At 39.6% G+C, this 144,179-nt stretch overlaps 1 protein-coding gene across 4 annotated transcripts; it reads right to left on the reverse strand.

The window, feature by feature from the left end:
- Positions 1-42,047: 42,047 nt before the first annotated feature.
- TMEM200A (transmembrane protein 200A) lies at positions 42,048-113,630 on the reverse strand. 4 transcript variants are annotated; one of them, XM_068551541.1, is made up of 4 exons: positions 112,656-113,630; positions 92,392-92,512; positions 91,397-91,465; positions 42,048-45,013 (listed from the first exon to the last, which is right to left on the reverse strand). In XM_068551541.1, exon 4 carries the CDS (start codon positions 44,995-44,997, stop codon positions 43,522-43,524), a length of 1,476 nt encoding a protein of 491 aa, XP_068407642.1. In that variant the 5' UTR covers positions 44,998-45,013; positions 91,397-91,465; positions 92,392-92,512; positions 112,656-113,630; the 3' UTR covers positions 42,048-43,521. The 4 variants fall into 4 exon arrangements, with proteins under 4 accessions (XP_068407642.1, XP_068407640.1, XP_068407641.1 ...); XM_068551539.1 differs by lacking the exons at positions 91,397-91,465; positions 92,392-92,512 and having other exon boundaries at positions 112,656-113,126; positions 113,452-113,630; XM_068551540.1 differs by lacking the exon at positions 91,397-91,465.
- Between the last annotated feature and the right edge of the window lie 30,549 nt (positions 113,631-144,179).

Consider the following 144,179-nt stretch of genomic DNA (forward strand, 5'->3'; position numbering starts at 1 on the left):
ATTCATACCAGGTGATCTGGGGATTTCATGTGGCACTATTATCCTTTTCATCACTAAGAGGACTCCATGACCTTGATTCTGTCTTATTTATTTTTTATTCTAGGATTGTGTTACATAAAATACCAGGAGAAATAAGTGGGCTGATGGCTGAAAATGGAAACTCTTATGATTATACAAGAATTTTGATTCAAATGCCACTTGTAAAAGAATTTATTCTAAGTATGAGAACTGCATTTGTTCTCTGCTCCCTAACGCCTACCAAAGTAAAATCTATAAAACCAATCTTTAGTATAATAGAAAGTCCTTGCTTCTACTAGTGATTAGGTAGATTTCATACAGTAGATTTAAATCAGTTTCCGCCTTGAAGCATTTTTCATTCAAGGCTGAGTGGCATGCAATTTTTACACATACTAGTCAATGCCTCAGTCTTGTCTTGGGAGAATGGGCTAAATCCTGCCTCTCCCATTAACTACCTATGTGAAAGCGCCATTACTAGAGAGGTAGTAGAGCCCAGGGGTTGAGTGTGCAGCATCTATAGGCAGATTGCAGGCTTTAAACCCCAGCATGGCACATACTAGCTGAGTGATCATGAGCAAGTTACTTAACCTCTCCATGCCTCAGCTGCCTTATTTGTATAAAACAAGGTGTCTTCATCCATTCAGGCTGCTATGAAAGGAAACTATAGATTGGGTGGCTTCAATAACAAATTATTTTTTTAATCTCTCACAGTTCTGGAAGCTGGAAAGTCCAAGATCAAGGTGCCAACAGATTCTGTGTTTGGTGAGGGTCCACTTCCTGGCTCATAGACAGCCATCTTCTCACTGTGTCCTCATGTGGTAGAAGGAGAGAGGGAGCTCTCTTGCCATCTCATGTATAAGGGTTAAATCCCACGCATGACCTAATCACCTTACAAAGACCCCACCTCCAAATACTCTCCTACTGGGGATATGGTTTCCACATATGAATTGGGGGGGGGGTGGATATTTAGTGTATTACACGAGGATAATAATAGTCCATATCTCATGGGGTTGCTGCAAGGGTGAAGGGAGTTATTACACTTCAGATCCTCACAACAGTGCCTGGCAAAGAAGATGCACTCAATAAATATCAGCTTGCCACGCAGCGGTGCCTGACACACACTCATTGGTTCTCATTCCTCTTCTTTCTAATTTCCCTTTTCCCTAACTCTTGCTTCCCTGTGATTGCACTCCCTAAGAAAACCTCAACGGATACGCCATTGCCTGAGGTTTGCTTTCTGCATGCTGTGCAGGATGACCTCCTCGAGTCCTTAACACTCTGAAAATCACATGTGGTGGTTGCAAAGAGAGTGGACTTGCAGTCAGAGGAAATAGTTTTCTGTCCTGGTTTTAACAATGATATCTGTGTGACCATGGATTAGCCATTTAACCTCTTCAAACGATGGTTTTCTTTTTAGTGAATGAGGATAAAATGTACTTGATTCTATGAAAAACAACTTTCTTCACCAAATGGTTGCAAGGGTTGACTGGGATGTTTATATGAAAACAGTTCGAAACTGTACAGCTATACAAATCTATACATTGGGGTCAGTGCTTATCCCTCTACCTTACCTTTGTGTACCTAGGGACTTCTGTCTCCTTGACCTACAAGGGGTGAGTACGGGGGAGACCTCTTTGAGCCCCTTATTCCTCCTCCCTATAGGAAGCAGAATGGCCCAAGTTTTCAGTGGGTAGAGCACACGGTTCCTGACTTTCAGTCATCTCCAGGGTATCAGAGGAGGTTCATGCTCATTTATTCCAGCCATCCTCTTAACTTCCTATTATCCTGTTACCATAAGCATATCTATGCCTCCACATGTATAAGCTTATTATTGGTTACTCCCTCCCTCTTCTGCCAGTGACCAGGTACATGGGGCCACCCTGCTAATCTTGCAGCAGGTTAGAACAGACAAGTGTACTTGGTGTCTGCCCTACAGGTTCAGCTGTCCTCACAGCCAATCTATAAGATGGGGAAGAAGGTCCCATTAATCAAAGCTACATGACCACCATAGTCTACAGAAGTCGTGTAGTCTAGGGATACCCAACCACTAATGGAGCTGAAGGATTGTGAGCTTATTCTCTATTTGATTGGAGTCTGGAAAGGAAGAGGGATGTTTCTTCATGGCCCCACTATTCCCTCAGTCTGCAGCAATATCTCTAACGTGGGATCAACACTATCCTCAAACATTCACCACTCGTAGCCTTTTACTGATGCTAAATCTTCAAAAAGGAAGAGTAAATTTACAATCACTTTCCCTTTGAAAATAAAATAGAGAAAAAAATCTGTTTAGAGAGCTAGATGTAAAAACCTTTACCAAGAAACAGATCCTATCTGCATAGAACTATATTTAGACATAAAGCCAGCTGACCTCAGTCCAATTGTACTTCCATGTTCTGTTCAGAAATCAGCATATGTTGTCTGTTCCACAAAATACACCATAAGCCATAGACATTGGTTATTTAATATGGATTTTGACTGCTAGTAATAACAGTTCTAAAAATAATCAGGATAACCTGATAATCAGGATGACTATTCTTAGGACAGAAAAAGTGCTTAAAACAGGACAGAAAAGAGTGAAACCAGCATACCTCTGCTATCTCAAACCAATCAGAAAGACTGCTGTCTTGTTTTGTGGGATCAGTTTCAGTTCACAGTGTTAGCTAGAGAGATTACATGTTCTGATGGATTTGTATTATTCCAGCTTAGCTAAAATGGAGCTATATTTTCCAGAATCCCCTTCTTTAAATAGTTTGATGTTAGCATGGGCCACAATAAATATTTTGATTGATATTTGGAAGGTGGGAGTGGAGCCACAGCCATATTCTTTTACACTGGGAGATATGTTGAACCAAGCTTTGCATATTATCACTTACCTACTGGCTCACCTTGTTGGTTTTGGGCATGTAGCTACTCCAACTCCTGAAAGATCCTCCTTTAGCATCTCTAACTTCTGAGCCAGGTGAATGTTTAGATCCTATGGGACACCCATGTCACCCAAGTTGGAGGCTTAGAGCCAGTCAAAGACCAACACAGTTTCTAGTCTATCCTTGTGGGATCCACATTTTCTTCTCTCTCTTCCTCTCCACATTCATTTTCCTTTCTCACTGGCCTCAGACTCCAGTACCAGATGTAAGACAATGACCTTACATAACTATTTAACAAGCTCCCACAAATATGTAAGGTCAAATTGTTTTAAAAAATCCCAGTGCTGTTTCTCTGATTGAACACTGGCAGATGTAGATTTTGGTACTAGAAGTGCTTCCATAGGAACAAAACCTTAGGGGTAGTTTCTCTGAACTGGTTTTGCATTATCTGGGATTGATTCTCTGATATGATTAGATTTAAAGTCATTAATGACCTGTTCCCAGTGATAACAGCTAATGAAGTACAGCAATGAACTCAAGCTCATAGTATGTACTGGTATGATTACATTCTTTATCATCCTGAAGCAGCTGGCCTGATAGAAATGGTGGAATGGTTTTTTGAAGACTCAGTTATTGATGGCAATACCAGGGTTGGAGTAATATCCTTTAGGTTATACTATATTCCCTAAATCAGCGACCAGTAAGTAGTGCCATTTCTTCCATAGCAAAACTTGCAGGTCTAGGAATCAAGGGGCTAGAAATAGGATAGCTCTTCTCAAAGAAGATCAATTAGTGAAATTTTTGCTTCCTATATTCACGAATTATGGCTCTGGTGATTTTAGGCATTTTAGTTTCCAAGTAAGGAACGCTTCCACCTGATGACACAACAGTGGTTCCACAAAACTGAAAAGTTGAGACTGCCACCTACCTGGTTAGGCGATGTGCCAGCAAATCACCAGGCAAAGAAGGGAGTTGCTGAATTGGCTGGGATGGTTGATCTTGATTATTAAGGGGAAACTGGGCTGCTTCTACACAGTGGGAATAAGAAGGACTTTTGTCTGGAATGCAAGAGACAGGGCACTTCTTAGCACTCCCAGATTCTGTGATTAAGTCAATGAAAAACACATCAACTCAATTCAGGCAGGACTAATGACTCCTCAGGAACAACTGTCTCCTCTTAACTATATTTTTTCCTGAAAGTTAAATATAGCACAACTCTCTGTGATCCGTGGCACACACAGTCACACACACGAACCATATAAAAGGCTTTTGTGCCCGCAGCCTTCACTTAAGCTTGGACCTCACACGTGGCCCATTCTCTTAATCCTCGGAAAAATCAACTAAAAATGTCTTTGTACTTTTTTCTAATGTGAATTCTTATTGTTTTATGACTCAGAAAAATGTCAATGATTTCCATTAAGCAACTTCCAGTAAGCAACCAGGAAGAGTTTCACCCAGGACTGAAAATGGGAAGTGTTCTGCTGAATGAAACATAAAATCATGAGGTGTCTTCACAGCTTGTGAGAACATTCTGTGTCGTTCACCCATTAATGGAAGGGCTGATACTGGCCAGGGTGCAGTGTCTTCAGCCACAGGAGGGCTCATTCTTTCCCCACTCCTCATTATCGCTGCCACCACCTTGGCTCAGGCCCTCATTACCTGTCACCTGGACCGTAGTAATAGCCCTCTAACTGGTTTCCTCCAAATCAGTCCCCTTCTGGACCTGTGCCTTCAAAATACCCCTGCAAGATTCATTTTCCTTAAGCACTGTGCTGACCATGTCACATCTCTGCTCAGGAGCTTTAAAGTAGCCCCACTACTTAACAGATTAAACCCAAGCTCCTCGGTCGGCTTCACAGCACTCTCCTAACTTCCTCTTCTGGAATCTTCTCTCACTTCTCGTTTAACTCTCCTTCAAGTATCCACCAGACTCAATATTCTTCCCATTCATTGAACCCCCCCATCACTTTCTTGCCTCCATAACTCTACTGTTTCTTCTACATCAATTACTTTCCCTTCTTGATTTATGCCAATTTTTATGCCATTTTTGTGAAAAAAAAATGCCACCTGCCATGCAAAACCTCACTCATCGGAAACCTCTTTCATTAAGATTTTTTTTCTGACCCCTTCTTGAGCCAGATGAGACCTTCTCTTCATGCATCTTTCATGACATTTATCTTATTCTGCTTTGTGTTATAGTTATTTGTTCCTTCAGAATAATCTGTCTTAATTTCTTTAATCCATGCTCCCTTTTGGAAAAAAAATCCAATATGCTTATTTTAATGTTTTGGGGATTTCAAAAGAAAGGAATTATCATGGCTGAAGTACACATTTACAGAATAAATAAGTGAGGGGGTAATTGTACATCATTCTTATCCAGTAATCCAAGTTTGAGATACTGTGTGAACTTGCAAACAGCAAAAATTGACAAAGATGCTTTCTTCCTAAAGTTGAGAGTCAAATGATATGCCTTCTTCCTAAAGTTGAGAGTTAAATGATGTTTTATTTTAAAGCAAAAGCAAGCAACAGAAATGAATTATCATGATGAATAAAGAAATCAAAGTAATTATAGTACTGATTATGCTTTTTAAAACTCTAACGGCCCTGACAGAATCTCTCCATCGGCTGATAATTATAGCCCTAGTGGATTCTACTAGAAATATATATAAAAGTTAAGCATAGTACCTGTCACATGATACATGTGCAATAAATGTTAGGTGTTTTTATGATTATGATTACCTCTTTGTGAGCAGGACTGTCAACTCTTGCAATATTCACAACCAGCTGGTTCAGTAAATAATCCAATTTTCACTTCATGGCCAATTTAAGATCATGTCTTCTCAATAATGATTATAGTAATAATCACTCCACATTTTCTATGACATGGCATATGGGCTTGAAGAATAAATGAAACGGTGGCCCAGAAGGGAGGATGTAATAAGATAGTTCTATGTGAGTAACTGGTGAGTTGACTGTGCATTTCTAGGCATCACTGTGGGTTCAGAATTGGAGTATTTTCACACTGAAAGAGATATAAAGGATACTTTAACTGATAGTTCAGCAAATCAGTGAATGGCCACTTCAAAACTTTAAGTTGTTCAACTGTGATCACCAATATGTCATCTTATAGGAAACATGTCAAACGATTCACATGACTTGTTGAGTCCACACAGGAGAAAAGATTTCAATGTTTCTAACTCAATGATCTTAAATGGGGGTTATGTAACAAAAGGACAAATTATGATGTCAAACACCCACTGTAACTTAGTAAAAAATCATCTATAGTAAAATAATTATGAGCCCAGAAGCACCCAAAATGGGACTTTTCTGAAGTTTTTCAGTTATAATTACTAGGAAAGGAGGCTCAGAAATTGAGTCAACATCTAGAGATAAATTTGGAGACTACACTCAGTCACCTCTCTTTTTAAAAAGCTATAAGATCCTACAGCTTCCAAATATGCTGTATCGCTGAGAACCAAGAGGGGAGGGAAGATGTGCTTAGAAAACTCAGATGACTCAAAAGGCGGCTTTAATGATGGCAGAGACCCTGAGCCCACAGATGAGTTGGAATAGGTGGCAAGAAATTGAGTCATGGACTGAGGGTGAAGAAAGCAACTCTTCTAAATTAACATATCATTACTTGTAACCTGTGATCGTAGGCATGGATGGCAAGTAAGTTAATTGTAATAAATAGATATTTCACTATTTCATCCACTTAAAAAAAGATCATATATTCAATTAGGTCACACATCCTTTGGATCTTTTGAGTGGGGAAATAAGGGTTTGTTATTTGGGTGCTATCAGTGCCCCTTCAACCCACACATTCCCTTTCCAGTAGACCACACTCTGTCTCTTGTGACCCTTTGCCCTGGGCTTCCTCTGGCTGCCTGCATCAGAGGTGGCTGCAAGTGCCAGGGAATTGACACCCCAGGAGCCGCGCTCATGCCGTGACTGATGGGCTGAGGTATAAATTCCCCAGCTCTCTCGTCCCTTGAACAAGCTGATGCTAAAATGTGTGTTCTGCACTGGCCTCCACAGTTCCCAGGGGGATTAAGCACGAGGTACCCCAGTGGTAATGTGCTTGATAACACACCCTTTATTGGCTGACTTCCATTCTTTGTCTCACTTTCCCTCTTCCTTCCTGGTGCCTCCAGGATTCCCACCAAATAAAGTAGGTTGGCTAGAAAAAAAATTTTTTTAATTAAAAAATTTAAAAGGCTACAAGCATTTCCTTGTCAGATGCCTTAGAAGGTTATAATCCTGAAAAGCATGGTCACATCAGATAATGTCATTAAATGCTGATGAAAATACCATCAAACAGTGCAGAAAAAATTGCATTTTCCCTTAAAATTAATTTTATTATTTCTTATTAACAAAAAAACTGTATTCTACGAGAAATGAGGCAAACGATCCATGAGTACTTTTTAAATTAGTGCAGCTTTTGGTGTGGTCATAGAGCTAGATAAAGAACTAGGAGTTCAAAGCAGCACATTAACTTGGTTTTGAATCTTATCAAAAAATTGAGGCCTCTACATAATTTTTTACTCCCTTATCTTTAAGTTGCAAAATAGTGTAACAAATAATTTTCATTAACTTAAGACTTTTAAACAAATACCCAAGCAGGCTTCCAGGAATTTTACAGCGTCGTCTGTACTTATGCTGTGCCCACAGAACCTCTGGTGGTGGGTGATACCTTTGTGATTACAGGCTCAGATTGTAATAAAGAGACCCCATCCTATACTTTGCTAATGAAAGAGACAGTCTAAAGGTCTCTAGGTGATCTTTAGTTACAAAGACCTAGCCTGGGGTCTGCAAGATCAAAGAAGACTTCCAAGGGCAGGGGACCCGTGAGCTGACATCTTAGTGATGAGTAGGCGCTGGGGGAGAGGAAGCAGTGAAGAATACTCCTTATGAGGAGGGAGAACAGGAAACAGGAGGACCTGAAGGGAGGCTGGTTGGGAGGCTGGGAAGTGACAATGACCCTCTCCTTGACCAAACTTTAGTCAGTCTCTGCTGAGCCCGCTCCTTGAATAGGCCTTGACCTTGCCCCTGGCTCCACCCTCCCCAGCCCTGTCTTTGATCTGCCTAACCCAGTTTTGGAAAGAATTCTGCTAAGTCAGTTTAGCAAGAATCCCCCCTACGCTGATATCCCCTCTTAGTAGTTTTCTATCCACACATCTCCTCACTTGGCCCCTTGGCTATAAATTCCCACTGTCTTTGTTGTATTCAGAATTGAGCCAGCTCTCCCTATCCCGATAGTCTTGACACCGATTGCAATAGTCCTGAATAAAGCGTTCCTTACCATTTTAACAAGTATTAGATCTTTTTTTTTTTTTTCCTTAACAGGAAGGAGAGCAAGGAGTTGGGGAAGGATGAGTGAGGGCTGTTGAAATAATTTTTTAAGCCCAAGATGGAGCCTCTCCTGCACGGGGTGTCATGTCAGCAAACCAAAACTTAGATAACGTCTGTGTCCCTGTAAATGCTCTGCTTGACCAGAAATGCAGTCTATCCAGCCAATCCCCAAACACCAGGCCAGCTCCGGGCTCTGTACTTATTTCCCTGTTCCTTATTCATTTTCTGTTTTTCTCTTCCTTCTTCCTCATTCTTTCTCCCGTAAAAGCCTCCTGCCTTCCGCCCCATTCTGCAGTTCTCTGAACCCCTGGGGACAGAGGCTCCCTGCTTGGTGAAGTACTAAAGAAAGTTTGTTTGTATCACCTAAATTGTCTTCTTGAATCATTTTTAACAGTAGGAAGAAGCAGAGGGAAAAGAATTTGGGGAGGCAGACAGGCCAGATCAGGCAGAGGCTCTTAGGCCAAGTTAAAAATGTTGGTCTCTATTAAAAGAGAACAGAAAGGCTTTGAAAGGTTTTAGAACACATAGTGACATGATGAGATTTGCATTTTTGAAAGACATTCCAGCCTTTAACAAAGAGCACCAATACCAGTTTGAAGGTTCTTTACAATATGTAAAGGGGCATGAAAGAAAAATTAGCTCATTTATGTATATATGAAAATCTGCACCACAAGAGGCTGCATCCCAGCAGGGATTGTAAGTCTTTGTCAGCCCACAGCTATTGGAACTCCTCAAGTCCCTGCTCCCCTACCTCAGTCCAGCTGCAGCTAAAAGATGTTAGCTGTGACTGGCCATGACCATCCCGGCTACAGATTCCTCCCTCACACTGTGGGTACATTCAGTAGGGGTATCTGCAGTCACTCCAGAAGCTCCACCAGAGGCTGGTGTGGAGCTCCGAGGTTGGGGGGAAGTGCTTGCTCACAGGACAATTTATATCCACAGGTTCTATTTTAAGATATGGTGACATTAAGATATTATTTTGAGAAAGCTCCTTTCTAACTGCAAGTCCAGTGCCTGGTGGCCATGGGGGGGTGGGTAGGGGGAAAACGGGGGTGTAACAACACAGTAAAACCATGGAGGTCCATGCACACTTTAGGCAAAATAGGTTCATTGAGGTTTGGAGAATAAGAGCATTTGTTGAGAGAAAAATTGAACAGAAGAGGTACGTTTTGGGTGAAGAAAGGTCCAAGGTGCTTTGTAGTGTGAAACCATGAACAGGTAGGAAATGGGACAGGCGCCCATAGGTATTCGAAGTGAGACCCCGGTAGCCCTGACAATGGACTCCAGACAGGAGAGGAAACAATGGTCCCCAAAGAACCAGGTGAAAAGTGAAACATGCAACTATCAACTGTATCGCAGGATGGCATGCCCCCATGCGAATGATTTAAGTATCTTAGAGAAACCTCTGAATTATCTCTCTCCATTCTAGAACATTATCCTTGTTTTCAGGACAAATAAACCCACTTGCATGGCTTCCCTTCTGCTTTTCAGAAGAGTACTTTCCAGTAAATTTTCTTTGATGTTTGGAATTTGCCTCAGAAACACAAGTACGACCTCTCACTGCTGAATTTGACTCACCAATAACTTTTTCCCTGATTTAAAAATAAAAAGTGGCTCCTTACGTTATACTCTGTAAGGTTTTCCTATCCTCTGTTGAGTTGTGGGATGTTGCTTTGCCATTCAGCATCAGCTAATTAGAGCAGTTACAATTTCTAGCATGAAAATCAGGTAAGCATCTGGAGAGAAGTGTTTTGCTTCATGATTTGGCTGCCAACTCCTTTGAGATCTTAGTGTTTTTCTGATTTGGCTATACTATGTTATCTTGCTCCATAAGTGTTTGAAAATTGGATTGAAATTTGACAGGTGGGAACATGAATCATGTCTGACAATGCTTTTCCAATGAGCAATGGAGACATTTTAAGAAATTGTGCTGGATGCTCTGTATGACTAACCGTGATAACGACACCAAACAAAAGGACTCGCTGTCCTGTAGGTACAAGCCAATATTATATTAGAACAGCTAAAAAGCACAGTCCCTTCTGTTATATAAAAACGGGCTGCAATCAAGGACTCCTGGTGTAGTCATCACACAGACGTAAGTATTTTTAAAAGCTGGAAAACTAGGCAAAAGTAACCAATATCACATGAATTTTTTCCCTCCTACTACTTTTTCTGTGGGTGGCAATCAGCAGTGGATATTGTGTGGCAATTGACCTTTGTATAAATGAATGAGCATTAGGCTAGAGCATCGATTGGTAAGAATTTTGCTTTCATTAAGCAGTAGGAATTGTCCCTTAGCTACTTGGGTTAGAAAAGCTTGACGCAATCAGAGTTTTAATTAGAAACATGCTAGGCTTAATTACCTGTTTGGCACTCTTGTTTGATGTCAGTGGAAATGGTCCTACTTTTGATTCATAGTCTCTCATTCCATCTCCAACCTACCCCCTATGGTCAGTTAAATTGGTTAGACTAAAATCTAGAAAATGTGGAAAATCGCCCTAATAGTGGAAAGAGGCCGTCAGAGGCTAAGAACACAGGTAATTATGTTGTGGACTTCAGAAAACCATCTCCTTTTGTGGGAGCATCTGAGGTGTCCTTTGTGGTCCCACAGTAGGTAGATAATAAAGTTGACTTGCACAAAGCAGAGCCAGTTCTGTTCCTGCCATTGAGTTCCCAAATGCAGCAGGTTAACTTCCCTGATAGCCTCATTGCGGCCAGAATGATCATCCTCCCCCACCCAGGGCACTAGATGATCTATGGGGGCAGGATGACCCTAGAGGAAGAAGCCCAGATGGCCTGTGACACAGTGAACTCCTAGATGCACGTTCTTATTCATCTGTGCTTCCTCACCACACACACACACACACACACACACACATGGCTTATTGCATCACCGAGCACATTGAAGATGCCTAATGAATAGTTATAGATTGACTGATTGATATGATGGGCCAGAGAATGTCTTCCTTCCCCAACATCACCCAAACTAATGTGTCACAACAAGGGAAATTCTGTAATAAGAAATGAAGTGATTGGTGTTAAGGTCATATTTTGAAAAAGCCCTTTTAAAACTCCAAATGACTTGAATGAAATAACACCAAATCATCAGCATTCATTGTTAGTGTTTACTGAGTGTTACTATGTGCCCATACTAAACACATCACAAATATTCAAATCTCCACCCTATCCCTATAAAATATTTGCTCTTATCCCTATTTCGTAAATGAAGAAATGAAGATATTTGCCTAGGTGAATTTGCACAAGACCACAGGGCTAGTAAATCCTAGCAGTCCAACTCCAAAGCTGGGACTCCTAAACCTTACTTTATATTGATGAGTTTGTTTATGACCTTGGGTAGACAAAAGGCAGCCCATCTTCTTGAGAAAATAGGACAGAGAACACGTATTAGGAAAGTAGAAGAAGAGGCCTGGGACTCACAGAGTAAGATAGACTGGGCAGGGAGACCTGGGGCACCTGTGGAGAGAAAGGATCACGTATAGGTAAAGAAAGACCTCTGAAACAAGCCCGCCCAGTTCTTACTTTAAAACTGTCTGATTATTCACAGTAGCCAGGACATGGAAACAACCTAAGTGTCCATCAATGGATGAATGTGTAAAGAAAATGTATATGGTGGAATATTATTCAACTATAAAAAAGGAAATCCTGACTTCTGTGACAACATGGATGGACCTTGAGGCATTATGCTAACTGAAATAAGTCAGACAGAGAAAGGGCAAATACTATATGTTCTCACTTGTATGTGGAATCTAATAAAAGTTGAACTGGTAGAGAAGATGGTTGCCGGGGGCTGGGGGTGGGAGAAATGGGGTGATGAAGGTCAAACGGTACAAACAGCCAGCGATAAGATAAATAGAATCTGAGGATCCAAATGCACAGCATGGCAATTATAATTAACAATACTGTATTATATACTTGAAAGTTAAGAGAATAGATCTTACATTTATCATCATGCACACACACACACACACACAAATTGTAATTATGTGAGGGGATAGTGGTGTTAACTAACTTGATTGTGATAATCATTTTGTAATATATACATATATCCAATAATAACAATATACACCTTAAACTTATATATGTTATATGTCAATAATATCTCAAATGCTGGTAAACAAAGAAAAAACCCAAATTTTATGTTAAGTATTTCTCAATCCCCAAACAAAAAAACTGTCTGAGCCTCACCGTGGACTTAGCTTGGTATTGCCAGCTTGGCATGGTCAAGGTGGATTCTTCTGAGGTGCAAAAATTCTGTGTATTAGTTGCCTACTGCTACTGTAACAAATTCCTACAAATTTAATGGCTTGAAGCAACACAAATTTATCATCTTATAGTACCTGAGGTCAGAAGTAGTAAAATCAAGATGTTGGCAGGGCTCTGTTTTTTCTGGAGGCTCTTTCTTTGCCTTTTCTAGCTTGGTAAGGATGCCTGCATTCCTTGGCTCATGGCCCCATCCTTCATCTTCAAAACCAGCAGCATAGCATCTTCCAATCTCTTTCTCTGCTTCTGTCATCATGTGGCCTTCCTCTGACTCTGAATCTCTTGTCTCTCTCTTATAAGGACCCTTGTGATTACATTGAGCTCATTCAGATAATCTGTGTAGGAAGTAACCCATCTCAAGATCCTTCATCCAAGATCCTTAACTTAGTCATATGGGCAAAGTTCCTTTTACTAAGTAACATATTCACAGGTTGTAAGGGTTACGATGTGGACATCTTTGAGGCACCATTATTTAGCCTGTCATAGTCAGTAAAAATCCAAGGTGCTGTAAATCCAATCTCCTAGTTGGAAAAAATCACAAAGATTGGGAATCATCTGTGTTGTTGAGAATGTGGAGAAATGAGAATTGTCCTGCATAACCCAGGAGTAGTGATGAATAGATAGGAATTATTATGATCAAAGTTTTAAAAACTTGTATTTCCTTTTAACTAACAATTCAAAAACAGACATTCCTCCAATTGTTCTGCTATCTTAGGTGCAGTCCTCACGGAAGGGAAGGAAGAGCAGGACTAACTTCCTCGCCTCTCTCAGGATGAGCCTCATCATTGTTTCCCTCCACTTCTCTTGTGGCTTTGTGGCTTTGCTCCTCATCTTCTCTACAAAGCAGTGGTATTCTCTCTGCAGTTCTGTTTGTGACTCTTCTTGCTCTCACTACATATATGTAAAAATCTGTGGCTGTGGATGATGGCACTGAGGTGTAGTGGTCCAAACTTATTGGTCACCTTTCTCCACTTTAAGCCATGCAAGTTAGACCCTGTTTTAACACTGTCCACAGAGTCCATGTGTACTAGTTAGACGGTGTTTGGCTACAAGCAACAGCACAGTGAAAGCTTCTACCAATCAGGACTTTGTTCTCCCCAAAAAGGAGTCTGGGGTGCGTTAATTCGGATAACAGCTCAGAGATGCCATCAAGGCTCAGATTCCTACTGACTGCTTCCCCTCCCTTAGCATGTGGCCTTGGCCTCGTGGTGGCAGGAGGACTACTGCACCTCTCAGTTTTGGGTCCAGATCTCAGGTGGGAGGCAGGTGAGCCAACGGACAGAGGAGAATGCCAGCTTGCCTGTCTCTTCTCTAATGTGTTTTGAAAGCTCTTCTCAGTGATTTCTGTCCGAATTTCACTGGCCAGAACTGGATCATACTGTCAGTTCAGACATAAGAAAGCCTGGGCAGGTGGGTGTTGTGGCTTTCTGGATTCTCGTGGTAGAGGAAAAAGGAAGGGGCAGGAGTTGTGAATGGCTCTGGGTAGCCAAGCCATAGCGTGTGCATCAGCATGCTCCAGATGTGCTTTAGAGGGAATTTTAGGTACTTGAGTTGAAAAAAAATCTACATTATCTGAGATGGAGCTAAGTTTATCTTAGACCAAAGGCTGATCCGATGGTCAATCTTGCCTCCACAATAGATGTCTGGAAAAAGTCAATTTTTGATAATGATTGCCAAAGTATCTAGAAATTTGTCAAAATTATAATTATATGAATTAGCAAAGAGTATATCTATACCAGTACAATAGCCCTAATAAAATTTCAGAATGAAATAATGCCATTTGCAGCAACATGGATGGACCTAGAGATTATCTAAGTGAAGTAAGTCAGACAGAGAAAGACAAATATCTTATGATATCATTTGTATGTGGAATCTAAAAAAAGAAAAGATACAAAGGAACTTATTTACAACACAGAAAGAGACTCACAGACATAGAAAACAAACTTATGGTTACCAAAGGGGAAAGGTGAGGGAAGGAAAATTAGGAGGTTGGGATTAACATATACACACTACTATATATAAAACAGATAACCAACAAGGACCTACTGTATAGCGCAGGGAACTCTACTCAATATTCTGTAATAACCTATAAGAAAAAATAATCTGAAAAAGAACGTATATAAATATGTATATATATATTCATATATACATATGAATCAGTGTGCTGTACACCTGAAACTAACATGACATTGTAAACTATATTTCAATTTTAAAAAATTCATTTATACCATCATTCTATGTCTTGGCACAACACAAAAATGAGACTTACAGAGAGAAGGGTGCTTCAGAGGTTACCCAGATGTCCTCTCTTTTTTTGCAGATAAGGAAACAGATTAGAGTGGTGATGATGTGATTTTCCCAGGGTTACCCAGTTAGTGAGTGACACAGAGGGGCTGGTAGCCAGACCCCCTTCTCCCACCATGAGCCACCTGAAGATAAGCCCCATTAACCAGCATGTAGGATTGTTGGGCTCCACATCTTACCTGGGAGCTGTAGAAACAGTGGTTTGCACTATCTCTTTCTTTTCTTTCATACCTGGAAAATAATTTCATGCAACTACTGCTGTTTCAGTCAACATATATTCTGTTTATATTTTCATCAATGTAAATTTGTTTTTAGGGGGGAAAATTTCGAACATGGAACTGAGGAGATTCCAGTGTTTGTGTGTCTATCTTAATGACAGCAAAAATATACCCCATAGACTACATATCTACTTGTTAAAAATATAAACAGGATGGGATGCAGCAAAAGCAGCTCTAAGAGGGAAGTTTATAGCAATACAAGCCTACCTCAAGAAACAAGAAAAATCTCAAATAAACAATCTAACCTTACACCTAAAGGAACTAGAGAAAGAAGAACAAACAAAACCCAAAGTTAGCAGAAGGAAAGAAATCATAAAGAACAGAGCAGAAATAAATGAAATAGAAACAAAGAAAACAATAGTAAAGGTGAAGAAAACTAAAAGCTGGTCCTTTGAGAAGATAAACAAAATAGATAAACAATTAGCCAGACTCATCAAGAAAAAGAGGGAGAGGACTCAAATCAATAAAATTAGAAATGAAAAAGGAGAAGTTACAACAGACACAGCAGAAATACAAAGCATCCTAAGAGACTACTACAAGCAACTCTGTGCCAATAAAATGGACAACCTGGAAGAAATGGACAAATTCTTAGAAAGGTATAACCTTCCAAGACTGAACCAGGAAGAAATAGAAAATATGAACAGACCAATCACAAGTAATGAAATTGAAACTGTGATTAAAAATCTTCCAACAAACAAAAGTCCAGGACCAGATGGCTTCACAGCTGAATTCTATCAAACATTTAGAGAAGAACTAACACCCATCCTTCTCAAACTCTTCCAAAAATTTGCAGAGGAAGGAAGACTCCCAAACTCATTCTATGAGGCCACCATCACCCTGATACAAAAACCAGACAAACATACTACAAAAAAGAAAATTACAGACCAATATCTCTGATGAATATAGAAGCAAAAATCCTCAACAAAATACTAGCAAACAGAATCCAACAACACATTAAAAGGGTCATACACCACAATCAAGTGGGATTTATCCGAGGGATGCAAGGATTCTTCAATATACGCAAATCAATCAATATGATACACCATATTAACAAATTGAAGAAGAAAAACCATATGATCATCTCAGTAGATGCAGGAAAAGCTTTTGACAAAATTCAACCCAATTTATGATAAAAACTCTCCAGAAAGTGGGCATAGAGGGAACCTACCTCAACATAATAAAGGCCATATATGAGAAACCCACAGCAAACATCATTCTCAATGGTGAAAAACTGAAAGCACTTCCTCAAAGATCAGGAACAAGACAAGGATGTCCACTCTCACCACTATTATTCAACACAGTTTTGGAAGTCCTAGCCATGGGAATCAGAGAAGAAAAAGAAATAAAAGGAATACAAATTGGAAAAGAAGAAGTAAAACTGTCACTGTTTGCAGATGACATGATACTATACATAGAGAATCCTAAAGATGCCACCAGAAAACTACTAGAGCTAATCAATGAATTTGGTAAAGTTGCAGGATACAAAATTAATGCACAGAAATCTCTTGCATTCCTATACACTAGTGATAAAAATCTGAAAGAGAAATTAAGGAAACACTCCCATTTACCATTGCAACAAAAAGAATAAAATACCTAGAAATAAACCTATCTAGGGAGACAAAGACCTGTATGCGGAAAACTATAAGACACTGATGAAAGAAATTAAAGATGATACCAACAGATGGAGATATATACCATGTTCTTGGATTGGAAGACTCAATATTGTGAAAATGACTATACTACCCAAAGCAATCTACAGATTCAATGCAATCCCTATCAAATTACCATTGGCATTTTTTACAGAACTAGAACAAAACATCTTAAAATTTGTATGGAGATACAAAAGACCCCGAATAGCCAAAGCAGTCTTGAGGGAAAAAAACAGAGCTAGAGGAATCAGACACCCTGACTTCAGATTATACTACAAAGCTACAGTAATCAAGACAATATGGTACTGGCCCAAAGATAGAAATATAGATCAATGGAACAGGCTAGAAAGCCCAGAGATAAACCCATGAACCTATGGTCAACAAATCTATGACAAAGGAGGCAAGGATATACAATGGAGAAAGACAGTCTCTTCAATAAGTGGTGCTGGGAAAACTGGACAGCTACATGTAAAAGAATGAAATTAGAACACTCCCTAATACCATACACAAAAATAAACTCAAAATGGATTAGAGACCTAAATGTAAGACTGGACACTATAAAGCTCTTAGAGGAAAACATAGGCAGAACACTCTATGACATAAATCACAGCAAGATGTTTTTTGATCCACCTCCTAGAGTAATGGAAATAAAGACAAAAATAAACAAATGGAACCTAATGAAACTTAAAAGCTTTTGCAACGCAAAGGAAACTGCAAACAAGACGAAAAGACAACCCTCAGAATGGGAGAAAATATTTGCAAACGAATCAATGGACAAAGGGTTAATCTCCAAAATATATAAACAGCTCATGCAGCTCAATATTAAAAAAACAAACAACCCAATCCAAAAATGGGCAGAAGACCTAAATAGACATTTCTCCAAAAAAGACATACAGCTGGCCACGAAGCACATGAAAAGCTGCTCAACATCACTAATTATTAGAGAAATGCAAATCAAAACTACAATGAAGTTTCATCTCACACCAGTTAGAATGGGCATCATCAGAAAATCTACAAACAACAAATGCTGGAGAGGGTGTGAAGAAAAGTGAACCCTCTTGCACTGTTGGTGGGAATGTAAATTGATACAGCCACTATGGAGAACAGTATGGAGGTTCTTTAAAAAACTAAAAATAGAATTACCATATGACCCAGCAATCCCACTACTTGGCATATACCCAGAGAAAACCATAATTCAAAAAGACACATGCACCCCAATATGCATTGCAGCTCTATTTACAATAACCAGGTCATTGAAGCAACATAAATGCCTGTCGACAGACAAATGGATAAAGAATATGTGGTACACATGTACAATGGAATATTACTCAGCCATAAAAAGGAACGAAATTGAGTCATTTGTAGAGATGTGGATGAATCTAGAGACTGTCATACAGAGTGAAGTAAGTCAGAAAGAGAAAAACAAATATCGTATATTAATGCATTTGTGTGGAACCTAGAAAAATGGTACAGATAAACCAGTTTGCAGGGCAGAAATTGAGACACAGATGTAGAGAACAAACGTATGGACACCAAGGGGGGAAAGCAGCAGGGGGTGGGGGTGGTGGTGGGATGAATTGGGAGATTGGGATTGACATGTATACACTAATGTGTATAAACTGGATGACTAATAAGAACCTGCTGTATTAAAAAAATAAATAAAATAAAATTCAAAAATTCAAGAAAATATATAAACAGGAACATCTTGAGACTTTATTTTTAAATATTAAAGATGCTAATATCTTCAATGAACTACAAAATTAATACATACAATTTTTCTAAGTAATGTTGCCATAGTAACTGTAGATTCAGAATCAACTTTGACATCTCATATGCTCAGAAATTTTTTCATTCTAAAAATTTTTTTATTGATTTTTTTAAAGAAATGAAATTCAGCACGTGTATGATATACCGTCTAGCTTCCTGTCAGTTATTAAACAAAATAATCATAACAGTTCTCTATTTTCTAAAAGAATGATCCAAGCAGTGTCAAAGTACTAATTCCTGCTTTTTTTTTTTTTTTTTAGATTTTTTTTTTTTTTGACGTGGACCATTTTTAAAGTCTTAATTGAATTCATTACAATATCGCTTCTGTTTTATGTTTTGGTTTTTGGCCATGAGGCATGTGAGATCTTAGCTCCCCAACCAGGGATCGAACCTGCAACCCCGGCACTGGAAGGTGAAGTCTTAACCACTGGACTGCCAGGGAAGTCTCCTACTTCTTGCTTTGACACATCATTTCTTCTTTTTTTTTCTTAAGCAAACTGATTTAATAGTCAGTAATTTAAAATATGACGGTAGTCACTGTTAAAAAAAATTGAAACTCTTCCAGTTAGTAAGCTGGGTCCTATTCCCATGTCTGCCAGTGTAGCTGTGACCTCGATGGATGATGATTGTAATTTAATGTCTCTGGGTTTCATATTCTCATCTGTAAATGAGATTAGTGGGCTAGATTACCTCTACTGTGCCACAGTCAGTGCTTCACAGACAATGTCTGATTTGTATCATCTTTTTGATCCTGAACACTGTTCTCACTGTGTCTATCCAAGAAGCCGAACCTCTAAGAATTAGGGGACAATAGATTTACTACAGGAATTAGACCTTTTACAATTGTGGGGAGGGAGAGGGTGCTGGGGAAGTGATGGTCTCACAGGGGAGCTGAAGGATCAACAGAGTGCCTGACCCGTTAATTTGAGAAGCCAAACACAAGCAGGCACAGACGGAGCCAGCAGAGAAGTCGATGGGGACACAGCAGGTGTCTGGAGATAGGCTTGGGCTACTGTTGGTCAATGGTGAGAAGTCAGGAAGGATGGTTGACAGAGAAGCAGAGGAGAGTGAGTTGAAACTAGAACCAGCTGGCACCTCTGACCATACAACATCCAGAGAGGGAGGCTGCTGCTAAATCCTGCCTCCCGTTATCTTACACAAGGTTCTCTTTTGGCCAATTCTAACCTGGAACCATCTAAGGATGGGGAGTCTAAGAAATACAGTTGCAGCTTAATTAAGATGATAACAGAACGATGTAATACAAACCCAGCCTGACAAAGTGGTGGGAACTTTGTTCTGATTCTCTCAACTGTTTATTCAATCTTTCTATAGTCTATGTATTTTGGTAATTAATCTCAAATCCTTGGTGCAGAAAGTTAAGTAATGAACGCTTTTAAAGAAGTATAGCTATGAAAACATCTGAGGATTGGGGGACCATGTGGACAATCTCAAAGTGAAGCTTTTGGTCTAGAATTAACCTGACTGCCTGCTCACACCAGCCCCTCCCTCCTCACAGATGCCCGGGCTGTGGGAAGAAAGAGTAGGAGGTTTTGCAGAAATGGGACATGGAGCCAGACGGGAAGAGGAGGCAGTGGGAGGAAGTGGCAGGTGGAGATACAGGATTGAGAAAGACAGACAGAGAGTTCAGGAGGGAATAGGAGTTCAGAGGAATAGGAGTTTGGAAGAAGCAGAGAAGAGCGATGAAAGTTGGAGAAACAATACAGAATGTACATCTGGACGATTGTAAGAATTACCTTAGAAACTTTTGTTTTTCATTACAGTGAAATAGTTTACATATCCCAAGGAATACAGGTCACAAATATTTAAAGATTGATGCATTACACTACATCAAATATCTGCCACCCAGCTCGAGGAAAAGGATATTGCCTAGTGTTGAAGCTCTGTGGGTGCCTTCCACGGACTGCCTCTCTTGCCCTGGGAAGGAAGCCGCTATCCTGAACTTAGAGCCCAGAAATATGAGGTAGATTTTCAAAAGACTACAAAGGAGAGTAAATGATGTGAGTGAAAGGGGAGTGGATAGGGTTTCCTTGAACAACTTTTCTTTCTGAAGAAAATGTCATGGAGTTTTTGTATCTTCTGCATAGCCAGCTGGGTGGTTCCTGGGTATATTGGTAAGGTCTGAGTGGGCTGGCAGGTGTTATTGTTCTTACTCTGACTCCAGTATGTTACAGTTTAATGTCTTTTGCATCTTTTCCCAGCGAAACTCAAGTCCTATGGCTATTCCACCTAAGCAAGCAGAGTAACCTCACTTGCAGTCACTGTCTACAAATTAGAGGCATTAACTGAGATAGTTCTTATATAGAGGGTCTCAGTATTTAATAGCCCCATTGAAGGCTGTTTCTTTGTAAATGATAAATTACCAGAACCTTTCTGTAAAGAGGGATATTGTTTTGTTGCCTTTTCTGGGACTTCTAGATTGGTCTCTTCGGGTCCTTTTAGCTTCTTAGATCCTAAGCAGCCAATAAATTGAAGTCAGTCATAAGGAAGGGCTTTTCAGGTAGGTGAGGGAGAAAGTACACAGCAGAGAGAAGAAAGGCAGAGGGCGCTGAGGCTGTGACTCCTTGAGGAAGGGACGGTCTTATCCAATTTTCAATCTTTCCCTCTGTCTTACACTTTGCCTGGCACAGAACCCTTTGTTGAATTGTTGAGCTCAAATGAGACAGACGTAATTGGTCAGCAAAGCCTCCACAGCTTTCTAGCTTAACCATGCTTTTCGATCATCTACTTTGATTCCAACTCCACTGTTTCCGAACTGTAAGCGGAGTTGAAATTCACAGAGAAAGCTCTCCAGCGTGACTGTGTCTGCCAACTGCAGTGATGACTCAGGAGTGGCCACAGAGCAAGCCCATCGTCCTTCAAACCTCCGAGTCTAATTGCCTCCAAAGGGTCAGAGACGAGTCGGCATTTTCCATCCTAAATCTTGGTTCCCAGGTTGTCAAAATGCGCTATAGTAAACTCCTGAGACTGAGCAGACATGGGAGGGGGTGAGTGGTCAGCAGTCACCAATACCAGGCTTGACGTGTGGGGAACCTGGAACTAAAGGCAGAAAGTTCAGAGTTTGGGACCCAAGTCTGCCAAGGTCAGTGTGGTTATAGGGCAGGTTTTCTCAACCCCAGCACCATTATCATTTTGAATCAGGTAATTCTTTGTTGCAGAGAGCAGTCCTGTGCACTGTAGCATGTGTGGTAGCATCTTTGACCTGCACTCACTAGACGCCGGTAGCACCGCTCCCCACCCCACCAAGACGTGACAATCAAAAATATCTCTAGACCTTGTCAAATGTTCCCTGGGGGCAAATTCACCTCCAACTGAGAACGACTGTGCATAGAATGTGTCTACAGCAGTTTTTCCCAAGACATTTTTCTAACCTACCTGCATCAGAAACACCTGGTGTGCTCATTAAAATACAGAGTCCCAGAGACCATTCCAGAATCACTGGGATGGTAGCATGTGTATGTTTGATGAGTGTCCTAAGAAATTCTTATATACATGAAATTTGCAAACCATCGTCTTCACTAATATTTGAAATAGGGATTTGTTTTGATAATTCAATAATACATGGGCCGTGAGTAAAACTATTTTAATGAATTTCCTTTAAATACAGGATTTTGTTTAAGAAAACATTTCCATGTCTCAAGGTGAGGGCTTGTTGATATCATAACTAACCCTTTCAGAGTCCCTTAACATAATATTTTCCAAAATAAAATGCAGTCATCTACCTGGCTCTGACATTCCTTACTACACTAATCAATGTTCCTTCTACTCTAGTTGGTCAGCAAAGCCTGCAAATCCTACCACTGGACGTTTATGTAAGTTTGGGCAAGGAAATCCCCTGTTACTATGCAAACATATTACCTGGTAGACGAAACTCTTTAAAACTTAGTACCACTTAGTTTTAAGGTAAGTTTTAGCATAGTGCATAGAGGGATGTAAATAGACATTTATATCTAGATGAGGGATGAGATGTGTTCTGAGTTTTGAATAAAAATTAATTTTTTTTAACTAGACAATCTCTTAAGATACTTCTGTGGAGGCAACCTCAGTCTTAACATTCTTTGCTTCATGGGGGGCTGGGCGCTATGTTCCTGGTTAACTTGGAAAGGGGCTTACGTTATGAGTCCTGGCTGTGGTGGTTACAGGGAATGTGTCTACAGACATTCCTCTGGGCTTTGGAGGATGGAAGCTGCCCACTAAGATGTGGGAGGACTGAAAGTAGAACAAAAAGACTCTAAAAATTAACAGAGCCTGCCTTCCGTTTTTGCCTATGGCTAACTCTGCCAATAACCACAGCTAACATTTGTGATGCATTTACTACGTATTTAATGGGCGTTATCGTGTTTAATCTTCTCAACAGCCCTAGGAGGCAGGCACTCTTATTATTCCCCTTGGCAGACGAGAAAACTCCAGTTTAGAGGTAGAACCATGGCCTACATGCAGACCTCTCTTCTCAAACCCATGCTCTTACCCCTGCAGGATGGGCTGCCTAGATTCCAAAGAATTGGTCTCAGAAAACACCCTCTAGGGGACAGAGGTTCACAGGCTTCTGTAGATGGAGCATGGCTTTTGATTTGGTTTACAATTTGGGCTTCTATTTTATCTGCGTCATATCTGCCTGCTGAGATGGAGGTGGGTGGTGGGTTGAAGGAGCAGAGCGGTCCCGGGGGGTGAGATGGGGACAGGAGGAATGCAGATGGAGTCAGCTGGACCATCCCCCAGGGATGGTCAGCAAGACCGGGCACCTCAGAGACCGTGGAACGAGAGGCAGTTCTCCCAGCTGCTGCCAACGCGGGCTGGAGCCCTTGACAAAGTTCAGAGGCATCCGATTTATTTTTCTATGCTCCGTCCTTCTGCTGGATACTCCCTTTTGTGCCTTCTTTTCCCCTCTTAGACATTCTCTTTCATCTGAGTTCACTCACTTAAAAATAAAAGGGAGGCGAGGAGGATGATTCCGAGTGAATTTTCCAGCTCTGCGTCCCCGCAGGGAAGGCTGAGTCTCTAGAGCTCCGCAGAGACCCCAGAGGAGGCTGTCAGTCACTGTGTGGGAGAGAGGTGAGGGCTGGAAGGGAGGCGGCTGTCAGAGCTGAGTGCCTGGAGAGAAGTGTCAGCAAGCTTGGCTGTATTTCAAACCGGAGCCAGAGAGGGAATACATGGTATCTGATCAGACAGTAGGATTTTAATGTCCGATCAAGTGTATTAACATTAGGATTTATTTATATTGTTCTATTTTGTGCCTCCATGATTCTGTCATCTTTTACTTCCTTTGTGTTTGCTCTCCCGTCTCTCCTGGTCTGGAAAACTGGTACCTTCAGAGGCAGGACCTAAGCCAATGTGACTTTTCCAGTTGCTGGCACACTGTATTACCTGGTATACTGCTTGCCGTCCCCCAAATTCCATCCCCTCAAGTCATGTAGGGAATGTCAATCAGAACCTAAAATTGAGCTATATTTGTCTTCAAAACATATTGTGCCTTTACAGTAGGACACACCCCGAGAGGGCCAGCACTGGTCTGAGGTCTCAGACAGAGCTGCCAAGGAACAGGGCCACCCAGTGATTGCTCCTTCTTTTCTTCCTTCATCCTGTAAGCCACCTGCAAATCCAAAGTGCTGCAGTTGAGGGCTTTTCTAGTATTTACTTCAGGGTCTCTTGCCACTTCAGGTTGGTGCGCTTACAATTATCGTTGGGGAGGGTTTGGCTCTAAGTGAGCCACTAACACCTGTTTTCCTGTGCAAAGTGCCAGTCGGTGGGGAGGGTGAGCTTTCATTCCAAGGCCCTTGTGTCCTGTGCTGTGTGAGCTCTTCACTCCAGCATCAGTTAAGTATATTTGTGCTTCCATGTTTGGGACAGAGACCTGCCAGTTACACAAGGAGAAAAATGCTCAAAGTGGAAGAGAAATAAAGGAGGCAGAACTTGGCTTCCACACAGGAAGTGACTCGTTTTCTGCACACACACACACACGCACACACACACACACCCTGAAAGAGCGATGTCAGGAAACCCCAATTTCCATTCATCCAGTAGAAAGCAGCCACCACCAGGAACCCAGACTCTGGAGTTGGTTTCATAAAATAATGTGCTTTTAAAGAACCACATCAATCTTGTCTATTGCAAAGACTTCCCTCCGGGAGTGTCCACTCTCTGAATAGCCACCTCAAAGATACAGTGCTCCCTCTAAGAGAACTGAGCTAATTACATTCATGTCTAATTCAAATGATTCCTTTTATCATGATGACAGCAGACTTTGAAATCAGTCTGAGATTCTACAGGGGTTTTCCGTAATAGGAGCATAAAAACATCACAGAGAAGCAGACCTAATTACTGTGTCCCAACGCTGGCAGTATTTTATTGCACCCCCCCCCACGCCCCCCGCCACTACTTATATTAGAGGCACTGAAAGAGGAATAGAATCACTTAATTGCTGAGTTTCCAATTTTGGAGGAAGGAGCAGGGACTCAGGATGGGATTCATTTTGCATGGTCCTATTTTCATATTTGGAGATGTCCACTGTGTCTGAATTAAGGAATACAGTAGAAAAAGTTCAAAAGTTTGAATTTTGAGATTGTTCACTGTTTCTCTTTGTTTGTTTGTTTTGAGGTTTTTTTTATTTTGTTTTTTTAGCTAGTTGTTTGGGGTCACTTTTCTTTTTTAAAATTTTTTATTGTAGTATAGTTGATTTACAATGTTGTGCTCTGAAAAGTGAATCAGTTATACATATACATATATCCACTCTTTTTTAAAATTAATTAATTAATTTATTTTTGGCTGCATTGGGTCTTTGTTGCTGTGTGCAGACTTCCTCTAGTTGTGGAGAGCGGGGTCTACTCTTCATTGCGGTGCGTGGGCTTCTCATTGCAGTGGCTTCTCTTGTTGCGGAGCACGGGTTCTAGGCTCACAGGCTTCAGTAGTTGTGGCACTTGGGCTCAGTAGTTGTGGCTTGTGGGCTCTAGAGCACAGGCTCAGTAGTTGTGGCACATGGGCTTAGTTGCTCTGCAGCAGGCGGGATCTTCCCGGACCAGGGCTCGAACCTGTGTCCCCTGCATTGGCAGGCGGATTCTTAACCACTGCACCACCAGGGAAGTTCTCTCCACCCTTTTTTAAGATTCTTTCCCCATATAGGTCATTACAGAGTATTGAGTAGAGTTCCTGTGCTATACAGTAGGTTCTTATTAGTTATCTATTTTATATATAGTAGCGTGTATATGTCAACCCCAATCTCCCAATTCAAGAGCTCTTTGTTTAAAGCTGTGCCCTTTGGCTGGACTAAAGTTTTTCCTTGCATTTTATTGCAGCCTGTCCTCTGAGCATGTGTTGTGTAAAGACCCTCTTCTGGGTGCTCAGTTTCCCTAACCCTCGTCTCCTCTGCAGCCACCAAGCACCAGGCATGGACACTTCTGAACTTAGCAGAGGCAGAGCTCGTTAGAGGACAGGATAGGAGTCCCAGTGCACACAGCAGTGAGACCCCACAAAGTGACTGAATCTTAATGACTTCACTCTCTGTCCTTACACTTACCCCTCTCTGCCCCCGCTGCAGCTTTCCCCACCTCCTATCCCAGAGATGATAAAACAGGTTTCTAAGAGGGCAGTGTGCCATTCTGCAGTACCATTCTAATCTTTGGCAGGGAAAAAGATGGGGCCAATTTTGTGCATGATCACGGTGGAAGATGCTTCCGTGGCATGATTTTTTTTAAAGCCTAGGAGAACTATCATTTTAAAGTTTATTAGTCTAACAGGTTAATCATATATTTTAGAAGACACACAGGATGAAAAGAAATTGAAGAAACGTGCCAGGAATACCGACACTGTTAATTCAAGGGCCCAAGAATCTATCATTTTGCCCCAGGCCATCTTTCAGAAAAGATTTTCTTCCACCTTTGAGTCCACCTAGGGTGTAAGACAGCCTGCTCGATTTCATTGTTCTGGAAACTCTTTCTAGGAAAATTTTGATAAGTGATACAATATTTATGACTTCTGGGGAAGACAGGAAAGATCGGAGAATTTTTCTCATTTACAATTCACTCTTGAATTTTATTAATTTTAATGAAATTCAGAAACTTTAATTCAATGTCTGTTAGGCTTGATTGATATCTCTGTTTTGAAGAATACATAAAGTTATACTTAATATTTATTTTCTTTTTCCTTGAGGGAGTTATACCTAGACCTCCTCAGTCTACTTCCATATAAACGTGAGAGTGATACATTATGTATGTTTAAAGTTATCATGAAAATTTGGATGCAAATACCAGGAGCTTCTTTAGTCAGCAAAAACCCTTCGGACCTTAAAGCCTGATAACGTGGAACTGAAGGACAGAGTTGTCTCAGAACACCTTTGTAATTCACTTATCTGAATACAGATTAGTAATAATACTTGGAAGTAAACTGGCTTTCTAATATCAGCAATGAGAAACTTATGACTGAGACTTAAAGTTTCAGGATTACTCTGCCCTTCCAACCACTGGAGACCAGCTAGTGCTATAGTGAAAAAATAAATATTGCAGTTGTCATGTAAACTGAGATCACCTTGGAGATGATTAATACCCATAGGGCTAACAGTGGAGGCTACAATCACATCATTTCTGGCCAAATTAATCATGATCAAATAAAGAGCAGCAAACACTTTTATAAAGACCCATGAGCCCAAATCCTCTTTTCCAGACCACATAAGTATTATCGTTTTGTTCTCTGTGAGTAAAGAAGTCTCCTGGTAAACAGTTATATTTCAATTTACTGAAAAACTTTTTTCTCGTTCAAATGTAGGAGGTGTTGAATGACTCTGTCAGGGTGCAGAAAAGAAAGTCCACCTCATAAAGGAAAACTCTCAAGCATTTTTTTCCTATTATTTTTTTCCTTTTGCTATGCATCCTCATCTTTTGAGAATCAGGTGAATCTAGATTATTATGATCTTTGAGGTTTTAAAAGTTTGTGGCTTTTACAGAGATTGCCCTGCTTGAGAGAGCTTTGCCAAAACCATCAAATGCACTATGATGTTATCAAGAAAGTCTATTATTGGACAGGAAGAAATTACTATTGTGTAAACAAAAGAGTTCTTAACGGAATGTCAAGACAATAAAAAAAATCTTTGTCACCAGGCATGGTTGGTTGAAGATTAGACTGTCCTGGTTTTAAAAGACAATAAAGTCATTATCAACAAAGATACTGTTTCAGTTACATATTTCTCTCAGAAATTTAAGTATCAGAGAGAGAAATAATTATAGAAATAGTTGTGTTTTTCAGGTAAAGAGGGTTACATTATTAAAATATTATTAAAAATTGATAATGTCAATTTTTAAAGGTGATTGTTGAGATGTTTATAATTTACTTTATAATACTTCCTCCTGGACAAAGTGATACTACCTTAGCTGTATTAATATTGAGGAATAACATGGCTTCTGTAGCAGAAAATCTGAGAAATTGCAGAGGTTTAATTCAATAAAGATTATTTCTCAATTCCTACACAATCCAATTTTAACAGCCCACTTAATCGTAACATTACTATTTTGGAAAAACTCAGCTTTTTTTCCTTTCTGTGTAAGGAAAAACCCAGTTCTTCCCTACTGTGTTTCTCTCCCCTGTGAGTCTACCATTACTACTCACACAAACACTTCACTTCTGGTCACCAAATATGTGGAGGTTTTTTCCCCATGACAAACAATTCTCTGCAACCTCAGCTAGGTGTCCTACAATTTAAGTCAATTCTGATGGTATCTACCTGGAGATAGTGTCAGATCCTACAGGTAATGGCTCAGTCCTACAAGACCCCCTGCCCCTGCACACACACACTTCAGATGCCAGTCACAAGCTCAGGTTCACCTGTGCTCTGACCAACCAGCTATAGATCAGAGGTTCCAAAGACCCTCCTTGGGTTTGATTAATTTGCTAGAGTGGCTCACAGAACTCAAGGAAACACTCAAGCTTACCAGTTTTTTAAAGGATATGATAAAAGACGTAGATGAACAGCCAGATGAAGAGATACATAGCAAGAGGTCTGGGAGGGTCCTGAGCTCAGGTGCTTCTGTCCCTCTGGAGTTGGAGTGTGTCACCTTCCTGGTGTGGATGTGTTCAACCAACGTGGAAGCTCTGAACCCCCTACTATTAGGATTTTATGGAGGCTTCCTCATGTAGGCATGATCAATTATTAACTCCATTTTCAGCTCCCTCTTTCCTCTCTGGAGGATAGGGATTGGGGCTGAAAGTTCCAAGCTTCTAATCATGGCTTGGTCTTTCTGGTGACCAGTCCCCACACAGGAGTCATACATGAGCCCACCCAGAGATGCTTCATTAGAACAATAGATGCTCCCAGTGTTCTTATCACTTAGGAACTGATAAGACTTTTAGGAGCCCTGTGTCAGGGACGAGGTCAAGTCAAGCGCAAATATTTGAATAAGAGATTTGAATAATACAAATATTTGACTCTTATTTGAATAAGAATCAAATACAAATATTGAATAAGTCTTTGAATAAGACTAGTGCTCTTATCACTTAGGAAATGATAAGGGTTTCAGGAGCTCTGTGCCAGGAACTGGGAGCAGAGACAATTTACAGATGTTTCCTGTTATTTCAATTTACAAAAAGAGTCCATGGATTTCATGTGCCTCCTTAAGGGGATCCAGTGGAAAGTACACAATACCATCTATAAAATGTTCTGCCAAAAAACCTCACTGATCAGACAACCCATACACAGGACATATGGGGCAGTGAAACCTGTCAAATAACACCAGAGGGATGCAATCAGCTAAATCCAGAATGTGGAAAATGATATAGGAAAAATACTTTGTTTCCTTCAACAAAGAAATTGCAAGAGGAAAAAAAAGGAGGAGAAATCTAAAGATTAAAAGAGACTTCAGATATATTAATCAATGGTAAGGTGTGGACTTTATTTGAATCCTGATATGAAGAAACCGACAGGGAAAAAAAAGTATGAAACAATTGGAGAAATTTTAATACCAAGTGAGTATTTGATAATATTAAGAAATTCTTGTTACACTTTTGGGCATGATAATGATGTTGTGATTAAATTAAGATGAGAGAAGACTCCTTTAGGGCTAAATGCTGAAACATTTACAGAAGAAATGGAATGTCTGGGACTTGCTCCAAGATAATTCAGAGGTAGCGGTAGTTGGGGTGAGACCTTTACCTTTTTGTTTTTTCAATCACTCAGCAACAGAGACTTTGCTAATTAGTATTATGATGTTAGAAATGAGTTTCCATTGTTGAAATCAGTGGCTTTCTAAAAGCAAAATGGCTGTGAGAGATGGGCTTCCGCTTGTGAAATCTGTGGTATTCAAGACAAGAGGATTGGCTGAAATGTTTTGGAGTTATTCCTACACATTTAGGAACAGGTTTTAAAGTCCTGAGATCTGTTTTATTTCATTCTTCATCTTTTACCCATAGGGATGGTGCCTGAGGATTTTATTCTTAAATTACCCTACATCCAAGATATTGGTTCAGAAGATTCTGGTTGCATATGTTCCTTTTTGAATAACTGGATCGTGACTGTAGAAGAGTGATTCTGAAAGTACGGTTCAGGGACATCTGGGGGCCCTGAAGGCTTGAAAGAGGTGCATGAGATCAGAATTATTTTTTAAATAAAAAGGTTCTGTTTGCTTTTCTCACTCTCATTCCTTGATGGGTATACAGTGGAGTTTTCCAGAGTCTCCATGATATGTGAAAACATCATTGCTCTGACAGCTAGAGGAAGGTGTGTTTATATTTTTTTAAGTTCTCAGTTTTATCTTCCAATGCAATAAATACCCATAGATATAAGATACATAAACAAAATCTCTTTGCAGTCTTCAATAAATTTTAAGAATATAAAGGTTTCTGAGCCCCAAAAGTTTGAGAACCCCTTATTTAGCTTGTTGTCATGTCTGCCTTGTGTGAAACTGTCATGGAGGATATTGAGGGGGTTCAGGACACGCTACCCCAAAATATGGCACCTTGGCATATTGAATATCTTAAGATGAAGAAATTTGAGAAAACGGCAGAAGCAGGAAGGTCACTCTGATACCCTCCACTCACATTTTTTTCCCTGAAAGCAGGAGATAAATGTCCCATGTGAAAGGCACCCTCTCTGTATCTGGAAGGACAGGGACATTCTTATGTTCCCTACATGTCCCCAAGGATAGGGAGTGTAGGGCTGAGGAAGCTGTATGAACAAACTTTGTTATTTCATCATTTACTATCCCCAGCCCAAACCCCTTTGTTTTGTCAATTCTTCTCATATTTATTGTTTCTTTGTCTAAAAGGGTTATAAAATTGTCCTGCTCTGGTCACTTCTTCAGGTGTCTTCATTCTCTTGGGAAGGTTTCCGTGTACATGTAAAGATTTAATAAAATTTGTATGTTTTTCTCCTGTTGATCTGCCTTTGTCAGTTTAATTTTCAGACCCAGAACTTCGTGGTTATTTGCGCCCACATTGGCTTAGGTCAGTCTGTAGTGGTAATGAAAACCATAAATCATATGCTCAGACTTGGAATAGAGAGGTAGGAAGTTGGAGGAGAAAATAAGGCGAAGGGATGGGAAGATAGAATGGAATCAAAATTCAGGCAGAGAAGAGACGCGGAGGAGTTGGGGGAGGGGCTGGTATGGAGGGAATGAAGACACTGGTTCTAGGTCCTAGAAAAAGCAGGTGATCTGGGACTTCAGCTCCTCCACTCCCAGCAATTCCTGGAAAAGTTCTCTGGCAGCTAAGCTGGCCCTGGTTTTCCCTTCTTGAGAAAGAAGTTTCAAGAAGAGTAGAGCCTGCAGAAGTATTATTTCCCTCTGCCCCAACTTCTTGCAAAGACTGGGATAATTTACTGGAGAACAAAGACATTCATTCCACAGTTAGAGATAAAAAGGCTAAAAATCAAAGTGTAATCAATTAATCAGTTAACTAGCATGAATTATCATTTTAGATCTTTTCCTCTTGGAAGCACAGAGGATGGAGGATGTTGTTCCAAAGAGCCACGTGTAGAGATAGGAAGAGGAGAGTAGCAAAGGCTGACTTGCAAACAGACATATGTTAAAAATTTCCTAGGGCCCCCTTGGGTTGGGTCAAGTACCCCTCCTTGCCTGGATGCTTTTTCAAGTGTAGTTAAGACTATGTGCCACTCTGCTTCTCAAGTTTTTTTCTTTTTTAACTTTTTATTTTATATTGGCGTATAGTTGATTAACAATGCTGTGATAACTTCAGATATACAGCAAAGTGATTCAGTTATACATATACATGTAACTATTCTTTTCCAAATTCTCCTCCCGTTTAGGTTGTTACATAATATCGAGCAGAGTTCCCTGTGCCATACAGTAGTAGGTCCTTGTTGGTCATCCACTCTAAACATAGCAGTGCGCACGTGTCAATCCCAAACTCCCTACCATAAGTTCGTTCTCTAAGTCTGTGAGTCTATTTCTGTTTTGAGAAGACTTTGTTTTGGCCTAAGGGACTTTTTTTAAAAGAATGATTTTTAAAGTTCTGAGAAGATCTGTCACGGATAAAGAAAGAAACTTAGAATATACTCAAATCCATTCAAGTATCGTTGACTTGACAATAATTTTTCAGTTTCTGGATCATCTCAGAAACAGTCTTTTCAAAACTGTTTGCCTTTGGTCTTCCTGGCCTCATCCAGCCTCTTCACTGTAAGCCCATTGTTTCCACCTCCTCATCCCTCTCGCTGTCAGCAGGCGGTTCTGTGTATCTGCAGGGCTAGCACAGGTATCTACAGAGTGGACGGTAGATACCATCTGGTAGTGTCCAGAGCAAGGTGTGAGCTAAAGGTCATAGCACAGTGGCTATTCCCATGCAGTAAAGGAGAACTTGGTTATTTGAGCTTGTAAACTCCTTGAAGGACAGGCAATGTCTTATTTTGCTTTGTTTTTACAGCACTTAACACAATGCCTAGTGCACCCTGGGCTCTCTAAAAGTGATTGTTACTGTGGCTATCCGAGAGTGCAATCATGGGAGATATTTCCCTTTCTAAGTTATACAGTTCCATTTTGTTAGAATGTGTGTGTTTTTAAAAAATCATGACTGCAGATTGTTTCCATAACCAGTAATGCCATGCAAATAATTTTAAATGTATGAATAATAGTTGAAGAAAGTCCTGAAAGCAAAGGTGAAGCAGTAGCTTGGGGTGTCAAATCAAAAGGAAAAACCTAGACACGAATGAGAGACTAAATAAACGGAATATAGTCACTGGCAGGAAGAGCAAGAGAGAGAGATGCGGAAGACAGCTCCGATAGGAATCAGCATCCATTGTCCAAATGAGTCAGGACCCAGATGCAAATTCAAGCTATGCCTTGTGGGGACAGGGGAAGAAAGCATGAGAAAAGAGTAAACCATAAATACTTACCTCAGGCTCTGAAATGAAGAAGTGGCTCAAGGAAGCCCCAGGCATGCCATGCCACTTGATCTCTGGCAGGGGCAGACATTGAAGGAATAGCATTCTAGGCAAAAGGCACACACTGTGGAAAGCCTTGAGACAGGCAAGTGCTTGTTGTGCTCAATGATCAGGAAGGAAAGCGAGTGGGTGGAGCTGAGCGAGGCAGGTAGTAATAGATGAGGCTGGAGGTGTAACAAGGGACAGATTATGTAGGTCCTGCCGGGGCTGGGAAGCCACAGCAGGGCATGAGAAGACAAGTGACATGACTAATCCAGCTGCCATGTTGAGAGTAGACTACACTCCAGGATGGAAGTAGGAAGACTAGTTATGTGGGTATTTCAGAATTCCAGATGAGATAAGATGATGAAGTAAACAGTGGAGGTGGGTAAGAAATGTTTGGATTATATATTTTGAGGGCAGAGCCTACAGCATTTGCTGAAATATTGAGTGTGTGTAATGAAATAAAAACTAGAGTCGATGATGGTAAGGTTTTGGGGCTAAGCAAATGGAATGAGGGAGTCACCATCAACTGAGAAGGGGAAGACTACAGATAGACCAGGTTTAGAGAGAAAGATGGGAGTTCAATTTTGATATGTTAAATTTCATTTGTCTAGTAGACATCCAAGTGGAAAAGACAAGAGTCTGAATAAAAGGGAGAGTTTGGGAGTCATGGGCATGAGATGGTTTAAAAAGCCATCTGATCACCAAGTGAGTGAGGGTAGATCCAGAAGAGAGGAGAACCAAGGAATGAGCCCTAGAACACTCCAATGTTAGTGGAGAAAGGGAAAGACCAGCCATGGAGACTGAGAAGAAGGGACTAGCAAAGCAGGAAAAAAAATCAGGAGGATATGTTGTCCAAGAAACCAAAGATGAGGGAGAGAAAAACAGACAAATGAAGCTGGTAAATTAGTAAGACAATGACTGAGAATCAATATTTCCCCATTTTCCTTGCTACTACCTTGATCCAGGTCCCAACTACTCTTTCCTTCCTTCCAATATTTCCCAAACCACTCTGCAGATCACCATTAAGCATATATTTCTAGAAAACCTCCCTTGATGTATTCCTCTTATGCTTAGGAGGTCTTACCATGAGTCTAGGAACCAGTTCCGGGCCTGGCTTTTGAAGTTATTGTGAATGTGAACTCCGTGTTCCTTTGCAACTTACCTTCTGTTCTCTCCATTTTAAACTCAGTGCTCCAGACAGGTCACGTGTCTTGCAGGCTTTACTTCTCCCTGGTTCTGGGTCTTAACCTTGGAGGCATTTCCCTCTAAAAGATTGCCCTTGAACTATTTCCTTGATTCATACAAATCCTTCAAAGTATACCTCAAGTTGTTTCTTCCCAGAGAGCATTACCTTCTTTTTGATATTCCTTCAGGGTGTTAAGGATAGTGCAGCTCTCATAGCTGGTTCCCAATGCCATCAACAGTATCCCATGAGTGTGTATAAGATTCTTAAGAGTCTTTTTAAAAATCTATTTCTTTATCTATTTAATAAAATGAATAACGTCTGGATGCCTTCTCACTTAACTTGGAAGAGGGGATATTTACATCTTAAATTTCTATTTTCCCTCTCTTCTGGTATCTGCTGTTAGCTCATAGGTATAAATTTTCATTAAGAGTAAGTTTCTATTTCAGGTTTACATCTATGAAATGAAGGTAATTTGCATGCTCAGGTAATGTTGGAATTCCTGGGAGACTGGAGAATGAGGAAGATGTGCTATACCAATCACAAGACCTTGGTAAATGGATTGTAACCTCCGACTCTCTAGAAACACTAACCGCAGATGATCATTTTGACAGATAAATTCATGAAATTGAAACATTATGTATACCTGGGTAACTGCTTCATTGATGAAATGGAAATAACTGCTTTATTTCAAATAGGGCTTGGGCATTAAAATTAAAAGGCAGGTATATGGGACACAAAGATAATACAAAGTTAATGTTTCAGAAAGGCCATTGACCAACTCTACAGGTACTGAATTGCTTTTGCATTACAAAAATAGTTTTCTATTGATAAGTTCTATGTTTTAAAAAAGATATACACAGCTTTTGAAATTACTTTCCTTATTCATTCTAGGATCAAAAGACCAAGAGTACCACTGGATTAATTCCTTCTTTATCTTCCAGCAATTGGTTTATAGGCCAGTCCATGCCTTATATTCTAGTAAAACTTAAAATTTTATAACCAGCCACATGCATTCTCCCTTTCTTATCATACGGTCTTTTGGGAACTGACCCATAAGTGTAGGGCAATGAAATACAGCCTATATTTTTCACCATGAACAAAAAGTAAATTAATTCTCTCAGTTTCCACTGGGAGCCCAGTATGTACCAACATTGTGCAAGACTCTGATGCATCTTGATGAATAAAGTCTGAAGTCTAGGAGAATAGAAATATGGAGAAAAGAGTCTACAAAGAATTTGTTAAAATCAGTTCCAGAATTTCCTGAACTTTCCAACATACAAATAATTCAATGACATACCTGAATTGACAATAACCTCCATTCTGACCAAGAGTCAACTCTTGGTAGACTGTGGCAACAGAAGTGAAAGAACAAAAATAACAAATATAAAATACATAATTTGAATACTCCACTGTAGCACCTTCTCAGATTTTCTTCCTTTGCTTCCACTGTGAACCCATGGCAGTGTTATCATTATGTTGCAGAATGGTCAATACTCAATGTTACCTCTCCTTTAACCCATCACCCAAAGAGAACATAACCATAACATTGTGTTAATGAAAGTAAATTATAAAATATACAAATAAATTTAAAAAGTTGAAAGAGAAGAGTGTGAATAATCCACAGATTAAACACTAAATAATTAAATAATTGAGAGCAGGCTATACTTGTAGGACTAGACCCTTTTGGTATAATTTTATAAATATACAATAAATTTGTGTCAGACTTTCTTAGTGTATATCATTGCCAGAACTCTAGAGTAAGAAAAGAATGGTTTACATTAAATTTATTTTGTAAGCTGCTGAATATTTTCTTAGCCAATATAAAATACAATGTAGTATTCACACACCAAAGTGAATATATTTCACTTAAATTACTTCATAAGATAATTTTTTTCCCTCTCTGTTAAATGATAAGGAGCATGCTACACTGTACAGGACAATTATTTATAGCCTATATTGAATATGATCCAGGTTCTAAATGTCTTCCATATTTTTTGCTCATATGCCCTCTTAATGCCCTGACATAGTAATAGACTATAATAGCGAACTCATAAAATGCAAGAGCCTTTGAAAGACATTTCCTTAACTCTTCAATTAACTGGCTGGAAAGTTAATGTGACTTCTCAGATTATTAACATTGTAACTGATAACACAAGGTAACACATTTGGAATTTGGAAATGCTTTAGGGAAAAATATATACCTAACGAACACAAAATATCTGAGTGCAGAAAAGAGTGATTTCATTTTTTAAAATAATAATCTCCGAGCAGCTTTGAATTATTGATGATTCATTAGTTGACAACCTCAAGTTAATGATTAATTCCCTAAACCTGAGGGTGACTGATTCAAATGAGCTGTATAATAAACACTGTTAATGTCTACTAAAATGTATTTAAAATCAACTAAGAATATGTTCTCACTGCTTTGGTGATTAAAAATTATAAGCTTGGTTTTATTCCAAAATAAAGTATAAATGGAATGCCTTTTGCTGGGCATGGGTTTTCAATAAGCAGAAAAAAAAACAAAACAAAACAGAAAAACCATATGGCATTCTCTGCTCTCTCTAGCCCCCAGATCCCACACTTCTTCCTTCCCTCCTCCTTGTCTTCCTGCCTTCCTTCTAGTACATGTGGCTTATTGAATATGGGTGCAAATGACTCATTTTAGTTCCATAGATCTTGTTCAAAGATAATATAATGGCTCAGAAGGGCATACTGGCATAATTTTCATGGCAGAGTTGCATAGTTAATAAATCAAACACAGGAAATCAAGCTATAAAATAAGTATTGAAAATTCTCGTGCCAAATTCTGTGCCTTGTCTAACGTCAGCCCCTAGTATATCACCCCATGACCTCACACGCACTTCTAAGATGTGATGAAGCATTCAAACTACATTTTCTGCCCGAAATTTTAGATACTTTTCTCTTTACCAGTCCTAATAAACCCAAAACCTATTCATTGGATTTTGAATGTATGTTTTTTTAAAATGTTTTTTTTTTTTAAAGTTTGGTTTGATTTTAATTGATGGTGATACTGGGAATCAACAGTCCTGGATTCAAGTCTTGCCTCTCCCATGACCTTGTGTGTTCCACTGTGTGTCAGCTCGCATGTCCTTATTCTTGATTCCAGATTGGCATGTTTCTATTAGCAAGTATTCTATCATTTGTACCACAAATATTGTGACCTTGTCTAGATTGTAAACCATTGCACTGCCAACAAAATCTCTACATTTAATTTGTAGAGTATACATGGTCCTGGAGACATAGTCTATACTCTTCAGTGATGAGAAAGAACTAGAGAATTATTAGAAGTCTCAAACTATTAAATGGTGAATTAATAGGGGAAGAGACAAAAATAAAAGTAATTTTCTTAATCATTTCTGGTATAAAACAAGTGCTGGATCAACCAGTAGCAGAGGGAAACAATAGAAAGAGTATACATAAAGTTTAAGACTGGAGATAGCCAAACTGAAGTGAGAATGACAAGATCCTATGTGCAGAGGTTTCCCATATCTTCTTTATGACTTATTTTCTCTTTTCTTATACTGTCAGCAAATAACAAACATAAACGTAAATAAGTTTACCAAAGATGTGTTTCAAGAATAGGAATTGACTTATATTAACATATAAAGGTTGAGTGACCCAATTCTGTCATGTTAATGAGCCCTATTCTTGGGCAGACCTGATTTTTATTATTTAAAAAAAATTTTTTTAATTGAAGTATAGTTCATTTACAATATTGTGTTAGTTTCAGGTGTACAGCAAAGTGATTCAGATATATATATATATTTTTCAGATTCTTTTCCATTATAGGTTATTACAAGATATTGAATATAGTTCCCAGTGCTGTACAGTAGGTCCTTGTTTATTTTATATAGAGTAGTGTGTATCTGTTAATCCCAAACCCCTAATTTGTCCTCCCCGCCTTCGCCTTTGGTAACCATAAGTTTGTTTTCTATGTCTGTGTGTCTGTTTCTCTTTTGTAAATAAATTAATAGATTTCACATATAAGTGATATCATATAACATTTACCTTTCTCTGACTTACTTCACTTAGTATGATATTCTGTAGGTTCATCCATGTTGCTGCAAATGGCAATATTTCATTCTTTGATTTTTACATAACTATTTCAAGATGACATCAACTATTGAGTAAAAGGCACTTCAGTGAAGTGGGCCTTTTTTCCCTGGTGCCATCATCCTGGGAGAAAGAGCATATAGAGAGAAACCAACTGAATTATTTCAGTTTGAATTCAGATCACAAAGGACTTAAATCATCAAATGGGGATCCTATATCAAGTTTATGTACGCTATTATTGACATAAGGTCTAAAACAGGATTACATATAAGGTGGGGGAAGCGTAACAGGGCAATTCATTGAAAGTAAGAGACAATAATCTGTGTATGGCTCTTACGGTTCCTACTTAGGGAACAAATGATTAAGATCTTTGAACAATCTAAATACCATAGCAGTTGAATATATACCACCAGGCAGGTCAACGTTTTAATATTTAAAATGCTATAAGTAAAATTTTGGTAAACTGGCGGATTTTTTTAAGAACCTATTTTATTTCTTTTAGTTATTCATGGTGTGTTCCTGTAATGATTAAAAAGGGTTAAATTTGAACTGCTAAAACAAGTAGCTAAAAACTTATCTTCATCTAGTAAATTGTTAAATGCTGGCATAATATCCACTTTGATACAAAGTTGTGCTAAAAATGGGGTTTTTTTTTAATGATTTTTACTGATTACCACTGTTTCTTCTAAAATTATGTAGATGGAAACACTAATTTGAGCCTGAAAGCTTTTATAATTGATGGTTACTCCTAAGCCAACTATAGGGTTTTCTATTTTTTATTATGTATCAAAATCAGTATTTCCTGCTTCAAAAAAGCTCTACCACTTTTGTTTAAATGATTATACTTACATTAAGATGATCAGTGTTAACATAAATCTAAAATTGACCATACATTCTGCTTTGGGCCACCTGCCATCACCTGGTATAGACACCTTTGACCCTGCGTATGAGTCTGCTGACTACTGGCTCATGGGTCTGAAGCAGTTCATCTGGACTGGGGGAAAATATTAGTTCATTATGGCTGCTGTAACAAATTACACAAAAATAGTGGATTAAAATGACATGTATTTCTTTTCTTACAGTTCCAGAGGCCCCAAGTCCAAAATCATTTTCACGGCGCTAAAGTCAAGGTCAACCAGCAGGGCTGGTTCCTAGAGAGGCGCTGAGGGCAGAATCCGTTTCCTTGGATTTACCAGCTTCTAGCTCTTCCTTCCTTGTATTTCTCAGCTCATGGCTCCTCCCTCCATCTTTTTTTTTTTTTTTTAATTTTTATTTTTGGCTGTGTTGGGTCTTCGTTTCTGTGCGAGGGCTTTCTCTAGTTGTGGCAAGCGGGGGCCACTCTTCATCGCGGTGCGCAGGCCTCTCACTATCGCGGCCTCTCTTGTTGCGGAGCACAGGCTCCAGACGCACAGGCTCAGTAGTCGTGGCTCACGGGCCTAGTTGCTCCGCGGCATGTGGGATCTTCCCAGACCAGGGCTCGAACCCGTGTCCCCTGCATTAGCAACTGGATTCTTAACCACTGCGCCACCAGGGAAGACCCCTCCATCTTTAAAGCCAGGATCTTAGCCTTCCATTCTCTAGCTGCTTTGGTCACATCATCATCTCCTCTGCCTCCTTCTTACAAGGACCTTTGTGATTACACTGGGCCCACCTGAATAATCCAGGGCAATCTCCCCCACTTTAAGATCTTTAACTTAGAGTTGCAAGTCCATTTTGCCATATGGGACATGGACACTTTTAGAGGACTTTTATTCACCCTACCACAGGGGGTATACTTGGGGGGTAGGGTGGGGGCAGTGTGAAACTTGAAGAGCTCTTAGGTGACACTTTCAGACAGTAATAGCTCACATATGTTGAGTGTTCGCTATGGGCCCACCCAGGCACCATCCTGGATCCCCTATGAGCATCAAACCATTTAATCTATAGCAATGGCTCTTCATCCCAGGGCACGAAGAACCCGGGACTTTTAGAGTTAGAAAGGACTTTATGTTCTTACTCATTTCATTTCCCACTTGAGGAACGAAGGCTTGAAATTAAGAAATTAATTGAAATTGAATTAATTGAAATGCAGAGATGAAGTGATTTATTCAAGGCTACACAGCTAGGGTGGCAAAGCCATTGGGGGCATACTGTGCTCTTGTCACCTAATCCAGGCTAAGAACACGCAGCTTTCCTGCTTCTCAAGGGCACACCTCATGTGATGGGCACAACCCCAAATTCGTATGTTTAAATCCTAACCCCCTGTACCTCAGAATGTAACCCTATTTGGAGATAGGGCCTTTTAAAAGGTCATTAAGGTGAAATAAGGCCTCTAGGGTAGGGCCTGAATCCAACATGACTGGTGTGGTCATTAGGCAAAGATATACCAGAGACACACAGTGAGAGAGTATCTCCTGCAAGCCAAGGAGACAGGCCTCAGGACAAGCCAAATACCTTGATCTTGGACTTCGGACCTGTGAGAAAATAAATTTCTATTGTTTAAGCCACCCAATCTGTGGTATTTTGTATGGTAGCCTGAGCAAACTAATATACCCCAGATAGGCCACAGGCCTTAGAAACTCTTAGGACTAGAGGCAGCTGGTTCATGGTCCAGATTCCTGGGGTTTCCCAGAGGAAGAAATGGAGTTTATAAGTAATCTGCAATATTTATAAAAGCCTAAGGGAAATGTACAAAATACAGTCTAACTAAAATTCCAGGTTCCATTGCTTTGGGGTGGAATTACATCAAGTCAATATGGCGACATCAGCTATTTCATATTCATCTAAAATTTTACTTAGCAACATGTCTTTGATTAATTTAAAATAAGAAAATTATTTATTGTTTAATAAAGTTGGTTTGTCTGGTAAGTAAAAACTCAGGCTTTTTGATGGAGCGGAAGCTGAACAGAAATCTCTGCTTTGAGCTCCCAATTCCTTTATTCAAATCTTCCAAGACCCATGCTGTTTAATCCTCTTCAAATTGCTAGAGCTCTTTCAGGGGTGAGCTGAGCAAATTATATGGCTTTAGTCATTTGTCACATCAGGGGTGCTGTGAGCCATTGTTTTCAAATCTGGGAGTATCACTGACATTTGCTAGATGCTATGTATCTGGTTATTTTCCTGAAAGCCAATGAAATTTTAAGTGAAAATCATCCTAAATGTATTAGTCAGGGTTCTCCAGAGAAACTAAACCAATAGGAGATTAGATAGATAGATAGATATTTATATACACACACACACACACACACACACACACACACACACACATATATTTATTTTGAAGCATTGGCTCTGGAGCCAAGAAATCCTACTATCTGCCATCTGCCTGCAAGCTAGAGAGGCCCAGGAAAGCAAGCGGTAGTTCTAGCCCAAACTCTAAGGCCAAAAAACCAAGGGAGCCAATGGCGTCAGTCCCAGTCTGAGTCCAAAGGCCTGAGGACCAGGAGCACTGATGTCCTAGGGCAGGAGAAAATGGATGCCCAGCTCAAGTAGAGGGAGGGAATTCATCCTTCCTCTGCCTTTTTGTCCTGTTCAGGCCTTCAGTGGATTGGATTAGATCCATCTGCATCGGTGAGGGCAATTATCTTTACTCAGTCTACCAATTCAAGTGCTAGTCTCTTCGGGAAACACCCTAGCAGACACACCTAGAAATCTGGACATCCCTTAGCCCAGTCAACTTGACACATAAAATTAACCATCACATCCAAATAACAAAATATGAAAATAGCTTAATACAACAGGTGGATGGACCTAGCTCTTTAACCTAACAGAAGCAAAATAAAAAAGCCAGAGTACCCAGTGCAGATGTTAGGGTATCAAGCACCTTCAGTAGAATGTATCTGAAAGTTTGAAAAATGGTACTTTGAACAGAAATGTATTTTATTCAAAAAATAATAGAAATGTATGAAGAACACACACTTGTATTAAGACTGGAGGTTTATTAAATGCTTTATCGTAAAGTATTAAGCCCACTCCATTACAATACACAGGCTTGATGTTCTAACAAGTAACACTGTGCCTCAGTCCAAGGAAGCTCGTGATGCTAATACAAGGTGGAATTGTGGGGAGCTACAAATACAAAGATATCGTCCTTCTCCTCTTCCAAAACAACTGCAATACTGATGTTCAGAAATGTGTATGCATTGGGAAAAACTTGTAAAATATCCTGAGTATTCCGTTAAACAACTTTTTAAAATTAGGTTACCTTAACGGAAAACATGAAAATTTTCTGATGGAAAATCCATTTTAATATTTATTATCTTCAATAACTGAGAACCACAATCCAAAATATTTATTACACCATAAGAAAGTCTTTGGAGTTATCATAAGGCTTTCTAGCATAAGGTAAATTTCAAGGCAATGTATCAAGGACTAAATTTTCTTCAACCACCAACTTAGTGATATGCAAAGATAAAAGAAATGTCAAGGGTAGCTGATTATCTTCCAAATAACAGGATCTAAAAAATATTGGGGGAAAACAAGGATGTGGGAGTGAGTGGGTATTAGATGATAAGAGAGACGGCTAGGAAGAGGTACTGAGACTAGTTAGCATTAACTAGCATGTATTTTCATTCATTAGTCAATCTTTTCTTCATATATGTAATTATTTCAAGATAGCACTTCTAAACACTAAATTGGTTCATTCATTTTTCAAGTCAGTTGCAAAGAAATTTTGATTCTGAATATCTAAAGTTATAGCTGAGCATTTTGATATTTACCCCTAAGAATATCTGGCATTCTCAGCCATGGCTCTTGAATACATGGTTTCTTAATAAAATATCACTAAAATAGAACTGATTTTGAAAAAAATACTACCTAGCTAGAGCTCAGGGTACTAGTCACAACCAACTCAACCAATTCCTGTCAATTAGCTACTCAGAACTAAGCCAATTTAACCAATTCACATTATTTAGCTCGCACAGAAGCTAGATCTTTTTCTTTTTAAATAATTTAACCAATCCTATATAAAAGCAACTTTTCAGAAAATGACACCTAAGATTTGCATTGAATTTGGCACTTCTAGTCTACACTTTGGTACCCTGCCTTTTCTAAACTGGACACTTTGCTCTATGAATATGACCATCAATGAAAGAACTTTAAAGTAAAGAATAGGAACTTTAATTTGGATGGAAGTATTTTGTATTCGTATTAATGAAAGAGCCCATGCTTTCAAGGGAATGGAAAAAAATAAATTCATATGTAGTAATATAGAGTACTGCAATCCTAAGTAATCCAAACATATAACCATCTCCATTACAGAATTAAGCAGCCAGGTCTAATACACTACAAACCATTTGATTAAAAAGGCTTATAACCAAGGCTTTAACAAGGGAACACTGGTGAAAATAGGTTTAGAATATATAGCCTTGTAAAATAAGATATTTTTTCAACATTAAAACCTTGTTTCAGAAGTACCCCGCTTCAAGTTGTTACTCAAAAACTCATCGTGTTCAAAACTCAAATTATTGTGAGATCTTGAAATCATAAGAAGCTTCTCCTTATTGGTAAAGTCTTTCTTGATTGCAGCTTGGGGTACAAGCAGCCTCTCCATCGGGTCCTCTTTGTTCTCTAGTTTCATGTATCCTTTGCTGTTGCTTCGATCCAACCGAGGCCAACTTGGATGTTTCCGTTGTTCTGCCTGAACGGTTAAGGTGGAGTGACCCCGGTCTAAGTCTAAGGATTTCGAATGTGACGAGAGCAAATGCAAGGATGTGTTGGACCCAAACTGTCTTCTGGCATCCCCAGGAGACAAGAGCTGTCCAGCCCCAGGTCCAAGGGCCACAGAGGACTTGTACTGACTTGACAGCGACTCCCCAATGGAATTATTCCTTGGGATCATCATACTGACTGGCTGGAAGGACTGACTGGTATTGGGCAAAGGGACCATCAGGGAGTCCATTGACAAATTCCTCGACCTACTTTTGAGGTTATCAGCATCCTCAGTGATGTTGTCTATACTGGGCTCATCGATAACGCAATTATTAAGTTTGATCACAGGCAATGTAAAAGTACTGATGGACGATGACACAATTGACTTGGTTTCACATTTCTTAGGGCCACTGGTCTTATCATCAGTTGTCTGGGAAGGAGGTGGACAGAGGCCACAAACAGAGTTAGAGCTGTCAGAGAGCAAAGGTGGCATAAGGTGTCCAAAACTCTTACTTTCATTTATCACCAGCTCATCCTCCTCAACAGAACTGTCCATCCGAAAACTGCTCCTAAAACCTGAAAAAGAAGCAATGGTGTTTGCTGCCAGTCTCGAGGCACAGGAGTGCCCATTCTGTTTTACTTCCGTTTCCCCCATTAAACCAGGGTAGATGCCATTCATATGCTTTTGCTCCTTGATTCTTAGCGTGTGGATGTCGATGACTGTGGAATAGATATCCCTCATATGTATGACTTTTGTTTCTTTGTCACGGTTCTCGTGAAGAATGGCGTTAGCACAAATGAAAATGAAAATGCCAATCCCCATTGTGAAAGGGCCAAGCATTTTCATGTTATCAGAATGCAAATGCTGCTCAAAGAAGCGGACCACCACGCCACCTTGGCTCCGGATGACCTGAGTTTCGTTTGTTGACAATGTCGTCTCAGCATCGATAAAACTTTCTTTTTGAGGCCAATATCCAAGGACTGCCATTGCGATCCCTACAATGGAGATAAGGACTCCTAAAATGAGGAAGAAACCAGATGGGGAATAAAGCCGGATCTTGCCGCGAACAACCACGACATCGGCCCGAGGTCGACGCCTGACCGGTTTCTTCTCCTGGGCAGCAGGCGACGGGCTGAGGTTGACATGATGCTGCGATCTGGCAGAGTCTTGCCTCTTCAAGGCGGCCAGGCCAGTTATCACTCCACCAGTTGCTATCATAGTTCAGTCTTTTATTCTGAAAAGAAGAGAAAAAGATGACAATCTAAGTATGTTCTGAGGTATGCACAGCAGTTCAGCAATTGTTTATATAAGACATTATGGAAAAGCCCGAACGAACATTTTGGCCAATGCTGTATATTGTTGTTGTTATTGTTTCATGTAATGCAATGGGGCCCGAGGAATAAGTCTTTAATTTGGGTATTGTTTTGTTTATTGACTAATGTAAAATTCTGGAGATTTCCTTTTTTGCCAGAATTAGTGTTTCTATTATTAATGAAATGTGAGCTCAAGGTATATTTGACTTAAATAATTTTATCACTTATTATATAAAACAGTTCCTTGGTCACAAGATACACATATTCTCTGTCTCTGCCTCTGTCTCTCTCTCTCACACACACATCATCCTTCATTATCTGTTATTTTAAAGAAACAGAAAAATCCAGAACACTTAATAGGCCCCAAACAACCTCTAGATTTACAAATAGAATACATTCCAGCAACTCACAGTTCTAAGACCATTCTTGTGAAAGTCACCAATGAACTCTTACCTACCACGTTTAATTTCTCCTGCTCAATTCTCATCTTCCTCGCTTCTCTCTTTCCATGGATATTACCTGACCCTTCCTTTCTTGAAACTCTCTCTTGTCCAGCTTTTTATGATGCTAAGTCTTCTGGCTCTTCCCTGACCTCACTGACTATTTCGATTTTGGCTCATCTTCTCTCACCCAAAAGTAGACCACCTTCCCTCCAGTGTCCTGTCCTTGGCCATCTTCTCTTTATGGTTCCCCTTGGTATTCATTTTCCCTCCCACGGTTTCCACCATTTCCTTTAAGCTAATGAGTCCCAAGTCTATTTCAAACTGTAGCCTGAGTTTCAATTTCACATTTCCAGCTCTCCATTGGGGGACATATATATGTACCTTCATGCTCCTACAGCAAAGCTGAACTCACCTTCCATCCCACAACACACAGAGCTGGACTCACCTTCTACCCACACTACTTGACTTGTCTGACTTTTTCAATGCTCTCAGTTCTCAGGCTTGACTCTCCATAGTTATCTTTGACTCCTCCCTTCCTTCTTCCTCTCACCTTCCAATCAGGTTCTAACTCCTAGAAATTTTCACTATAGAATGTCTCTCAATTCTACCCCTTCATTCCCATCCTGCTCTTCCCAGACTAGTGCAGGTCTTTGAACTCTTACCAGACCATTATAATAACTTCCCAACTGGTCTTCCAAACTCCATTTCTCTTCCTCCACAATCAAGCTTACACGCTGAGGGCAGATTAATTATCCTAAAATACAGTTCTGATGTTGTTTAAAGAGTGGAAGAATGGATAAAATATTCCCCACTACCTACCAAAGTTTTAATCTGGGATTTCAAACCCATGAATTCAACTACTGAATTTAGCTTCATCTCCAACTGCTCTCTTTCATTTATAAAAACTAAAACGCAACCATATTGCCTGTACTTCATACTATACTATTTCTGAGACTCCGTTAATAATGTTTCATCTGTTTAGATCCCCCTTTTCACATATTTCACATATTATCATCTGGCTGATCACTGAAGCTGATATTCCACTTCCTTTATAAAGCCTTCTCTAATTCACTAAGCAAACTCCTACACGAGTCCATTCCTCACAGCATTTTAGCAAGTGTTCTATGGCACTCACCATATTATAATGTCTTAGTTCTTCCACTTCTTGTGGTCAAACATCAAGTTCAATCCACATTTTTTTTATCAGAAGTATTTAATATAATACCTTACACATAGCTAGTGTCAAGAGATATTTGCTAAACTGCTCAGTAAGGGAGTAATACTTTTCCTGAGATTTGCTATATAATCATAATATTACTATACTAACTTTCCTAGTTAAAAATTTGAACAAATTTAATACCAAAATAAAAAGCAACATTTTGTGACTTGGTAAAATATTTGTCATTATTTGTGATGAATAGCTCTCAAGCTGCCAAATCTGGCTGGTAGAAAACAGAGAATATTTTAAGACCCACAAGGTCTCTGGCAAATTTCTGAGAGGGTTGCTTCACGGCATCGAATTCTGTCTTGCAAAATCAAGCTCTCCTTTTGAATTTCTATTTATGATTTTTGAATTGTCCTTAACAGGGTCGTGGATGGTATCTACAGTTTTAGCTAGCTGAACTGGCTGGTGAGTAAATCCAGCCTTTGTTGGAATTCTAAGTTAGATTAAAGTAGTTGAATATTGGAAGAACAAACCATATTATAACCCATAGCTCTAGTCTGCGAAATTTATCAAAGTATACATACCGTAGCTTAGAACCTTTCCCAAACCTTGGCTAAAACAAAGCTGAGTGTCAACCTACGTTTTCTTGAACCAAAAACAGTTTCCAGCTCTTGAAAAAAATGCTTAGATTACATAGGAGCCATCTAACTCAATTATTTCCATAATGGCAGGATCGGAATTTTGTCTAAACTCTTTCTGAATAGAATGAAAACAAGGGCAAAAGACTCGCATCTGGTTTAAAAGCCACCTCGGTGAATTCCCATTCCATACACATTCCTAGCCCTCCCCAACTTGGGAAAACATTTTCTGCTAGTGATGCCATTTTCTATTCCTGAAGCTGATAGAGGAAAAGAGGCTGGAAGAGAAATCCAGATGAGGAGAGAAGGTGGCAAAGTGCAGTGAGTGAGTGGGCTCTTTTGTGAGCAAGCAAAGCCAGTCGGAAGAGACGGGAAGAAAAAGCAAGGGCCGCTTAAGAGTGTGAGCGAAGGGAGGATCCTGGAGGAGTTTATAAATCGAGATGAGAATGAGGGGGAGGCGGAGGCTCACACAGCTTCTTCAGCCAGTCGGCCCTGGCCAGCCGGACAGGGGCACCAACACGCCCAAGGATCGGCAAGCTCAGGGTGGGTGTCAGTGTCGTCCCTCAGTTCCAATCAAGGCAACTGAACACTAAGTGAGCCTCTTTGGGGATTCAGGGTCCCAAACTGACCCTGAGTTGGGAAAGCAAAAGTGCGCAAACTCGGTCCCTGCTTCAAAGAGCTTGAAAGCTAATGAAGGGGCTCATACACCGACATAGAACATAACGTGGTAACCCCTAGAATAAAAGTTTCAATCAGGGAGGACCTTTACAGCAGGCTTCATGCAGGCAAGAGCATGCTAACATTTATCACAGTAAAAAAATCAAGTGAATGGCACATCGGGTAAGGTCAAGAAAAAGAAAGGCTGGGGAACAGAGCTCTGCCCAGCCTTTGGCACACAGCGTGGCACTGAGGGAGGGAACCAGGCGAGGCTAGAGAGGAAGGGGAAGGCCAGGTCTCGGGAGGGAGCAGGAGTCATTGCCGAATGCTTGAATGCTACACTCACACTCGATGGAGCTGGAGGAAGATGCAAAACCCAGTTGTTGTCATCTTAGGAAAATTAATCTCAACTTGTAGATGAAAGCCGTAATGAGGGACTGATATTGGGAAATAACATGAGGATGCTAAAGGCAGCTTTGCAATAAGAAATTTAGTGAAACTATAAAACCTAGAGGCAGTGAACGCACAGGCCTCGGCATCTTCAAACTGCAATGTCAGCTTGGTCCAATGTGTTCAGTACATGCAAAAACAAATTAAGTCTACTTCTTTATTTATGCTGCAAAGCCACATCTCTTCCATCCTACACTTTTACGACTTTTTTTTTTTAATATTTATTTATTTATTTATTTTTGGCTGTGTTGGGTCTTCGTTTCTGTGCGAGGGCTTTCTCTAGTTGCGGCGAGCGGGGGCCACTCTTCATCGCGGTGCGCGGGCCTTTCACTGTCGCGGCCTCTCTTGTTGCGGGGCACAGGCTCCAGACGCGCAGGCTCAGTAGTTGTGGCTCACGGGCTTAGTTGCTCCGCGGCACGTGGGATCTTCCCAGACCTGGGCTTGAACCCGTGTTCCCTGCATTGGCAGGCAGATTCTCAACCACTGCGCCACCAGGGAAGCCCATTACGACTTTTTTTTTTGCTGGTGATTTGCTGGGATTGGAGTATAGGGACCCCATTAACTACAGTCTTCTTCTTGTAACAAATCATTGCATCCTTCTAAGTTTTAATAATAACAATAACAATAATAGTAATAATAGCTAACACACACTGCTCATAGTCAGGCACTACTCTAAGTGTTTTAGGTATAAGAACATATTTATTCTCACAGCAATTCCGGAGGTGGACACAATCATTATGATCTCTATTTTGCAGATGAGAAAACTGAGGCTCAGAGAGTTTAGGTGACTTGCCTAAGGTCACACAGCTCAGAGGTGGCTCCAGAGCGTATGCTCTTACAGAATTTGAGATGGGGATGGGCCTCTAAATTTGCTCTAAATTTGCTTTTGCTTGAGGTCTTCTTTCCCTGTCCGTTTTCTTATTTTGATTCCTGTTTCTGCCAGAACACGAGACCCTAAAGAATGCTTTGTGCCTTTAAAACTGTGACTATGAACCAACTGACTTCCATTTCCATTTCATGGGGAGTAGATGAGGATGAAGACCCATCCTTGGGTGAGCATTGGCCTCTCACATCTGTCTAGATCACCTTCAGCATATGAAGGTGCAGACTCAGAACAGACCACTCTCCACCCCGACTCCCCTCCTTACTCTACCATCCTGTATAGGGTAGGGCTGGGGCTTATTTCCTCAAAAATCCAAGTGAAGAATTTTTCTACACTGAATTTCATTTTGTTAACTTGGGCACAGAGTTTTGGTTTATCAGTCTCTCTGGATCCAAGGCTTCACCCAAACTTCTGAAACTTGAAGAAAGCCCTTTGGTATTCCCCTAGAGACCTCCTCCTAGGTGGACATTGCTAATTTATGTAAATATTCATTCATGAAATCAGTAAAAACTGATATCTGGTACTGTAGTAGATATAGGGCTCAAACTATGTGTCCTGGCCTAAAGAATATAATGATTAGCAGCTATTTTTTTGAGGAGGTCATTCAACTAGCCTAACGAGAGGGTCAGCTACACTCAGTGTTTCCATATTCTCCAAAGAGATATCACGATTTTGTCAAATGCCAAGCTAAAAGACAGATATTCTTCTGTTAACAGCACAAACCAAAACAAAAAGTTAGTTCGGGTTAACTTTTAGCTACATATCAATCGTCCTATTTTGCATTCTCAGTGTTCATAAATCAGCTACAATTTTTCTAGCAACAGCTATAAAGATCGGCAGCTTAAATTTCGCACAACACACCTGCTTCTCCACTGTGCAAACCAGGATCCTGTTGGGCTGTCTCCAAGCCTTTGCCATCGTACCCACTCGTCGTAGAGCTCAGAAGTCATCAGGAGGAATTCAATCTCATTTGCTACCTTTCTCACTACAGACGCAGACCCTTGCATTCTTTCAAGCACACTTAACATCTACTCGTCTACCTTGGGCTCATCTCCCCTCTGGACCATGTTTATTCTACACCTTTCAGCTGAAAGCTCTTTCTCCTTGGCTAGGAGGATTTCTGCCTGTGTATCACGTATCAACGCTACACCATCCCATCTAACTGTCAGGTTTATCCTCTCCTGTTCTTGCTCTGATTGTAATTCTAAAAGCCTTATTGTTGTTGTCCTTTACCCTTTTTACAAGTTTAAGCACATTCTGGAATTTGCTTTTCATAGCCCTAATCCATACAAGTTTTTAACCTACTGTTCTGACCACACGTGAGCCTGTTTTACACCACATGTGATTCTAAATGCATTCATATGCTCATATCTAAGGTAAAGGTAAGTAAATAGACTTGCAGAGTTGAAAGCTTTAGAAGACTTTGAATCCAGACATTCCTTTTAGCCAGCTAAAAACAGGAATGTTGTCTAAGATCTAACAATGAATTAGCAGAAAGAATAGGATTGGAATTTAAGTTTTCAGACTCCCAGGCCAATGTTCATTCTTGGTTAGACATTCCTCTTTGTATTATTTTTCATGCTATCTTCCAATGCCTCGCTCAGTGCCTAGAATGTAGTTAAGTGCTCAGCAAGTTTATTTGTTGACTGCGAACTGCCTTGATGAAGGCTTGACTATGACTGAAATATGCTAGTAACTAGGGACACAAAGATAATAAGACCCGATCCTTGATTTCAAGGAGTATGGGGTCCAGTGGGAAAGCAGTCAAAGTACACGTTTAAAGTAGAATGAATGAATTGCTCTGATGGAGCTATACTAGAGAATGCTCTTCCACACTATCTGGAGGAATCAAGGGAAGCTTCCAAGAAACAGCAGCAGGTCATGGAGACCTGGTGCATCAGCAGGAGTTGGCCATGCAGATTCTAAGTCATTCTTTTTCCTATTTCACAAGAGTCCTCGCCCTACAGTTTTTCTTCATCTTCTCAGCTGAAGTGTGCCTATTATTTTAAATATATTTGATACTGTCTTATGTATACTTTGAATTTTTATTCTAATCTCGAGGTTTAAAAAGTTGCCAGACAGTGAGGCTATCTGCCAAAAGGAAGTGAAAATTAATCTATGCCTTCAGGACCAAACAAAAGCATTATATTAAAACCCCATGTGGTATCCACAGATGTGACAGACGGAAATATTTTCTGTTCAAGCTAGAACAGTTTTAGGACTTTCTTCCTTGTAGAGACATCTTAAACTTTTAGAGGAGGATTTCTAATCTATATCTTTACCAGAGTTGAAAGAGAAAATGCCTATGGGTGACAGATAGCTCAATCATATTAAAGTTTAAAAAATAAGAATAGAACAGAAATCATTTTTTAATGTGTAGCGTAATGGTTTTGCACATGGGCCTTGAAATCAGAAAGACAGGGGTTCACACCATTGCTTCATCACTTGATAGCCTTGCAACCTTGGGCATGTTGTTTTAAACTTTTCTCCTCTCAGTTTCTTCATGTATAAAATGGCAAAACCCGTCTTTAATACAGAGGATACAGTACACTGGGGGCAGAAGACCTGGGGGGACTTGAATCCCTACACAGCACTTAAGAGCCATCCTTGAAAAACTGGCTCAACCTTTGAAGCCTCAGTTTCCTCATCTGTAAAATGAGGAGAGTACCAATAAGGTTGCTGTAAAGCAAAGGAAATGATAAATGCAAAGCACAGCTCAGTGTCTGGGAACGAAGGACTATATCAGTGATGTCAGCTGTGTCTGATTTTAAGGTCTTCTTGAGGATAAAATGAAGCATATAAAGTGTTCACTATAGTGTTGATTACAGTAATTTCTCAATAAACAATAGCTATTAACTCTTCGTTGTTTATTATTATTAACCCTTTCATTGCTCAGGTAGGCAAACTAAAAACATATTTTAATATATTGAGTTAAATAATTAACGATGGGTCACTGTACATGGGAAGGAAATTATGACTGCAAGTTTGTCCTGGGATTTAGAGTCAAAAATTATCTGAGTGGCATCTGTGTATTTTAGTGGCAGAAGCATAAATAATTTGGTGGTTGCAAAGAAGAGTTGAGTGTATGTAAGAGAGAGACAGGTGGGAGATATGTTACAGAAAGAATAAAGCATGATTTTCTTTTCAATTCATTCTATTTGTTGAGATTTGGAGACTTGTCTCTGTCAAAAAATAATAGCAATAATAAAAACAAGGTAGAAAAACCCAAACCAGTTCATGTGATGTTTTTACTTAGTGATGCAATTAAATCATATGTCTGAATAATCTGATCAATTCTGCAAGCACCATTCTGTTTCCACTGGGACACCCGGACATAAAACAGATTGAAAATGAAGAATATGGGTTGGGGATATGAGAACTAGAGAAGATGCTGAAAGGGTGACATAAAGTGAAAATTTACAAAATGTGAATTTTGTGACAAAAAGTTTAAGCTATGATTTTATGTACATTCTGAAGACCTTTGCTGGCCTACCATGGAGAGAACGGTTTCTTAATACTTAGTATAGCTCTACTTCCACACGAATGCTAGAACTAAAGGGAAATACAGAATTTTTTGATAATTAGCAGCATGATACCCAGTCATTAAAGATAAAATATCATTTTATGGACAAGTACTTCCTAGACATGCAGAAAATGCTAGGAACGGAAAATGCACTTGGAAATCTATATATGTTCTTTGTTACTGATGCTTTCATAACCTGCCAGCCTGACAAACTGTAAAATATGGGCCTAAACCAATTATGAGCTGTGTAACAATGACGTGGAACAATTTCTTTCCAAGGGCTAAAAGCCAGGAAGCCCATGGAACACAAAAGTCTTCAGGAGGCCAAATAACAGATCCATAATGAGCTGTTAGAAAAAAACTCTGCTGAGAGCCAGTGGGAGACATTTTCCGCAGGAACAGAAGAAATCAGAACCTCTTTCCTCAAAGTAGAAATATACTCCCCGCCCTGGATCCCAATTCTTCAAATCTGGACGAGTCCTTAGAAGGACTGTCACACTCCCTGTTCACTTTGTTTCCTGACAGGAAGTCGACTTGAAATTGGTGTAAAGAAGCTATCACTAAAGAAGTCACAAATTTACTAAGATGCAGGAAGTTAGCTGAGATATTCCTGCATAAAGAGCTGAAGTATTTAAAATCACAAATTGGACTTTTTATATGGATCCCTCCTCTGCAGGAGAGCATATTTCATAACTTCACTTACAGGTAGGGTGACCGTGTTTTTGAAGACAATATTGGAAAGTGAGACTCTAAAAAGTGGTAATGTCCTCTCCAGTGATTTTAAATGCCTGGAAAATCCAAACACATGCTGACATTCCTATAGGGCAAGGGGAAAAGCTGGAGGGCAGTAGGAAGTTTCAATCCCAGTTGCTCCACTTTCTAGCCAATATCTTGTATACGTCTGTCAGTTTTGCATGTAACACAGCTGTGCCAATACCGTTAAGGATGCAAAAGGTCTTGCCTTCTTTACTGTAAAGAAGGAACCACCTCCCACCAGAGCAAAAACACCATCTAAACTAGCAGTGAGCCATGTCATCTTTTAATCCACGGTAACAGTACCGCAGTACATCAAATTTCTTATAAAGTTTTCCAACTGACAGTAGCTCTAAGCTACATAGCATTTTTAAAACCCTAGAAAAACATTAGGAAGTAGTTCAAAGTCCATCTAGAGAATTTACTTTTTTTTCCCATAAGTAAAATCTGAGCAGGATTGCCTTTCAGGCAAAATAGAAAGTGGTAGGAAGAGAGGCCTTGTGAGGGATGGCAAGACCAAACTCCACAACTCACACTAAAAAAGAATCTATTAAGCTTGGAAATACAAGAGTCCCTTAGCATTTAGGGGACATATTCCACAGGTCCTTTAGAGAAACTCTACTATTGATAAACGTACTGAAAAAAAAAAATACAGGAGGCAGTGGGAATGCATGTAACTATTTTTATTTTCATTTTCTTCCCTCTCTTCTCCTATTTGTACAGGTTAGTGGCAGCAAGGGGAATTGAGGAAAACATATTTTTAGGCTTCCAGTTGAAAAAAAAGGATTTGTTGGCCAGTCTGTGTTTCTCTTATCTTCTCTATTTGGGAATTAACTTGCGCTCAAGGTAAAAACCCAACAGCACAAAGTGAAGAAGTCTCTCCCACCCCTGTTTTCTCTAGTTCCCCTTCCCAGAGGTAAGCACAGTGTTGGATTTCTCCTAGCTATTTCCAGAGAGGGGGGAGAATATTTTCTCATTTGGTTTTTCACAATTGATTTATACAAGCTGTTTAAAAATCAGCTCTCTGGTAGTGATATGCCTGGCAAACATATTTAATTTATATTTTTACTTTTTTTCATTGTATCTTTAACCAAACAGAAGATTTCAATTCTATGCGATTAACCTTATCAGTATGTTGATTGATGGCCTCATATAATCATTAGAAAGACCTTCTTCAATGTTAGATTATATTAAAATTTTTCCCATGTTTTCTTCTAATAATTTTATATGCCAATTATCTTCCATTTTAATATTCTGATGTATCTGGAATTCCTTTTTGTTTAAGAACTGAGATAGGGATCTACTTTGTTGACAGGTAATCAGTCACTCCTTTCTCGGTTTGAAATGCTACTTCCATTACATATTACTTTCATGTATCAGTACTATATACCAAATCTCATGTGCATATGGATCAATATTAAGGGACTGACATATATACACTAATATGTATAAAATGGATAAATAATAAGAACCTGCTGTATAAAAAAATAAGTAAAATAAAATTCAAAAAAAAAAAAGACTTACCATTCTGTTCCATTAATCAGTCTATTAGTTTGCCAGAAGCAAACTGATTTAATTACCATTTGTATTAAAATACATATTTGAATATCTGATAAGATTAGTCCATTCTCATTCTCCTTTGCCAAAAGCTTCTTGTCTATTGTTACACATTTTATGTGCCTATGAACTTTAGAATTTGATTTTTAAAAATCCGGTTAGTATTTTTATTGGGATCGTGCTAAATTTCTACATAAATATAGGGAAACTTGGCATTATTATACCACAGCAGCATTTTATCTAAAAAGTTTTATTTTATGTTATATTTTTTTTAAACATAGATCTTTCTTAATTTTTGTTACTTTTTATTTCTTGGGTATGTTGTCACTGGGTTTCTATTGCACATTGGTGTGTTTTCTGTCAGTATCATTTCTATCTTCAAGTGATTGTTGTTTGGATGTAGGAAGGCTACTGATTTTTGTACATTAATTTAGTACTAACCTACTTTACTGAACTCGCTCACTTAAATAAAAAACTTTTCAGTTCATTCTCTTAGTTCTAGAAATATAATTATGTCATCCAGATATATTTTGGCCTCCCTTTTCCCAATTTTAAACCTACAATTGCTATTATCTAACTATCCCCCACTACCCAGAGAGCAAAGGTAAGCAAGTACACAACAGGAATGACGTGGACATCCTTGCCTCACTCCTATTGAATGGGAATGCCTACTGTTTCACCCCTGAAAAAGTACCAATCAGTGCCTGCTTTAACTGAGAGTTTTTACCTAGAATTCCAGGAGACAAAATTAACTGATTCAGAGCTGCTGAGGGAGAGGAAGACAGAGAAAATGGGCAAAGGGCAGAAAAGAAGGAAGAGGGAAAGGTGGGAAAAGTGGAGGACAAGATGGAGAAACGTATTGGGGGAGAAAATTACGGATTATTAGTGCAAACATTAACTATCTGAAAGTGAACAACTCCTGTATATTTCCTTAAAGGTCCTTACTTCTTTTCATCTCGTCTTTTAAAAAAACATTTATATAAGGACAGGAATTGTCCTCCTGGGGTTGCTGGGATGACTGAATCATCTACAAATCCTGACTCTAAATATATTAGCTAAAAGGGAAAAGTTGAGAAGAATGATAGACTGTATGAAATGTCAGGAATATGAAAAAGACTGGAAAGAATGCTTAGCAGTAAAAATGATTCAAGAGAGACCTAACCTAACATCAACGGGGGATAAAACCGTGTTTCTAAAAACATTATACAGGCACATTACGACTTTCTACAAGGGTAGGGTATTTGGGGATCATGCTTGAGATATTTTTAGCTTCAAATATCAGTTATACTTTAGAATGGTTTGCTTCATTGATAATTTCCTGTGAGAGATAGCAATCCAAGAGAAAAATGGACAAAAGACATTAATAGTCAATTCACAGAAGAAAAAAATACAAATGTCCAGTTAACAAATGAAAAGGGCAACTCAGTAGCAAGCAAAGAAATGCAAACTAAAGCAATATCAAAAGTAAAGTTATAACTTTACTTACTAATTGACAAAAATGAAAAAAAGAGGGATTGATTATGCCCCTTATTGGTGAAGTGTAAGAAAATAAACTCTAATAAGCTGGCAATGAGAGGACAAATTGGTACTTTTTTGAGGTTAATTTGGGAATGACTTTCCAAAGTTTAACTGTCCATTCCCCTTGCCACGCCCCCATTTCACTTCTATGAAGACATCCTTTAGAAAGACTTGCAGAAGTACACATAAAATCATGCATTCAGTGCTACAGTAATGGCAACAGCTTGGAAATAACTTAAAGGTTCATCAACAGAAGATTGTGCTGCATCTGTATAATAGAATATTATGCAGATATCAAAAATGATTGATATAGACCAATAAAGAAAATTTTTCACATCATATTTTTGAGATTTTACAACAGAAATAAGAGTCCAGGCCTGTTGATGTCAAACATACAGACGTGTTTGAATATGCACTGAAATAACGCAGGAGGCAACCTCACTGTTAACGGTGCTTATGTTTGAAGAGTGGGATTGCGGGGGATACCTAACAGAATGCTCACTTTCTACATATCCAAATTATTCACGTTTTTGCAAGGAGCGTGCACTGCTTTTATTTCATTTCCATTTTGGGACTCTAATTAAATACAGAGCAAAAAAAAAAAAGGATGCTGTAACTTGTCAAATAAGATAAAAAGTAGGCCAACCCGATAGACATTTGGGTAATTCTGTGGACTTGCTAATTTAAAAACAGGTGTAATGTAGCCTTTGAGGCAAAAATGCAGAACTTAAAAAAATACGAAATGGCGAAAATCACTAACCAGAGTAAACCAGAAATTCAGGAATGAAAGATTTACTTATGGTACATCATAATCTTGAAGCACAGAAAACAATTCTTACCTACCTGGGCAACACTTGCATTTACTGGGTGCAAGGCAACATAAAGCATGAATTAAAGCATGAATCTGCCTTTAAACAATTTATAATCTAGAACATGCTCAAGGATAATGCTGTATATTGTAAAGCAAATCTTTTATCAGGATTGATCAGCTTTCTCTGTGCCTGGGCCATCCTGACCTATTCACACAACTCCCTTCTGGCTTTCAGAGGGGGTGTGGCTTGATTTCTTTCCCCAGAGCTCAGTCCTTGCTGAGAGCCTTTGGTTACTCTCACCTTCCAACTTTGATTCAATTATGCAAATGAGTTTCTTATGGAGATTATCTGGCAACTTCAACATTATTATTCTCATAAAGCATGCAGCCACCAAGGCTGGACAGAGATCTTCAGCTTCATTATGAGAGGGAAACTGGGCTGGGGCTCCGGAAAGGGGTCTTCCACTTAACCTGATTTATATTCATCTCCTCGTAAAGATGACGGAGCAAGACTGAATTTTATTTAATTTTCATGCTCTGCAGTGAAATCTCTGTTCTGTCCCCTCCATTTACCCTGTTTCATCCTTTGTGTGCAGCACAGCCCAGTGTCTACAGAGACTCATGAGTCATCCCAGTGTGAGGGTCTGTCTGGGCAGGGCCTTATGGCAGGAGCTGGGTGGGGTGGCAGGCAGGAGACCACCCTTGCACTCAAGGATTACCTCATACGTGCCTTTTCTCTGCTTAATCTGAACCTAAAGAAGGTATATTTACATTGAACTTTTCTTCAAGGCATTAACAACCCTGGGGCTTATTTAAGATGAGTTTATGCCAAGGGTGAGCTTTCCTATAAATTCACATGACTTCAATCTGAGTTTTAAAATGCCTTCAATCTTGATTTTTTTCCACCAAAATCAAATACTAGTAGGGTTATAGCAGTAAATTTTTGCTTCTGTACTCTATTTTTTTTTTTTTTGATTGGCTGTAGTTACATGCTGTACCACAGATTTTATCTGTATCCTTTTGGAGTTTAACCAAACATTTGTTGGCTTTTTCTCATATTGGCTCATTAAATCCTCACAATAACTATGAAAAGTAGTTATCAACATCCCCCTCACACCAATGAGCTAAGAGTTCAAGAAGACATGCAATTTGTACGTAAGTAACTATCTTACAAGATTTCCAACTCCAGTTCTGACTATACAATTTCTGTAGCCATGACATTACCTCCTGAAGAACTGGCTGTGTTTTCAAAATGAAAATGGTATAGAGAATTGAAGTAATCAGTCAGCTTATTCAGGCTTCAATATCCTTTGCTTTAAACCATATATTTATAGGGAGTCTGGATTATTTTTGTATTACTTTTTGAATGATAACGAGGACTATCCTTTCTTCCTAAAATCTGCATAAGATAATGAAATCTAGTAATTAAGTAATCAAATAACAGTCCTAATTCTTCCAGTTGAACACCGACTATGTCCAAAGCTCTGAAGTGAATCTGACATCCTCTGTGCTCTTATTGGACTGAGCGCCTAGAGCAAGGGGACAAGCAAGTACTAAGAAGTGTTCCAGGCACAATGACGGAAGTATTCATGGGGCATAGAGAAGGTCAAAAGGAGATAATGACCTTGGGGTTGGGGAGGGAATGAGCAGGAGAGGTTTCATTAAGAAGGTGACCCTTAAGATGTCTTAAAAGAAGGGAGGAGGGAAAGCAGAGAGGCAGAGAGGAATTTCCAGCAGAGAAAACAGAAGGAAGATAAGCCACAAGTGGACCTGCATGAAGTCAGACTGATTGGAGATTTAGACCCAAGTAGTATCACTTTCTGTCAGCAATCCCCAAGCAGAACGCAGAATTCAGTGGTAAAATCCTTAAGCCTTGCTTGATGGAGACACTAGTCACCATCATAGCTCCCCTGCTGGACCTGTGATCTCAGATAGTAATTCCTTCTCATAAAATAGTTGAGGACTATGTCCTGCTTAAAAAGTCATTTTAGGATTCATTCAGATTTAAATGGAACAAAGTTGACTAAACTAAGGTCTACAGACTTACTGAGATCGAAGGAGATGTTAGTTAAGTGGTGACTTTTTAATACTAATGAATCCCAGAAAGAAGGGAAAAAGTTTTATCCTGAATCTTTTCCAAGAGAACTGCCAAGAAGTTCAAATGATTTATCTGGAGACTTTGGGGGAGAGGATGTAAATTGAGAAAAGAATAAAAAATTAAAAATGAGAAAGGTACTAGTGCTTATTGAGCTCTGATTTTTTTTTTAGGACAATACATATTATCGTATTTAATCTTCAGAAAAAGTCTGTGAGAGAGGAAAAGCTGTACCATTTCACTGAGGCTCAGATAGGGTAAGTAATTTGCTCAACACCTCACAGCCAGGAAGTAGAAGAGCAAGATTTCAAGTCCAGATCTGTTTAGCTTAAAATCATGTGATTTCTCCTTCAATCGTATTGCTTGTTAACAGAAATAGGATTAGGGGAAGGAGGCATAATTGGAAATGTTGAGAGAAAACAAGGAGATGAGGGGGAGAAAGAAGAGTTTACGATCGTGAATTTAGGATGTAGTGATGAAAAATACATTATTTAAAGAAAAAACAAACGTGTCATTTAAAGAAAAAATACATTATTTAAAGAAAGAAATTATATGCATCTCTGAATTGCACGGCATAGTGCCACGCCCTCAATAACTTGCGATTGTTGGTGATGACAAAATGAGTTCAGCTTCTAACCTTTATAAGAACCACTTACATAAAAATTATCAAGATCGTATGTGGAAGTAATCAAGTTCCTCAAAAAAAAAAACAACCAAAAAACCAAAAACAAAACCAAATACCACAAATACCCAAATACCACATCACCCAATACATAGATAAAAGAAAGATCAAATATCCCCCAAAGCAAGTAACACTTGCTGCTTGATGGCAACACTTAATCTATTTAGCTTCTTATATATCTTATTACTTTGAGGCATAAGTTTTGGTATTTTATCTTTTTATCATTACAGATTTGACCATCTAGCTCCAAAACTAAGGATATGAAAAACTGACTCCTATTACCCTAAACTTATAGATAATATTTTAAAACCCAATCAGCTTAAAGATTTCACTTTTCACCTGAAGTATCAGATGAGAAGTATAAACTAAGGAAATGTCAGCAAAAGGCTTTTATTTGTTAGCTTTTATTTTTTAGTGTTTATACAAAAGCTTTTTCTCTCTTTCCAGAGGGTAATTTGACATGTTTTTTTTTTCCTTTCAATTACATTAACACAATGATTTGATCAACTAATTACGATACATTCAAATAAAGGAATACCATGTAGTCAGTTTTACAAATGTAGAAAATCATTTAATGACAGGAAGAAATGTTCAATAAATATGCTAATTGAATATAAAAAGAACAATGTAGTAGCAATCTCATTTATTTGAAAATTTATATTTTACATACACACACGCACACACACAAACACACACGGCTGGAGAACAGACACCAAAATGTACACAGCTGCTTATAGTGTACTGATTGAGCTACACAAATGCCCCTGTTGTAACTAGAGATACACACAGAGAAAAGATATACATAAAGAAAATACCCAGATAAGCCATTTGGAAAAGAGCTGATTTTATGGTCTAACTAATGTAATTTCTAGTTTTCTCATCTATTAATAAACATCCCAAACAGAAAATCGCTTAAAATCTGGACTTTCATTTCTTCAGGCTCACGTGTGTCTTTATTCTCAAAAGTCAAATTACTCTGTTGTTACGTCAAGATCAACTTAAGAGCTAATACCATGAAATTAAAGCTTGAAGCAGTCAACTAAATGATAAAACTCCTTGTGCAAAACTGCAGACACATTAATTTTATCTCCTACTAATATAGCTGAAGTAATTCCTTTTTAATGATTTCAAAAAGGCTGACCAGCTAACTAGCTAGATACCAGGAGTATAATAATAAAAAAAAAAAAAACTCATGAATTTCTTAAATAGTTGGTTAAAGGCTCCAAATGTTTGCTACAAGGAAACCATCCCTTTACTGACCAAATACAGCCTTCATAAGCGCTGGGCAGGCAACTCCCTCAGCTTTCTCTCTCTACAAGGTCTTCTGGGATGAGACAGCTCCCATGCGTAGGAATTCATAATCCGTAACAATCAAAACAACATTTGGGTAGACACATAAAAGAGAAGACAAGTATTATGATATCAGAAAGGTAAATAATTAGGACCATTCCACCAGTTCAAAATCAACATGAAAAACGAAGCAAAACCAGTACCTAGAAAGAAACTAGCACTGGAAAATTTGGGCTCCTTCTGGAAGGAGCACCGGAAGAGTTCAGATGGAGTAGTGCCGCTCAAAGTAACACGGCATTGGTATAACCCATGAGCTTGTTAGAAATGCAAATTCATGGGCCCTCTGCCACCTACTGCATCAGTAACCCTGGGGATGGGCTCAGCAACCTGTTTTCACAAGCCCTCTAGGTGATGCTGATGTTACTGAAGTTTGAGAGCCACTGAGATGGAGGAATTTCCTTAACAGACCCAGTCTTTACTCCGATTCAACAGTGGGGAGGGGACGGCTGACTGTATTCTTGTAAAACAGGATGCTTTTTCAGGGATGGAAGGAGGTGGGGAAGGGAATGATGTTATTAGAGAAATATGGCTCGAGGCAACAATGTCCAGCAGTGCTGTAGGATCTGGGAGACCCCTCCTTGCTTCCCCAGTGGTCACTGCCGGCCATGAGGATGAAAGAAGTGAAGAGAAAGGAAAAAGATAATTAGCATAGGATTGCAGGGGTCCCTGCACTGAGAAAATGTCCCCTTGTTCTCTCTTTATGCCTGAAATTCCTTTAACTGGGGACTGTACCTTTGTTGCATTGTCGTTCTGTTCTTCATTCACAGTTAATGAAGACCAACTAAGTTCCAGATGCTTCTGGGCATTGGGGACCCAAGGCTAAAGGATGACAGGGTCTTCACTGTAGAGAAGCTCACAGGCCAGAATAACACATTTAAGATCAAAGTGCCAACTAACACATAAAGTCATTTGTGGTAAAATGTAATCAATCAACCATCCATCACAATGACCCAATGACTGATTCTTTCCTGTTTACTGGAAAAGACTGAAAAAATAAGGCAAGAGAAATGTCTCCTCCCAAGGAAAAAGGAAGACAAAAGAGGACTCTAAAAACCAAGAGGACCTATTTTTGCCTAAATGGCTTTGACTATAGTACGACTTGCTTACCATCAACCTGGAAGAATCTAGGAACCATAAGCAGGGCTTTGCAGCATAACACAGTGCAAAGGAATGTGCAGAAACAGGGTTGGACACTCAAAAATAATGAACTTGGCTCTATAACATGAAATGTATAATTCCAATCCTCTTTGTTATTTAGCAGTTTATAAATAACAAATTTCCAATCTAGATAGAAAAGAATAACTGACTACTGTTACATCTAGTCAGCTGAGTCCTGATGCTGTGTCTGTGTAGCACACTGAGGCATTTCCCTCATGCAAGGTTAGGAAGTCATGCAGCTCTATTTTTCTTCCAGACACAGGCTCTATTTCAAAAATTCTATTTTCCTAAGACACACTACATGTAACAAGCTGATATAAGGTTCAAATCATCATTATGAATAAATTTTGTAACCAATGTAAGTCATAACAATCCCTAACATTTACTTAGTTCTTGTAAGGTACCAGGCATTAAGCTTAGTGTTTTACATTCACTAAATTAACCCTCCTGGCAATCCTACTAGGGCCAAGTGGTGATCATTAGGGCTGTTAATCAATATTTCAGTTCTCTTTCCAGGCTCACAGTCCCCCTGTTGGTTTTCATTTTCCCAACCCCATGAAGTTAGGCAAGAGAGGTGGCTTACCTTGGTCTGTCAAATGTGAGTGAAGAGATGTACGTCCTTTCCTGGCAAAAACCTTTAAAAGCCCGTGTGTGATTTGCTGTGATCCCTTCCCCTTGCCATAATGATCATAATGCCATAATGACAACCTTCCAGATAATAAAAAGACAATCATCCCAGGTTCTCATATAAGGATGATGTGAAAGAGCTACTGGGCAACCCACAACGGACATGAGTGAGTAAGAAATACATCTTGTTTTAAATCATTGAGATTTGGGGACTCTTCGTTACTGCACATAACCTATTCTGACTGATACAGATAGGTACTACTGTTATTCCAATGTTATACCAGAGAAGCTGAGAGTCAGATGGACTGAAAAATACCTTACTAAAACACAGAGGGTTGGTGTCACCAGGAAATGTCTTTTTGTTTAATACCTGATCCTCTGGCTTCAAAACCCAAAGGAATTCATTAGCTGATTCCTCAAAGATTCCCCCTTGTGGCTCCAGTTCATACTTTGCCAAACTGATATATCACATGACTAACAATTGGTCAGTTTGCCCTCATCTAAAGAGATTAAGCACATCGCCCACTGTGACTCAATTCATATGTGACTAAAGGAAAGACAAATCTAGATGTTTCTGACACTAAAGCTTGTGATTTTACCACAACGTTACATTGCTTTTATGGCTAAATGTATCCAGAAAGACTAAAAGTTCTGCTCCTTAATAGCTGTAATCTTGGGGTAATAATTTATGTTATAGCTTCAGGTTTTTTATTTGTAAAGTAAGAACACTTACCCTCTCTTCCTCATAGGTTGCTCTCAGCTAGGTTGTTTAAAGGGTTTGCAAACTATACATCAATAGAATTAGGAGTAGTAAATAGTAAAACTTCAGCTCTGAGACACTCCATGGTTTATAAGTGGCTCTAAAAAATGGAAGTAATAACTTTGTATTCAGTTCTTTTAGAAGAAAAGCTTTTCATTTCCATTATTAGGTATGAAAACATTTCTAAAATACAGTATTTCATTCCAGGCTCCTCAAACAATACTAAACATAATTCAATTTTCTCTTGATGACTCAGAGTTGTTTTGCTTTATTTTAATTATGACTATCAACTATGACATGGTTTTGTGTGATACTCTGAAAGTCTTGTAAAAAGTCAAGGTTTCCCCTTAAGAGCTTATGATCAAGAATGGGAAATGACTTTTTGAAAGCATAATCATGCCACTAGGCAAATATAGTTAGTGCTGTCACACAAGTAAGGTCCCACCAAAGTCTGGAGGAGGGAGAGATGACCCTGCTGTCAGCCAACACTGCCATTGGGAACAGTGGGTTCCTGCAACCGTCCTTCCCTGTCCAGTTCTTGTTTGGGGCTTTGGTCTTAGAAATGAGAAAGCCAAGCAAATAGATTTATTGATACTATGTGCAAATTAAAAGCGAGCAAAGTTGGAGTGAAGGCTTTGAGGATACATACGCTTTGGGCTTTATGACATCTATTTGACTTGTTTTTTGACTTTTGGGGTGTGTGTCTACTTCCTGTTTTGCTGCTCTTAATCTGTCTGCAAATTTCCAGTGAGTGTAAAGTTAGTATACTGGATCCTCTTTTATGTGTTTACATACATGCAGCATGACTACAAGAAAATAAATCTCTTCTAGATTTTACATTCCACATACATTCTCATAAAGAGGCCACCTGTTCAGGGCTTACCAATATATTGAAATTTCTTCACCTGGAAGATTCTTTCCATATGTACCCATACATTGCCAAGTCAATTTGAACCTGAGTAAACACGACTGTTGATGATACTTTCAAACAAATTTTTAAAAAGCACTACCCACTTGTGTTCAATTTTTAATTATTTGGGTTTTTTGAACGCTGTCATAATGTCAAAAGTAAGTATAATGTCAAAAAGGATAAAATGATGAACAACTCAAACTTGATCCTCACCTCCTTGGATCTACCTGTTGAGTGGGAAAGATAGACTTTGAATAAATAATTCTGAGTTACATGTGTTAAGAAGGGAAAATGTAGGATGACATGGAAGTGAATATCAAGGTGACGTGTTAAGAAGGGAAAATGTAGGATGACATGGAAGTGAATATCAAGGTGACCTATCTCAGTCTGAGAAGTATGAGGAAGTGACTTTACACTGAGACAGTGTAGAGAAGGGAGGGAACAACAGCATGTTCCAGGACTCTGAAATGGTTGAGTAGCCGGTTCTCAAAGAAATGAACAGAAACAATGTGGCTCAGGCAAGGCGGTGAGTGAAAAGGTAGTAGGGGCAAGATCACATGAGGTTTCATAGATCATATTAAGGGCTTTGAACTTTATCTTAGGAGACATGATGAATGGGCTTTATGCAGAGAGAGACTAGGATCAAATCTGCATTATTATAAGACTCTTGCTGCCATATGCAAAGGAGGTACAAATGATCTAGGAAGACTAGTTAAGAAGCCCTGCGGCAATCCAGGTAAGAGACGATGGTAACTTGAACGAAGGTGGTGGCTATGGGATCAATGAGTGGCCAGAACTGAGAAGGCAGTTTAGAAGGCAGAATAAATAGATCCTGGCATTAGAGTAGATGTGGGAGATAAAGGAGAGAAACTTGTCAAGATGATGCCTAGTTGCTGGCTTGAGCAATTGGATGTGGATAATGGCACCTTTTAGAAAAATAAGGAACAAATAGATAGAAGCTGTTGGAGGGGAAATTTTAGCTTTGAACATGTTATTGGATCTTACATTCCTAGAGACTTACTGTTAACTGACGATATGTATACACACACACACACACACACACACACAAATCAAAAGCTGAAAATTTAATCCATCGATAAAACAAGCATGAGGCTTAATGACTATGAATCATAATAATGTTGTTTTTCTTAGTGACATCGAATCTTTGAATCTTTACACTAGTCAAATACTACATGATGAATGTGATTTTGGAACTAATTTATGTTCTCTTACAGTATTATTTATTTTATAACTTGAAAAAGAATCTCAGTAGCAATTAGTATGGAATAATTGTTAAACTCAATTTACTATTAAGAAAACAACAACCCCAAATAGTCTGATTCCAAAATAAATGTCTTAATAAAAATCAATGTAATTATGACATTTAAAATGCAAAAAGAAAAAAAGTAGCAATGTCTATAAAATATTCAGTATATGAAACAGTTTGAAGTCTTGGAAGAAAAGGGAATTCAATGTACTATTGTTACCAAATTATTTCTAGTTTAATTTCCAAATGACTTGTTTCAATAAAGACGATAAATTTTCACTAATGATGCTTATAAATACTGTAACACTTCCTTACACATATATAGCACAGTAACTCATTTACACATCAGATTGCAGTTTTCTTTTAAATAAGGGCACAAGCTCAGACACCCTCTAAAAATTGTCTTGTGGGCCGCAGGAAAGGAGGCATCTAATGACACTTCAGTAGAGAGAAATAGATCTCATGAGCAGGAAAGGGGTGACACATTTATTGTAATTATTTAGTAAACTATAAAAATGGTGTTCAAAGGAGTCCCAGTGTCCTTTCAAAAGTTAAGGGTCTATTACGTTATGAAGATTTTGGTTCTCTTTTTTCTAACTACTGACATGTAGTTTTCTTTAAATTATAAAGAGCTAACTTCTTCACCAAGTAATGATACAATTCATTAATAATGAAGCTTGCTGTTGGTAAGTCAAGCACACAGAATCGAGAAGCACGTACTAAGTGGTTCATCTCTTCAGCTTCCAATTTCATCTTGTCGTCTCTACAGGGTGCCGGGGGAATTACTCTCTTCTGCTTATCCTCCTCACTTGGCACCTTATCATGCACTTGGAAGGAGAAAAAAATCCCTCCCTCTTTGGGCTAGACCTCTGTTCTTTACATCCCCCACTGTCTCTAACTCCTTGACTCTCTTCCCCTTGCTCCTACTACTTCAGAGGCTAAATTTGCAAGCCCTTACATTCCACTGAATTCTATTCTGAATGGTGCGGTAGGGATGGGCTTTTAGCTCTCATGGATAGATTATCTATAAAAAAATAAAATCTTTTATACTGCCCCCAAATAATTTACAAAACAATAAAATCTTTCATAATGCCGTAAAATGATTTACCTCCTATGCGTTAATAATGCCAAAAGAGTCTCTGACTCTTCCCTTCCTTTGTATTTAAAATCCAAAGATTGGTTTGGAAGTTCAGTACATTCCTGGCTTCAGAAAAACAGTGTGTATGAGCAAGGAAAAATAACTCTCCAACCACATGTATGCATTTGCTGGCTGACTTGTTTATTATGCATCTACTCCATTTTTGGAGTAGCTCTAAGAGAACATTTTTGTTCATAAATTCCTAGCATAGCACTTGACACACAATATACTCTCAGATAACATTTCTTGAATGAAGATGAAGTCTAGAGAACTGGACTTGGCCAAGTGATGCTACAACAAGTCACTTCTCTGTGCTCAAGAGGTTGGAATTCAAGAAAAACAATACATGCACATATTCTTGTACACTGGACTGTGCAACGTACACATAAGGAATTATAATATTTACAAACACCATTAATAAAAATCACCATCTTTACTGAAATGAGTCATGTGAAAATTAAACTAGTAATAATTTGGTAACAATAATACATTGAATTCCCTTTTCTTCCAGGGTTTAAAAGTGTTTCGTATACAGAATATTTTATAGACATTGTGCCTTTTTTTCCTTTTCACATTTTAAATGTCATAATTACATTGATTTTTATTAAGATTTTTATTTTGGAAGCAGTTGGAAGCAGACTCTTTCTTGTTGTTTTCTTAATAGTAAATTAAGTTTAACAATTATTTCATACTAATTGCCACTGAGATTCTCCTTCAAGTACAAAATAAATAATATGTAAGAGCACAGAGATTAGTCCCCAAATCACATTCATCAGTAAGCATTTGGCTCTAGTGTAAAGATTCAAAGGTTCTATTTGGAATAGGGAAGTTAATGATATTTTAGACAGATGATATTCAAAAGTTCTAAGGTAGCAAAATGTTTGTTATGTTCCAGGAACAGAAAGAAGGCCAAGGGCTTGGGGGTGAATAGCACAAGGTGAGGCTGCAGAGGTGAATAGGGGGCTAGTCATGCAGGTGTACATAAGAATTGTGGAATTTGTTAAGTGTGTTTAAGTAGGTTAGTGACATGATCCAATATGCAGACATCACTTTGGCAGCTGTGAGGATAATGAATCACAAGGTGGCAAGAATGGAGTAAGAGGTAGACCAGGCGAGAGATGTCGGTGGGTTGGACTAGGCTTGAGACAGGAAGTGCTGAAAAGAACAGAACAGACCACAGAATACACTGATCCATTCTACATAAAGGATAAAGGAGAAGAGCCAAGAACATTTCCAGATCTCTGGCTGGGGCTTTGTGGGGGCAGGGGGGAGGGGATGGTTGTGCCACTTACTGAGACCGGGAAGAAGAAGAAGAAGAAGATTTGTGCTGTGGAGGGCAGTATCAGGATTCAAGAGTTCAGGTGTGGGCATGCTGAGTTTGAGATGCCCGTGACGTCAAAATGGAGATGTCACATAGGCACTGGCTATAGGAGCATGAAGCATAGGGGATGCCTACTTGACATCTGCATTTTATATCTCATAGCCATCTCGATGACAAAGTTTTAGCACAATTGAGACTAAAGGGTAGTCCAAAACAGAGGGAGTTTGAAGGTAGTTCTAGGGTCAAAATCTGGGCTGGAAATATAAACTCAGGGTCCTTAGTATACATCCCATGTGTAGAACAGAAAGTACCTTAGACCTTTTGTCTGATTTAAAAGTACAGACCTGATGGAATGTAAATGAGGAACTGCTGGTACTTGGATTCTGAAATTTTCATCATGGATTTTGGACACAAAATCCTCTGAAGACAACTTACTCCTAAGTAATTAATGCACATGTATATTTTGGAGAAGATATGCTATAAATATATGGTAGTTTCTCATTGAGTGCAGAATCAAACATCAAACCTTTGCCTTACTAAAATATGTATTTTCACATTAAAAATAAATCTTAAAAAAAATGACACGAGGAGTCTCAAGAAATCATTTCTCTTCAATTATATGTTCCAGAATCTTGGTGAAAAAATAGGACCACAGATCTTTGGTAAATTGTTAGGTAACTTCTAAATCCACACTTAAAAATGGCATTGAGCTCTATTCCCCTACATGAACAATTCATTCCTGAAGCCATGTGGTGGAGCTGAGGAAGGCAGAAATCCACACAGGAGTAGAGGAGTCATGATGACAGAGAGTGGGGTGTCAAAGTCTGGCTAGGATGAGGACGATGTACACTCAGAGGGGTGGCAGCTCCAACCAGGGTGTCAAAATCTGATTGGAGGAAAGAAGGCATCCCCACAGCAGGGCATGGGGTTGTGGGCTGGGAGGTGTCTAGCCACAGAGTTTCAGAGCCCAAGCAAAGCACGGAGCATTTCTACCTGGGACTGTGGCCCAGCACAGGGCATCAGAGCCTGAGCAAGGTGAGCTAGGACTCCCTGTGGGAGGGGATAAGGTGGCCTGACGTGGGTGTTGAGACCTGGGCAGCATGAGGAAGGAGTGCTATTGCACAGTAGCCTAGTGCAGGGAATCAGAGCACTGACAATGAGGAGGCAGTCCCCAAGGGGTGGGTTGGGAGCAGCAGTGATGAGAGATTGTGTACCTACTGAGAGGGTCTGTGAGAAGCAGCAATGCCCCGAGAGCAATGAGCACACCTATCATCCAGATCTTGGTTTCTAAAGACCATTCTCCACTAAAAAGAATCAGGGCTTCTGGGAGAAATGGCTAATTTCAGAGCTAAGGCAGGGAAAGTATAAGATGATCTTGGAGCAACATGTGCCTCCCAAAAAACAAGGAAATGCTCAAAGATTAATGGGGGTGTGTCAACATAAAAGCCAGCTTGAATAAGCTCCCACTGGCCAAATAAGGGACAACTGAGCATCAAAATAAATGACAGTAACAGATTGTAACCCATTAAACCATGAGACCACAATAATATAAACTCACATATGCGTAAATTGAAAGGTACTGGCATAAATTCAAAGTACCCCTCACAAAATACTTATTAACTAAAAATGGAAAACAATGTGAAACTTGACAGTGGCACATACCCCTTTATCAAGGGATCAAAGTGAACATCATTATCATGAGATGAACTGAAATCACACACCAAATGACACAATACAGTGCCATGAAGGGATCCAGAATAAGCCACTGTGGCATAAAAATTATTTTAAGCTAAAGCCATTTGAGTTCCTGAAATCCCTTATCTGCCTAAAAGCAGAGCTTCTCAAAAGAACTCAAAAAATTCAATTGTCATAAATCCCATCCCTGGCAACAACTCCAATCTTCTCTTTCAGAAAGAGAAGTTGGCACTACAGCCAAACAGATACTGTCACAAAACTATTACATATCCTATCTATTCTCCTAAGGCCCATTTATCTTTCCAAAATGTCATTTGTTTTTCCTTAAGTGCCCTTTCTCTCCACTTCCCTTCTAAGAAGTTATTTGCTCTCCCAGAGGTATCCCTCTGGCCCTCCCGATTCTCTATTAAGATGGTATGTAAGCCCCAAATCCTAACCGCCTCTTTGAGTCACATTTCTTTGAGAACTCCTGTGCATACGTGCATTAAATCTGTTTTTCTTTCCTCTCGCTAATCTGTCTTTTGTCAGTTTAATTCAAAGGCCTCCAAACACTGAACTAAAGACAGTAAAGGAGAAGTGATTTTCCACCTCAACAACACTTCTGTGATATTCCCACCAAACCTGAATCTAACAACAAGGAAGCATCAGACAAACCCACAGCGAGAGACATCTTACAATAACTGGCCTTTCAAGATCATGAAAGTCTAGCAAAGACTAAAGAAACATTCCAGATGGAAGGAGACTAAAGAGACATGACCACTGAATCCAACACATGATTCTGGACTAGATCCTTTACGTTATAGAGACAACTGGCAAAACTTGAATAGGGTCAGAAAATTAGACGGTAGAATGTACCAATGTGAATGTTTTGAATTTGATGGTTATATTATAGGTGAAGGTATCATGCCAATAAGTTATTTTCAAGTGGCTTAGGACAAAATGTTCTTTGTACTATACTTGCAAAATTTCTGTAAGCATGAGATTTAAAAAAAATAAACACTTCCCAAAATGGCATTGATTTGATTTAGTGCCCCATCCACTCATCCCAACATAGTCAATTACTGGTTTGAAACAAATCTCGAGTGTCAATGTGAGATGCCATATTGAGTTTTCCAAAAATTCCACTTGACAAAGGCAGCCTCCCGATAGTAGCCAAGTCTACAATCCACTGTGGTTTCCCTAGACCTGTGTCATCACTAATAACTTATTCTTTTTTTTTTTTAAACATCTTTATTGGAGAATAATTGGTTACAATGGTGTGTGAGTTTCTGCTTTATGACAAAGTGAATCAGCTATACATATACATATATCCCCATATCTCTTCCCGCTTGCGTCTCCCGCCCTCCCACCATCCCTATCCCACGTGGTCACAAAGCACCGAGCTGATCTCTCTGTTCTGTGCGGCTGCTTCTCACTAGCTATCGGTTTTACATTTGGTAGTGTATATATGTCCTTGCCACTCTCTCACTTTGTCTCAGCTTACCCTTCACGCTCCCTGTGTCCTCAAGTCCATTCTCTAGTAGATCTGTGTCTTTATTCCCGTCCTGCCCCTAGATTCTTCATGACTTTTTTTTTTTTAGATTCCATATATATGTGTTAGCATACGGTATTTGTTTTTCTCTTTCTGACTTACTTCACTCTGTATGACAGACTCTAGGTCCATCCACCTCACTACAAATAATTCAATTTTGTTTCTTTTTATGGTTGAGTAATATTCCATTGTATACATGCGCCACATCTTCTTTATCCATTCATCTGTCGATGGACATTTAGGTTGCTTCCATGTCCTAGCTATTGTAAATAGAGCTGCAAAGAACATTGTGGTACATGACTTATTTTGAATTATGGTTTTCTCAGGGTATATGCCCAGTAGTGGGATTGCTGGGTCGTATGGTGGTTCCATTTTTAGTTTTTTAAGGAACCTCCATACTGTTCTCCATAGTGGCTCTATCAATTTACATTCCCACCAACAGTGCAAGAGGGTTCCCTTTTCTCCACACCCTCTCCAGCATTTATTGTTTGTAGATTTTTTGATGATGGCCATTCTGACCAGTGTGAGGTGATAACTCATTGTAGTTTTGATTTGCATTTCTCTAATGATTAATGATGTTGAGTATTCTTTCATGTGTTTGTTGGCAATCTGTATATCTTCTTTGAGAAATGTCTATTTAGGTCTTCTGCCCACTTTTGGATTGGGTTGTTTGTTCTTTTGATATCGAGCTGCATGAGCTGCTTGTAAATTTTGGAGATTAATCCTTTGTCAGTTGCTTCATTTGCAAATATTTTCTCCCATTCTGAGGGTTGTCTTTTCGTCTAGTTTATGGCTTCCTTTGCTGTGCAAAAGCTTTTAAGTTTCATTAGGTCCCATTTGTTTATTTTTGTTTTTATTTCCATTTCTCTAGGAGGTGGGTCAAAAAGAATCTTGCTGTGATTTATGTCATAGAGTGTTCTGCCTATGTTTTCCTCTAAGAATTTTATAGTGTCTGGCCTTACACTTAGGTCTTTAATCCATTTTGACTTTATTTTTGTGTATGGTGTTAAGGAGTGTTCTAATTTCATTCTGTTAGATGTAGCTGTCCAGTTTTCCCAGCACCACTTATTGAAGAAGCTGTCTTTTCTCCATTGTACATTCTTGCCTCCTTTATCAAAAATAAGGTGACCATATGTGCGTGGGTTTATCTCTGGGTTTTCTATCCTGTTCCATTGATCTGTATTTCTGTTCTTGTGCCAGTACCATACTGTCTTGATTACTGTAGCTTTGTAGTATAGTCTGAAATCAGGGAGCCTGATTCCTCCAGCTCCGTTTTTCTGTCTCAAGATTGCTTTAGCTATTCAGGGTCTTTTGTGTTTCCATACAAATTGTGAAATTTTTTGTTCTAGTTCTGTGAAAAATGGCAGTGGTAGTTTCATAGGGATTTCATTGAATCTGTAGATTGCTTTGGGTAGTATAGTCATTTTCACAATGTTGATTCTTCCAATCCAAGAACATGGTATATCTCTCCCTCTGTTTGTATCATCTTTACTTTCTTTCATCAGTGTCTTATAGTTTTCTGCATACAGGTCTTTTGTCTCCCTAGGTAGGTTCATTCCTAGGTATTTTATTCTTTTTGTTGCAATGGTAAATGGGAGTGTTTCCTTAATTTCACTTTCAGATTTTTCATCATTAGTGTATAGAAATGCAAGAGATTTCTGTGCATTAATTTTGTATCCTGCTACTTTACCAAATTCATTGATTAGCTCTAGTAGTTTTCTGGTGGCATCTTTAGGATGCTCTGTGTATAGTATCATGTCATCTGCAAACAGTGACAGCTTTACTTCTTCTTTTCCAATTTGGATTCCTTTTATTTCTTTTTCTTCTCTGATTGCAGTGGCTAAAACTTCCAAAACAATGTTGAATAATAGTGGTGAGAGTGGGCAACCTTGTCTTGTTCCTGATCTTAGTGGAAATGGTTTCAGTTTTTCACCATTGAGGACGATGTTGGCTGTGGATTTGTCATATATGGCCTTTATTATGTTGAGGTAAGTTCCCTCTAAGTTTCTGGAGGGTTTTTATCATAAATGGGTGATGCATTTTGTCAAAAGCTTTTTCTGCATCTATTGAGATGATCATATGGTTTTTATTGTTCAGTTTCTTAATATGGTGTATCACATTGATTGATTTGCATATATTGAAGAATCCTTGCATTCCTGGGATAAACTCCACTTGATCATGGTGTATGATCCTTTTAATGTGCTGTTGGATTCTGTTTGCTAGTAGTTTGTTGAGGATTTTTGCATCTATGTTCATCCGTGATATTGGCCTGTAGTTTTCTTTCTTTGTGACATCTTTGTCTGGTTTTGGTATCAGGGTGATGGTGGCCTCGTAGAATGAGTTTGAGAGTGTTCCTGCCTCTGCTATATTTTGGAAGAGTTTGAGAAGGATAGGTGTTAGCTCTTCTCTAAATGTTTGATAGAATTCAGCTGTGAAGCCATCTGGTCATGGACTTTTGTTTGTTGGAAGATTTTTAATCAATTTCAGTGCTTATGATTGGTCTGTTTATATTTTCTATTTCTTCCTGGTCCAGTCTTGGAAGGTTGTGCTTTTCTAAGACTTTGTCCATTTCTTCCAGGTTGTCCATTTTATTGGCATAGTGTTGCTTGTAGTAACTAATCTCTCATGACCCTTTGTATTTCTGCAGTGTCAGTTGTGACTTCTCCTTTTTCATTTCTAATTCTATTGATTTGAGTCTTCTCCCTTTTTTTCTTGATGAGTCTGGCTAATGGTTTATCAATTTTGTTTATCTTCTCAAATAACCAGCTTTTAGTTTTATTGATCTTTGCCATTGTTTCCTTCATTTCTTTTTCATTTACTTCTGATCTGATCTTTATGATTAATAACTTATTCTTAATTGAATAAGAAGGTCATGCCCTCGAAATTCAATCTTATCAGAATTAAGACATAAGTTCGTCAGTATTTCACTTGGGCTTTTGAAGTAATCACTCTTATCATGTTCACTGATTATCATTTAGCTTTTTTTAAAGAAGGGATATGCCACATGAACAGGAGCAACATCTCAATTGTGCATGGGTCTTGATACTGCAAAATTACATCACACAAAATCCTTTCACCAGATAAACTTCTTAGCACTATTAAGTAAGTTCACAGAAATAGGAGATTTTTCTTCACATGGTTATTTTCACATTTAAGCAACTACTATGTATTCTCTTTAAATGAGAACTTACTAGATAATGCCCACAATTCCAGTTAGATCATTAGGACTTAATAGATGTATATTCTTTAATGGAAAAGTTAATGTTAAATAAAGGTATTTAACATTTTATCATTCTGCATAGTTTGAAGCCATTTGAATTTCTGTCAGCCTTTTAGTTGTCACTTAAGAGATTCTGTGTGTAAAATGAGAGCAAAGCAGTGCAGCTAAAACCATGAGGTTGGTCCTCAATCCCTCCTTAAATCCTGGACCACACAGGGAATCCCCGTTCACAGAGAATTCACAAAAGACCTCTGATCACAGGAACACTTGAAAGTCTGCCCAGGAGATTAGATAATGCTCAATTCTACAACTTAACTCAAACAAATTCATTTTAGTTTCAAAAATCTTGATACTCAACCTAACATTTCATTTTAAATAAATGTAGTGCACAATTTTGCTGTTAGCCATATTATATAAACTGCAATATGACAGACCTTCTAAAAACAAAAAATTAACTTCCATATTTTTCTCATGTTCGAAGATCACAACCTACTTCAAGAACATGATTCACTGTTTTTACTTAAAGTGATATTTTTATTAAAGAGAGAGAGAGGAAGTGCTTTTCATATATAAGGCACAATAGTCTAGAGAGAAACACTGCCTCAAAAATCATACAGTGATTTGCTATAATTAATCCTGTCCTCCCAAATGCTAGGTCACGGGCTTTTAAGATGCTGAATTATCTTCCTCTTTTATCTAGCCACCTGCTAGTCATGAGATATCAAAATACTTTATAAGAATGAGAGTCAGGAAAAAAATCCTTTCTGTCTGAAGCATTTCCTGTTCATCAACTCTTTGAACCTGAGCCAATCCTGCCACGATGGGACGTAGGAAATACATTACTAAGTAGAACTAAGCAAGGCTGCCAGTTCTGCCCTAGTTCCTCAGAAGCCTGTCAGATCCCAGGTAGTTGTAATGACAAGTTATGCGGAGAAGCTTGGCATGCCCGGGAGTCCAAACTGTCCTGAGATCATTTATTTAACATTACCTCTGACTTCATAAAACAGTGTATTTCGTATAAAGGAAAGCATGCTAGTTCAGAGAGTAAAAGTATAAAGAACCACTTAAAGATACAGACTAAAATTTAAAAGTAGGCTTTGAGGCATCATTTGTCAGTTCATGTCCTATGGAAAGCCAATGTCAAGACAGAATTAGAACTAAAAGAGATTACCGGGGGAAACACCTGACAGATAAAGGGCGAGGGATTCAGGAATAGACAGAGGAAGCCTGAGACCATCATAAACCCCTGGCACCCATGAAAAGAAGAAGGATTGAATAGGAGGAGGCTTGGATGTGTACAGCTCTGAGAAAGTCTCTGCCAGCCCAGCCTCAAGCAGACCACCCACTGGTGAGTCCCCGTTGGGCAGAACTGGCCTGGCCCCAGGCCCCGCCCTGCTCACTCATTACCCTGGGAGCAGCCCACGGAGAGTGTGGCCCTGAGGGGAGGCTGTGGCAGATCAGAAGACGTGGCACCTGCAGGCTGTTGGCTAACTACTCCTACAGCAGTTCCCTCCTGAAGGGAGGTCAGAACAGCAAACTCATCAACGGCTTCAATACAGAAACAGTAAAACTAGCTAAACAGTATGAATATACTTACTACGCAAGTCTTTCATGTCATTCTGCTACTTGAAAGCCTTTCAGGGTTCTCCCATTTTGATCTAATCATGTCCAAACTCCTCAGCAAAGCACATATTTTCTTTCAGAATCTGGACCCTGCTTTTTCTGGTCAACTCCATTTCCACCTCTTCTTCATAAGCATCCTACCTATGCTCCAGCCAGGCGTATTTACTCATGCCCCACATGCTGCATGCCAGTTTTGCTTCTCTGACTCTTCACACGCTCCTTTCTTTCCTGTTGTGTCTGATTCCCCAACCCCATCTAAGCTGCAACACCTGACAAATCCATTCTGGGCTCTGGAGGCATCCAGAACCTAGAGTCCGAATTCGAGGAAAGTAGGTAAGAAATAGGAGGTCGGGATCCGAGGATGCAGGGTGGAGACCAGAGCAAGGCTAGAACTAATCAAAACGTCTGGGAAAAGGTCTGTCATAGACTTTCGCCAGCCCCAGGTGTCGTTGGAGAAAAATCCATGAAAAATGTCACCTGGCCAGAAAACTTGGAACACTCGCCTTCTGTGTCCCTCTGGTAAGTTTCTAGTCATCCTTTAAGAGCCCCACTGGGTCCTGAAGCCTGTGCAACCTAATCTAATCAGAGCTCCCGCCTGCCTCTCTCCACTGGGTCACTACAGTGTTGTGTACACTGGGGCACTTATACTGTACTAGGAATACGGTCTCTTTTTTTAAAATTTTATTGAAGTATAATTGATTTACAATGTTGTGTTTAACTTCTGCTGTACAGCAAAGTGATTCAGTTATACATATCTGTATCCTTTTTCATATTATTTTCCATTATGGTTTATCACAGGATACTGAGTATAGCTCCCTGTGCTATACAGTTGGATCTTGTTGTTTATCCATCCTAAATATAATAGTTTGAATCTGCTAATCCCAAACTCCTAATCCTTCCCCCGCTCTCCATCCCACGGTTTTCACATCTATCTCCTTACTGCTCTGAACTTCTCAACCACATCTTATCAAGCTTTGTATGCCTGCACTTTGTAGTGGAGCATAGTAAGTACCGACACAAGTTTGATGAATGAACTGAATTTATCACAAGTGTTAGAATACCGATGGTATGTAAGTAATACATCAACACAGTTGTTATATAAAAATAAAAGGATAGAGGACAGAAAATTCAAAAATCAGGTCTGAGACGTAGTCTTAAATCTGCTTCAAAAGAAAATTAAGTCTCAAAGTTTGTGAGAGTCAAGCTCCCTTTTCACATGAATCTTTATATACCTTTTCTGTTTCTTAAATGCCATTTGTAGGCTGATTTGCAATATAAATTATTTGTCTACTTTGGGTTTTTTCTCCTCTAGATTGGCGGAAACTTGAGGGCTATCTCTCCTATTCATTGCTGGGTTTCTTAGAGCCCGAATCAGTGTTTTAAACATCGTAGGCATTTATGAGATTGGCCAAATCGAGTATCTTCATGTACATAGGAATCTTCATGCACATAGGTGTACACAGATGTAAAGAGTATCTTCATGTAAAGGTGTAATTGATGTTAAATTATTGAGATAATTATTTGAATAGAGATAATTTAGGCAACAAACGCTTTGGTTTTGAATTACCTAGATCATTATTTTAATAATCTTTGCTAATGCAGACAAAATATATCTCTTAAGCACAGCAATCCTACTGAAGTAAGATCCTGGCCCAAATGAGAAGAAGTTATTAATCCTGATGCCAAACATGTGTCATATTTCACAATCTTGATACCTGTCACATTCCAAAGTGAATTGAATCCCTGGATAAAAGGAAACATTCGGTAAGATTTTTTCCAATTAATTTTGCTTCTATCATTGATATTCAGAAGGTACTTAAAATATGTTTAAGCATTTTCAGATGCAAAAAGATTTTTAAGAGATACATACACATGTGATTAAACAATAAAGAAAAGGGAGAAAATAATATAAAATTCAGGATATTGTTTGAGGGAGAGAAGGAAGAGGATCAGAGCACACAAGTGGTTCAGATGTATTGGAAAGGGTCTAGTTTTAAGCTAGGTTGTGTGTGTTATACTGTTAATCTTTAAACTGCACATACATTTTATATTTCTCCTTTATACATGTGGTATGTTGTATATAGCTTTCAAAATCAAATAAAAGGACAGAAATGACTTGGCTATATTATATATTAATGAAAAGGATCCAAGGTGAAAGTTAGAAATGGAAGTTATGAAAAGACAAGGATAACTGTTGGAGGTGGATCCCAGAAGAGCAACGATTTATGGGTTCCTGAGATGGATGAATGAACCTTGGAAAAGAGGGTCATCTATTCCTTATTAGAAGTCAGGGAATGACAGAGGATGAAAATATGAAAAGAAGCACGCATTAGCTTGAGGCAGATGCAACTGCTGACTTTGCAAGTCAAAACCAGTCAAACACTGGCAATTTCATATGGGTCTGTCCAATACATAGAGAGGCTATGGTCCAGTGAGGTGGTAAGCAAGTCTGTCATCTGGACCAGGAAGCAGTGGGTGAGGAAACCTGGGGAGGGCGGTATGAGCTGGCATAGGAAGAGGACAAGAGGCTCCCAAGAGGACCTCTGAGCAGTGCTGAAAGCACACCCAGGGCTGGAGACCACAACTGTGTAAGGGCAGTGATGTGCAAGGTTGCGGCATTGTCTCCAGCAGCCCTGAGCAATCCAGCTGTCAGAGGTGAGTGACTGTTCACAAGGATGTGATGCACATAATTTCTCCTTCTTGAAATGACTCTCCTACCATGACACCAAATCAACTAATGGAAAGTGAATGGTAGGAAGAAATCAAAACAAACTGCTGCAGTAGTGGATTTAAGTAAAGCAATTCTTCAAAGTTTCCATAATAAGAATGATTCGGGCTTCCCTGGTGGCACAGTGGTTGAGAATCCATCTGCCAACGCAGGGGACACGGGTTCGAGCCCTGGTCCAGGAAGATCCCTCATGCCGTGGAGCAACTAAGCCCATGCGCCACAACTACCGAGCCTGCGCTCTAATGCCCGCGAGCCACAACTACTGAAGCCCACGCGCCTAGAGCCCGTGCTCCGCCACAAGAGAAGCCACCGTAATGAGAAGCCCACGCACTGCAACAAAGAGTAGCCCCTGCTCGCCGCAACTAGAGAAAGCCCGCGTGCAGCAATGAAGACCCAACACAGCCAATAAATAAATTAATTAATTAAATTTTAAAAAAAAGAATGATTCACTCAAAAATCGTAGAATGATTCATGCTTTTGCATTTAAAAATACAAGCTATCAAAGAGTACACATTTCTTTTTCAAAATTTTATAATATTAAACATACAATTTGCTTCTTCCAATAACACTGTGATCATATAAGCAATCACCAATGTAAGTTAGAAGGAAAAAATTTCCTCAAAGGTAAAAAAAGAGAGAACTATGTCTGGACACCATTTATCAAAATAATAACAATAACAAAGAAGACTCCATTATTCTACATATCTAGAATTTGCTTGGTATGGGAGTGATATCTTCTTTGGTCATGCATTCTGTCTGAACAATGGGAAAGGAAATCTGTGATCTGCTGTCATCAAAAATTAATTATTGTGAATGTTCTGTTACATTTATCAACAGAATTCAAAGTAGTAATTAGTGATCACTAATGCAGTCACATGTCAGATACTTCTCAGCATGGGGGGGACCATTAGTGTGAGGAATACAAGACAGAATGTTCCATCCATGTGCTTTTCCCAAATGTTTTTACCTGGTGCAGCTGCACCTAGAGATAGAAGGAGAGAAGCAAGGCTGCCAGTGACAGAAATAATATGAAATTAAGCCACTGCAGATTTGGAGTATGAAGGTTGCACTGACTTGTATTTATTTCTTTATACTTTTCTAAATTATCTGATTTGTTTTTGAAGAGAAAAGTTGAGTATTATTTTCACAAAACCAACAACAACAGTCTCAAAAACCAACTCCCTCATTTCCTCTTGGGAAATTTGATTTTTTTATAACTTTTATCTCACCAATTTGGAATATTCTTAGTTCAAAAAAAAAAACTGGTCAAAGCCCAAAATGTCTGAGGATTTTCTCAAAATTCCAATAAAGATATAAGCAAACAAAAATACATAAATAATACAATAGCCAAGACATGGAAACAACCTAAATGTCCATTGACAGATGACTGGATAAAGAAGATGTGGTACATATATACAATGGAATACTACTCAGCCATAAAAAAGAATGAAATAATGCCATTTGCAGCAACATGGATGGACCTAGAGATTATCATACTAAGTGAAGTCAGAAAGAGAAAGACAAATACCATATGATATCACTTATATGTGGAATCTAAAATATGACACAAATGAACTTATCTACAAAACAGAAACAGACTCACAGACCTATAGAACAGATTTGTGGTTGCCAAGGGAGGTGGGGGAGGGAGGGAGTGGGAGTTTGGGATTAGTAGATGCAAACTACTCTATATAGAATGGATAAACAAACAAGGTCCTACTGTATAGCACAAGGAACTATATTCAATATCCTGTGGTAAACCATTATGAAAAAGAATGTATATATGTGTATAACTGAATCACTTTGCTGTACACCTGAAACTAACACAACATTGTAAATCAACTATATTTCAATAAAGTAAATTTTAGAAAATACATAGATAAAAAGTTGGTGCAAAAGATTTTCCTTAAATTTTTAAAATCTTTTAATATTATCACCTCCCAGTATCTGCAGAACACCCACTATGTGTAAGAAATTGCTGGCCCCATGTCCATAAATGTCAGAAACACTAATAAATATAAAGTCTGAGAGTGGAGAACGTTTTTTAAAGCTTTCGCTGATATTTTTAAGGCCCCTAAAAATGTAAACCGTATAGATTTTGCACACAAGTTCATAATTAAAGTATGTCTGATACTTTTGTTTGAAAATGATTTCAACACCAAATGTCCCTTATTAGCATTTTCATACTTAGTCCAGGGAGGAAGATGAAGACGTTAAAGTGTTAAGTTTTAGCCACTAAGGGCACCATCACAAAATTGATATCCCTGCCCTTTTTAGAACTACCGTCAAAAAAGACCACACCATTATGGTCTCTATATTTTAACTACCATTATATGTAGCATTTGCTTTAAATTCAATCAGGGGATTTCCCTGGCAGTCCAGTGGTTAAGACTCCGTGCTTCCAACACAGGGGGCGTGAGTTCGGTCCCTGGTCAGAGAACTAAGATTCCACATGCTGCATGGAGTGGCCAAAGTAAATAAATAAATAAAATAAAATAAAATAAAATCATGGGCTCTAAGGTAAAGGGCACTAAACTACAAGTCAGAAGATCAGTGTTTTAAAAAAAAAATTCAATCAGACTTTGATCCAGCTAGTAACCTTCTTGAATACATAACACAATCCAGTCAAGGAAATGAGTGGCGAGCCTCTTCTAACATCACTACCAGAGAAAACTTTCCCAGCTGACCAGTGAATTTAAAAGCAATTGTTATGAACAGATACATAGTTTATTAACCTTTTGTTTTTAAAAAATCACTTCCTAATACCAGGTTTCATAAGAGCTTTGTAAAAATTACTTAATTAAGCATTTAAGATTCTCAGCCAGAATCTGAAATATTTTCTGAGCTACTTTCACTCAAATTAGTTGTTTATGTAATCATTCCCTCTGAAGAAAAAATTTGTGAGATCTGTTTTTCCTGAGTATGCCTTCACAAATGTGATATTAATGTTTCAGATAGTATAATGGAACAGACTGTCCAGGGCAGGTGATTGGAACTGCTCCAAAATTACAGATTGATTTTGACATGTTTCAGCTGGCTGGCATTTCAACTAAGGGTTCCAACCACTTGGGAGAAGGGAAAACTACTGAAATGACCCTTTTTCCAGGCAACTCAATCTAGCTGCAATTATAGCCAATCCATCTAGTATGGCTATGCAGCTAGTCAGGATTGTTTTTGTGGGGAAAGGGATAAGGGGTTTTTTTTTCATCCTATATGCAGAAACAACAATGAAGGTATTCGATACACCTAATAAAATGTACTGAGTGCTCACTACTTTCAAAGCATTGAGATACAGTGAAAATAATGCAAGACAAAGAGAAAAGACCAGTATTCTGGCGTAGGTTCTAGCACAGGCCAGCTGGGTGGCCATAGGTAAGTCACTTAAGTGTTCTCAGCCTCAATGAAGGCAATAGATCACGTGGCAATAGATCGCATGAACTTTCAAATCCTGACCCACTTACAAGCTTAGGATTCTGTGATCCACTGTTCACTAAAGGGTCTTGAGACTTTTGCGAGAAGGCAAGTAAATCACACCCACTACCCTCTATTTACCCAGTACTATAACTTTCATTCCAAAGAGAGAACTTCTAACATCCCATGCCTACTGGAAGCTCCAGAATGTAAATTCCGCCTTCACTCCAATGCTCTGTATGTACCATTTGACATCTTAACAAATGCATAAAAAATGCCAAAAAATAAATCAGCAAGGGCACTGTCAGCCAGACATGAAGCGAAGAGGCTAATCCGTGCCCAAAAATGTCCTCCCACGTGTAAAGAAACTGGTAATTGGAAGTAAGAGGAATTCCCCACCTCCAAGAGCAGACTGTGCAGAGGCGGGGCGCCCCTGCCAATACCCAAACCTTTGCCAGAAGCAGAAGCAGCGTGGGGAGAGAAGAAAGCTCTTCCACCCCCGCTACTCTGAGTATTTACAGGGATGCATTCCAGCTCCTGGCAGGAACCTGCTGGCAGAAGTAAGTGTTCCCTTCTGCAGGAACGGAAGGGAATTTCAGTGTGACAGTTGTGAGACAGCAAAATCAGATCAAGCCTTGATAAAAGGTCTTTCTTGCGCATCAGTTCTGCATTCCCCTTGAAGCAGTCCCAGGCTTACAGATTCTCGGCTGGGTTTAGAGGAAGGGTGTTGGCGTTTTCCACACAGAGCCGTCAAGATCCAAATCTCCTGGGGTTGGTATAAGGTTTTTCAGAAATGGATGAATACTGACGTCAAACTCTAACAGCTGACTCACAAATACAGTTTACTGAATCCCTTAAATACAACCAGGGATGCGATTCACTGCTATTTCACCTCAGTGACAAAGCAATGCACAAATAACGGGTGTGGAAACTTGTTCATTACTCTAATTGAAGGGCAACATATGCTGTTCCATATGTCAAATCAAAAAGAGGAAGAGAAATCCTTCCTGAGAAGATGAGATGACATTTCAAACGATAAAACATGACTAGAGGTTTTTCAAATGTAATTTATTAAAGGCACATATTTGAACAGCAAAGAAATGTGTTCCTTTGCCCAACCAGAAAACAACATGGTTCCTTCGATGGAATCATGGGTTAAAATAATTAGTGATGTCACTAAATGATATTTTGGTCATCTCCTTAATGTTGAGAAAGCTGTACACCATGTTTCCCCGCTTTGTATGTCAGGCCTGAAAAATGATCTTCCTGAAAAAGGACTCTTGAGACTACCGCTTTTAGCAGCGAACTAGTCTAAAAACGCTTAGGTAGAAAATGACAAAACACTGGCACCATTTGTGGCTCGGGCCATGTGATCCCAAGGCATTGTGGCCCGCTGAACACCATCTTTGATCAGGCTCTTTACACACGGCTGTTGCTGGCACTGGAGGCTTGAAACTGCTGTAAAACATCTGCCCACTGCACATGTGCCTTTGATGTCTGAGCTGGTCATTTCTGGCCCCCAGGCAATGACTCCATTTGTTGCAAAATTACTTCATCTCTGTTGCCACAACACTAGGTGTGTACCTTTTTAAATAGCACTCTATTATAAGCATTGATTCACTTTTCCTTCTGGTGTTTCTCCCTCGTTCTCAGCGACAGTAAAAGAAGGCAGCATGCCTTAACACCCAGACCCTTTGGAATTCCTCCCGTTATTATCTATTACAGATGAGCTTTCTCAGTTAAGACTTCTAACTTGATCTCAGCTTTAAGCTTCTGTATCTACTGACCACTGGATTCTATCCAATAGAGATACCAACATGGTTTCTTCATTCCAAATTTTGCTGGTTACTTCTGTCAATTTATTCTGATTCAATTTTGTTCCTGCAGTTTTGTAAGTCAACGCTGCCTGACTCAATCTTATGGAATCCTAGCTTTACTCAACTATAAATAGTAGTTATTTATAGTCGTCACCTTATCATGTGCCAAGAAATGAGCTACTCACTAGAGAAACCAAAATGAATGAGAAATCAAAATGGATGCAATGTCGAAAATTGACAATTTAGGGAATTCCCTGGCGGTCCAGTGGTTAGGACTCCGTGCTTTCACTGCTGAGGGCTCAGGTTCCACCCCTGGTCGGGGAACTAAGATCCCACAAGCTGTGTGGCAAGGCCAAAAAAAAAAAAAAAATTTTCACAATTTAGTGGGAAACACAATCAAGAAACATAAAAGTCATCATAGTAAGTGCCAGAAGATACCTATGCAGAGTGTTACTATGGTAAGAGCACAGGCACATAGTGGAGAAATTATTTCAGCAAAGGGTGGTCAAGTACTGCTTCTAAGATGAAGAGACAATGGAACTTTGACTTAAAGATGAATAGATGTTAGCTTAACAAAGAAAAGAGAAGAAACAAGGAGGAGGGGACAGTTGGCATAGGCATGGAAGCATGAGTGAACCTGGCATGTTAGGGTCTGATTGCTAAAGCATGTTGGGATATTACCCATGGTGAGCCTAAAAGGTAAGCAGGTCACCAAGGGCCATCTACGTCATGCTTGAGAGGCTGACCTTCATTATAAAGGCAATGGGAAACACTAAGGAGTATCCCCACCCAGGAAGCAAGACAACGAACAGATAGGCTGAAGGTGAAACTAGAGGCAGAAAGGCTGGTTGTAAGGACTGCTGTAACAATCTAAGCAAGAAAGGACCAAAGCCTTCACTGCAGCCATTGCACTTAAAATGGATAAGAATGGGCCACACTGAACTGAAATGACAGGTGGGATTAACAAAAGGGATTTGTAGGGATTTGCTGGGTGGGACCAGGGGAATGGTGAGCAAAGGAGTAAGAGATGGCTCTCAGGTACCTGGTGAAGGCATGTTTTTGGACAATAACAACATCTACCATTTATTAAGCAGGCCAGGCAATATTTTCTAAGTGATTTACATGCATTATTTAATTTGATCTTCACAATAACCCTGGAAGATCGGTATCCGTTTGACAGAGGAGGGCAATGAGGCAACAAGAGGAGAAATAATATGCCCAAGGTCACTGAGTTATCAAAGAACAAAGGAAGATTCTGACTCCAGAGCCCTGCACCAGTCCCTGGGATAAAGAATCCTGAAGGAAGTTGAAAAGGGGCAAGGAAGTAAGATCATGAGTTCAACTGGATACACGTTGGGTTTTTGTTTCCAGAGTTTGTGAAATATATAAGAGAAGATCTCTAGTAGGGCTAGGAAACATGATTCTGGAATTAATAGGGAGGTTCTAAGCTAAAGATACATGTTTAGGAATCTTCAGGGTACAGGTGGTATTTGGAGCCTGGGTGCAGAAAGTGGACCTTGAAGCCTAAAGTCTCAAGTATCCAATGCCGCTTTGAGTGAACACACTGCATAATTCTGTCAACGATCAGGGCATGGGGGAAAGGAAGATTGAGAAGAAGGTGGTAGCACTAATGGTTTCGGAAAAGAGACTTGAGATTATGGCGGGTCCTTGCCCTTTTGGTCCAGAAAAAAACAAAAAATTCATATAATGAACCAACACAGTTACTATAACTGATTAGTTCTTTAAATGTCTTTTCCTTTTCTTTCCATAGTCAACGCACCTCTGCCCTGTGTGGGAGCTGAGGCTCAGAGAAAGACACAGTGCAGCCTCCTAGGGGCTGGCAGTCTGGTTGGGAGAAGGCACAGGCAAGCTGATTATTACATACAAATCCAGCGATGCTGCATGACTGCTGTATACAGTGATTCTCAACTGCTGGCAGCTTTGTCCCCAGACGACAAGAGGCAATGTCAGGAGGTATTTTTTACTGTTCAACTTGGTCTGCTCTTAACGCTGAAGTTCCTGGCAGATGTGACTAAACATCCTAAAATGCACAGGACGACCTTCCACAACAAAGGATTATCTGGACCAAACAATCAATAGTGGGAAGGTTGAGAAATCTTGCTCTAATGAAGGAGAGCAAAGTCCAGGGCAGACGGACCAAACACTCAAGGCTGCCTTGGAGGATCAGAGCAACCTCAACATTGGAGTGGATTCCAGCAGAAGGAATCTGCCAGGAAATGGGTGGATATCTGATCTTAGTGGACCCGTGTTCCTTGCTGAGTAGTATTTTTTTCACAGTCCCAATCCATTATCAGCATTTATTAAGCACCTACTATATCCAAGGCAATCCCCCCATGATATGGAGGAGAAATATTCATAAGAAAGGCAGGGTTCACACTCTTAAGGGTATAAAGAATGCTAACTTAGCAAGCTTTTTCACATGCTTTATCATTTAAACCTCAGAGTAATCCAGTGAAGCAGGTAGTACTAGCCTCACTTTGTCAATTCATTAATGGCTCGCTGAGATCAAATGACATACTTCAGACCACACAGAAAGTGGTGGTGCTGCTACAAACGCCGATGTCACCCTCTTCTCCTCCTGCCCTCTGCACGATAGCACCCTGCAGAATGCAGCTCACACTCACCCGACATGGCAAGAGGCACCCGTCATTTCACCAAAATGGGACTCAAGTCAAGTTTGCTATTCAGCTACAGTGAAGAACTTCAGAATGCTTCTTGGTTAAAACTAGACGGCTGGGGGGTTGGGGATAGGGATAGATTAGGAGTTCAGGATTAGCAGATACACACTACTACATATAAAATAGATAAACAACAAGGACCTACTGTATAGCACAGGGAACCATACTCAGTATCTTGTAATAACCTGTAATGGAAAAGAATCTGAAAAGGAATAAATATATATATGTATAACTGGAACACTTTGCTGTATACACCTGAAACGATCACAACATTATGAATTACCTACACTTCAATGAAAATAAAGTAAAAGAAAATAAGAGAAAAAGAAAAAAAATAACTGGATGACTGAGAGGTATAATAAGATCTCGTTTCTCCAGAATCCAAACAACTGAGATAAAATCAATAAAATTGTATGATTTATAATCATGTCTATCAGGGCTGAAATTTTATAATCAAAGAAAAATTAAATTATATAGTCAAAAAATAGTTTGAAGGCTGTTGGGCATTTAATTTTTCATACTGCTTTTTGGAAACTGATAAAGCATTCAGAGTAATTTTTAGTTAACCAGAACATCCAAGAAATCAAAACACTTCTGGCCGTCCTTGAGGTGTGCTTAATGTACTTGTAAGCAGAATAACTTTTATTAGTAACTCAATTGTCAATATGAGCAATTTTTACCTGGTTAAACCTTCCTAAGGAAGCATATTAACAAAGAATTGGGTGGAGAATTTATAGCTTTATTGTGACAAAGTGGGCCCATGTAATGAGCCCACAGAAGTCTGAACATACGTCCTTTACTTAGCACAACTAACCTGGAAATTTTACTGAGAAAGTTTGAAATTTCTGAGAAAATCTGAAATTCAGTGAATCATCAGAATCTATTGATGGTGTTAAAATCTGGCTGTGATATCCTATATCTAAAAGTAATGGTTTCTCAAAATTCTGGAGTTGTATCACTGCTTTCCTCCTATCATATTCAAAAATTTTTGGTGGAGGGCCCCAGGATCCACATTAACCTTATATATTACTCTCAAGTATATAACATTTACTTTCAATTTTTTATGAGATGATACAGTTGTGGGTTAAGGGAGGCAACATAATGTCAGAGGAGCAAGAGCTCCAGTGACAGACCCCTTACTCGATGAGCAACCAAGGACAAGTTCCTTCACTTTTCTAGAATATTCTTAGATGCACAATTGTTACCTCACATGGTGCAGTGAGAATCAAGTGAGAAGGTATGGACAAAGTAACCTAGCAAGGTACACAGAGTACATACTAACAAATGTGAGGCATTTTCCTTCACAGAAAGATCAAGTTCTAAAGTAATATTTACCTTTCTATTTGGAAAGGCCACCTTTCACAGGGGTCATGTACAGTGGAGCTGGCTTGGTGAATCAAAGTTCCTGCTCCTAGCTTTCCTTAATCCTTTTCTGCAGGCTCACACCTCCCTCTTCCCCTAATGGTACAAGCACTGATATATCTACTCTGCTCATCATTATTCCCAGCATGTGCCTTCACTGCCCTTTTCAAAGTCTACACCTGGCATTCTGGACAGTGCGCTACAGTAGAACATGCCCTGGGCTGAGAATCAGGAGACCCCTCAGGCCCCTCCCAATCTGCTTCCTGCTTCCACTAATATTCCACTAATATCTTGCAGTATGACTGGACCCCAATTCTAAATCTTTGTTCTCTCATATGTAAAATCAGAGGACTATATTAGAAGGTCTTCTATAGTCTACCCAAATCCAACAGTCTATAGTTATAACCTAAAATTATATCCTAAGGTTCTAATTTGTTGAGAGGCCATGAAAATATCATTGGCTTAGCTAATTATCTGAACATAATGAAGCTAGAATATAGTAGTATTTTCATATTATGTTTATTTTATATTACTATTCAGTTTACCTTTATTAGATTAACGATGAGCAGTTGCTTTTTAAATAAGTTTTCTTGTCTTCTCCTTAAACGTAATGATCAGTGTTAAAATTACCACCATTCAGTGAGTGCCATGAGTTATATGATTTTGTAAGCACACATACCTGCAGAAGTTGATGTAATTCACATAAACTGCAATAAATATGCTTTCTGTAAGGATACTGAAATGCTTCTTTTTTTCAGTCTTAGTGATTTTAGTGTTTATAACAGATTGATGCACATATTTTTTAAGTACTGGAATTATTTTAAAAAATCAAATATGTACTTATGTACATAAAAATTAATAGTCATTTTTCTAGTGACAAGATTGAGAAAGCATGGTTATCTAATTATGCCACTCACTAAATCAATCACCTTATCAGAAGTAGAAAAAATAGGGCTATATGAGTTTAGATTAGGGAGTGAAAACACACATAATCAAGAATGCACATGTAACATCAACAGACATTGAACTCATCTAAGCAAAGAATTGTCACACTTTGAAAATAGGTCCCATTTTCCCTAAGGACAGGTATAATACCTCTCTTGATCATTCATTATGCAGGTTATCAACTTAGGAAGTGTCTATATAGCTAATTTCCTAATGTTGTAATTTAAGCACATTTCCTTTCGAATTGTTTTTTCCCTAAAGAGGGAGGTATCTGATTCTTACATTTGAAAGCTATTAATATAAACTTTCTCTTTTCCAGAATAATCCTAGTTCCTTTCACATTTTGCAACATCTTAGTCAGGCCTTATTGCTCACCTAAACATCAGCTCCCTCACGGCCTCTTCATTTGGAGATTACTGAAGTGGCCATGATGATCTCCACTAGTGTACAGTATAAGGATGTTACTAACATTTAAAATTTCATTCTCCTCTTTCCTGGGTGGAACTTGCCTTTCTCCCTTCCCCTCCCATATACTCATTATGAAAATGTCCACCTGTGAAAGGAAAATTATCCTGAGAAGTGGAAACTAACTGTAAATTTTCAATTCTCTGTGACACTGGAATACCTACCCTTCACATCTTTGCATTCTTTCTTACTTTCACAAAGGCAAACAGAATTTTTGAAACTTCCAAAGAGAAAACAATTGGACAGGACTCTGAGTCACTCTAGCCAGAAAATTTAAACCTAATAAATATACAAAACAATGAATATATCAGAAAATCTCTAAAACAAAAAAGTTTAAACCTAAATATTCCCAAATCCAGTAGCCAAAGAGCCTCACCTATAACTGTTCCAGGGAAACACAGTTAAGGGTATGGAAACTGTACCATGATTTTGGTCTAGAGTTCCCTCTACAGAATTTGAGTCTCCTTGGCTCAACCATTTGTAAACAAACTTGAAAAGTCATGTGGTTGAGTCCACATGACCACACTCATAAGACCACACCCAATGACCTATCCTTTTAAAACCCTACCCAAACAAAACAGCCTTTCTGCTACAGAGGAATTATGGGAATTTTCCCAAAGGCCTTTAATGTTGTTATGTGATTGATATTTTTATGATAAACACAATAGGGCTGGGGGACAGTTACAGACAGGTAACCCCTCCTTTCTTTTCGTGCATTTCAGAGTCTTGCACCACCAACTTCATATAAGGAAGACATACTATCACAAGATGATAGAGCTAGAATGGATCATAAAGGTCACATCCTCTTAGAATTGACAATTAAAGGGCCTTCTCCTACCCACTCACTTTAATAGCATCAGAGGATTATTGATGAATGAGCCATGATGTGAGACTGCCTTCAACACAGCTGAAAGGTTTCCGATTTAGAAATAGGTTCTCAGTGAGGGAGTGCCTGGGAGTCCTGCAGGGAAATCTATAAAAGGATCTGGCTTTCAACTGCCGCTGTGGAAGAAAAAGGAATACTGACTTTTGAGCACAAGTTTTAAAATAACAAAGCAAAATTTGCAAAGCAAATTTACTATAAAATGTTCCAAGGTCATACCTGCTGAGATTACATTTTTACTAGTTTCTTTTTTCTTTCTTTCTTCTTCTTTTTGGTTTTTTTTTTTGGCTGTGGGGAGGTGGGAGAAAAAGTGTTTCAATGCCAATGACCTAGAGTAGCTTTTAAAGACCTATGGTTTCTTTTCCGCCCTAAAAGGGTGAAATACTTTTCCATACTTTATATTTTTCCCAACAACTATACAGTTGCTGTATAAACCCAGATACATACACATGAGTGAAATAAAGAATACAGGAAAATTCTAGATAATGTAAATGTAAGAGCCCTTTGCTCGCAAATATATTAACAATTTTCCTTAGAATATCAATATGATTTCAGAAAAACAGGAGTTTCTTTCTCAACTGAAGGATAATATTCTCAACTGTTCATTTTGCATTTCAAAGCATGACCAAAGGGCAAAAGGTCGCCCCGAAAAACTCAGCTGAAAATTCTTCTTATGGTTTATTTATAATAATGCGAGATTACATAGCGTTATGAGTTAGTTGAGGCTCAGACTCTTAGAAAAGGTTTTCAAAAAGGAAAATGACAGGCAAGATCAGTGGTTGCAAGGTTATAGACCTCTTTTCATTCCAAGCAGAACATAATGTAGTTTTAAAATTACAGAAGTGCAGAGAGATTAATTTTTCTTTTCGACAATGAGCTTCTAATTAAGGGCATTTTCTGTTGGGGATTTGGGTGGAGAGCAAAGACCTGGAGGAATGAGGCGCAATCCTGCTGAAGAGCCTCCTCAACAAAATGGTCTGCAAACTTTTTTACAGTGAGTGTTTCACCAGAGTAGCGGCCTATCTTTATTGTGCATTAAAAGTATTTACTGGAGAAGCTTTGATTTGGCAACATAAGACAACTGCTTTATATAATCAGGTTAACAAAAGAAATGGCCTGCCAAATCCCTGACAATAAACTGTTAGGAATTTAAAGGAACTCTGTTAGATCCCTGAAAGAATAAACAGATAATAAAAATAATCGTAAAAAGCCACCTTCTAGGCGACAACGTCCTCCAGGGCCCTGATGTCATCCCACACTGTCGCTCACTCGCCTCCAGGCACAGAGTCCCAGTAAGGAGCCCTGGTCCCCAGCAGACCTTGCAGTAGCTTCAGGCTATAAGAAATTAAAAGTTTTATCATGTGGTCTCCATAACTGATAATTCCCCCAAAATGCATGCATGGATCAAAATGTTAACAAAGAAAATCCCCTTTCTAGATAAAGACTTTTTTCTGACTACTTTCTTCCATATTTATATCCAAAAGATTGTATTAAACCTGACAATCTTGCTGTGTTTCTCTCTACCACTGGATGAGATGCTAATAAAGATAAATCCTTTTACGAAAAGATAATAAATGTACTCCAAATGTTAACTGTTGTAATATTAGAAGAAAAGCAAAAATAATCCCAAAGTGTCTGACACCGTGAAGCTTCTAAGAGAAAAAAATTCCTTCAGAAAACTTCCAGGGATCGTTATCTGCCCCTTGACAAGTTAACAAGTGTGATCTGATCTTCACTTTAAATGTTAAGCTTCATTAAAAAAATTCCAAAATATCCAATGATACATCTGAAAAACATGCTTTTCTTTCCCAAGATTGCAAAGAAATTGCAAAGGAAAGTTTTAAATATCACAAGAATCAATATTTCCTTTTTAATTAATTAAAAACTATAATTTAAAAACGTTGGTAGCAGACCACATTGCAGCCTTTAGAAAGGTATGTTTATCAAAACTTCAGTACCATGACAAATGTTTATAATAAACTAAAATAAATTCATAAAGAATAAATTTACTTTTTATAAAGTAACGATAAAAACAACTTACAATGTTGAGAAAGTACTTAAGAAATGATTTCTTTTTTCATATCATTTGAATATATTATTCCTGTAAAATTCTTTGGGTCCACTGGCCCTCAAAGTTTTAATATTTGTCAGAATTATTCAGAAAAATTTTAAAAGAGAATGATAATCCTCTGTACTCATAATGAAGACAGTATTCACCACTTTCTGATATTCATTTTTATCTCTATGCCAACCAAATGTGATTTACTAAAACATTAAAAATTGAAACTGAAGACACTTATTGGGTTTTGAGCCTGACAGCTCATACTTTATTGCTCAGTATTTTCAGAGAGACCGGAAAGTAATATCTAGATACACAGCTGAGTTATGAACTATGTTTGGGAAGCTGATTATTTGTCACTGTCAGGCATTCAAGTGTTCAACTTTCAGTTTTATTAAGATACCTTCATGGATGTTTCAAAACATCAAAATGAAAAAGGCCAAGAAAAGGACTGGATTTTCTGTTGTCATTTAACACTCCCCATCTGGCTATGTTTTGGAATGCCAGGACGCCCAGACTTGCTGTCTTATACTGTTTCCACTTTGTGCCTCACACTGTGCCAGACCCTTTACTTACATGACCTTTTATAACCCAACCATGCTTCCAAGGAAGTCATGCTGTCCCACGCTAGGGAGAGTGAACTAAGGCTCAGAGCGGTTAAGTAACCTGACCAAGATCACACAGCTTTTAGGGTGTAAAGCTCGAATTCTCCAGTGATTTTCAAATTATCCCTGGCAATGGGACTCTTTTTTTCAAAAAAGAGAAGAAAGCTACTAAGACTAGGGTAGCTCTTCCTCTGAACTAGTTAATACCTTTGGCTTGATAAGAGCTGCCCATCAACCTTGATAGTGTCAAGGTGACACTATCCCACCTGATGCTACTACAGGGGTTCATAAACCCCTCAGAGCTGCTATTTTAATTCAACTGAATTTGACAATTCAGAAATTAGAGAGGAGTCTTAAACATAACAGAACACCACAACTGGCCATAAGGAGTTCACACCATTCGTCAGGTAAGAGGGTTTGCTTCCGGTATGGAGTCCCTAGGGGGCCAGAGCAGGTGTCTAGAGGAGCCTGGTCACAGAAGAAACTTAATAGCAGGAACTTAGCAGACTTAGGAGCAGAAATTTGGCTGCTTGGTGCATCTACCTTGCCCCTGCCCCAAGAAGACAGAGAAAGAACCTTTCTGGGGGTGGGGAGGAGGTACTTCTTTTGTTTTTTTATTGAAGTATAGCTGATTTACAATATTATATTAGTTTCATTACAAGATAATGGCTATAACTCCCCGTGCTATACAGTATATCCTGGTTGCTTATCTATGTTATGCATAGTAGTTAGTTTTTATCTCTTCATCCCATACCCCTACTGCTCGTGGGGCTGCTGCCTTTCTTGAGACCCCTGTCCACTGGTCTCCAAAAAGCTGAAGTGGTTCTATTTTTTGGTAACATTCCTGGTGGTACCACCACCAATGGAGAAAAATAATTCCCCTTCCACTCTCCATTCAACTCTTTTTGTTGTCCTGAGGGAGGCATTAGGTCCACTTTTACTACTTATACACTTCAGTCTAGAACAGAGACAGAAGGCAGAGAAGTCACTCTTTGTGGATCAGGCTTAACTGCTGGCATGAGCAAAGCATCTCGAAGGTGCAGGAAAGTGCAACCAACTCTCCCAGGAGAAAGGATTTCATCTTAGGTAACAGGCAGAGATAACAGTTGTATCCCACAGACTGTGTGCGCAAAACAAAGGCATGGTGGTGGGAGCCAGTGGAGAAAAAGGCCAAGAAAAGGACTAGATTATCTACTGTCATCGAACACTCCCCCTCTGGCTATGTTCTGGAATGACAGGACGCCCAGACTTGCTGCCTCATATTGTTTCCACTTCGTGCCTCACGCTGTGCCAGACCCTTTACTTACATGACCTTTTATAACCCAACCATGCTTCCAAGGAAGTCATGCTGTCCCACCCTAGGGAGAGTGAACTAAGGCTCAGAGAGGTTAAGTAACTTGACCAAGATCACACAGCTTTTAGGGTGTAAAGCTCGAATTCTCCAGTGATTTTCAAATTATCCCTGGCAATGGGACTCTTTTTTTCAAACAAAATCTCACTTAAATCATAAATAGCCCAGATAATCAAAAGTTGACTCTATATTTAAAAAGTATCTTTGAAGGGGAGCCACTTCAGCTAGACAGCCAGGTGATAGGGATTCTGGAATGAATGGAAGAGAAAATGCAGGTAAGAGATGGGATCCCACTCAGAGATGGTCCAGCAGGTCCGGGAACCAGCCTTTCAAAAGTTAACCTTTAATTAGCAATTCCTCAAATCTCATCGGCTAAACTATAGAGCTAAAGGATAAGACCCGTATAAACCTTTCTGGTGCCTACACTTAAATTTTAAAATGGCACTCTGCCTCTTTCCACAAACTGCTTTTTATATGTGCACCTCGACAGAAAAAAAAAAAAAAAAAAAAAAGGCTTTCTCCCACTCTGCAGGAATAATATCATGCTATAACGTGTGTCTGACATAGCACAAGGCAGCTTAGGGACCGTCACTCAATGTACTGCAGTTGTACAGAAAAATGGCTGACATTCTAAAAGAACTGCACTTGCAGGGAAGTTACTGGAGTCCCCAGCACAGTAATCCAGGGCTGACAGTTATTTCTCATTCATCTTCTGCACCAGACATAGTTATCCACCGGGAAGTCAACTTCCATGACTAGTTATAAAAAGTCCTCTCTGAACCGGAAAACGGCCCCACTTCTCTCCTCAAAGGTTATCTTCAGAAATGGTTCACGCAGAGGCACAGATTTGGAAAAAAAAAAATTGTTTTTTGGTTGGGAGCAAGCAAGAAGACGGATCATGAAATATAGCCAGCAGTATCTGGCACTACTTCTTAGGACACATCGCTGTGAAGGTCTTATGTAACTGATGGACACTTATGCCAGTGGATAAAACTTATGGATAAAACCAGTGGTAAGCTCACCTTCTAAGCATTCAAATAACAAAAGAAAGGTGCCAAAGGAGGTCTGGAGGATTCTCATTGACACAGGGGACCCTGGGCAGCAAGGTGCAAACTCCCAAAGGACTCAAAGTCCAGGAGAGTTTTTTTATTATATACTTGTCAATCATAACTTAAGAAAGTACTATGGACATAATAGCACTATTAAGTGCTTTGATAACTTCATACTATAAATAAGGTTATTCCTGAATCTTAAATAATCTTTTAATATGAAGAAAAATATTAAAAAATGAAAAGACTACATTAGAAGATTAGAGAAAATGTAAATGTAGTTAATCCCCTCTAATGTGACAATGCGCACACAAGGATGATTTTTCTTTTTGCACATTAGTTTCACGTACTACTGGTGACTTTCCACTGTGTCTTTTCCTGTAGGAAAATACAAGAACAAGGATGTGATGCTCCCTCAGGGTCCACTGTCACACACAGAATGGGCTAAGCTAAGCTCCCAAGTGGGGAGGCTAAAGGCAACCTCAAATAACAGGTGTCTTCTCTTCAATTTTAATGAGCTAAAATGCGATTGTAATAAGAGCCAGGGTAATCCTCTGAGTCTTCTGCTAGCTATCCAAGCAACTCTCTTTTAAATTATATACTTTCCTTATAGTGTCCTGGAAGAGAAAACAGCTTTAAAATGCCTGTCACATAGATAGCATATGACCTAGTAATGCTTTAAAATAAATAAGTCCTGGGGAATGTAATGTACAACATGGTGACTATAGTCAATAATACTGTATTGTATATTTGAAAGTAGCTGCGAGTAGATCTCAAAAATTCTCATCACAAGAAAAAAATTTGTAACTATGCGTTAATTTGATGGATGTTAATTTATAGACTTATTGTGGTAAGCATTTCACAATACATACATATATTAAATCATTATGTTGTATACCTGAAACTAATATATTATACATCAGTTATGTCTCAATTTTTAAGAAGTATATATGGGGACTTCCCTGGTAGTCCAGTGGTAAAGAATCCACCTTACAATGCAGGGGATGTGGATCTGATCCCTGGTCAGGGAACTAAGATCCCACATGCTGCGGGGCAGCTAAGCCTGTGTGCCACAACTGCTGAGATCACGCACCTCAACTAGAGAGCCTGCTTGCTGCAAACTACAGAGCCCACGCGCTCTGGAACCCACACTCCACAACTACAAAGCCCATGCGCCCTGGAGCCTGCATGCCACAACTAGAGAAGAGAAAAACCCGTGCACCACAACTAGAGAGAAGCCCGCACGCCGCAACTAGAGAGAAACCTGCGTGACGTGGCGAAAGATCCTGCATGCCATAACGAAGATCCCTCATGCTGCAACTAAGACCCGATGCAGCCAAAAGTAAATAAAATAAATAAATAATAAATAAATCTTTAAACAATAACTAAAATTTTAAAAGTAAATAAAAAATTTTAAAAAATTTTTAAATAAGTGTATATGCAAATGCTTTAAAAAGTTCAAAGACCTACCAAATTGGAAGGCAGCAGTGGAACTGATAGTAGGAATAGATGAGTAACCAGCATGATAATGAAAATGACCTTCAGATATGCTATTCTATCATGATTTTTTTGTGAAAGTATGATTCGTGCATTTATTCTGTTCTAATTTAGCATCAACAACTATGACATGGAATTCAAAAAAAGATTTTCAGCAATTTCTAATTCCATTTCACCCAAAAGTTTATAGGTTAAACTACATCACCGTTGCACTTGTAAGTTTAATTGGAGAAAGAAATTGAACTTAAATCTTCAGAAAGGGCTCAGTAAGGAGCAGGCAAACAAAGCTTTCTTGCTAATACCACGTACTTTTCATGAATTACATCACACCGTTGGCTTTTCTCCTACCTCCAGGGTTGCTACTTCTCTGTATGTTTCTCTAACCACCCTTAAACGTGGAAATCCCCAAAGCATGCTCCTAAGTCACCTTCTTTGTTTGGTCTCTATTCTCTCCATGACTTTATTACCAACTACAAGCTAAGGACTCTCAAATTTATGTCTCCATTCTAAATTTATCATCTGAGCTCCACACCCATCTGTCCAAAAGCCTACTTGCCCTTTCCGCTGGGATATCTCACCTGAAACTCAAATGTAACATGTCCAAAACTGAACTCATGAACGGAACTTAGGAAAAGTCTTCCTCACCTGTATGAATACTACCACCATCCATGCTAAAATCTTGGAGGATCTTGGACCACATTTTCCCACATGCTCTCAGTTACCAGTGTCTGCTGGTTCTGCCTTCAAAACCTGTCTTTACTCTGTCCACGTCTCTTGAACATCACTGCCACCACCCGATCGAAGGCCCTGTTATCTCTTCCTTTATGCATTCTTGCTTCTTCCAACTCCTTCACCAGGAAACTCCTAGAATGATACCTAAATGCAAATCAGTTCATGTCATTCCTCTTTTTTTCAAAGCCTGCTCTTTGGATCAAATATCAAACCCTTACCATTTCCCTCAGGGCACTGCATTATGGCTGGCCCAGCTTACAGCTTTTCCTTCCACCGTCTCTCCCCTGCTCACTTTGACCAATAACAGGGCTTGCTTTCTGTCCTTCAAAAACAACCCGACTCCTTCCTTCCTCAACCTCCCTGCTTGGGTTTTCCTTTCTGGCAAGCATCTTCTCCAGACAAGCTCCTCTCGTCTCTGGTCCCATCTTACAAGACATTTCTCAGGGGAGCCTTCATTGACCCTCTGACTCACAACCCTCTCTCCTAGCAACCTGTGTGTCTCCATGCCACGAATCACACTTATATTTTTTTAATATAAATTTATTTTATTTACTTATTTATTTTTGGCTGTGTTGGGTCTTCGTTGCTGCATGCGGGGTTCCTCTAGTTGAGGCGAGCAGGGGCTACTCTTCGTTGCGGTGCGTGGGCTTCTAATTGCAGTGGCTTCTCTTGTTGTGGAGCATGGGCTCAAGGCACACAGGCTTCAGTAGTTGTGGCACGTGGGCTCAGTAGTTGTGGCTCACGGGCTCTAGAGCACAGGCTCAGTAGTTGTGGCACACGTGCTTAGTTGCTCCGCGGCATGTGGGATCTTCCCGGACCAGGGCTTGAACCCATGTCCCCTGCATTGGCAGGCAGATTCTTAACCACTGCGCCACCAGGGAAGTCCCACACTTATTATTTATGACGTAATTTTTTGCCCCCGTTACTAGAGCATCAGCTCCATGTGCACCCTGTGAACACAGCTCGCTGCTCCCCCTGCACCACACGCAGTCAGTAAGCAGAACACAGCAGTTGCTCCATGAGCATCTCTCGACCAAATGAATGCTGATATTTAAGGAGGTCTTCTGGGCATGCTCCAAGTCATTAACCCTGACAGTCCTGGTTCTTATTAGGTAGCTAATCTCCAGCCAAATTTCACAATGTTTCTCTCCCTTAACCCACGTATGTCACCCCATTCTTCAAGAGCCAAGATCAGGAGGAGAAAGGCCTGGATTTTAATCCTGTATCTGCATCTAATACTTAGTAAGTGAACTTTAGCAAAAGCGGACTGCTTCTCCAGACTTCAGATTTCTTACTGTTGTACGAAAAAGTCTCCTCATGGCTCTCACACTCTGATCAGTGAATGCACAGTTTCCAATCCACAGCAAAATTTTGCTCACACCCAAAGTAAAACATCTCATTTGGAATTCTCTGGGTGATTCTTGCTTCAAAGTCTTTATCAGTGTCACTTTCATTTGATCACATCACTGCTGAGAATCCTGAACTGGAGTTCAGGCCCATCAGGTAGGGCCTACAGGTGATGAGGCAGAACACCTAGGCCCCCACTTGCTGCATATTCCCTTCTGAGACTAGTTAAGGACCACGAGGACTGGGCCCAGCAAAGCCCCCACTATAGGTTAGGATCCTGGCAGATGCCTCTTATTCTACCCAGAGTAAAGTCCAAAGTTCCCTCTTGGCCCCAAGGCCCTCTGTAAGCCCCTGCTCTGTTTTCATCACACTGGCCTCTTTGCTATTCAAACATTCCAAGCCAACTCCCACCTCTCCTGCTGCCTCCTCCGGCCTTTGCACTTCCTGCTCTCTGCCTGGCACTCTCCTCTCCCCCAGACCTTCCAATGAGTCCTTCCCTCCCTTTCATTCAGGTCTCGGCTCAAACATCAGACCTGATCACAGGGGCTTTCCGTGACTAGGCCACACTACCCCTGTCCCAGCGCTCTCCGTCCCTGAGCTGTGCTTCATTCTTCATATTACTTGTCACAAGAAAGTATACATGTATTGTCTGTCTCCTGAGGAACTTCATTTTGTTTCCTGTTATATATCCAGTGCCTAAATTAGTAGGTACTCAGAAAATATTTATTGAATGAGTGAATGAATAAAGCAATGAATAAGTGATGCTCTATTAGCAACCGAGAAGACAGCAGATCTAAAGCTGCAGGAGTATGTGACGGTCTGGAGGAGTGGTGCCCATGAGGACGTGGAGGGGGAGCTTAGGTCCCTAGACCCCAAGGCTGGTGAGCCAAGGGGGCAGGGTTCATGGGGTTGTGTGTTGGGGGAGGCAGGGGGATGTTGCCAGTCCCTGGGTCTCCTGCCAAATGAACACTGAGTCACTGGCAGCTGGGGAACCCCCAAGGTCATATCAGTAGAAACGAGAATCAGGACGCAGGTGGCCTTGTTACCGAAAGATGGATGGCACGTGCTGCCTTTTTTATCTTTGTCTTCTTTTTGTAATCTGTCTTTTAAAAAAAAAAAAAACCTAACCAAATTCCACATTGAAGGCTTCTGTGAAATAATGCACAGTTTCACTCACTACCATCTCCTTTCCCCAAGCTTAGACTCAGGGAGACCCAAAGATCATCTTTCAAAACTCTCACCCTTGCTCCAAGTATGTACCAGATTGCTCTCTGCACTGTGAGTTCCTCGCGAGAAGCCTGTTAACTTCCAGAACTGACCACAGTGGATGGCACTTGGCCCACTCTCCATAAATGTCTGATGACTCAATAAGTATATTTTGAACCCGGTCTCCCGGAAAACAATGAGCTTAACAAGCATCACTAATTATATGCTATTATCATCTATATTCCACTACACCGGTGTTGGCAGAAGAGTTCTGAATAGAGGTTGATTCAACGATTGGGAGACTCATAAAATAAATAAGGAATTTCCACATGTGTTAAATAGAGTGTGATAAAACCAACTGATGCTAATGAAAGCTTTATCTAACATGTGGACTTTCCAGAGACTTCCACTTATACTGCATATAAAGAAGATAATTATACCTGGGTATTAGATTTTTATTTTCAATATTTCAATTTTTAATTTTGACTATAATTGAAAATTATTATTAATATTCAGAGTACAGTTAACATTTTGTCTAAATTTTATCTAAATTTTTTTCTAAGAAATGATTTGGTCTTTTCATAAAAATACTGTCTTAAATGTGATTTTATATCGTAGGGTGATATTTTACTGACAGTATAGAAGATTCAACATAATTAATTCAGCAAACATTTACTGAATACATACAGTACACAAGTCACTATGCTAGGCACAGTTAAAAAAATATAAGCTTTACATAAAAACTTCACAGTGGACTGATTAAGCTGTTTATATTTTATGGACAGAACTATACTTATATTAATATAGAATATTTGTAGTCATATTAAAAACCCTTTGAAGGTGGATATACTATTTATGGGATGCCTTCAGCCACATAATGACGTAGGGCACATCTTGAGCAGAACTACACAGGGAGTTTTTAACGCAAACGTTGCTTTTGTTCCCAGCTCCAACACCATCATCACAATATTGCTTAGCATTCTAAACCTCAACCACTATTTTTAATAAATGACCTCAAACATCATGTTCCAGAAGAAACACCTTCTAATGGCTTCCCAGTGCCCTGAAAATAAAGCCTACTCCCCTCCCCAATATGCAAGGCTGGTCTTAGTTCAAATGACAAACCCAGAGAGGTCTTTCCTGACTTTCTGATCTACAGAACCCCAGGCACTCTGTTACATCAGGTTCCTTCCTTTTCTCATAGGACTTTCTACTTCCTGAAACTGACTTGTCTTCCTCATTTAGGATGTACACTCCACCGCAACCTTTCTTTTGATCTTTACCCTATCCCCAGCTCCCGGCACGTAACATTTATTGAATCAATTATTAGTGAATGAACTTCCTACAGAGCTTGCATTTACTACGTTATGCATGATGAACTTTTATATGTTTCATCAGAGAGCAAATAATAAATGTATAGGTAGGTCATACTTTCCTACCTGGTTTTCTACACTATCATGGTGTAAGGCACACCTCACATTTGACAAAATGGGTCATAAATATAATTCAACAGCAACTACTGAATGAATCTCAGTAAATAATGATTTGGTGAACAAATGAATGAAAATAATTTTGCTCAAAATTATTGACTGAGATCCACAGAAGAAAATGGAGTCATAACACTATAATAATATTCTCCAACTTTTAGAAGAAAACCAGAAGTATTTTTATTGTAGTTGTGAATTATTTCTGCAGCAAAAGAGCAGTTGTGGAAACATTGAAACAGGCACTCAAAAACCACCTCAAATTGACTGCTATGGTAAAGTTCAATAGTTCCTTTGTAGTCTCAGGCAATGTTTTGGGGCAATAAACACCCCACAGAGGTCTGAATAAACTCCAAGTTCCTCCTTCTTGTGGAATAAGGCAAGGTTTATCACTCTGAAAACCGGACACTTCGATATGGTTGGCTTGCCTTTGGGAGAGGGAGTAAAACCACAAGTTTCCAAATTCAGGATCTTTGTTTGGCTCATTTTGGGGGGATCAGTGACTAAGAGGGCAGAGGGCCTCGGGAAGGAGCTATCCCTCAGGTGTTCACATCCTACCTTAGGGCACAGCCGACCTCAAGTTCTACCCATCAGCACTAACTGCTCCTGGGTCGCCTGCTGAGAGCACAGCCCTGAACAAAACAGACCATGCTCCCTGGGTGACAGCCCCTTCAAACAGTGTAGGGACCACGAGCACAACAGTCCCAAATGTTCCACAATTCCAGGACGGCGAGGGCCTGACTGCCAAGCTACAGAGGCGGGGCTGGCAGAGCGTTTGCTCCAAAAAGTGGGGCCTTTGTCCAGCATCACCTTCACTCGCAGGTTCTCCACACTACGGTCTGAATTGTGCCCTCGCACGATGTGCCTGCCTGTCATTGGCTTTGAAAAGTCATTCATGGGCTTCCCTGGTGGCGCAGTGGTTGAGAATCTGCCTGCCAATGCAGGGGACACGGGTTCGAGCCCTGGTCTGGGAAGATCCCACATGCCGCGGAGCAACTAGGCCCCTGAGCCACAATTGCTGAGTTTGCGCGTCTGGAGCCTGTGCTCCGCAACAAGAGAGGCCGCGATATTGAGAGGCCCGCGCACCGCGATGAAGAGTGGCCCCCACTTGCCGCAACTAGAGAAAGCCCTCGCACAGAAATGAAGACCCAACACAGCCATAAATTAATTAATTAATTAATTAATTAAAAAAAAAAAAAAGTCATTCACAAGCTGATTTTCTCTCTGTCATGGGTCCCTATCTGAATATTCAGGACCACTTTGTGAGTAAATTTTTTTAAATCGAGCGGTTCATCACAACATTTGACGAACCTCCACTCTAAAAGAGAGGTTTTGGTACAAAGGAACAAAATCAGCAGTTGGCATAACTGTTACTCATTTTGAAATGGTAGCTTTTCTCATTTAAGAAAAAAATAAATAAACCCCTAGTGCAGGCACGGTGAGGGGGGATTCCCCTGCATTGTCAATCACAAGTTCACTTACTCTGAAAATCAGTTTGGCATTAAGTACCAAAGGTCTTAAAATATTTACACTCTTTGACCCAGGAATTACCTTTCCATGGATCTTGCTTAAAGAAGTAATCTGAAATATGAACAAAGATTTCATCAAAATGCCAGTTATAAGACCAGTTATTTGGAAACAGCCTAACGGTCCAATCTTAAGGGAATAGTTAATAAATTATGGTAAATCATACAATCAAATATTATACAACACTAATAACGCTTGCGGAGAAGCTGGAAAATATTTAGGACACAAGGTTAAGCAAACAGAGCACATTGTAATATGTTATTAACTATGGAAAAACTTCATTAAATATAAAGGGGAAGAAAAATGCCAAACTGTTATGGGTGCTTTTGGGGCATGGGATTATAGACAGATTTTCTCCCTGATTTTTTTTTATAGTTACTGTATTTTCCAAAGTTGTCATTAGAAGCATGTATTGCTTTTATTAGAAATAATAACACCCCTTCAGAAATGCTAAGTCTACTGTATCACAAATACTTGCACATGTATGTTCTCATACTCGCACTGAGCTGATCTGATATTTGCTTTGCCAAGTGAGCCAAAAATGCATGCCTCTTCTATACCAAGATCAGCTTAGAGAGAGGACTGAGAATCTTTGGATTCATACTGCATTTCAGCCCAAAGATGCTGATTCTCAAAACTGCAAACATACCTTAGCAGCTGCCAACCTATCAGCACCTCTGTGATTAGCTCACTGTCTGTAAAAGAGCCTACCCTTTCTCAGCATCACTTTCATCCCAGGAGCCCCTATTCTTCTTTACCTATTCTCATATCCCTACCAGCTTTATTTCAAGGCATCACAGTCACTGACTTGCGTGCAGTTCTCTCATTAGATTATGAGATTCTTGAGATCCTTGTCACCCTGACCTCCCCAGAATCTAACAGGGTACCTCGTAAACAGTGGGAACTTAATAAATGATATTAAATAAAATTTTACAAAATAGGAAGAAAATCACCTCAACAACTCCAAGAGAAGAATTCACTAACAGGATCATATTGTAATGGGAATCTTGGTTGGTGCATGAAATCAGATACACTTTGGAATATAATTTCCACTTTATGAAAGAGCACAGTAGACCTGACATTCGGGAGCTGGCCCTGGGGTTCTCCTGTTGGATGGAAATGATTTCACAGTGCATCCACACCAGACGAGGCCACTCTGTGACCGTGATGAATCAGGACAGGAACAAGACCACTGTGTAATCCTATCTGAACACAAACAAAAACACAAATATTATCCCAAAATGACCAATATCCTCCTAATCTGGCTAATGAGTATTTGCTGCATCTTTGCCAATTATAATGTCAGCCTCTCTAGTCTTGCTCCTTCTAGATAAGACTTATTAAGATACAAACTCATAGCATTATCCCCGCTTCAATGCAGAGCAAAGCCCTGCTTCTTTAAACCCTCTCCCAAATCACTTACAAGACCAAATCCTATAATCACGCATTTCTAACACCCTTTTACTGCGACACCCCATGTTTTCCTGTGGTGTACCTTTTCCCTCACTGTAACAAGTAGCAAACCCAACCTGTTCAGCTACACGTCATTTCCCAGTGGTCTCTGGCTCATTGAGAAGTTTAGTCATCCTACCTGGAATACGCTTGTCTCTTCTTTCTGCCCATACTTATCAGAACTCCCAGAAGCTTCCCCTGATCAGCCTTCCAGGTTTCAGATGGTTCCACTCCTTTTAGTTTCCATAACATTTATGTTCATCTGCTACTATTCAGTTTGTATTTCATAATACTGGCTAACACTGTGATCCTGATTACTCTCTGAAAGATCCTGCCAACTCTGAAATCATATTATTCCACTGTGCTGCTTTAAAAGTTTATGCATGGTTGTCTTACCTCCCCAAATAGGCTATGCATTCTCAAAACTATGTCTCAAATATTTCTTTTCACTTACCTTTTCATTCCCCTTCTTCTTATCATATGTATACACAGTTCACTGCACACAGCGAACATCTACATCCAGTCATAAATTTACACAGAGACCAATTTGACCTTGCATTTGTTGGGGAATGATATATCACTCATATTTCATCAGCAAATAGTTTCATTTAGAGCATCTTCAAGTATAGACCTTTATAGCTGGAGTGTATTCCACATACCTGCTACATTCAGTATGTGCTAATGCTCTTCCTCTCTCTCCAACTCTCTCCATGTATGTATCTATTTCTTATTTATCATATTTCTGGGAAATGTACCTTTGTGTATAAAGGTAAATTCAGGCCATGGCAGCTGGCAGAGGTCCCTTCTCTTCAACTGAAGTCAGTGACTAAAATTAAGCCCTCCGAACATCTGACTTGCTGACGTATCTATCCTGCATGATGATAGCGATCCTGCACTGAGGGGGAAAAACCTACCAGGTTATTAAGTTTTCTGCCAAAGCCGGATACAGTCCTGCTGGACAACGCTGTTCAGGTGACCTGCTCTCAGCTCACATTCACATGTCTAAACGTTCACTCACGATCTCCCTTCCCAACCATACATCCCTGTTGACTTCCCCACGTCTATGGACCAGACTTGAAATTGACCTTGCCCTGCCAGGACCAGGATGACTCCCTGAAGATCCAGGATGGGGTGGAGATACAGATATATCTTGGTTTCCATGACAGCTCCTTCATTTTCCAGTCTGGCTCCAGGAGCTCAGGCAAGTAATTTAACTTCTCTAAGCCTTCATTTCCTTGCTCAAAAAAAAAAAAAAAAAAAAAAGAGCCGAAATATATCTCCTCCCAGGAGTCTAATGAAGACTTGGTGAGATTATGTATCTAAGGCACATGGCAGATGCTCTACAAATGTTAGCTCTTTTTTCCCCTAAGAGTGCCTGACAACTAATAAAACTCCGTCTCCCTCTAAGGAGCTGCCCATGCCGTATTCTTATTGACTTACACCACGAAGGATATTTAACGCAGGGCAGATGGCAGAGTTCCTGTTCTCAGATTAACCATCAAGCTCTAGTTCTATTGATCTGCCCACCTATTCAACTTCCTGATGCTGCTTCCACTGACTTTCCTCCCTGTACCCAAACCCCAAACCAAGAGTCTACGCCTGTTCTATTCTTACTGTGGCACTCTTGTCCAGTTTGCCACTGAGCACGAATGCTCTACACCTTCACCCTGATAGCCTCTATTCCATCCCCTCTGTCTGACCTGGACTTCTGGCACACTGGTTGCCTACTGGGAGGCCCAATTTGGGGCCCATCCTTCAATTTAGCCTGATATACTAGATTCTGACCTTGACCTTGAGAGATGGTGTTGCATAGTTTAAGCACAGGCTTTTGTTTCAGACTGCCAGGGTTTGAATCCCAGGTCTACCACTTAATGACCACATAACCTTGAGCAACTTATTTACCTCCCTAACTTTCAGCTTTCTCACAGTAGAGGGCTTTTATGAGATGTCAATAACATAATGAATGTAAAGCATTTAACATGGGACTTGGCATACTAGGTAGGTCTTTAATTAATGTCAGTGCTACACATATAAAGGTTTCGCCCCTAGGACACGTGGTGGCCACAGGCCTCCTTTCAATACAGTCCAGTTGCTATGAATCTACCTACAACACACAGCCACTTCACCTACTGGCCCAGCCTACCTTCCTGGTTTGGTTCCCCTTGATCTGTTTCATCCTACCAATGTTTTTGTCAACACAGATGTTCCTTCATCCTCACCAGACCTTAATAATGTTGCTCACACATGCCAATATTCTAATTTGGGACCTATTACCTTAGGTCTCCTAAGTGATAACCCTAATCTGTGCCTGCTGCCTCCCCTCTACCCATTTCCCACAAACTCAATAAACTTGTATAAACAATAGTTCTGTGTTCATCACTTTACTTCCTTGTTCAAACTGTCACTGTGTCACTGGGTCTCTAATCTCATAATGCCCAAAGTAGGGGTCTCTAATCAAATGATCCCTAGAAGACCAGGGCTTCTGGAAATAAAATCCCTAGGCTGGAAATAAGGCACAGGGGTATTTGCTAAAAGCACATGGACATGGATAAATGGTGGGCTCCTCATTCAATAATATTCTGGGTCCTCTTAGCAAAGTCTAGACATGGAGGGAATTATTTCATCACCTAGCTTTGCCTTGGCTGGGAGGAAGGTCCCACTTCTGGAATTTGCATGGCCGTGGTCACCTGAGTTGCTTCCATGTGCAAACTTCACATCGTTGTGCAAGTGGCTGTCTCAAAATGGAGGGGGCGGGGACTTCCCTGGTGGCGCAGTGGTTGAGAATCCACCTGCCAATGCAGGGGACACGGGTTCGAGCCCTGGTCTGGGAAGATCCCACATGCCGCGGAGCGGCTGGGCCCGTGAACCACAACTACTGAGCCTGCGCATCTGGAGCCTTGCTCCGCAACAAGAGAGGCCGCGATAGTGAGAGGCCCGCGCACCGCGATGAAGAGTGGCCCCCGCTTGCCACAACTAGAGAAAGCCCTCGCACAGAAACGAAGACCCAACACAGTCATAAATAAAATAAATAAATAAATTTAAAAAAAAAAATGGAGGGGGCAATTCTCCGCAATAATAGACATGTTGTTTTTGATTGGCAGCCTCATTGTCTTGGGAGATCTATATGATCTTAACAGAACTGTCAATCATGGTGCCTCTACCGGTCCCCTTTTCCCCATCCCACCACTAGCATCACATATATACAGGGTTGGGCACATGATCCAGTCCAAGACTATCACAGTAGCACTCTCCGCTGGATACAGAGACTGATTCAATGACCTCCATAGCAGGGCCAACCATAGCCCTTTCAGGAGATTTCTATAAATGGGACCTGGAAGAGAGAAGACCTCTCTTTCCTATGGATCAAAAGCCCAAGGATGCAGGTTTGGAACTAACAGTGGTCACCTTCCTTAGCACGTAGAAAGAGGCCTCAGAATGAAGCTGATTCAGAAAGAAGAGAAGCTGAGTAATGGGGAGAGAGAGAAAGAACCTTAACAAAGTCATGTGAGGTTCTGGGTTCCAGCCATGACTAAAGCAAAGTCCACGTTTGGACTTACCAGTCACATGAGCCAATAAATCTACTTTTTCTGCCGAACGCAGTTAAATGTAGGTCCCTCGAGTGTATAACCAGATGAATCCTGATCAGCTCCCTTCCACAGGAACACAGGGTGAGGGGGAGGGGACTTGACCCCCTTTAGTGCACTTGACCCCCCTTTAGTGCTTGGAGCAGAGTGACAAGGGCACTGTAGGAAGGAATGCACAGATCCACATCTTCACACTTTGCTCACATTCCCATGAATTTTGTGTAATTTCACCTCTGGTGACAGTTCCCAAAGCACAGCTTGCTATTGGAACATATCCCATTAATTAACAGTACAATGGTCCAAGAATCCCCACCTTTATATGAGAATTTCCTTTTTCCAACTGCACTCAAAACTCTTGGAAAAGTCTTATCAATGACTGTAATAATCAAATCACCAGAGCTCCTGCTGGGGATGGGGAGGGAGATGAGATGAGGAGGAAGCCCAGAACAGGAGTAATCAAACTAAAGATTAACAATCAGAATTCCAGATGTGTCAGGTCTTGATCTCACAATTGGAGATTCTTATCTTCCAGAATGTAACCTAAATTTTTACTCAGAAATTTGAAACCCCACTAAAATCTGATGCCACCCTTATATCTCTCTCCCATTTACACAGGGTTTCCAAAGTGTGTTCTAGCTTTTCCTGTTTCCACAGAAAGGCAATGGAGTGTACTGGTGCAAACGTGCTTTGAGAAATTACTCCTGGTTTCACCACCTTTCTGCTTGAATAAACTCTTGTGGTTGTAATGAAAATCAATTGGCATTATGTGTGAAAATTCATCGAAAACCATCAAGTACTAAGTGAATGTTGCTATTTATTACTTTGTTATGTATTTTAAACTCATATAATCAACGATGGGCCAGATGCCCCAGGTCGGATCTCCTCGACCTTCTATTATCATGGTCATTATTCTTTCCCTGTGTCCAGCACAGCCTGTCTTCTCCAGCCTGTCTTCCCCCAACCCAAACTCTACTCACCACCCCACCACCACCCACACCTCATCCTGATTTCTCCTCATCAGGCAGCATTTTAAAAAGAGGTTGAAAAGATCACAGTCCAAAGTCCTTGGTCTGTCGATGAAAGCAGAGAGGCTCAGAAAAGCCTAGAAACATACCCAGGGCCACCTCATTAGTGTCTCAGCCAGGACAACAACTTGGGTTTTCCAACTCCCCATCCAGTGTCCTTGGAAATCCACCATCCTGCTCCCCAGTGTGAACCAGTCCCCTGATGCTCAAGGACTATTCCAGGTGCTCAGCAATCTATGCCACATTTTCCAGTCCCCTCCCCGCCAGCCTGTAAGCTCCCATAGGAGAGGCTACCTTGCTGTCCTTCAGCAAGCCTGGCACCATAACAAGGGTTCACCCATGTTTTCTGAATGCTTGGGCACATATCAGACCTTAGCAGACAAAACATATCTTAAGTCCTGAAATGAATACACTTGATAAAACTGCAAATCATATCTTCCGTCATAAAATGAGGGGTCCATCTCACTGCAGATTTGTTTTTTCCATCTCTACGCAAGTTCTTTTTGCAAATGTGTTCTGCTTGACCGAACTCCCCATGCAGTCTCCCATTTAGGGAGAGCAACACTAAATGAAATTTATTTTAAAACTGCCTCCTCTTTTAGACTGTACATTCTATTGATAAGTAATATGCATTACCATGAAGACTATTTCATCTTCTACTAATTTTGTTTAAGAGATGTAAAAAGTGACATCTGCTTTTATTTTGGTTCCTATCTATTTTCCTAAATTAAAAAGAATTTCTTTCCCTTTATGCTGAGAATTATCATGGGAATAAGAGAATTTAAACAAACCGTTCAAATCCACTCCCCCTGTATGTCAGTAGTTATCTTTCTCTGTCCAATGAGCTGCTGTCAAAATTCTGAAACTACAAAAGTCCAAGTATAGCAATCTAACTCTGGGAAGATTCAAAACCTTCACTAATAATTCCTCCAAGTTGGAATACAAGTGCAGCCATCATTCTTTACAATGATCGTTCCTGAAGAATCCATTCTGCTTATGGGTGCCTTTGGAATACTACATGTGTTTCTCTGGACCTGACTCAGAAGCAACAGGTAAATCTATGTGCCAGCTGCCTGGAAATTGCATACAGAAGCTCCCCACACAACTCTCTTTCACTGAAAGATTCCCCAGCCTAGGATACAAAGTTGATTATAACCAGGGTTACAAGTTATACCTAAGTCATCTCACAATTATGAGCTCTGTAGTAGGACTTCATTAGAGAAAATAATTCCTAACCCTTCAGTATATATATTTTGAGTAAAAAATACCTCATGACATTATTAAAGCATTTAACTATAGTTTCTACTTAATAGAAGCATTACTTTCTGTTAAGAAGAATGCCTATTCTTCACTTAAGCTGTTTGAAAAGCATGAAACTAAAGCAGATGCTTCTGTATGGGGAAAAAGTAGTGGAAAAATAAAGTAAGATTTGAGAAGTTTCAAAATTTAGCCTACTTTTTACAAAATGGTAATATATTCTAGTATCAGTAGCCAAATAACAAACTTGAAGGTCATTTTATAAGTGTTTCCATAATGCAAGACATGACAAACCAGCAAAGTAAATAGCTTTCATAGGAGTTGGTAATAATTTATTCATAAAGCACTACGGAAAGTGTATCTCAGAACTCGGTTTGACAGCAAAACCTAAGAGTTCAATATTCTTACCGACAAATAAGAATAGTTGTTGATTCTTGAAATGTTTTCTGTATATACAGTGGTCCACAACTACTTCTGAAGGTCTTTAGAAGAAAAATCCGGGTAAGAGACACTTTAGCCCAACATACTTAGTCCAACACCAGACTAAGGTGTACTTGGTCTGACTTCAATGAGTAAATTACATAAATGTGAAGCATCTGACTTTCTGGCATTACCAGTGCCTGAAACTGGCACTGAAATAGTGAACTGTTCTTATTACAAATATCCCCTCACACACACATACACATACTTCTCAGTCGAAATCTAGCGGCAGTAAATACACACAGAGAGCCTGTACCTACAAAATGTGAAATGTTGGCTTGGGCAATTAATTATAGCAAAAGAATGATTGATGGAGAAAATCTTTCAAACCCTCAGCCCTTTCTCTTAAGGACAGACTCCATAGGGAGAAGAATGGTGCTGAACTTGGCAAACAATTGCTTCGCGTCTCCATTTCGCCTACGAAAATACTACCACATACAGATATTGCTTTAGGAAACCCTGACCACACTTTGCTCTTGCCAAGGACTACTATAAATTACGCTGTGGACATCTTTACAGAGAATGCTGACTCTCTGGAACGGAGACAAAGGAGGGTGCAGCTTGGAGAAACCCAGCCAGGCGCTCCAAGGCTCCGGGTCCTGGGAGGCTGCCCCGCACGGCTGCTCTTGCGCTCTGAGGACTGGGGAGTCCGGAACTGACGGCGGGCTTGGTTTATTTCCCAAACTTCAGGAGACGGTGTTTACCCTAACTCCGGGGTCCCAAGCGGGGCGGGGGAGGGGGAATAAAGCAGCGCCCCGTTTCAGCTGCACCGACTGCCCACCCACCTCCCCACCGCCGGCAGCACCCTTCCCTTCCCCCTCACCTGTCCCGAGCTCGGGGCCTCGGGGGTCCGGTCGCCTGTCGCGGCTCTCACTCCCGGAGCTGGTGGGACCTCGGGCGCCTCCGGAGCCGAGCGAAGGAGGCGGCGGGGTCGGGGGCGTCAGCAGGAAGCTCGGCAGCCGCGGGCAGCCGCGCTCTCCCTCCCCATCCCGGCGGGGCTCGGGCAGCGGGCGCGGCGCTGCCACGGCAGGCGGATGAGTCAGGCGAGGGGGCGGGCGGCGAGGGGTGCGGGCCGGCGGAGGGGAGTGGCGGCGGCGGCGGCCTCTGGGCGGGGGGCGCGTCGCTGTGTGTGCCCGCCGTGGGTCGCCGGGACGCCGGCCGCAGCCGTAGGGCGCACGGAGTCCGAGCGCTCCCGCCCTCGGAGGTCACCCGGCGCGGTGAGCCGGCCAGGGGACAGGGAATCGCTGCTCAGTCGTCGCCGCCGCCGCGCAAGAAAGACAAAAGGGACCGGGGGCTGGGAAGGGAAAAGTTTTCCGCTCGGCTTCCGAAAGATGCCCACCGAACCTCACGCCCCAAGCGCCGAAGAGGAGGCTGGGGACGGGGTGCAGGGGGCCGGGCGGGCTACCAGGAGCGTGGCCACGCCGTCCACGACCCGTGGGAACGCCCCCGGCCCGGCCGCCCCCAGTCTCGCCGCCAGCCTCCTCCTCGAGGATGCAGACAAAATCCAATCCTCTCCCTCCAGGACCCCCAGCCCCCAAGACCCGTGCCGCGGCCGCAAAGTTGCACTTCCAGAACAGGGAATCACCGCAGACAAAAACCTATCTTTGAGAACAAAATACCCGCTTCCAGGAGCTCTTCTCCGGGATGGAAGGCCAGAGGGTGGAAACGGACACTCCCACCCTCGGGGCGAGCCTCTCGCTGGAACCCCCGGTCTCGGAGCCGGGGTCCCGCCAGCCCCCGGAGGAGTGGAGAAGACGCGGCTGATTCCCGGTTTTCCTGGAGCAGGCGCTGCAGGACCCTGGCTCCACGCCCCTCGGACTCTTTCTTATCAGACGCCGCCTGGGCGGGTCGGGGTCCCCCTGGCGGGCTGGGCGGGCGCTGCGCAAGCGGAGCCAAACCCCGCGCGGAGCGGACACCGCGAACGTCCGCTCTCTACACCGCTCTGGAGCGCCCACCAGATCTAGCCCGGAAAGGGGCTCCGGGAGAGCGGCTCGGGGGCGAGGGTCATGGGCAGGGAGGACGAGGGCGAACCGGATCGTTGAGGGCTTCGATGAGCAGTGCTTAGATTCAACTCCAAACATCACAGTCAAGGAGGGGTGTAGGTTAATCCGCCTTGCCCCCAAACATCCTGTGAGTGGGGACTGTGCCCTATTCATAGAGTAAAATGTTAATGATAGTTACCTCCTATTCCGCAGAGACAGAACTGATGGTTGTGTATATGCCGGTCAATTCAGTAAATAAAGTTTTATGTAAAACTCTGGATTACCAGATATTCCAACCACAACCCTGGCGTGTACAGAGCATACAATCCCCCAGCGCAGGGAGTGGGTTGTACCTATGTGTCTCCTGAATGTATTTGAGCTGGTAACTAGAGGGCAAGTATGGCATTCTAGTGCAGTGTATCTGTGTCTTTCAATGTGCAATCTGCTGATCTCATTTTCAAGAAGGGTTTGTTTCTGGATGTGGAAAATGTATGCGAGAGGGAGAGAGAGAGAGAATAGAATTCCATGCAAAACTTTAACATTAAAAAAAACCTTGGAAATCAGATATGGCAGTCAAGAGAGACTGCTGTAGAAATGGCTTTCTTTGGTACAATCCTCCTGTCTCGACTAGAAGAACTTGGAGATTTGGCACTTTTAGTAAAAATTTCACAATCAAAATGTTAAAAACAATACTAAAAACTAAAGGGGTTGGAAGTTGGAAGGGGGTGGAGAAATGAGTCACCCCTGTAAACCATCTGTGGTTTTATTTTTGCCCCACCTGTTTCTACAATCTTTAGCCCACAGCCAAATGCTCAACTCACTTAGGTGTTCTTACACATTTGTCCAGGCATCCTATTAAAGGAGTGTGATTCCATGGTGCCTTCCTTCTAGTTGTAGCCTCTACATTTTATGACGAAATATCTTGAAACCACATTTCTCTGTAAAGCTCCTGAGAGAGGATATCTCCTGATTATGTTCAGTAGCTTCCTAGGAAATGAAGAATGGGCTCATGGTGTCCATCAGGACCATTAAACATGACATCCTAAGACAAGTAGTGACACATTTTAAATGGTCATCTAGCCATGTTACACAGTGAAAGACTGAGCCTCCCTCAAAGATGAAGGCCATGAAATAAGGAATAAGCACATTCTTTTGGCCACAAATATTGATGATTCATTTCTGAACTTAGATTTCAAAAAAGAAGCAGAAAAATGGACTACGTAAGATCACCAAAGGGGAATTATTTACATTTCTGTTGTTAAAAATAATTACTATTAGTCTCAGGAAAAAACGGGGTAAAATATTCTATAAATAGAGGAGTATCTGCAATTCAGTAGACCAAGCAACTCCCAAGATATTAGTTATAAATTCTTCCCTGGCATTGAGTGCTCAAACTCAGGTAAATTATTTAATCTCTGTTAATGACCAGTATCCCTCCATCTGGGAAAAGCGCAGCAAAAATACCATGCCAGTAATGGATTTTGAATTTAGCTCCATATCTTCTTTTGAGGTAAAGGATGGAAGCTCTCACCATCAAGCTGCACTGCACTTCACATATAATATTTTTTGCAGTGTCCTTCTGAGATGTGTAAATTTCCACTAGAACAAACCCATTTTACAAGAGTGCATAGTGGGAAGAGAACATTCCCTATAATTCAAGCTCAACTACGTACTAACAGAAGGACTTGAAACTTCATTTCTCCCATCCCTTAAGTAGGAACAAACCTATTTCAAAGTATTTTTGCACGAATTAAATGAAATAATACATGTAAGACTCTTTTTAGCTGTGACATAGTTCCTCAACACATATTTAGTTACACACACACACACACACCACAAACTTGTTTTAATGCTATTAACATAGTAAGAAAGAAGACTCTTCCTCTGGAATCAAGAATTGACTTGAGAAAAAAATGTTGAAATATGAAGTTCAACATTCTCATTCTTGGTACACTACAAATATAAGCCCGATGGATGGCAAAACATTTTGAATGAATTCATTTTGAAAACATATATTAAAATGAAAAAGAACAAGTATTCATAAGTAGATCGTGTAACAAGGCTAAGGGAAGGCTTATTAGAAGATTTATGTGGGATGGTAGTCATTTGCTTTTGCCATAAATGTAGCCCATAGCATCTCCAGACCTAAGAAAAAAATTCCTCAACCAGAAAATAAAAATATCTTTAATGGCAAACAAATGGAATTGTTTGCCAGACTCTTATCTGAATTGCTTTGTTCCAGCTGTGAAATAGATTGATAGTCATAAAGCCCCTGAGGAAGCTTTGCAGGCACCCGGAGTTGCTGTTTCAAAGTAAGGGGTAAAGAAGGACAAAGTCAAAGAAAATTATCTGTCTGAGTTCATCCTTAAAATATGGAATTAGGTGGAAAGAATCCAGAAGAAAGCAAAAGGTAGCAGAAATACATTTAAAATAAAAATTTTAAATCATTTTAATTTCACTGTTATTTTGAGTAGCATTTTGCCATATTTAAAATTTTTCTCTCTCATTATGTACAACTGGTTAATAGTTGAGTAGATTTAGCAGCAGAAAGATGTTGCTAGTTTCTGTTCATCAAATGTGCAACTTAGATATCTCAAATAGATATTTTATAATGTTGAGGCTGATAATATTACTTAAATATTTTATGAATTCCCTATTTGATAATAAACCTGATTAGATTCTTTGTACCTGAGTAGCACTAGTGGCATATACTTTTAAAATGCACCCTCTCTCCCTTCTAAAACCCCAGTTCTTTCCTCTGGACAGATTTGTACCTACTTATATAAAGGGAAGGATCACCACATAGCTGCTAGCAATCCAAGAAGTACTTTAAAAATTTCTGACTGTGTGTTTTGTTACAAGAATCTACCCACAGAAGATATTAGAGGTTTGAGAGAAATGGCAGAGAAGATGGTAGTGGTAGCCCACCTGTTCTACTGTCCATGGTACTGAACCAGTCTAGGCTCATTAACACCTGGCTACTCAAAGTGTGGTCTGAGGTTCGGCGACATTGGCATCACTGAGGAGCTGTTAGAATAGCAGGATCTCAGTCCCAGCCCAAACCTACTGAATGATATTCTGCAATTAACAACATCCTCAAGTGACTAGTCTGCTTGTTGAAATTTGAGAAGTGTTGCACAAGGACACAATTCTCATTGCCTTGTGACTTCCCTAGTTCTCTGCTTATATCCCCCCTCAATTCAGTCCCCTCCAGAGGCATACCCCAAATGTTGCCCTTTTAGCTACATTTTATTTGGTGATGGTCGTGTGGTGTTACCCAGCGAGCATAGCCTTTGAATCAGACAACTTGTACTGACCATTCTGAGCTTCATCGTTCTCATTCATAAAGTGTCAATAATTATAGTATGTCCTTATGATGCTGTTTTAATGATTCAATGATAATAAAAGAGTAGCCTGGTACATAGCAGATGTTAAACATGTCTCTCAACCATTGTGTGAATGCTACATCCCCTAACCAGGAGGGAGGCCCTCTTAACATAACATTCTCAGGCATGGTGAAAACTTATTGTAAAAAAGTTTAATCACCAGTTCCTGCTCAATCAAATCAATAGCACATCACATACACATTAAATTAATAATATTCAATAAAACAAAAATTTAAGACCTACCAAATCTTTCAGTTTAGTGTTTCTCCACCCATAATTTAATTTTGTTCACGTGTTGTATGATTCCTTTTATATGAAATATCCAGAAAAAATAAAGCCTTGGATATAGAAAGCAGTTTAGTGGTTACCAGGATCTGTGGGAGAGGGAATGGGGTATGACTGCTAAATAAATTCAGGGTTTCCCTTTGGAGGTAATGAATATTCCACCCATAATTAATGATCTGGGGTAAAGAAAGATAATGTCTTCCTTGACAGTTATATTAGATCTTTTTTATTAATTGAGTACAAGATGACTTGTCATTTTGAAATAAAAAATGTTTATAAATATCTGGAACTCTTAATTATACTACCAATGGAAATCTGTACCTCATACAGCTGACTTTGTAAACAGTAATCACTTACACTTATGTATAGACCTTAATTAAGCCATGATGTTGGTAAAATAGAATGCAGCTTTAACTGTGCTATTTAGAAGCCCTGGGAATACCCTTTCCCACATTCACTTTAGAACATTAGGAAATGTTGAAATATTCATTTTTCAAAAGAAATGTCAAACCTGATCATCTGCTCTATTACAATAGTCATTTGATGAGTTTTGACACTTAGGATCTTTGCTCATTGTGCCATTGCTGATCTGAAAGCACCTGTTTCTATAAGGGAATGAGCTGTAATGAACTTGAGCAGGTCAAATCTTCTTTTAGGCACTACATTCAGTTTTTAAAGTTGCTGGAGAGCAACCTTTAAAATACCTTAGTTGTCACTCCTTTCAGCTCCCTCATTTTTAAATTTATGAACACAGGATAAGTGCCTGTCTCAGGATCTTATAAGCAGAGAGTGGTACGACCATGATCAGAACCCAAGTCTTCCTATTCCTATTCAGTGCTTATTCAACACTTGTAAAACATGACTAATGAAAGGCTGTTTTAAAATCCTCAGGCGATTGAGAGATTTCAGCATATCCCTGGAAGTATATGCATTTCCCCAGCCTTACTATGCCTCCACACCTAAGGAAATAGCCTTACGATAAAATAAGTAGAGCTTCAGTTTTAGATTGTTCATTCATTAATTCAGAAAGCATTCACATAATGTATTGGACATTATAGTCAGTTAGGATCTTATAAAAATCAGAGTTCGCGCTCTTTTCTTCGTAATTGTGGCCTGGTGTTTGGCACATCCATAAGCATACAGTTGCAGTGTGAAAAGTGCCCAATTAGGGTAGAAAACGGTGATATAAAGTTAACGTCATCAGAAATCCTTTCAGAAGCTATAGTTCAAAGGAGATATCAAAGACATGGAGATACAAGATCTTGGCCTTAAAAGACAAGGAGGCTTCAAAAGATCGACAAAGGGGGTACAGAATTCAAAGAAGGAGGACTGAACATGCAATTTCCAGAGGATGAAACAGTGTGGTACATTCAGAGGTGTGTTGGTAAAGCCAGTGTGGCTGGAGTATGGAAGTAAGCCAGAGCTGTAAAAAGGAGTTTGGAGAGATAGGCAGGGACAAGCTCACAAAGGGCCTTGCATCCCAGGTTAAAGAGTTTACATTTTAACCTCGAGAAATTAAGGAACATTAAAATGTCCCTTTGGCAGCAGTGGTAGAGGTTGGTTGGAAGGGATGGGGGAACTCACAAGCAGGCAGGCAAAGATGTTAGAAGATTTTTGTTAACAGCCCAGGTAAGGGAAGATGATGGACTGAACTAGGACTTTGGAAATAGGGATAAATTGGAGAAATTCAGAAAATAAGTGTCTTTATTTATGGTTTCTAGCACTGGTGTTCCATGAACAGAACAATGTATTGCCTTTTCTGTTCATACCATTTCTGCTATATAAGAAATGAAGGCTAAGAGTTCATTGGCTATTTTCACCACAGCCTAATTCTGTGTCCTCAAAAACATGTCATCTGTTCAAGAGTTAAAATTCAGATATATATGAAAGCAATAGATTGCAGTATTGTCCCTAGCAACAAAAATATCATGGTGAACCTTCACATAGTACTTACTGTGAGGAAGGTACTGTTTAAGCATTTTATACTTATTAACTCTTCACAACAACTTTCTAGAGTAAGTGCTAATTTCTTCCCATTTTACAGCTGAAATAACTGAGAACTAGGAAGTTAAGTAATTTGCATAAGTTAGTAAGTGGAGGAACTGGGCTTATGAGCCCATGCAGCCTGCTGCCAGAGTCTGGGCTCTCAAGAACTATGTTAACTGTCTCTCAGTGAAAACTGGAAATCACCCCGTGCTCATCACTAGTTAAATTATGATGTTCATACAATGGAATACCATGCAGCATTAAACAGAAAAGATCTATAACCAGTGATGTGGGTAGATGTCAAAGAGACACTGTTAAGTGAGAAAAGAAGTTGTAGAACAACTTGAATAGTGTGATCCCATCTTTGCTAAAAAGAGTGTGTGAGTGTGTCTGTGCGTGTGTAAGGCATGGAAGGATATATACTAAAATATTAGCAGAGACTACCAATGGGGAATAAAATTAAACAGTGAGAGGATTCTTCTAATTTTTATTTTATACAATTTTGTTTTTGTAAATTGTTTTATAGTGACATTATGTTACTTTTATAATGAACATTCAAAAAATGACAACAACAACCTTGGAGACATTTCTCTCCTCTGCAACTCTGGACCTAGCAACAGGATGGATCTTACTTATAAATGACAGATTTAGGAAGGTCACCTTCATATTTTCAGAGCTTTTCTCCAAAACTGACATATACAAGCAACCACAAATTTAAGAACCAGGTTTCACCTTATAATTCATCAGCTAAAATACAAAATTTCTGAAATTCTTCCTGAGATCTGCAAACTGAATTGAAAGCTTCCTGAACTTTCATTGTATCTAAAAGAAAGTCCCAAGGAATCTTTTGCAAATGCAATCAGTCTGCAGCTTCATTGTATTTCCTTCTTTTAGATGTGTGAAAGAATAATTTACTTCAAAATGTGGAAAAAGGCAAGGTAATGGTTGCCTGATTTTCTGTCATCTTGCTAGCAAGAGTATTATCTACTTATATTCTTCTGCTTCTATGGGAGAATGCAACTTTTTGCTGTAGTATGTTTGATTAGCAACCATCAAATAATTGTTAAAAAAACAGAAAGTGATACATTATTGCTTTTAGAGAAATTAATCCTATTCACTGGCCATATACCAGTGAACAGGAAATGTAGAATTTCTTTTCTTACTGACAAGATAAGTCCCCATTCTTCAAGTGTTTGTCAAATCAGCTCTTCTGTCTTCCTATAGGCTTCCTCATTAATTACTTAAACGAAAGTTGACAAGTGCCAACAAAAAATTGAAAACAATGCTTTCACAAAGTTTACCAAATATAATCATGAACAATGCTCTTTTACAGTGTTTAAGTGTATAGTGTGCCAGAAGGTTTTCCTTCACAGATTGATTAATTACCCAAGAGAGAATTTGAAATTACTTTTTTAACCTTGAGAGAGAAGATACACACTGGAATGTTGGAACAAAGAGTTTAACTTGCCCAGATTCTGACACGTAATAAATGTCAGGCCTAGAACAAGAATACAATTTTCCTGTCCATCAGAGACCCCAAAGGGAGTCAAGAGAAAAGTATGTACTCCAACACCTGATTATGCTTTTTACCCATAGACACATGAGGAAATGGAAAACAAACGTTTCAACCACCTCCCACAGTACAGTTTTTCAACAATTAGAAATCAAAAATACAATTATAAACCAAAAATACATAAGCTATATCACAATTGATCCTTTTGGCTGAGACCCATTAATATCAAAGCTCTAAGAATCTCAGAATGAAGACATGCTGTTACACATATGTCTCCCTAGAGCAGTGTATACTTTCTTTGCTGCTCACAGAAACCATGTGTTCCACTGAAAATAAAAGTCTACTCTTCAAAATGTTTAATTTCTAACTCAGCGAGCATGAAGATCCCAGACATCTTGCAATGATAAGTTCTGAGAAGGAGAAATTTTCATATTCTTCGATGATCTTTAAGTGCAGCTGTATTGCCTTATCCTTGATTTTACATTAGCATTGGTGTTGAAAGGATGGGTAGTTGGGGCCCTTTTCATTGGAAGTAATTTGTAATCATAAATATGAGAATTGGTGGTTACTATTGGCAAGGGTGAGGGTTCTATTTATAGTAAGAAAAGTCATAAAGTGAAGAGGTTTCAATTCAAACTCCTTAAGTTGTGAGTCACACTTGGATTTTAAACTAAGTCCATTTTAATGGACTTTTACTCATAAAGACTTAATATCTTTGTTCATTAACATAGCTCCTTAACTGGAGTTGACCCTCCTTTCTTTCCCAAAATGACCACATTAACTTTTAATCAGGTCATTTTCTTGCCTAAAAACTTCTATGGCTGCCTCTTACAGAAAGATAAGATACAAAATATTCAGCTTGCCATAGCAGCCTAGTGTGTTTTTCGACCTTTCTAGACTTCTCTATAACCCCTCTCAGGACACTAATAGAACTGCCTTACTTGTTGTCCTAACATTCAACTTGGGAACAGGGCACGATCCATGACCCAGGACAGATACTGAGAATTTTCTAGTCCCAGTTATGAGGGTCGGTTCTCTGTTTTTTGGGGTTTTTTTTTTTTTTATTCTTGAGCTCCCTGCGTTCATATGTGAAGTCAAGCAGCCCAACTTCTTTTATGCCAGTTGGGGACAGCTGATGAATTCTCACTTCCCTGCTGGGAGGGAGCTTAAAGCTCGCTTTCCGCGTTTACTCATTCAAAGAACATGTGCCGAGAGCTTGCCATGTGCCAGGTACAAGGTCTTGAAAGTGCTCTGAATGCCGCTGTCTCTGAGGGGCTTTCTGGAGACTTGGATTCTCTCCCTATCCCCACCTCCTCAAAATCAGCCTCCCTCATGATTTTGCCTAAGGCTTGTCGTAGTCTAGGAGATTCTTATTCACCAACGCGAATACCGTTCAATCGAAACTAACACAGCTCTTCCTGCTTCATCCAAAGCACCCCTTTCAGGACGCGGAACACCCTCCCAGGCAGCAGAAGCTGAGGAGTGGTTTCCACAGCTGCCAGACAGGAAATGCCTTGGTGGATGGCAGCGTATGCTCATTCCTGATTGATTGATGAAAAGAGATGGTGAGGTTTTGAAATTTTGTCTTTTTCATCCGGAGGCCCCCTTTTACAACACCTCTCTTCCTTGAGTGGGACCCTACTAGCTCCACTTCCATGCAGGCACCTAATGCCTTCCTGTTGCCTTCAGGCTTCTTCCACCTTTCCCTGCCCTCTCCCCGCTCAAAACATTCACCTCCATTCAGCACTCATTCATTAAGTGCTCATTAGCTATTGGGTCACTTGATCATTGCCCCACCTTAAGAGGTTTGGAGCAAATTGACTGGTTACTTTGACAGAAATTTATTCATAGCACAATATTAGGTCGATAAATGGTCCCCCTTTCCTCCACTTGTGTACTGTTCTGTGTTCGGGGCTCAAAGAAAGTGTGCAGAAATATTGACAGGAGAGATGGAGGGGGTGAGTTGGGCATAGCGGGGGCAGGTGTCCTGAAATGGCAGAAAGAACATTTCCTAGGCCAAAGTAAAACTAACACAGTCTCTCTCCCTCTCTCTCTCTCTCTCTCTCTCTCCCCCCACCAGCCCCTGTCTTTTCTTTCCACTTTTCCTTTCCCCTTCCTTTCCTTCCTGTTTTTGGTTTTGTGAAAATAATACTCAACTTTTCTCTTAAAAACAAATCAGATAATCCCACATGCCGCAACTAAAGATCCCACGTGCCGCAATGAAGATCCCACATGCTGCAACTGAGACCCAGCACAGCCAAAATAAATAAATATATATATATTTTAAAAAATCAGATAATTTAGAAAAGTATATGTATATATGGGGGGTGGGGTGTCAGTAGGGAGGGACTGCCTATCAGAACCAGGGAAAGTCAGAAACAAGTGTCTCTGGAGAAATATTTACACATAATACATTAAACGAATAAAGTTGGATTACCAATTAGATTTTGGGATTTTGTCAGTGTGCAAACATATGGATGGAAAGCAATAGACACGCAGCAAACCACTGGGAGGAAAAATAACAAAATGTCAGTAGTTGTTCTTACTGGTTAGGGATACACTTATATATGTATGACCAAATTTTCTACAATGAACATTTGCTACTCTATAATAAGAAAAATAAATTGCTAATAAGACAAGGAAAACAAAAACCAGAAATAGTTTCCTCCCTGAGGGTTGCCTCTTGGCTTGGGGACTCCAGCAAGGTCCTCTCTCAGGGGATTTACTGGGGTGAAGAGGTGTCCATTACTCTTTGTCAGTGATTTCTTCTTGGACTGGCACTTTGTCTCCTGCTATTTCCCTCAGAACTCCCAGCCTCTAACTTGCCCAGGTCCTACTGTGCTACTCGTCCTTTGCCCTTGACACTGAACTCTCCTCATAGTGAATCAGCATGCATCCTCTGACCCCCTAGGAGACGAACATGTGGACAGTGTTTGAAACAGGACAATACTGGATAATTAGGGCTATAGGATACATTTAGCTTTGCAACAATACTGCTGAGACATGACTTTTATTAATTATTTCTCCACCCATACATTGGCATGTTATTCTTGCGCTGACCAAAGCTTTCCAGCAAATTTCTGTGTGACTAGAAAGCATCCTTTCATCTCTTGGTCATGACTTATAATACAGGTAATTCATTTAAGACCCCAGGCTGTGGAGATTTGGGGCTGACTCGAGGGATGTCAGGGAGAATGAACGTTCAGTGAAATGAAATCTTTTCTAAGTAAAAAGTTTATTTGACAAGATTCTGAGAGCTGTAGATAATGCATCCCTGAAATAGCCTTTTATGCCGGATTCAATATTAAATTACACAAAAAACCCAAAGTACATAAAAATCAATAACAATAATCCCCAAAGTAATTAAATTCCATCATCTTTTCCAAAAAGTTGTCTTCTTCCAGAAGTTTTCTAAAATTTCTTATTTGATTCCATTCTAGAAGAGTCAGGTTTTGCTCCTAGTAGCTTTGAATCAAGGTCCCCCAACATGGTCTGAATTTTCTAGGTTCACCAGCTACACTGCTTACCAAAGCATGGTCAACACTTCCTTTTCTTTTACATACTAGAGATAAAGACTTTGATAACTTTATAACATTTTAATAATTTTGTTACTGCTACCTTTCAAGAAAGCTAGTTAGCTTCTTAGAGTAGATCAAGAACAGTTAAAAAGCAACTAAAATATTGAGCTACATGGGAAACGTTATATGATTAAGAATTGGGTTAAATAATTTTCTTTCCTATTTTTGAACGATAGAGTCTCACGTTTTAAGCTGTCATTAAAGAAAAAGATCCATACATTTCCAGTATTGTGGGACTCTGTCAAGATGATAGGGGGTTTCATGTTTTTAAAAAGAGGAATCCTTGCAAAAATCAAAACATGCTATGGTTTGCAGAGCCTCTAAAGTGAGTTTTAAAGCGATTAACTTCAATTAATTATGAATGTGACTGTAAGATATTAAAATTAATAGCCCAATTCTTAGCTAAAATTAATTGAAAATGATGCTTAATGCACAGGTTGCTTAGCAATTACATTTTTGTGTTTTCATATTAATTTTCCAAAGCGGCTGCTCAGTTCATGCATGATAGCCAAAAACTGCTCATTATGGGCTCTAAAACAATTTTTTTCTGAGGTTTGTAAGCAACGCTTTGTTAAAAAACAGATTCTAAATCTCTGGTTCTTAAACATTTTATTTTCTTCCTTATTATTTATTAGACACAGAGAGCCATTTGAGGATCAAATGAAAGCTATGGTTTCTCATCCCAGAAAAATACACATGCAATCATATCCAAAATCTTTTCCTATGCTTAGAGAGAATTCACAGTTGGCCTGATATCCTTTAGGATCATTCAGTTATCCATAAACCTGAGGTTAAGAACCCCTGTCCAAAGGCTAGGTCAAGAGACATGCCTATGTCTTTGCTTTGTAAGAACTACTTCCCTGCCAAGTTTAATCCATTAGAAGAGTTTATGTATAGTTAAAATTTATTGAGCTGAATTTATGAAGGTGTTTGGGTGTAGAAAGCACATAATTATGCATTTTAATCTTTCAGCCAGTCAGTAGGCTTAGAAAAAGTAGAGAAGACATAGTGAAATGCCATCCTTTCACCATTTATTTCCTGAAAGGCTCCCAAAAGAGCATGCTTCAGTGTGTTTAACAAGGTGCTATGATACCAACAACTTCCCACTCACACGTGCTGCCATCAACACCACATGTAGTGCACCAATGCCAAGATGCCCTCCGGGTCCTTGCTCATGGATAGATGAAAGTCACGCCACACTGACGCAAAGCTCTGACTACAGACACACCCCTATCGCCTGGGTCATGGAATCTACAGCCCCAGAATATCCTCATTCACCTGTATTTATAATCTACTTGTCAATGGAATTTTTAAGCCAGAGTGGGCTTCAACTAACCAGAGTGGACTTCATTTGTTTTTGAGGCAAGTGAAGCCTGATTTTATTCCATTTCTTATTTAACAAGTCTCAGTGGGTTCTTAAGTGAGAAAATAAACAACAAACAAACAAAACTAAAATCTGAATTAAAAGCAAGAACTAGGCATTCCTACTGCATCTTTATTCTAGAAGTCATTCACGTTTGACCATTTTGCATTGTCCACAGAATAGACTACGTTGTCAATTAGTTGACGAATGCTGATGTCATGTGCTGTGTTAAAGCAAGGTAGAGTGACAGACCATATTAGTTATTACCACTTAGCTTTTCTTTATTTCTTGACAGCAAACCGTCAAACAATACACAAACAAACCTTAACACTGAGAGTCTGTGGAATCTGATGTCAGTAAAGTTCAATCATTAGAGGCACCTAAAACTTTGTGTGGTCCAAATATATTGGAAACCTTTTAATGCTTCTGGCATCAGTTTTTGCTTCCAGACAGATTTCACTCAAAGATGACACACCTTGTCTGGAGGCTTGACTGCATCAGGGAAATTAAACATCATCAGAAAAAAAAAAGTTTCAAGAAGAGATTGAACACAATTTGAAGCAACATAACCTTGAACTTAATCATAACAGATGCCAGATGGCTGGCTACAATAGCAGGAAACTAAGGTGTTTGTGAAAAAAAGTCTCAAAATGATATAAATATGATCAGAATATCAAATTTGATTGTATCTAGTATTTTCTTCTTCCTTTTTTTTTTTTTAGAGATTCCTAGGAATTCTTGTAGAATTAAAAGATGAGGTTTGGAGAATCCATCCTGATTTTACCTTAACCCTTCTTATTTTTACTTAAATGATTAGCGTTTGTGGTCAGCAGAGTAATGGCTCCTTAAAGATATGCATGCCCCAATGCCCTAGAAACTGTGAATATATTATGTTACATAGTAATGAAGCATTAAGGTTGTGGTGGAGTTAAGGTTACTAATTAGCTGGCCTTGATGTGGGGACTTTATCCTGGATTATCCAGGTAAGCCCAATGTAATCACAGAGTCCTTGTAAGTGAAAGAGAGGATAAGAGAGTGAGAGTCAGAGAGAAATTTGAAGATGCTATGCTTCTGGCTTTGAAGATGGAAGGGGCTACAAGCCAAGAAATGTTGGAAAAGGCAAGGAAACTGATTTTCCTCTAGAGTCTCCAGAAGGAACCAGCCCTGTCAATACCTTTACATTAGCCCAGGCAAACTCATTTTGGACTTCTTCCCTCCAGAATTATAAGATAATAAATTTGTGTGGTTTAACCTACTAAGTATGTGGTGATTTGTTATAGCGGCAGTAGATAACAAATAAAGTATTATTGAACACATATTGTTTGACCATCTCTGCATTAAAGATAGGGTACATACTGAGGTATAAGTCATGGTCCGACACCCTCAATAAGTTTAGTGGAGAATAAGATTATATTTACAAAATATCTCCTCTACTTTATCACGTATTAAGTCCTATGGGGGAGCTTTCAAGATATTAAGAGTCTTCTGACTTTTGAGGGACTACCTTAGAAGGATAAATTTGATCAGGTAAAATGAGAGAAATAGACTTAGAAAATTATGTAGAATATTTGGATGGGAAAGGCCAACATCTTACATTGAATTGGGACAAATATCCAAACTAGTAATATTCTTTCTTCTACACCCAACAACCTGCTGCAGAAGCTAACAGTGTGAATTAATTCTTAGAAGTCCTATTTTCTGAGTGATGGGTTTGGAAAGGAGAAAGTGTAATTGTGGATTCAGGTGCCCAAGTGTCCTCAGTGCAAGTGGCAGGTGCTGAATGCTGGTGGCACTGAAAGTCAACAGTCCCCACTTATGGTTTGCTTCAAGCTGGTCTGATGGTCTTTGCTGGTGGTGTTAAGCACCTGATGGTCTAGCTGAGGTTTATTATAATGTACATTCAGGACTTTATAGCTCAGTCATAACACACATAAAACCCTTCAGGAGTATAAACAGTGCCTCACATCTGAGGTGGCTGGAAACCAATCCAGTGCATAGTCTATCACAGGATTGTCTAGCAAGGTATAAGTTCCTTAACTTGCACGTAGGGGTTGAGATTTGAAAAAGAGTGCATTGCACATCCAGATTCTGACATAAGTACCATGAAGTGCTACCTCCCCCTAAAAGCGTCCCAATTTATAGCAATTATCTTTCCCTCTGGCATAGAGACTCAAAGAATCATCAAAGAGCTTTTTTGTCAGACGTTTGGGCACAATATACAGATGTGCACAGTGATGGCAGTTGCTCCACCATTATTAATGTGAACAGCTGAATTTTTAGGTGCAGCTCTAACTTGACAATGACCAGCATTTTAGAGAATAAGTTTTCCAGCTTAGGATTCAATACACTTGCATTTTAAAGCACTTATGGAACACTACCTGCTGTAGCAAGATTGATTACCACATTTTCAGGTAGGAAATGACTGTATTATGATAAGCGTTCGCATAAGACTACTACTTTGCAGCATGTAGGAAAACGTGGTGAATTTTTCCTCTGAATATTTCTGAACAGAAATCACTGTGAGATACCTGTTTTACTTATGGAAAATACACAAATACAGAATCAGTTATCAAAAATGTTACTTCCACTCACCTGGTATATCCTCTATAATTGTAATTAGTTTTCCTCCTTCGTTAAGAATGAAAATTTCCCAGAAACAGTCCCATGTACTGGGTTGTAGCCCTTGAAAACAGTATGATACAGTGATTAAATACAGACAAATCAGGATTCAAATCCCAGCTCTACCACTGTGTGTGACCCTAGCAACCTGAACCTCACTTTCATCCTCTGTAAAGCAGGGATACTAGAAAATATTTCAAAGTTTTTTTTTTTAATTATTAAAGAGATAATTCATGTAAAGTCCTTAATAAATTATATTAATAAATGTTAGCTTTCAGTTTAATAGCTGAAGCATAGAAATCTACTAAGACGAGGTCTTTGTTGATAATGTTGGTTACAAAGCCCCAGGTTGGATAATGTTTGAGTGAATAAATGAATTAATGATTGTGTATCTGGTTTGCTTACAAGTCTATAACATGTAATCAGCACACTGTTCTTTACTAGCAGGCTGTAGGTGATGGTCCTCTCTCAGGAAGATTCACTAATGGAATTGTCTCCTCGGTGGTGATTGGCTTAAGCTGAGCCATCACCTTCCCTGATGTGTTTGTCTTGGTGACAGGTCACACATATTGGAGAGTTGCTCGGTCAGGTTCAGGGCTGGGCTCATCAGTCTTGGTACATTACTTTCCCCATTTGGAATATACCTGCCCATGAGGGGAGAGAACTCATAACCTTGGCCTCCTCTCCATTCCCCCCGGAACATAAGAAAGGCTGCTAATCAACTGCCTGCTGACCACTTGGCTCGACTGTGAGAATAGGAAAGCCAACCTGAGAAAACTAGCAGCTGGAGGCCTGACCCTTTGCTACTGTCGGGCCTTGGCCCGTCGCCTACAGCTCAGAGACAAAGGTGATTGGCGTTGCCAGGCGTTTTCGAAAATGTTATGAATCTTTTAAATAAAAAGGGTTGAGTGATAGATGACATGATGTCCTTTTTACACTGAGCATGCATACTGCTTTTCTGCTGGTAACAGACTTGTCTACTGTTAATACGTCTTGGTTGTCGACATGTCACTGCGTTTCTCCAATGACCACACTGATGGTGCAGTATGCTCTGGGAGTAGGGGAACTGGGCTTTCATTCTGGATCTGCCACACATTGCATATATGGCTTTGAGCAAGATGGGAGAAGCTAGCATTGTTGAATGTCTTCTATGTGCCAGTAACTGAGGTAAGATACCATGTGTGCATATAAGCTCTTTAAATCTCCCAACAACTCTGTAAGGTAAGTACAATGATCCCCGTTCTGCAGATGAAGAAGTTAAACCTCAGAGAGACTGTATAACTTGCCCAAGAGCATTGAACTAATAAGTAACAGAATTAGAAAACTAACTTACTTTTGCTTACCGCAAAGCCTTTGCTGTTTCTTCCACACCATGTTGCTTCTGGAACTTAGTCATCTCATCCATAAAATAGAAGAGATGAACTAGACGAAGCATCCACATTTCCTCAGTAGAGAATCACACAAAATCAAAATCCAGGGCCATGTAGGCCACCGTCTTTCTTTTCTTTCTTCTTCTTCCTTTTCTTTTTAAAACATTTTCTTTTTTTTTTTTTTAAGTTAACATACTATTATTTATTTATTTATTTTTGGCTGCTTTGGGTCTACACTGCTGCGCGCGGGCTTTCTCTAGTTGCAGCAAGCAGGGGCTGCTCTTCCTTGCCATGTGCAGGCTTCTCATTGCGGTGGCTTCTCTTGTTGCAGAGCATGGGCTCTAGGAGCATGGGCTTCAGTAGTTGTGACGCATGGGTTTAGTTGCTCCGCAGCATGTGGGATCTTCTTGGACCAGGGCTCGAACCCATGTCCCCTGCATTGTCGGGCGGATTCTTAACCACTGCACCACCAGGGAAGTCCCTAAAACATTTTCTTTAATGACATGCCCATGCCTTATGTAGAAGTGTTGCAGGATTATTCACTGAGATAGTAATTTGTTTAAATGTGTTTCCCTCCTCCCCTTTTCTCCTACTGCCAGTTTCAAGGCTATGCTCCTTGGACTCAGAGGATATGTGTGGCAGGTTGGAAAGCAGAAGCTACTTGAAATCAGAGAACTTTCCTAGGCACTTCCCTCTTGGTACAGTGGTTAAGAATCCGCCTGCCAATGCAGGGGACACAGGTTCGATCCCTGGTCCAGGAAGATCCCGCATGCTGCAGAGCAACTAAGCCCGTACGCCACAACTACTGAGCCTGCGCTCTAGAGCCCATGAGCCACAGCTACTGAGCCTGTGCTGCAAAACAAGAGAAGCCACCACAATGAGAAGCCCGTGCACCGCAATGAAGAGTAGCCCCCGCTCGCCGCAACTAGAGAAAGCCCACACGCAGCAATGAAGACCCAACTCAGCCAAAGATAAATAAATAAAATTTTATTTTAATTAAAAATAAAAGAGAACTTTCCCAGTTTTTGTAAAAGGCTAAACTCCTTGACGTTATTATGCTAAGTCCTCCAAGGATAGATGAAAGAGAAAGTAGTGCCTTTGAGGTTAACAGAGGGAGGTGGAAAGATTTCAACAGAGAAGGAAAAGAATGGAGATCTGTGTGCAGGAACCTGAGTGTAGCTCCAGCTCAGAGCCCCAGAGAAGCGGCAGCTCCACAAGGGGTCTGGCTGTCCTCTGGTCCCATTGTGTCTGGGCCCCAAGCATAGGCTTTGCAGCCTCTGTGTGGCATAGAAACAGAGCACATGGGCGTAAACCATGAGGATAAGATGACCACGGCAAACTGGAGATGGAACAATCTTCTCTCAGTTTGTCAGTACCACATACACTTCCTTGATTCTCATGCAGCCTTAATGACTAAGACTGAATTTCTCCTCTGTCTGTATGGGAGCTTAGAATAGATGTTATGTGAATTTAAAATAAGAAATAAGGTGATATTTCCTGCCACCAGGGTTTATAGACTGAATCACCCCTGCTCTACAGTACTGGATATGACTCAAACATGAATCAAGTGCATGTGGAAGCTTTATTCAAACTCATCTTCCTGTTGTTTATAATCTGTCATAATGTCCTCTTTTCACGGTGTACTTGAATTAAATATAAGTTTACTCAAAATTCTATGCTAAATTATACTGAGCTTCCATTAGAATTGCTAGTTGATCCAGGTCTATTTAACAATATAATGGCTAGTAGTCACTCACGAAACTATCAGGCGGGAAGGGGTTAGGATGCATTAGATCACCAATTCATCTTAGGCTACAACACACACTTCAGGATCTTGGTTACTTTTGGGGAGGAGGCGGAGCAATGGGATCAGAGAAGAGTGTGCAAGGGTGTGAGTGGTTGGGATCAAGTTCTAAAGCCTAGATCTCAAGTGGGCAGTAAGAGCACAAGGCTTCCCTTTATTATGTATATTTCATAACTTACACACGCATAGCGAATACTCTTTTGCATGCATCAAATATACATTAAAGTATTTTTTAGTGCTGAAAACCTTCAGCAAGATCTAGGGATTGACATCTTCATTTGGATATGTAATATATCTCTCAAACTTAACACATCCAAAATGTAACTCCTGCTTTCCCCCCAAAAATGTTCTTTACCCAGTCTTTTCCTTCTCAGTAAATAGCGCCACCTTCTACAGCCTTAATCACTCAAAACAAAAAAATTAGGAGCTGTACTTCATTGTCCCCTCCTTCCCCTTCCACGTCTGAATTCTCACATTCTGTCAATTCTACCTCCTAAAAAATTACCCCCAAACTGGCAACTTTGCTCCATTTCTACCACTACCATCCTAACCCAATCATCATCATATTTTGTCTTGGCTACTTGCTTCCACTTTGACATCGCCATAAACCACCCTCCACATAATAGTCAGAGATACTTTAAAGCATAAATCAGGTCACATCACTGACAAGGCTTTGTGATCTACTCCTGACAATCTCTGCAACTTCATCCCCACCCACTCTTCCCCTGGTGTTTGTTTTCTTTTGTTTTCCATTTCTTAAGCTTGCTAAACTTTTTTAACCTGTAGGTCTTTGCTCTTGCCATTTTCTCCACCTGGCATGATTGGCCCCTAACCAATGCAGGCCCTACTTCACCTCGATGTTCAGGTCTTGTCTCAAATGTCACATCCTAGGAGAGGACATACTTTGCCACACCATGTAAAGTTGTAAACACATACACATGTATATACACATACAACAATCACCCCCTGTCATGGTATCAGGAGCTTTTTTTGGCTTGCTCCTCACTCCATTTCCCAGGGCCTGGAATAGTTGCCTAATGAATAGCAGGCACTCAGTAAAGACTTATTGAATAAGGGAATGGTAGATATTCCAAAACTATATGGTTATACGGCCTCACACTTCTGCTTAAATTATTTCTAGTCATTTCATGACTTGTTTTTGCTACTATAAGTGGATCTTTAATTTTACCATTTTAATTTTTAGCTGGTTAGTATTGGTACATAGTAAAAACTAATGAATTTTGTACAATTATTTTGTATCCAGCCACTCTCATGAATTCTCTCATCAAGTCTAAGACTTTTTAAAGTGAATTCTCTTGAATTTTCTATTATACAATCTTTTTTCTGGATGCAATATGAGTAATATTATCTTTTCCTTTATCATTGTTGTATGTCTTCTTTGCCTTACTTGTATTATTGCATCGGACAGAAAATCCAAAACAATGTTGGATTTTAATGATGACAGTAGACAGCAGTCTCATGGTTCTGATTTTAATAGAAACAACTGGTGATATCTTTATTTATAGTCTCCACGCAAACCCCATTTTTTCCTGCTCATTGATTTAATATGTCAATATCTTTGATTGAGTTACAAATATGTTTCATATTCAATCATGGCTTAATTTGATTTCTATTCCCTTTTACTTCAGCTCATATTCTAAGAAATATCCTATCCTTTTAAATGACTTCTGCAGATAGCTGAACTCATCCATATTGTGTTAATTTTTTTTCAGCATCAATGTCAACAAATAAGCTTTCTTTTTTTTAAAATAAATTTATTTATTTTATTTATTTTTGACTGCTGCACGGGGGCTTTCTCTAGTTGCTGGGGCTACTCTTCCTTGCCGTGCGCGGGCTTCTCATTGTGGTGGCTTCTCTTGCTGCGGAGCACGGGCTCTAGGTGAGCAGGCTTCAGTAGTTGTGGCACGCAGGCCCAGTAGCTGTGGCTCGTGAGGTCCAGAGCACAGGCTCAGCAGTTGTGGCACACGGGCCCAGTTTCTCCGTGGCATGTGGGATCTTCCTGGACCAGGGATCAAATCTGTGTCCCCCGCATTGGCAGGCAGATTCTCAACCACTGCGCCACCAGGGAAGCCCCTCAACAAATAATCTTATTTTCATATTCTTAAGAGGGAGAAAGAGTGCAGGGAAATAATTCTGGTACCCAGTAATCTGGAGGTTACATAAGTGACAGAGATTTCGGTGTTGATATTTCAGAGCAGTTTCTTTTCCCAGTTCTTCCAAGCCTGATTGAGGGAGCAGGTAGCACCCTCAGAGCCAACACCTATCCAGTTCACTAGGAGGAGAGCCTAAGACATTTTAAATCTACCCTTTCCACCAATGAAATCTGGTACCCCCAAATCCTCTTCCTCCATCTTCTCACTTGTCACTTCCAATTTCTGGATTTTTTAGTTCTGGCTTTTTTTTTTAAGTTCTTTTAGCTTGGGAGTATCTATTACATAATTCTCCCACTTTAACTGCACTTGCTCAGTAAAATATTTGTATGTTCCCCCAATTCAGTGGTCATGGAAGCCATCTTGGCCCCTTTGGGCTGCTGTAATAAAATACCAAGACTGACCAGCTTGAAAACAATAGGAATTTATTGTTCACAGTTCTGGAGGCTGGGAGTCCAAGATTACGGCACCAGCATAGTTAGGTGAGGGTCCGCCTTCAGATTCCTAATCAGTGCAGTTTCACTGTGTCCTCATGTGGTGGAAGAGTCAAGATATCTCTCTGGAGCCTCTTTTATAAGAGCAGTAATTCCACTCATAAGGGCTTTGCCCTCATGATTTAAGCACCTCTCAAAGGCCATACCTACTAATATCACACAGGGCACTGAGATTTCAACATATGAATTTGGGGGGGACACAAACATTCAGACCATAGCAGATGCACATGAACACTTTATTCACATAATAAATTTTTTCCCTTTCCCTCTTCTAAGCTGTAAACCATCCTTAAAAACATAGCTACATGACTGAATCTCACTGTTTTCTACCCTACTGAAGTCCTGATATTGGTAATTTCTTGATTAGTTATGTAGATTAAAACTTTGGTAGCAACATAAACTCATAAATACTGTTTAAGTGGAAAGTTTTTAACACAAAATATAGCCATTTTAACTGCATTCCAATACCATGCCAATACTACACCAATACCCTAACATGTCATTTCATCCTTATATTACGTCCCCATATCCTACAAGTCCCATTCTTGCATCCATCTCAAGCCCAGGCAATATCCTCCCATTCTCTGGGGCTATCTAACTTTTAGATAACTATCCTTACTCCATGGTACATGAGATGTATTATCCTGCAATTATTCATTGTTCACACATTTAACAGAGTCACTGGGCTGTTTCATTCTACCACCCTTTAGGACCTCACTTTGGGTGCTGTGTATCTGAAAGTGGTTGGTAAAGATGTCAGGCAGATGCCATTGTTCCCCAAAATGAATGTAGTTTCAGTAATAGAGGCAAGCCTAATCAGTAGTGCTAAACTCTACCAGACATTTTTTTTGAGATTTGTTGCTGGTGCCATCTATTTAGCTATTATAAACAAGGCAGTGGTAATGATAGCAGCCACAATACCAAAGACAATTGTTAAAGATATGGTCTACCTGATTAAAAACAGAAAACAGAAGTGGTTAATCCAGTGATCAATACATATAAATGTGCCCACCTCAAATCAATCTCTTATATTCTAATTTCCCTCTGAAACTATCAACCTGATCTTGGCAAATCTACCATCTCTCCTTTGTACTCTTAAACTTTACTTATTTTCTCTCCACTTAAATGTCTCTACATTACGCCCATCTACTTGGGATCCCAAATGATTTTCCATGTTTTATCCTGAGTATTCCTTAAAGTTGACAATAGATAGATGCCATGAATAGAGAGTTCTAGCAAACTGGGTCAATATTTGGATGACTGGAACAAATGAAAAATATTTTCAAGGTTCGAGGATTGTTATTGGCTAAACAGGTTTGGCCTCAAGGCATTCTGTGATCCTAGCAGCAGCATGGTGGGCTGAGGGAGGTGAGTTGGAAGTATGCTGGATAGAAACTGAGAGGACCAAACTTGCTTTGGGGTTGATCTTGTGTGTAGTTGTCTGGTAGTAAAAAGTTCAAAGCCCAAGGTGACTTGGTAAACTCAGTTCCCTTCTGGGCTAATGTGAATATCCAGAAGGTCTACTCTTTTAAATGATGTGTGGAATCAGTATTTCCTGGGCATTGAGGACACGTAGGTGACAGCATCTGGATCCTAAGAGAGGTGGGGAAAAAGGGAATTTGGGACTGAAGTAGAACCCCAGTCAGTGCCTCTAGGTAGGAGACAGAGTTCAGCCCACCAGGAAGTGAGTGTTGGCAAGGGCCGGACCGTTTGGCTGTAGCCAGCAGTCAGGGTCCAGGGCACATAGCTCCAGGCCCAGAAGGTCCTGTAATATGAGTTAGAATTGGGCATGAGTCCATCCCACAGTTAGGCCTACCAGTAGCAATTGTGGGAAGGGTACCAGTCAATTGGCCCATGAGTCTACTTCCAGGGACCCATACCAGATCTGCAACATTAACAGCAGGTGGATTTCAAAGCTCAGTTTCTGTGGAAAACTCAGAAAGTGGATAGAAGACAGGCAGGGACAGACAGGGGCTGAATGGACCATATGTGGAGAGTTATAGTCTCCTTGGCTTGTCTATATTTAACCTCATTTCCAAGGATAGACAATGATGGGCTCGTTAATGTTAACTGTGGATTTGAAAATATTCACCTTTTGATTAATTTTTCATTCAATTCTTCCTTATTTTATTTATTTACCTCTCCACACATATGTTTTCTCCATCATAATATGGACATGGTAATCATCTTTATCTTATAAATTCTTTTGAGTATTAAAATGACAAAATTAAAAGTACATAACATGGAGCAGAGTGCTTGTTATATAACCCTCAATATGGTGGTTGTTATAAATATTAATATCTATACCTGCTCCATACAGATTATAAATACCAACTGTTCATTTAATAAGTCTGCACTAGGCCTTATGCCAAGTTGACCATTTATCCAGTTTTTATTTTGATACTTTCTTGATGTACAAGTTTAATGGCTATTTTTACTAAATTCATTTTCTTGAAATAGTTATCTGGTTTATTGTCCATTAATTTATAATTTGCTAGCTACTAAATATGGAATTTCATGTTTTTTAGTCCTAAATTCTCTAAGAGTTAAGCTTTTCTATTTCCTAGAGAAAAGTAATGTCTTTTTTAAAGCTATAAATTTGAAATTTAATGATAAATTAAATTACTAAGTCTAATTCTAGAATCTGGAGGAAGGTAATATCTTTCTACTGGCAGCTTTTTTAGAATCAACTCCTTATCTTCTGATTAAAAAATAATGTTCTAATTTTGACTGATTCGTTTGATGGAAATAACTATTTTACAAGCCAATGTTTATTTTTCATAGCGAAATCAATTGGTTTATATCTGTCCAGGGGTTGCAAATTCAATCAAAGAAATGAGACTATGGTCCAGGAAAGAAAGGTAAAACATTTCACAATTTATGAGGTGCATACTGGAAGGAAATAGATCATGTTAAGACAAATGTTTTCCTATGAAAAGAGACAGTATCAGAAAAATTATCACCAAATTATTTGTTTAGTGAATATAGATCTGATATTTAAAAACCCAAAGTAAATTTCAGTTTCAAATATAATCATCTTGCAGTTAATTATAGTTGCTGCATTGTTTCCTCTGTCTCCATCAGGGCAACTGCCTGTAGTTGGGTAACTTGTATAATTTACATACAAGTCAAGGGGGGTAGAGTGGACATTCACATCATAAGCTATGGCACTAGTACCCACCCCTTGCATTGTGCAGTGCACAACGTATACAATGTACTCAGTGGCCTTAAGATATGGTAGAAACATTTAAAATTAGGAACAATGTTAAATTCCTGTTTATTCACTCCACAAAAAGAAAAATACCTACAATTCAAATTAATGAATATTTATGGACTGACTTTTGTGTACCACTGAACTTATTACAATGCCAAAGAGAGAATTCCCACCCAAAAGGAGCATAGAAGGAAAGCCAGACAGATAAACAGAAAAATAGACTATACTATGTGTATTCAGTTAGGGAAATGCAGCTAAAGACAAAAATAGACTATAAGACATCTATTCAGTTAGAGAAACGCACAAGGTGCTATGCGACAAAAGAAAAGGGACATTTAATAAAAGCTGGGACTGCAGAAGAGAATTACTGGGAGTTTGTCACATGGACTGAGCCAATGTATATGACCAAGTTTGCAAATTAAAAAAAATAACCAAGCATTTCTAGAGAGAGAAACATCATGGGTAAAGTCATAGAGGCAAGAAATATAAGGGTATATAGGAGCTATAGCCAGCTCAATACTATTTAAGTTAATAAAATAAGGTCAGGAGTAAAGAAAGAAGAGGCTAGACTTAAGGCAGATGCAATGAGATGTGAATAGAGTCAGGGAGTCCAAATTAGAGGTTATTAAAATAATCCAGATAAGACTATGGTGAATGTTGAAACTAGGGTCAATATGGCAGAAATGGAGAAGAGGGAATAGATTAGATAAATGTTCATGATTCATTCATTCCTCAAATATTTATTGAACATCAGGGACTGTGATAGCCTCTCTGAGTTCATAGACCAAGTCCCTGCCCACGTGGCAGCTGCAGTCACACAGGGGAGACACACAAGAGACAAACTCAAGGATTAGGTGCCTGAGAAATGTGGAAGCAAGCAAGTAAAAGCAATGCAGCTTGGCTTCTGGATTTCTGAATGGACAACTGGATAGATTTCAGGTGCATTCCCTGAAATCAGTAATACTGGAAAGGAGAAGGGCAATGACAAGTTCCGTAAAGGACACATTGAATTTGAGGCACTTCAACCATGACATTTAAGGTTTAATCTCAGTACTGAACTACGTCAAGAATACGAAGAAATATATCAATTCTAAATGAACAGCAGTGAGATTTCTGCTAAACTAAAAACCTGCTTGGTACAGCTTTTGTTTGCAAATGGATACAATTCTCCAGGGCCGAATCGCACCTGCAGAATTTCATTTAAGGCTACACTGATATTTATGGTAATAAAACGATACTCAATAAAAATGGCAAGATTATCATTTAAAATGGTGAAAAAAACAAAAAAACCCCACAAGACGCCCTAGCTCCTTGGCAAGCTTGCCGGGTTGTGTTCCAGTGTGAGACACAAGGAAAGGATTAGTTCTTGTGTGAAGGCTGCACCCAGACCAGATTAGGTGATGGCGTCTGGGCAAGTTTTATGCATGAATTAACATTTTTCTGTTCCAAGAAATTTTCTCCAAAATGTAACTTTTGTTACTTTAGTTCCAGTAATTTTCGAGAATAATGTTCAAATCTTTTGAACTAAGGAATTTACTTGATATATTTAAAAGATCATTTGTCTTCCTCCAAGCCTAATTTTCCTGATAAGCAGAGTTTTAACCTAGTTTCCTCAAGGGAAGAGAAATAGTTTCAAGGAAGAGGAAAGCCACAGTAAATTGGTACAAACATCCAGAAAGTGCTTCATAATTTGAAACAGTCTAAGACAGATCCAAGAATAAAATTTTATATTTTTATGATATAGAAGCCAGTTCCAAAATTAATTATGTTTCGATACTCCATAAATGGATACAACCATACAAAAACATAAGATGCCAAGAGTATTCCTCACATATATGTTTAAACAATAAAATCAACCACACTTAACATACTCATCATACTTATGGCTTTTGCCAGATTGGGGCAGCAATATGGGTTAAAAAGGAAAAAAAAAATTACTGAATTTAAAGGCCTTGTTTTGAGAGAGTTCACCTAATTATCTCAAAATTAGTTTCTAACTAATAAAGTCTACTAAATCAAGATCTTGGGATTCAACTAATCTTTCTTAGCTATTATCCTAAGGTTTAATAACATTTGATCTATATAAAATGTAAAAAAATATTTTACAATATTTTAAATGTTAAAAAAAAATTTTTAAATGTTCTATTTTTTAATCACAAAAGGGACTTCCCTGGTGGTCCAGTGGTTAAGACTCTGTGCTCCCAATGCAGGGGGCCCGGGTTCAATCCCTGGTCAGGGAACTAGTTCCCACATGCATGCCGCAACTAAGAGTTCACATGCCACAACTAACAAGCCGCATGCCGCAACTGAAAAAAAAAGATCCCGCATGCTGCAATGAAGATCCTGCATGCTGCAACTAAGACCCAGCACATCCAAAAATAAATAAATAAATAATAAATTAATAAATAATATTTTTAAAAATCATGCAAGAATAATATATTCATAAAAAGTTTCCAAAGTTAAATGCCAGGTTGTATTTATTAAGTCCTCCCTTGTGTATCTCACATGCACCATCATATTTTAGCCATTCACTTATTCATTCATTGATTTAAGTATTTATTGAGCATATGCTGCACATCCAGCACTTATAAGGCACAAATAGAAGGGAACAAGAATGCACAGTTTTTTTCCCCTTTTCCCTTACGTTCTGGTTGTGAAACTGAGCAGGACCCTGCAAGGCTTGTGATCAGCTTGTGGACATTCTTCTGATTGGTTGGTGGTGAGGTAACTAGGTGATATTTCTGGAGTCAACATCATCAACCTTCTGGTTCCAACCAGTCTGGGGTCTATGTGCTTATGGTAAGCATGCAGCTAACTTCTTCCACCTGGTGGGGGTTGTAGTATCTGCAAAACAATGCAAGGATATGGCTCAGTATATTATCTATAGCCCTTGAGAAGGAACTCCCTCATCTTGCCTTTAAAAACCCTTCCCAGAAAGCTATTGTGGAGTTCAGGTCCTTTGAGCATGAGCTGTCCATTCTCCTTGCTTAGCCCTGCAATATGCACTGTACTTTCCTTCAACACAACCTGGTGTCAGTAGATTGGCTTTACTGTACATCGGGCAAGCAGACCCAAGTTTGATTCAGTAACAGTTGGGGAACAAACTATTGTGTGGTGTTTACCATGTGCCCCACTATTTTAAGCGCTCATATCAACTCATGTAAGCCCTACAACAATCCTATGAAGTTAGTACTATTGCTATCCTATTTTACAGATAAAGAAAATGAGGCTCAGAGGGGTTAAGTAATTTGTCCAAGGTCACACAGCTAGCTAGTTAAGTAGTGGGCCCAGAAACAGAAAGGAATAGAGAAAATTAACAGTGCAAAATGTTAGAGTGTCTTTGTACATAACTTCAGAGAAATACAAATGGAGAGAATGAAGTAAAATAGTCAGATGAAGTGACTTGTCAGGGATTTGTCTCCAATAGCATTTCAAAAGGAAACAGGGAATGTGGATTGATAAAGAGGAAGTGTGGCCTGGGGACAGAAAACCCTTGAAGACTGCTAGGCACAGCTAGGCAACCTGGCTTTTGTAACGGTTGGCAAAGAGGTACTCATCATCCTATTCTCTCACCTGTCTATATTTCAGATATGTCTAACATTCATCTATCAGAAGAATCACTAAAGAACATAGCAGGCAACATTCTTTGCTGTTTTGACTTTTATAAAATGCTTCATTGTTAACTACTTGTAAAACAGTTTTATTTCATATGTCAATGGCTGTTGGCATGATAGTCATTGTTTGACTTTCCATCTACTATTCCAGGAACATTTTCTATTGTAAACTTATAAATGTCAGAAAGAAATAGTAGCTTGAGATTCAACTCTAGTTATTCCATTTTCTGTGTTTACCAGCAAATCACGAACACACTGCCACCTAGTGGGTCTTAGCAGCAGCCTCCAGGATTGACAAATTGTAATTCAAGTATCTCAAGCCCACACTTCTTTACAATTTCTGTTCATACATTAATTGCTTGGAATACAAAACTCCTTTGAATATAGAAATGATATCATGAGTGGTAGTTAGATTTCCAGCTTGTTCACGAAATCATTCATCCCATAATGTACTTTGAATGAACACTTTCCAGTTATGTTGATCCATCTGCAGTCACAGGTTCAAGGAGTCTTCTTTTTTTTTTTTTTTTTAACAGTGTCTTTTTTTTTTGAATTTTATTTTATATAATTTTTTATACAGCAGGTTCTTATTAGTTATCCACTTCATACATATTAGTGTATATATGTCAATCCCAATCTCTCAATTCATCACACCACCACCACCACCCTGCCACTTTCCCTCCTTGGTGTCCATATGTTTGTTCTCTACAACTGTGTCTCTATTTCTGCCCTGCAAACCAGTTCATCTGTACCATTTGTCTAGGTTCCACATATATGCGTTAATATACGATATTTGTTTTTCTCTTTCTCACTTACTTCACTCTGTGTGACAGTCTCTAGATCCATCCGTGTCTCTACATATGACCCAATTTCATTCCTTTTTACGGCTGAGTAATATTCCACTGTATATATGTACCACATCTTCTTTATCCATTCGTCTGTCGATGGGCATTTAGGTTGCTTCCATGACCTGGCTATTGTAAAGAGTGCTGCAATGAACATTGGGGTGCATGTGTCTTTTTGAATTATGGTTTTCTCTGGGTATATGCCAAGTAGTGGGATTGCTGGGTCATATGGTAATTCTGTTTTTAGTTTTCTAAGGGATCTCCATACTGTTCTCCAGGGTGGCTGAATCAATTTACATTCCCACCAACAGTGCAAGAGGGTTCCCTTTTCTCCACACCCTCTCCAGCATTTGTTGTTTGTAGATTTTCTGATGATGCCCTTTCTAACTGGTGTGAGGTGATACCTCATTGTAGTTTTGATTTGCATTTCTCTAATAATTAGTGATGTTGAGCAGCTTTTCACGTGTTTCTTGGCCATCAGTATGTCTTCTTTGGAGAAATGTCTATTTAGCTCTTCTGCTTATTTTTTGATTGGGTTGTTTGTTTTTTTAATATTGAGCTGCATGAGCTGTTTATATATTTTGGAGATTAATCCTTTGTCCATTGATTCATTTGCAAATATTTTCTCCCATTCTGAGGGTTGTCTTTTCATTATCTTGCTACTAGCCTTATGACATTGATTTCATGGCTGGTTTCTATTCACAGAAAGATAGACAAAATGAAAAAGCAGAGGACTTTGTACAAGGTGAAGGAACAAGATAAAACCCCAGAAAAACAACTAAAAACCTCACAGCTACCGCCTGCCTCACTGTTCTTACTGTTGCTAAGGGTTGTCATTTTCCCTAGCAACTGTAAGCAATGAGATGACAAGGGAATGGGAGAAAGAAGACAGTGGCAGAGTACAACCTCTTCCCAGAACCTTGAAATGTTGATGGGAAAGTAATGGTCCAGATGTAGATGAATTGGTGGCCAGTCCACAAGCATCTTCCCAAGAAGAATTAGAGCTCGCTGAACATACATACAAGTATTTCTGGAAGACCTGCTCTATGTCTTTTCGTCTTGTTTGTAGTTTCCTTTGCTGTGCAAAAGCTTTTAAGTTGCATTAGGTCCCATTTGTCTATTTTTAATCTTTATATTCTTAAATGAGGAATTATAGCCTAACATAGGTGTATATTTGAAATTTATAAAAGGTTTTTAATAAATATTGTCTTGCTCAAAGATATTTGCTTTTTGGGTTTCGCCATTTCAGAATCTCATAAGGCCTATATTTTCCACTTTGAATGCTGTTTTTATTGAACAAATGATAACACTAAGGGCTTTAGGCCAAAAAAATGTGAAAAGAATGTATTTTGTACCTTTAAATTTCTTTTCTTCATCTTTAGCCAAAATCATTAATAATACCTCCCCAATTCACATACTTTTATGCCCTTTCCACCCTCCCTCTCACCAAAAGCTAATATCAAAAAAGCAGCTGGGAATTCTGGTTATACAGAGTGAATTAAACACACGCATTTACTGTCGATCCTTTGTAATACTGCAAAATGAAAATAAATGCATAGAAGGGCATAAATCTACAAAAACAAAAAGAATGGAAGAACAGATAACAGCACATGAAAGATGTCAACAAAACTTTGGACTCAGAGAAGCAGAGGGATGAAAAGTAATTGATGCAGCAGATCAGAGATAACGGAACCGTGAGCTTGCCGGAGAGAAAGTTGCTTAGCTCTGCTAAACCTCAGAAAGGTACAAATTCTAGAGACAGTAGATATTTCTGAAAGCAGAGCTTGAGAGCACAACTGCAACCTGGAGGATAAGTAGAAAGTTTGTGTGAGAGTCAGTTAGACCCCCAGGTTCCCTCTCCAAGAGTCTGGCCCCTTTCTACCTCTACTGAAGAGATTTATCTTTGGAGAGACTTACAGTTGAAAATGGAAAGTGTGTTGGTATTGATGAAAGGCAAAACCAAAAATAAGGGAATTAAACAGAATGTCTTAACTGAATGTCCTAACTGAATGGTAAGACTCTCAAGGTTCCCGTTGTCTCCCAGATTGCTTATAGCTGGGCTTTTCTTTTCTGGAAAAACATAAGGTAGCCAGTGGTTCTCAATCCAGGGTGATTTGCCCCTT

The sequence above is a fragment of the Eschrichtius robustus genome, chromosome 9 (genome assembly GCF_028021215.1).
Source record: "Eschrichtius robustus isolate mEscRob2 chromosome 9, mEscRob2.pri, whole genome shotgun sequence".
In the NCBI taxonomy this organism is placed as follows: domain Eukaryota; kingdom Metazoa; phylum Chordata; class Mammalia; order Artiodactyla; family Eschrichtiidae; genus Eschrichtius; species Eschrichtius robustus.

What these genes read in the sequence shown, in the direction of transcription:
- TMEM200A (XM_068551539.1), bottom strand. Translation starts at nt 44,997, where the DNA reads ATGATAGCAACTGGTGGAGTGATAACTGGCCTGGCCGCCTTGAAGAGG.